This window comes from Macaca thibetana, chromosome 6, assembly GCF_024542745.1.
Source record: "Macaca thibetana thibetana isolate TM-01 chromosome 6, ASM2454274v1, whole genome shotgun sequence".
Classification (NCBI taxonomy): Eukaryota; Metazoa; Chordata; class Mammalia; order Primates; family Cercopithecidae; genus Macaca; species Macaca thibetana.
The window spans coordinates 74,732,510-74,876,688 of record NC_065583.1 but is presented as its reverse complement, the minus strand read 5'-3'; the positions used below and the strand labels follow the sequence as shown (position 1 = coordinate 74,876,688).

The following is a 144,179-nucleotide window of genomic DNA, read 5'->3' as shown; positions in this document are numbered from 1 at the left end:
GGCAGAAAACAGAAGAAAAGGATATAAATTTTAATAACATTCAGAACTTTGGTATGTTCACAAGACATTGTAAAATAAAAAGATAAATGAATTTGGAAAAATATTATAATTTATATGCATTGTGCAAATCACATACCACTTTTATTTTGGCCCTACATTGGTCCTCACCTCACATATTCTGCTTTGTGTCCCCAAAGCTGGGCCCTTTAAAGTACTTTCTCCAGACTTCCTACCTAGCTGGCTTTTCGTAAGCTTTGCCATTGGACGATAGGAAATAGATATTAAAAGGCAGGATGAAGGAAAAAATTATGTTCTGCATCTAGCTCTAAAAAAAGTAGTTGCTGACCTTGGCTCTGGTGACATTGATGGGGAGACAGTCATGATCTTTAGCAGCTGCGGCAGTAGTAGGCCAAACAGAGGCCCATCTTTGGAGATCCAGCCCAGCAGCATCAGTGCTGGTTTGGAGACTGAATCGCTGCAGCAGCATATCCAACAGCACAGCAGCAGGTGTCAGCTTATGGTTCCAACTCAGGGGCATGTGCAGCTTTCTGATCTCAGTGTAAAAATCTATCATCCTTCCTATACTCCTACATCATTCTCCTCTCCTTTTTCTTCCTTCAGAGTTTTCAAAACATTAATGCCCTATCCCATGTACGAAATTCTTTGTTTGAAACAGTCAATATGGTTTCTGTTTTTATGACTGTCTTCTGAATGATACAGAAAGTCAAAGTCTTGATGTCCTTAATAAGCACAAATGAAAATTTTTAGAAAATTAATGTACCAGTAGAAAGTGCGCAACGAAATGAAGACTTTTCTGAAATCAAATAAAAACATTTAATATCAAATAATCAAATACCAATACTCAAAACTGTGAACTTTGTTGAACATTTGGATTCTCTCCTCTCGCCATAGTCAGGGCCGCTGTGGGAAGGGTGGTCCCTCTAGTCTCTTTCTCTGCTCAGAACGTGTCCTTCTGCCTACTGCTTAGTAATCTGGTTTATGATCTCATTAGTTTCAAGCTCAAGGAGACACAGTAGAGAAGGGTACAGTCTTCTACAGCAGTAGGTGTATCTGATTTCTGTCTCTGTCCCTTATGGTACATTCCTAGGCACTTCAGAGGTCCCCTCACCTGCCCACTCCTGCCACACCTCCACCATAGCAGTGATGCAGCTTTTTTCCAAGTAACTGTTCTTCCTGCAGGCCTGATTTTTCCTGCAGTCCATGCCCCTGTAGAACCTTCTAGGTAGTTTTCATGGGTAGTCATTACAGTAGCTCTATGTTCTCCTTCCTGTGGTCCTCAAACACTCTTATGCCTCGGTTAGGAAGGTTTTAGTTCCCAAATATTACTACCCTCTTTCTGCCCAGATACTTTGGGGTAATAGCCATGTCCTTTTGCCTTATTATCCTTCTGGCATGTTCCAAAGAACAGCTCAAAGTGTCCATTTACATAGTATAGGGGATATATCTCAAGCGACCCAATGGGTCTTTTTTGAGCTTCTGTAAATGGACTTGAGAGAAAGCAAATGGGGGGAGGCTGAGAGTCACAGTATAGGAACCGCACTCTCCAAAAACAAAGCAAAGCAAAAGAAAACCCTCTTTACAAACTTGCTTCTTATGCTCTGAACCTATTCCTACCCACTATCTTGGCTAGTAATCCCCATGTGAAAGGCTTTCATGTCATAAAACCATTCTCAAACACTACTTTTCACTTTAGTCTGTCATCTTACTTATATGCAACATATATTGTGTCATAAGTCCCTGATACTATTATCCTGTTGCATAAATATATGTGTGTATAATAGTTAGACTTCTAAATAAGGTTTTTATATAGCACCTATTCTTCTTTATTCCCCTAAATATATATTAGAATTATTTCCTTATAACAATGAGTATTTTGCTTTCATAAAATTTTAATAACCATGGATTAAATGCACCATATTTTATGTAAAATGTCTCCTGCTTTGGACCAACTGCCTAGGATTACTTTCCCCAAATTTCACTATGGTTAACAAAGTACTACTAATATAAACTCTTTGTGGAAACATTCATGTATTTTCTTAGGATAAATTCTTTGAAAGAAATGCTGAGTCAAATGTATATACATGTTAAGAGTTATGGTATATATTGCTAAATTGTTCTCTGGAATGTTTGTCTTTGTAGCAGAATATAAAAGCTCTTGTTTATATTTGTCAATAGTACATATATAGTTGCTTTGGTCTTTCTCAGTTGATGAATTAAAAGAATTTCACTGATATCTGTTTTAATATACCAGAAATAACTGGTTTTATATATTGGATATATCCTGGAGATACATAGCTACACATGTAGATATAGATGTACAGTGTGCTCACTTTGTGATAATTATAAGTTGTGTATTTTCATTATATATTATATATTCCAATAAAATTCTTATTAAAATAGAAATATGTTAACTACCATTTTATCTAATTCAGCTTATTTGAAAATGACGGTTAGTGTAAAGTGGTTTAAAGGTTAAGGTTACAGAGAAAAATGATAATGTTACCATTCAAGTTGAATCCTTAGCTATATACATTCTGATGTATAGCAGTTTCCTGCCACTAAGTCCAATTTGTTCTGAGAGTGAAAATGAAATAAAACATGCTTAGGTTAGATTGCTTTCACAAATATTATAAACAGGCATAACAAGGTCATGACATTTCAAAATCAAGTACACTGGAAGATACTGTCTGTTCACACAGTTCTTTAGGACATTATACAGAAGGTTAACTTGCCTCTAAAATCCCAGTTCCTTAACGGACCACTCCGTGAGAGATGGAAGTGACATCTATTTGCTGGAGTCAAGGCAATTTCTGGTGATACTTTGTGTAGAGTAGGCCTGGGTCGTCCTGTTTTCTTGCAGTAACTAAAGCTGGGTCTTTGGGGCAAAAATTGATTAGAAAAGATGAATTGGTTTAAACAATTGGAGGGGTAAATATGTTACACCTAACTGCCACCCAAATGGCTGAAAACAAAGGCAGCACTCTTTTTGAAGAAATCAATTTTCATTTACTTATTATTTGTTTGTTCCTTTGTTTGAATAACTGATTCATCTTTAGAAACAACTGATTCCCATCATTTGGGTATATTACAATGTGTGTCTAGCTCCAATCCTTTTAAGCCAGATGTCAACCCAGATATCTTATCTCTTTAGATTTTTTGTAAATATAATTGACTGAAAATCTATTCCAGCTGTGGTGGAATCCCTGGATCCAGAAAATCTCTCCAAAACTTCTGGGGAGAGTCAGGAATAGAAGAAGAGTGTAATGAGTGATTTTTCATAATCACTGCTAGTTATATTTCCTTATTTATGGACCATCACACAGTTCTTACATTGCTGATCTAATATTCTACTCTAATATCCCAGGTGTGGAACTCAGCTCCCATCCCCTAAGATTCCCCTCAAACATCACTCACACAAGTGTAGACACATATAACCTGTATTCTGATGTGATAGAGGGGTTTTACGTAGCCATATGGCTCTACTCCTTCCCTACTTCAAACTCCTTTCCTCCCCTTTCAGTTTTTCTTTTTGATTCTCATGCAATTTCTAGACATGTTTTGCCATATTCAAAACTCCTTAATGCCAAAACAAAGGACCAACTACTCAAAAAACCACTATTTAGCACAACAGAACCAACTGTCTTTTTCTTATATCTCACCATCAATTTCCAGGAAGGGACAAAAGTGACATCATTGATTTCCCCTTTGATTTGAATTATGCAACCCTCTTCACAGAGGCTAGTTGGCTACAGTAGTTCTGGGTAAATGAGAAAATATATCTTTCCTTATTTTCACCATTTATCCTATATTTCACTGTCTCTATATCTTTAGCTTAATCTTGCCTGTATTTGGTCTCCCTTGTTAAGTTTCTTCTTCCATTTTTGTTTCCTATTTGTGATTCATGTTCTTGCATCAACCTTCCTTTATTGTTTCTTAATATGCCTTTCTTCTGTACTCCATCTTCATTCCCTTATATGTCAAGGTTAAAAAATTTGATTTGAACCCAAGTCATTCTTACTTCAATGACCATTTTCTCTCTACTTTATCAAGCTGTCTGCATATATGCACTGGGACCAACTACCTTCTTGTAAAAGCAATTTTTGATCATAATTTTAAATGCTTAAAGTTAGCAAATAGAATGAATTATTTTACATGTGATGCTAAACATATTTAATTATAAGACAATATGTCAATATTAAATGTACATTTTGTTTACATTAGCATGCCTATTTTAAATTTTATTTAAATTAAAATGTGTTCTGATGTAGAAAATATTTTGTTTCTAGCTAGATCCCTACAGTCAATGTAAGGTAACATTATGCACTGTTTGATTTATGAATATATTTATGTTATCTCATAGCAAATTATTCATTCATTTAGCAAATATCCCTATGCACTTATTTTGTATTCTGTGTAATTCCAGAGAGGAGAGAAGAGATATAGCAATATGATAAGAATTAAACTGGAACTATGTACAAGGTGCTTTCAAATGGAGGAGGAATAACTAACATATAATGATAATGACATAATGACAATAATTACCATATGGAGGAGTTTCAGCAAAATAGTATCCCATTTGGTCTCTGTTTTACAGATGAGAAAAAAAATGCTTTTGGTAGTTGAAATAATTATAGATTTATATCAGCATTCATATTTTGAATCATTTAAAGGAAAAATTTAAACATTTTCCTGGCTGACTGAAAAGTCCATTTATTGTAGTATATTGCCTTCATGTATAATTTATTCCATTCTATGTGATACATGAATATATATATTCATAATAGCAGGCATAAGTCATTTTAATTCAATCCAAGTAATTCTGAGAAGTTTTCATTGGAGCAACATATTTTCATCCCTTCTGTTTGAAGGAAAAAAAACTCCTGTAGGCTTGGTGTATACAATGCAATATGATCACTAACAACTTCTGCCTATAGTGCTAATTAAGATTTCACCAGATGATTGCCTTTGAAATATGTTCAGTGCATATTTAGATGGTAGAATAAGAAAAAGAGTGGATGCAAATCTGCCTGAGCTGTGCACAACCATGTCATACAGTGGCAGTGATAAACACAAGAATACGATAGTATTTAAAAGTGCCATTGCCCAGAGCAATCTAGGCAAACAATTAGAGACACTCCTCACAGGAGAATTATATGAATTCTTAACTAGGGCAACTCACAATCTTTTATATTCTTTAATTTGAAAATCATTCTGGATACTTTATCTATTCATTGCAGTTTAGCCCATTTTTAGGCTGATGAACCAATGGATTATAGATTTAAAATTTTTTATTTTATATGAATGATACATTATCATAAAATTATTTCACAAGTAAAGTTGATTACTATTAGAGCTGTTCAAGCAGGAGTTTGTTTTTGCTTCTTATGAATTAAACAGTCTCACAAATTTGTGAGCTAAAAATTCACACACCTTTGATAGAAGACAAAACCAAGACTGATTTCTGTCATATAAAAGTAAGCAATACAGTCGTGGAAGAAGCCAACATTGATTACCCAAATCATCAACTACAAGAACAAAGGTTAACAACTAAATGGCAGATCCAACTCAAGTCTATAATATATTCCTTAAATAAAATTATGTTTAAATGATACAACTTTTGGACTGTAACACTATTCTGATTAGTGGGCTCTTTGTCAAAAATTTAAGACATTGCAGATCTCATTATTGTGTGTTGATCTACTATTTCCTGTCATTGAAGAATGAAAAGCAAGGGTTTTTTGAACCATCGTTCATGCTCTTATATTCTTTAACTCCTAGGCAAGAACTTACAAGTCTGCTGAAGAACCAGGTGGAGCTTATTAGCACAGCGTTGTAAATTTTATCTTAAGCCCACCCTCACTATTGGAGAGTCTGTTTTATTCTTCTCCATGCCTCACCTCTTTGCTTACATCTTCCTTAAAGTTCTCTGCTGCCTAAAGACATTCTAGGTGATCTACATTCAGATCTGATTATATTTATAAGTTCTCTTTAACATTTACTTATTCTATAAATCTTATTTAGTAAAATTTTTTCTTATAATCTTTTAGATTTTCCCATGTGCATTTATTTCAAGCAAACATTAAGTGAGAAATTGTGCATTTCTAGTCCTGTACTTTCCAAAGGTATAATTTGAGCATCTAGCTTTAACTGAGTTCATTTAGAATTCCTTGTACAACTTCACTTTCTTTCTACCCCAAAAGATTATCTATCCAATTGGAAGGAAAAAGTATTTTGTCTATTGATTTAAATCCTTTAGAAGGATGCTGAGAAAAATTGGCAATCGATTTGTTCATTGGGCACTAAATAATAACAATAAAGATAATAAAATACTATTTTTAAATTAGATTTTATACTATGTGTCAGAAACAGGTAAGGACTTTATTTCATTCAAAGCAACAATATGTACAGCATGATCTCCATGTTACAGACAAATAAACTAAGGCTTTATTGTTTAAAGTAGTTTGGCCAAGGTCACACAGGTAGTACATGGAATTGTCAAGATTCTAATCAACGTTTGTCTGAATCTAAAGCACTTTCTAACAATTATGTGTGAATAGTTTTCCCTGCCAACGAATAAGTAATCAAAACAGATAGTTCAAGCAAATGTTATCTGTAGTATAAACATGTCTGAGTGCTTTACGCAAACTCTAAGTACTCTGAGCATGTGATCAGACTCATAGCAGATCAAAACATTGTCTCTTGCTGACTGAAGCCTCCTGGATTGTGTCCTTAGTGGATTTTCTCTGATGACAATAATAAATCTAGATACATGTTAATGCAACATACTAGTTTTTACTTAAATTGTTTTTAATATAATTTTATTTCTCATCAATTCTATCTACGTCTTGGGATGAATTTCAAAATTATTTCATCTAATACATGAAGCATAACATTTTTATCCAGCCTTTAAATGTTATGGCAAAAAGAGAACTAGCCTGGAGTCTGCCCTGCTGAATTCTTCTCCTGATTCAGTCACTAGAGAACAATGTGCCCATAAGCAAATTACGGAGGCCTTGTGAATCTAAGGTCTTTCTTATTTGTAGATATAAAAGATTGGAATTTATTGTATTTGTGGTATTATCCAGTTATAGTAGAAGACAAAAAACATACCATTTACTTAGGACACAAAAAATATATTTATTACTTATATAAATAAAATCAGTTAAGGCCTACAAATAACATTAACCAACAAACAAATAACGGTACAATATTATTGTGTAGTCTCTAAATTTATTTTTCTAAACTAGGATAAAAAAGGGAGCTATCTCAGTTTTACCAAACCATACAGATGGAAAAATCAAGTTAAGCATCTGAGAACCTGTATCTTAGAAGACAAGTCTATTTTTCACAAAAGGAAATACTAGGAAAGTTAGTACACTCTGCCAGTTATGGCTGACCACTCAGAAACCCTCAAAGACCAAGCATATTCTCTAAAAAGAAAAAAGGTAGATGGCAGTGACTTTTCTTGGATCATGGTTGATTGTTATCAGAACCCAATTTCAGGTGTTATTTAGTAAGTATATGAGCAAGTAAGCTCTGGCACCAGATTGTCTGGGTCTAAAACTTGGCCACGTACTCACTATATGACCTTTGCTTCTTATCTTTATGCTTCAGTTTCCAATTCTTTGTATACTTTCTGTTTCTAAAATTCTATTAGTAAAACAAATTTCACATTTATAATTTCAGCTTTTATTTTAGATTCAGGGGGTACATGTGCAGGTTTGTTACCTGAGTATATTGCATGATACTGAGATTTGGGGTGTTACTGATTCCATCACTCCAGTATTGAGCCTAATAGTTAGTTTTTTAACCCTTGCCCCCTTTTGTTCCTCCTCCTTCTAATAGTCTACAGTGTCTATTGCCAACATCTTTATGTTTATGAGTAGCCATTGGTTAGCTCCCAATTATAAATGGGAACATGCAGTATTTGGTTTTCTATTCCTGCATCAATCCCTTAGGGTAATGGACTCCAGCTGCATCTGTGTTGCTGCAATGGACATGATTTTATTCTCTTTTAAGGCTGCATAGTATTCCATGGTGTATATATACCCCATTTAAAAAAAAATAGTCCACCATTGATGGGGACCCAGGATGATTCTATGTCTTTGCTATTGCAAATAGTGCTGTGATGTACATACAAGTGTATGTGTCCTTTTGGTAGAACAATTTGTTTTCTTTTCAGTATATACCTAGTAACGGGATTGCTGGGTCAAATGGTAATTCTGTTTTAAGTTCTTTGAGAAATCTCCAAACTGCTTTCCACAATATATAGACTAACTTACACTCCCACCAATTACAACTCCCATACACTTTGTATAAGTGTTCCCCTTTCTCCAAAGCCTTGTCAGCATCTGGTGTTTTTGGACGTTCTAATAATGGCCATTCTAACTGGTGTAACATGGTATCTAATTGTGGTTTTGATCTGCATTTCTCTGATGATTAGTGATTTTGACCATTTTTTTTTTAAATAAAATTCAAAAACTTTATTTTTTTTCTTTTTTTATTTTTATTTTTTATTTTTTTATTAATATTATACTTTAAGTTCTAGGGTACATGTGCATAACGTGCAGGTTTGTTACATATGTATACTTGTGCCATGTTGCTGGGCTGCACCCATCAACTCGACAGCACCCATCAACTCGTCATTTACATCAGGTATAACTCCCAATGCAATCCCTCCCCCCTTCCCCCTCCCCATGATAGGCCCCGGTGTGTGATGTTCCCCTTCCCGAGTCCAAGTGATCTCATTGTTCAGTTCCCACCTATGAGTGAGAACATGCGGTGTTTGGTTTTCTGTTCTTGTGATAGTTTGCTAAGAATGATGGTTTCCAGCTGCATCCATGTCCCTACAAAGGACACAAACTCATCCTTTTTGATGGCTGCATAGTATTCCATGGTGGATATGTGCCACATTTTCTTAATCCAGTCTGTCACTGATGGACATTTGGGTTGATTCCAAGTCTTTGCTATTGTGAATAGTGCCGCAATAAACATACGTGTGCATGTGTCTTTATAGCAGCATGATTTATAATCCTTTGGGTATATCCCCAGTAATGGGATGGCTGGGTCATATGGTACATCTAGTTCTAGATCCTTGAGGAATCGCCATACTGTTTTCCATAATGGTTGAACTAGTTTACAATCCCACCAACAGTGTAAAAGTGTTCCTATTTCTCCACATCCTCTCCAGCACCTGTTGTTTCCTGACTTTTTAATGATCGCCATTCTAACTGGTGTGAGATGGTATCTCATTGTGGTTTTGATTTGCATTTCTCTGATGGCCAGTGGTGATGAGCATTTTTTCATGTGTCTGTTGGCTGTATGAATGTCTTCTTTTGAGAAATGTCTGTTCATATCCTTTGCCCACTTTTTGATGGGGTTGTTTGTTTTTTTCTTGTAAATTTGTTTGAGTTCTTTGTAGGTTCTGGATATTAGCCCTTTGTCAGATGAGTAGATTGCAAAAATTTTCTCCCATTCTGTAGGTTGCCTGTTCACTCTGATGGTAGTTTCTTTTGCTGTGCAGAAGCTCTTTAGTTTAATGAGATCCCATTTGTCAATTTTGGCTTTTGCTGCCATTGCTTTTGGTGTTTTAGACATGAAGTCTTTGCCCATGCCTATGTCCTGAATGGTACTACCTAGGTTTTCCTCTAGGGTTTTTATGGTATTAGGTCTAACATTTAAGTCTCTAATCCATCTTGAATTAATTTTCGTATAAGGAGTAAGGAAATGATCCAGTTTCAGCTTAATACCTCTTCAAGGAGAACTACAAACCACTGCTCAGTGACATAAAAGAGGACACAAACAAATGGAAGAACATACCGTGCTCATGGATAGGAAGAATCAATATAGTGAAAATGGCCATACTGCCCAAGGTAATTTATAGATTCAATGCCATCCCCATCAAGCTACCAATGAGTTTCTTCACAGAATTGGAAAAAACTGCTTTAAAGTTCATATGGAACCAAAAAAGAGCCCGCATCTCCAAGACAATCCTAAGTCAAAAGAACAAAGCTGGAGGCATCACGCTACCTGACTTCAAACTATACTACAAGGCTACAGTAACCAAAACAGCATGGTACTGGTACCAAAACAGAGATATAGACCAATGGAACAGAACAGAGTCCTCAGAAATAATACCACACATCTACAGCCATCTGATCTTTGACAAACCTGAGAGAAACAAGAAATGGGGAAAGGATTCCCTATTTAATAAATGGTGCTGGGAAAATTGGCTAGCCATAAGTAGAAAGCTGACCATTTTTTTTCATATGTTTTTTGGCCACTTGTGTGTCTTCTTTTGAGAAGTGTCCATTCATACCTTTTGCCAATTTTTTAATTGAGTTACATGTTTTTTGCTTGTTGAGTTGTTAAGTTACATTCAGATTCTGGATATTAGACCTTTGCCCGATGCACAGTTTGCAAATATTTTATCCCATTCTATAAAGAGTCTATTTGTTCAGTTGTTATTTTCTTTTGCTGTGAAAAAGCTCTTTAGTTTAATTAGTTACCACCTGTCAAATTTTTGTTTTAGTTGCAAATGCTTTTGAGGAATTAGTCATAAATTATTTCCAAGGCCAATGTCCAGAATGCTTTTACTAGATTTTCTTCTAGAGTTCTTATAGTTTGATGTCTCACATTTAAGTATTTATTCCATTTTGGTTTAATTTTTGTATATGGTAATAAACAGGGGTCCAGTTTCAATCTTCTGCAAACAGTTAGCCAGCTATCTCAGCACCATTTATTGAATAAAGAGTCCTTTCTCCAATGCTTGATAAACATTACATGGCTTATCCTTGTTTCTTTGCTGAAAGACTGTCTTAGAAATATGACCTTGTCAGTTTTCTTGTTACCCAAGATAAATATTCATACTAAAATCCTCTCACCCAAATAAACATGTGTGACCTATTTACATAGATGATGAGGCAATCTGTAATGATTAGGATTATCAAATTTGGATCAGATTACTTCAAAAAGTTTTGATAGAGGAAGTAAACTTTGATATAACAAAGAATAAAGATAAGAGGAAAAGGTATTTCAAAGTTATGGCTTAATAAAATAATTAAGAGTGAATTTATTGAACAATATATGGAACTAGGGTACAAAAGACAGCCTACTAAATGTGAAAACAAAAACATTTTTCTATTCAGTTTGGTTTTTGAAATCCTATTTCCTGACACTACTGAAAGCAAAACTCTAACCTAGACAAATCTCTCAATGATTTCTAGTTTATTACATCTATAAAGTGTACAACATGAATGATAAGCTAGCTGGCAAGGCATAAAAATGGACAAGCAGTTATCTGTTCATATCCTTCAGCTACATTTGATGGAACTGTTTGCTTTTTTTTCCTTGTAAATTTGTTCAAATTCCTTGTAGAATCTAGATATTAGCCCTTTGTCAAATGGATAAGGTACAAAAATGTTCTCCCATTCTGTAGGTTGCCTGTTCACTCTGATGATAGTTTCTTTTGCTGTGCAGAAGCTCTTTAGTTTAATGAGATCCCATTTGTCAATTTTGGCTTTTGTTGCCATTACTTTTGATGTTTTAGTCATGAAGTCTTTGCCCATGCCTATGTCCTGAATGGTATTACCTAGGTTTTCTTCTAGAGTTTTTATGGTTTTAGGTCTTATGTTTAAATCTTTAATCCATCTTGAGTTAATTTTTGTATAAGGTGTAAAGAAGGGGTCCAGTTTCAGTTTTCTGCCTATGGCTATCTGGTTTTCCCAAAACCATTTATTAAACAGGGAATCCTTTCCCCCATTAATTGTTTCTGTCAATTTGTCAAAGATCAGATGGTTGTAGATGTTGGCCTTATTTCTGCGGCCTCTGTTCTGTTCCATTGGTCTATATATCTGTTTTCATACCAGTACCATGCTGTTTTGGTTACTGTAACCTTGTAGTATATTCTGAAGTCAGGTAGCTTGATGCCTCCAGCTTTGTTCTTTTTGCTTAGGATTGTCTTGGCTATATGAGCTCTTTCTTGGTTCCATATTAAATTTAAAGTAGTTTTTTCTAATTCTGTGAAGAAAGTCAATGGTAGATTGGTGGGGATAGCATTGAATCTATAAATTATGTGACCAAAAAAAAAATATGAAAAAAAGCTCATCATCACTGGTCATTAGATAAATGCAAATCAAAACCACAATGAGATTCCATCTCATGCCAGTTAGACTGGCAATCGTTAAAAAGTCAGGAAATAACAGATGCTGGAGAGGACGTGGAGAAATAGGAACACTTTTACACTGTTGGAAGGAGTATAAATTAGTTCAACCATTGTGGAAGACAGAGTGGAACTTCCTCTAGGATCTAGAACCAGAAATACCATTTGAACCTGCAATCCCATTACTGGGTATATATCCAAGGGATTATAAATCATTATACTATGCACATATGTATAATGTGCATAGTATGTGCACATGCACACATATGTTTATTGCAGCACTATTCACAATAGCAAAGACTTGGAACCAACTCAAATGCCCATCAATGATAGACTGGATAAGGAAAATGTGGCACATACCTACCATGTAATACTACGCAGCCATAAAAATGATGAGTTCACGTCCTTTGCAGGGACATGGATGAAGCTGGAAACCATCATTCTCGGCAAACTAACACAGGAACTGAAAACCAAACACTGCATGTTCACACTCATAAGTGGGGGTTGAACAATGAGAACACATAGACACAGGGAGGGTGCTAGGGGAGGGATAACATTAGGAGAAATACCTAACGTAGATGATGGGTTGATGGTTGCAGCAAACCACCATGGCACGTGTAAACCTATTTAACAAACCTGCATGTTCTGCATATGTATCCCAAAACTTAAAGTACAATAATAAAAATAAAAAATAAAAATGAGCAAGCAAAGGTAAGCCAGTAGTCATCTGCTACACAAATGGAACTACAGATATATTTAAGTCTGCCTAACTTGAGACAAATCAAAACCTCTTAGCCACCTGTACTAATTTCAAGGTAATCTGCTACTCAAGAAATGAAACCAACTTGGATTTATCAAAATAAGAAAAAGGCAGTGCAAAAATAGTCCTCTTAGCCAAAGTGAAAATGAAAACTGAGAAATACCATACCAGGAAGCTTTCTCCAACACCCAGTTTCAGAGTCCAGAGAATAGAAATCCTTTTTGGAAAGCTTTTGAGATACAATTACTTAAACTTTGTTTATAGTGGCACAATGAAGTCTTTCTTCTTCTTACCTTGCCAAAAAGTAAACCCCTAATGGATTAGGAACATCAACAACTGAAATATGGAAAACCTTACAGTAGAAGGATGCCAAGAAGTATGAAATGTTTCTGAGTCTATTTCCTCCTTTGTGTTAGCAGCTGAACTCTACATTATTTCTTTCAACTTTGTCTATGTTCCCCCTTCTTAAAGTTCCTTTTGTCCATTGCTTTCAGAATTTCCACTTAGCATTGAATTCATAGTATTATTAAATATGCTGTCAGGATTTCCTTCCATTTGTTTTCACTCCCATCATTTACCTAGTTTTCTAAGTATATGTCATATTTAGTATTTTTACTAAAAATCTTCATAGTCGTGAGCTGTCTCACAAAGGAATTTTCTGCATATTCACTTAAACTAAAAGTAATTAAGTTTCTAATTCTGCTTGCACTGTAAACAATAACTGTTGGATATTTATATGTTTTGAATGGCAAATGCTATGATTTTGAGTTTCCTTATTTTATTTACACATAGGGAAATTCTAAATCGTAACATTTACCATTTTTCTTATAAACAAATTGTTTAAAAATAAAAATATTTTTATTGGTGATGCTTTATATTCTTGTATATGTCCCTACCATTAATAAATAATTACATATTCCAGTTCCTTGCCCACAAGCTGATTTTACACATGGGGAACACTGAATCATCATCCTGGCAGACTCCAGACTTATGAAACCCAGCTGCTTTAATGACCATGAATATGTTGCCAGACTTCTTTGATTTTTTCTCAGAGCCTCTCCTTGTAAATTGAAGCCACTTTTTTTCAGCCCACCTGGTTATCCCAGTTCTACATTAGCCTCATTTCTAACCGATGTACACAAAGCCTCTTTGGTTCTATGAGGACATGCACCCTTACCTGCCCCTGCCCACTTCACTGCCCAGGCTCAGCAGTCTGGCTGCATATGGTTTTCATCTCCAGGTATCATCTTGGCTTCCACTTCACCTCCCTAGCTCTCTTCCCTGGAGGTCAGGCCACCCTGCTTCCCCAGTTATGAAAATTCCAAATGACATCGATGAATCTCATTTTCACTACTATAGATAAATACATATTTTTCCATTGTTGCATTTTATGATTTTACGAAGCACCAGACATAAAACATCCTGTCATAGAAGCATTCCTAACCCACCTTTCTAGAAATTAATTTCAATTATTATGATCTGGCATTAAAAACAAGGGTGACTATCATTTATTGAGATAACACATTATTTCATGATGGTGGTAGATTTAGAAGCAAAGCATTACAGCTAAACAGAAGAAAGCTAATAATGCATAAACACCTGTTTCTCAAACTTTGTGTATCCATAACCCAACTTTTTTGAAAAATAACTTGACAAAAGTGGTGATGCTATTAAGCATAGACACTCCTCATTACCAAATAGAATTTATTACATATTGTAATGCAGTCATCACATATTATTTAAAAAAGAATGGGGCTCTAAGCTAGTCACACACTAATTTTTTAAATGTAAAAACAATCCTGAGTTTAATTGAAAATTACATTAAGGTAAATAGAAAAAAATACAGCTCATCTCCAATACAACTGATATAAAAAGTAAGTTTGATATAGTCATTTCAAATATGTTTAACATATTGTGAACTATATGTTGGCTATCATAAATTTAGAAAATATAAAGAAGTTAAACATGAACACAAATTTTCCATAATGTGCAGCATAGAAAAAATGATGATAATAACTTTATTATACATTTCTAACCATTATATGCACAGGTACAATTATGCACTTAACCACAAAACATAATAAGGGACATATTTCCTGCACAATAAAGACAATCCTATTTTTTAAAAAATAGTTTGTGAATGTCTCTTATGTCATTAAGTGTAACAGACATTAATGGCATAATTTATTTCTGAGGCCTCTGTTCTGTTCCATTGGTCTCCATTGTCTCCATTGGAGACATTAATGTCTCTTATGCCATTAATGTCTCTTAATGGAATAAGAGATATTCAGCATTATTTTGCACTTACTATCTATTTAGATAATTATTTCAAAATGAATTCATAAATTATGTTTTCTGAACATCTGCATATTTGAGTATGTATTTTGTTGATGTGCACATCTACAAAACAAGTCAATTGACATAAAAATATTGACTACTGCTTTTATGTCTCAAAGCTCTTCACTTTAGTCTTAATTTATTATTGCAGAGGAAAAGTCTAGTGCCATACTGGTTACTCTTTTTATACTCAACATGTTTTTACACCTGGATATTTTTAACAGTGTTTGTGTGTGTGTGTGTGTGTGTGTGTGTGTGTGTGTATGATGTTTTAAATCTCCTAAAATGTTGTTGGAAATTTTTAATCTGAGTACATATGCTGAACTCAAAAAATTTATTCTGTTATACCTTGACTGGTTTTTTGAAAACACTTGTTCTAATTTATTTATATCATTAATGTTTCTTTACATCATTTTACATCATTATGAACATAATATTCTCACACGCCCTTCAAAAGCTACTTCTATGATTTATGTTAAAATATGTTCAGAACTTTTAAAAAATTTTTTAACACAAATAAAATAAGGTCCATTCAGATTTAATATTTGCAAATGGGCATATATGTATGTGTGTATAGCAAGATTTCCTTGTAACTCATATTCTAATCCAGTGGTCAGAAAACTTATTCTGCAAGGAATCCAATAGTAAATACTGAGGCTTGGCAGCCCATACAGTCTCAGCCACAACTCCTGCCCAACCCTGTCATTATAGCCAAAATTTCAAATAGCCAAGATTTGAAAAACCCTAAGTGTCTTTCAACAGAAAAACAGATAAAGAAAATGTCATACATATACACAATGGAGTACTACTCAGCCATAAGAAAGAATAACCACTATGGAAAACAGTATAGAATTTCCTTAAAGAACTAAAAGTAGAACTACCATTTGATCCAGCAATCCCACTACTGGATATCTACCCAGAGGAGAAGTAGTCATTATATGAAAAAGATATTTGGATACGCATGTTTATAGCAGCACAATTTGCAATTGCAAAAATCTGAAACCAGCCCAAATGCCCACCAATTAATGAGTGGATAAAGAAACTGTGGTATATGTACACAATGGAATACTATTCAGTCATAAAAAGGAATGAATTAATGACATTCACAGCAACCTGGATAGAATTGGAAACTATTATTCTAAGTGAATTAACTCAGAAATGGAAAATCAAATGTCATATGTTCCCACTCATAAGTGGGAGCTAAACTATGAGGATACAAAGGAATAAGAAGGATACAATGGACTTTGGGGAATTGGGGGGAAAGGGTGGGAAGGCACTGAGGGATAAAAGACTACAAATTGGGTTCAGTGTATACTGCTCGGGTGATGGGTGCACCAAAATCTCACAGATCACTATTAAAGAAATTATGTAACCAAATACCACCTGTTCCCCCAAAACCTATGGAAATAAAAAATAAAAATAAATAAAATGAATAAGGTCCTGTCATTTGTAACAACATGGATGTGACTGGTAGACACTACATTAAGTGAAATAAGCCAAGCACAGCAAGGCAAATTCTTCATGTTTTCACTTATTTGTGGGAGCTAAAAATTAAAACAGTTGAACTCATAAAGATAGAGAATAGAATAGACTGATGGTTACCAAATGATGGGAAGGCTAGTAGTGAAAGGGCTGCGGAGTGGGGATGGTTAATGGGTACGAAATACAGATAGACAAAAGAATAGGTTTTGTATTTGATAACACAACAGGAAGACTACAGTTAGCAGTAATTTAACTGTTCATTTTAAAGTAAATAAAAGTACAATTGGAAAGTTCATAATACAAAGAAATGATAAATGCTTGAAGTGATGAATACCCCATTTACTCTGATGTGATTATTACACATTGTATAGCTGTATCAAAATATCTCATGTACCCCATAAATATATATACCTACTATGTAGCTATAAAAATTAAAAATTTAAAAATTTAAAAATCACTGATCGCTATAAGATATAACAATAAATTTTGAAATTTTGTAATCATTATCAAAATTTGACATAGAGACACAAAGTTAGCACATGCTGTTGGAAAAATTACACCAATGGATTTGCTTGAGGCAAGATAGCATAGACACTTTTTAGCCATGTTACATTTTAAAGTATATATCCATAGTACCGTTCATTCTACATGTAGCATTTCATTTCAAACATCTTGTGAAGAAGCCAGAATTTTCTGAAGTCAGTTTAATAGAGGCAAATTCCTTTTAGACAGCAACTACTTAAGCATGATGGTTTGAATTCAAAGGTATCATCATGATCTTGTAACAGAATCTCATAACAAAATGACCTGTGCTTGGCAAGCTTTGCCAAAGCACACTCATTATGTCTAGAAGTTACCTTGACAAGGCTAGTTCACATATGCTCATATTTCAAGCTATTGTAGCTCTGATACTTATTAAAAAGGCAAAGGACAAGAACATAAGTCAGAACACCTTGGCTAAATTAAGTTCAAGGATAGTTACTTGGCTTACTAAACCTTGAATCAAGTGTCCACTGATTTCATGTTCCTGAATCACCATTACATTATTTAAATTGCCTCACTTGCCATTGTTTAACAAAATAGACATTTTTTGATGAATGTGATTTGCTAAGTTTTTCTCTCTCAGTTTAAAAATATGAGGCAAAAGATGCATGATATTTACAAATTAAGATTCATATGACATTTTGCTCATCCTCTTACCCATTTTTATAGAAGTAGTGTCAACTTACAATTATTAGTCCTAAGCTTTTTCCTAAATACACTTAGCATTCATCATTAAAATACATGTAGATTATCCAGGATTGTTATTTAATGACCTTTTAATTTATGTTATAATTTAATTTTTTTCTAAAACAATGTTTATCTCACACATAATCAACATTTTCTTTTTAAACTGTTATTAAATTGAGTCTTTCATATTTAACTATTAAATATTTATTTTTATTTTGAGTGTTTTTTTAAACAAACTTATAAAATATTAGACATCCTTAAAAACTAAAAAGTATTCTAAGAATCCTAAATATCCTTAATCCAATTTTTACATAATGTTGAAACCACCAATGTTGCCCTCAGAAATCTCATTCCTCTCTTCCTCCCACAATATTAACCATGTTATTTTCTACAAAGCTTGTATATACAAAATTTATATTGTGTTGTTTATGCAAATACTGTCTATAAGATATATCCTCATTTATATAACATTATGGAACTTTTTTTGTTAAATATTACACTTCTGAGATTCACATGTATCACTATGTATAACAATAAATTAGTTTTACTTCTGTATATAAGTCCATTATATGAATAAACACAACTTATGTATTAAATCTTATGCAGATAAAAATTTATGTTTTTCCATTATTTTTTGTTGTGTTTTGTTTTTGCTATTTAAAAACACTGCTGCTAGAAACAGTCCTGTCTATTTATATTTCTTGGTAAAAGTATAAGAAAGATTTTCTGTAGTCTGTAATTTGAGATGGCATTACTGTACCATATGGTGAGTGCATCTTCAAGTTTGCTAAATATTCCTAAATTGCTCTCCAATTCATATCAATTTTATGATTGGAATTAGCAATTTTTAAATGTACTTGATTTTGTATCTTGTTTACAAAATTCCTCTTTTCCAATGCCGTACATTCTTCTATATAATTTTTATAAACTTGTTGAAGTATGTTATTTATCATATGAGGTTAAATTTTATTGTTTTATTATGGATAACTAATTGATACAAAACTGTTTTTGTTAGATTCTTAGTTGCTAGAGATTTATATTACAACTTGATATTTGCTAGGGTGATCATTACTAAATTTTTCCACAGAAATTCCTTGGCTGCTCTTGGTCATTTGCTTTTCCACACGATGGTGAAAATCTACTTGCTACATTAAAAAAGATATTTTTTATTGAGATTGTGAGACATTTATGAATTAATATAAAGACAATTGCCATATTTAGAACACTAAATTTTCCTCTCATGAATATGTTACATATTTCAATGTAACATTCATTTTTAACGTCTTTCAATAAAGTTTTTAATGGTCTCCATAAACATTATTGCACAGCTATTGTTGAAGTTATTCTGAGACACTTTATGATGATTGTTGCTATTACAAATGGCATTTTATATACAAGCATACCTCATTTTATTGCACTTTCCATTATTATACTGCCCAGATATATATGATACATATATAATATATACATATTTTAGAAATTGTATGTTTGTGGCAACCTTGAAACCAATAAGTATTGATAGCACTTTTCCAACATCATGTGTTCACACTATATCTGTGTCACATTTTGATAATTCTCACAGTACTTCAAACTTTATTCTTCTTCTTCTTATTATTATTATATCTGCTTTGAATTCCTGTGACCAGTGATCTTTATTACTATTGTAATTGTTTTGGGTTGCCATGAACCATGCCCATAAAAGAGAGTGAACTTAAATGTTGTGTGTTCTGGCTATTCCACTGATGGGCCACTGCCTCGTATCTTTTCATCTCCTGGAGATTTCCTATTCCTTGAAACACACAATATTGATTTTAAGCCAATTAATAACACTACAATGGCCTCTAAGTGTTCTAGTGACAGAAAGTTGCACATCTCACACTTCACATCAAAAGCTAGAATAATTAAGCTTAGTGAGGAAGGCATGTCAAGAGTTGAAATAGGTCAAAAGCTAGGCCCCTCTTGTGCCAAATAGTTAGCCAAGCTGTAAATGCAAAGATTAAGTTCTTGAAGGGAATTAAAAGTTCTACTCCAGTGAGCACACAAATGATAAAAAAGTAAAACAGATTTATTGCTGATATGAACAAAGTTTGAGTGGCCTGGAGAGATCAAGCCAGCCAAAACATTCCCTTAAGCCAAAGCCTAATCCAGAGCAAGGCTCTAACTCTCTTCAATTCCGTGAAGGATAAGAGAGGTAAGGAAGTTGCAGAAGAAAAGCTGGAAGCTAGCAGAGGCTGGTTCATAGAGTGTAAGGAAAAAAGCTGTCTCCAGAACATAAAAGTGCAAGATGAAACAGCAAGTGTTGATATAGAAACTGCAGCAAGTTATCTAGAAGATCTAGCTAAGATCATTGATGAATGTGGCTACACTAAAAAGCAGATTTTTGATGTAAACAAAACAGCCTTAAATTGGAAGAAGGTGCCATGTAGGACTTTCACAGCTAGAAAGGAAATGTTAATGCTTGCCTTCAAAGTTTCAAAGGAAAAGCTGAGTCTTTTATTAGGGGCTATTGCAGCTGGCAACTTGAAGTTTAAACCACTGGTCACTTACCATTTTGAAAATTCTAAGGCCCTTAAGAATCATACTAAATTTACTCCTTCTGTGCTCTCTAAATAGATCAACAAAGCTTGGATGACCACATATCTGTTTACAGCACGATTTACTGAATAGTTTAAACTCAATGGTGATACCTACTGCTCACAAAAAATTATGTTTAAAATATTACTAGTCATTCACAACGTCCCCAGTAACCTAAGCACTCTGATAATGATGTACAAGAAAAAATAACGTTTTAATACCTGTTAACACAATATTCACTCCTTAGCATATGGATCAAGAAATAATTTTGACTTTCAAGTCTTATTATTTAAGAAATATATTTTGTAAAGCTGTAGCTGCCATAGATAGTAATTTCACTGATGGATATAAACTGAAAGCCTTCTGGAAAGAATTCACCATTCTTTTTTTTTTTTTTTTTTTTTTTTTTTGAGACGGAGTCTCGCTGTGTGGTCCAGGCTGGAGTGCAGTGGCCCGATCTCGGCTCACTGCAAGCTCCACCTCCCGGGTTCACGCCATTCTCCCGCCTCAGCCTCCGAGAAGCTGGGACTACAGGCGCCCGCCACCACGCCCGGCTAGTTTTTTGTATTTTTAGTAGAGACGGGGTTTCACCATGTTAGCCAGGATGGTCTCGATCTCCTGACCTCGTGATCCACCCGCCTCGGCCTCCCAAAGTGCTGGGATTACAGGCTTGAGCCACCGCGCCCGGCCAAGAATTCACCATTCTAAATGTCATTAAAAACATTTTGGTTTATGGGGAGAGGCTAACATATCAAAATTAATAGGGATCTGGAGTATGTACTTCAACCCTCATGGCTGATGTTTAGGGGTTCAAGAATTCAGTGGAGGAAGTAGCTGCAGATGTGATAGAAATAACAAGATAACTAGAATTAGAAGTAGATCCTGAAAATCTGATTAAATTATTGCTATTTCACAGTAAAACTTGAAGAAGTGAAAAGTTCAATCTTATGGATCAGCAAAGGAAGTTGTTTCATGAGATGGAATCTACTCCTGGTGAAGACGGTGAGAACATTGTTGAAATTACAACAAACCGTTTAGAATATTCCATAAACTGAGTTGATAAAGCAGTGGCAAGATATGAAAGCATTGCCTCCGGTTTTGAAAGAAGTTATGTTTTGGGTCAAACATTATCAAACACCATCACATGCTACAGATAAATGGTTTGTGAAAGAACAGTTAATCAGTGTGTTACATTTTATTGTCTTATGTTGCTATAGCCACCTGATATGGTCAGGCTTTGTGTCCCCACCCAAATCTCATCTTGAATTATAATCTGGATAATCCCCTTAATCCCCACCTGGAGAGACCAGGTGGAAGTAACTGGAACATGGGGACAGTTTCCCCTATGCTGTTGCTGTGTTAGTGAGTGATTTCTCACAAGATCTGATGGTTTTATAAGTGTTTGGTAGCTCTTCCTGCTTTCATTCTCTCTCCTGCCGCCTTGTGAAGAAGGTGCCTGCCTCCCTTTTACCTTCTGCCATAATTTTAAGCTTCCTGAGGTCTCCCCACCCATGTGGAACTGTGAGTCAATTAAACCTCTTTCCTGTGTAAAACACACAGTCTCAGGCAGTATTTTTATCAGTGTGAGAATGGACAAATACACCACACCAACCTTTAGAAACCACCACCCTGATTAGTCAGCAGCTATTAGCATTGAAGCAAGAACCTCCACCAGCAAAAACATTCGAACTTTCTGAAGGTTCAGATGATTGTTAGTATTGCATAGCAATAAAGTATTTTTAATTAAGGCATATATATTTTTATACATAATGCTATTGCACACTTACTAGACTACTGTGTAGTGTAAACATAACTTTTATGTGCACTGGGAAACCAAAAAATGTATGTGGCTATCTGGAGTGTGATATTCACTTCATTGCAGTGGCCTAGAACCAAACCCATACCATCTTTGAGGTATGTCTTTAAATGTAACAGTTCTTAATTATGTTTAAAAAATGTGCTAATCAGGCCGGGCGCAGTTGCTCATGCCTGTAATCCCAGCACTTTGGAAAGCCAAGGTGGGCAGATCACGAGGTCAGGAGATTGAGACCATCCTTGCTAACACGGTCTACATCTCTACTAAAAATACAAAAAATTAGCCAGGCATGGAGGCAGGTGCCTGTAGTCCCACCTATTCGTGACGCTGAGGCAGGAGAATGGCATATACCCTGGAGGCGGAGCTTGCAGTGAGCCTAGATTGCACCATTGCCCTCCAGCCTGGGCAACAGAGCGAGACTCTGTCTCAAAAAAAAAAAAAAAAAAAAAAAAAAGTGCTAATCACTCCTATTAATGAGATGAATTTGTCACTATAGTCTTGTGTTTTTTATGAAAACTGTAATATAAATGACAAAGATTTATTTAGGTAATTTAGGTTTTTGAGAATCTTAAACCTTTTATTTATATTTTTCCATCCAATATTATCAAGGCTATTACCTTATTAAATAAGAATTGTAATAATGGCCTATTTTTGGCTCTATTTGCTTGAATACCTTTATCAGATATTTTCAGATTTTCTTATTTTTTTGGTTATTTGTCTTATAAGTGGAACATGGTCAGATTTTATTTTTTATCTAATCATTTCTGTATTTTAATGAGGTATATAGTCCATGTTACATTTATATATTGCATGTCACATTTGTAATACTTTTTATTGTTGATTCAACATCATATATTTTATGATCTATTTACAAAAATACTCTACTTCCAATACCAAGTCTCCTCCTTATTAGGAAGAAGTGGTTACGTTGTAGGAGGAAATAACTATAATTTCTCAGTGGATTAAAACAAATTTTGTTTTGTTTCCTCTTGTTGGCTCAGACAAATCCTGCCAAGTCCAAATACCTCCCCTACATTGCTCCATTCAACAAGTAATACAACAATTCAAATTGTGCCAGTGGTCAGACTCATCATCTCAAAAGAAAGTGTCATTTAAAGTTGTCACAAGTGGGAGAGAGAAACAAATACCCATAGACTTTTCACTGTCTCAGCCTGGAAATAACACAGCAATTTCCTCTCTGATTTTATTGCTAAGAATGAGTCAGATGGTCCTGCTTGCATGAGGCTGTGAAGGCCAGTGTACTGTGGCCCTGAAGTGGGAAATGAAGCAGTTAATGGTGAACACTAGGAAAATTTCAGATAAAATCCTGATGACATTTTTAAGTGTTATTAAGAATTATTATAATCCAGGCACGGTGGCTCACTCCTGTAATCCCAGCACTTTGGGAGGCTGAGGCGGGCGGGTCATCTGAGGTCAGGAGTTTGAGACCAGCCTGGTCAATAAGGGGAAACCCCGTCTCTACTAAAAACACAAGAATTATCCGGGCATGGTGACCTGGGCCTGTAATCCCAGCTCTTTGGGAGGCTGACGCAGGAGAATTGCTTGAACCCAGGAAGTGGAGATTGCAGTAAGCTGAGATCATACCACTGCATTCCAGCCTGGGTGACACAGCAATACTCCATCTCAAAAAAAAAAAAATTTATATCAAAACTCATGTTTAAAAATATGACTATATGAAGGTATTTTACATTTTTAAAATTTGTATTTAAATTCTTATCAATTTTATTTTTGAAGAATTTTATGTTTGAAACTGGGAATGTTTTTATTTTCTAGTTTCTAACTGGCACTTTTTTCGTTACTTATTTTATAATATTCTCTGCGAAACCGTATGAGAGTAAAACATTTTTAGGAAGGAATTGTTATTGCTTTGAAAATGTTTTCTCTCTCTTGGCTAGATGTGGTGGCTCATGACTGTAATCCTAGAACTTTGGGAGGCCAAGGCAAATGGATCACTTGAGGTCAGGTGTTGAAGACCAACCTGGCCTAAATGGTGAAACCTCGTCTCTACTGAAAATATAAAAATGGCAGTGGGTGCCTATAGTCCCAGCTACTCAGGAGACTGAGGTAGGAGAATCACTTGAACCCAGGAGGTAGAGGTTGCAGTAAGCCAAGATTGTGCCACTGCACTCCAGCCTGGGTGACAGAGAAAAATGCCATCTCAAAAAAAAAAAAAAAAAGAAAAAAATATTTTCTATTTCTTCAGTGGAAATTCATCTTCCTCTGTATGTGTGTGTATTGTGGGTATATATAACATAAATACATATAACATTTATAGAATTATAATATAACAATATATGATAAGTATTCAGGAATTAAATTATATTTTCCCAAACATTTTATGTGTGTCAGCCTTGTTTTCAAATTTATTCGCCTACATTTGAACCAAGTAGTTTATAATGATTGCTTTCAGTTTCTCTAATTAATGTCCTCTCATTATTTATTATTTTAAGCATTTGTGAGTTCTCCTTTTTTTTAAAAAAAAGCCAGCTATTGAGTTTGAATTTTTTTATATATTTTTTCGAGTCTGTTGGTATTTTTTATCTTACTTGAGCTCACATCCTGTTTTTTTTTTTGAAGTTCATTGTTTTAACTTTTCTAAGTTATTGAGTTGTATGTGCAATACATTTTTGCTAATTTTCCTATTTATTAAAATGAACACTAGATGCTAGAAATTTTCTCTTGAAAATTTTAATATTAGAAAAGAATAGATTAAAATCATTAGGATGTTTGATGGGGTCAAGAAATAATAATCCTTTTGCCTCCCAAGTTCAACCTATTCAAACCCCTGACAGAAGTACAGGGCAAGTGAGTAATTAAAATGTTAATATCATTATCGATTGAAAGGTAAGGGTTAAATTGCCAAAGACTAATTTCTTATGGGAAAATAAACTAGCCAACTATAAGGACCCAGGGAAATCAGTTTTAACTCTGTCATCCCATGGGTTAACTCTGTCATCCCATGACTTGGACTCCAGAATTTCCTCTCCTCTTCCCCAGCATGCATGTAATTCCCCAGACATGAACATGATGTGGTAAATTCTGCCACCACCTCGCCAAAATCATACAAGAATCCAAAGGCTTGGACTTCAGCTCCTGATCTTGCCAAGGAAGGAGATAAGTGCTCTTTTCCAAACCCAATTACAATCATGGGGTTGGCACAATGGGGATGAAACAATGGTTCTGCCACATCATATTTTCTATTTGTTCGTGGGCCCTGGTTGTAACCAGAAAAGGATGTTTCCATAGCCATGTAGATTAAGGAATCCTTCATCCCAAGGGTCAGGTTCTCCCTCTTGAAATCTGCTATCTAGCCCATCCTTACTGGTGTGAGTTAAGCCATACCAGGCCACTGCACAAGTTTCTAGAAGATTTTCCTAATGAATGCGCATAAAACAAACTTGCAAGTATGGTGCTGGGCTACTAACCGTTGTCTGCATGACACAGAGAAAGCTGAAATTGGAGAGTGCTGACCATAGTTGAATGTCCTAATCATACAGACTTGCCCACCAAGTCACAGGAAACACTGAGGCAAAGACAAAGACCTCTCTTCATGGAGGCACAGAAATGGAACAAAAATAAGAAGAAAGGGAAGAAAGAACAGAAAGGGAAAGAAAGAAAAGAAATGCCCCAGTCATTAAAAGGCAATTTTTTTCCACTACTTTCTTCTTGTTTGGTAGTGAGATATGCCTCTAGTGTAATTTCCCAATAAAGCTTACCTGTTAGTAACATTTAAAATGAGGTAAAGTCACTCACTCTCCTTCGCTATCATCATGAACTGGAACTGTTCACTGAACCTGTGATCTTTTTATTTCCCCTTTGCTCTATGTCCCACATGTTTGAGTTTGCATCTCCCTCAAAAACCCATAACTGAAATGTTTTTTTCCACATTCTCTTTCTTAAATTGAATAAATTCACCCAAGAAATATTCTCTCAAGTCATCTAGTCTTAGACTTATATTAGTACCATCCTAACTAACTCTCCATTAATATGACTTGCCCTTAGCATGATTTCACTTATAGACTAACTTCCATACATTTTTCTGGCACATTCCCTCAGCACATCAAGAATATCTGGATGCCTATTCACAATGATTATGTCACCCTAAATCATACTCAACAATTATTTGAGATTTTTACTATTTAGCCAGTGAACTAACCAAAATAATTCAAGATTATCTAATCCAAAGTTTCCTCCTTGACCCTGAATGCAAAGTCAAATTTGGGGCAGCTTGTCGAGTACTGCCCAGTTAAGCTTGGCAGCAAGGTACATGAAGAGAGTTTATTACTTACAAATAGGAGGCAAGGGACAACAGAAGCCTAGGATGTATCATGAGTCAGTCCCCCAAGGCTCAATAAAGCTGCCTGGGGCAGATGGAATCTTGACTTCAAGTGCCCCCGGCTTGTGCCACAGCTCAGGGACTCTGAAAGGCAGTTTGCTCTGGGTTCTATGTGGGCATGACCCATATAGACCCACTGGGCAAAACTTTGAAGGACATCCTTTTTCCAGGGAGAGAGAAGCAGAGACTAAGCTGTCTTGGACAGTTCCTTTCTAACTCAAGATATTACATTTCCTTGGAAGGACAAGAACAAGGAATTTCCTCCCTATCTGTTTCAGGAATGTCCTCCTTATTTCAGGATATTGCATTCCCAGAATGAGGGTTCAAGACTGGTAGCCCAAAGCTATCCAGGGATCATCTGGCATATGGCCACTGTATATAATTCTCTCCACAATAAATAAATAAATATTATTAGTAAAGTAATGCATGTACCCACTGGGCACAGCGGTGCACATCTTTAGTCCCAGCTACTCAGGAGGCTGAGGTGGGAGGATTGCTTGAACCAGGAGTCTGAGTCAGGCTTAGGCAACGTAGTGAGAACTCATCTCTAAAAAATAAATACATTTTAAAAATCAAATTCACACACCCAAGCCCCAAAAGTATCTTCTCAGCAATGTTCTTTGAAATTCCACTTCATGTCTGATTCCCAAGGTTCCTGGGGAGTCAGATCTTACACTTCCTAAGTTGAATTTTTCCACCAAAAGTGTTTATTCCTAGCCCTTCATTTAGCCAGCCAAGGAAAAATTCTGTCCCTGTAACAGCGACAAGAGAAGCAGAACCAGAATCATGCATGCTACAGGCAGCCAGGAAACCAAGAAAGAAATTGGTTAAAGAAACGGAATAAACCACTACGTGCAGGCTGTTTTTACAAAAATCACCAATCAGATGAAGTCACACTCATTGTCTACTAGGGAGGAGTGAATGAATGGGTGACCAGAGAGACACCTAGATTGTTATGTTATTGAAGCTCTGCCAAGTGAAAGAGGGTTTACCAATGCTTTATTTTAAAAATTTTCAGATATAGAACTTTTTTCTGATTTATTATTAATTTCAAGTTTTACTGCTTGAGTTCCACTGACTTTTAAATCTCTTCCTATTACCATTTCTTCCATGATTTCTTGTATTTCTACTTTCATGGAGATAATTCTTCTTCCTCCTCCTCCTGTTATTATTATTATATTTATTTGTATCAGATAGAAGGATTATACTGGACATACTTTTAAATGATTGCACTTTCTCCTACATAGTGGCAGTATAAATTGGAAGGAGAAATACACTTGAGGACAAAACAGTCTTGTTCTCAGACCTAGGATACAACAGATAAAAGTTTCCTAAGATGAAAGGGATAGGGCAGACTTTTATTCTGGTTTCCTCTTATTAAGGATATGCCTCCACAAGAAGCTTATCTTGAACAGATGGTTCTTAATTACAAATATGCATCTTATTCCGCTGAATTATTTTTACTGCCTTTCCAAACACCAAATAAAATATAACTCTTGTTATTAGTCACATAAATATGTACAAAATGTCACAAGTCACTATTGCTCCAAGCAGTTCGGCACTGTGGTTTTCAGCTCTCTATGAGATTTTAGTTCTTTATTTCCTATTATTTTAAATACACATTTAAAAAGATATTTGATAAAATTTAACTATCATTTCTGTCTATTCTGTAAGAAAGTTTTTCATACTAATGAATATTGCTTGAATTGTATACCCATTTTAAACACATTTATACTTTCCATTTAAACATGGTGAATTTGGAAAATATCCCTAAAATGTGTATCAATACACTTAAAATTATTTCTATTTACATCATTTTTAAATGCTTGTCAGTTCACTGGTAGTTTATTATTTTTCATATTAACATTTTGTTTCTTTAGAGTGGGAATTACTAGGACAAAACCAAAACCTCTTTCACATTAAACATAGTTTCACAAGAAAAGCATCATTATATTCCAAAGCATAAGATTAATTTATGTAGGCTACAGGACTCACCTAAAGTTTTTAAAAAGAGAAATGTCTGGAGCATAAACAAATTTTGGCAGTTAAAAAAGATTTTCCCAAATGATTTAGAATAAAAAATTAAAATTGCAAGTAAATATAATCATACAATAAAAATAGTTAAAATATATATGAAGACTCGTAAGACACAACAAAAATGTAACATAGATGAAAGTTCATAGCAACAAGCCTAAAGAATGATAAAATATGACATAAAATAAAAGTATGTACATAAGAATATTTTTATCACAGTACAATTTAGAAAGAAAAAGATGTTGTAAATTAGTATCTAGTACAAATTAAAAAGTAAAATAAGAAAAATTTCCATTCTTTGAAAATTGCCTTAGAATTCTGCAAAACAGAAAGTTCCCTATCCTGCCTTCATAAGACATTGTATTCATTTTGTCTAATTCTAAATCTAATCCATAAACAGAAACAAAATTGTTTTAATCACAGCAGAACAAAATTAACAAAATGATTTCATGAGTTAACCCCCTTATAAACAGGTGATTGGTCCTTACTATCCAGTAGTTTCTTAGGAAAAAAAAATATTCCTTGAGTTTTTATATATTCAAAACTGCTTGAATATATCCTTTAAACCTGAAAGATGTCTTCACTGGCTGTAGAACATTTAGTTTTTTGGCTCACACTTGCTTTCCCTGAATGTATTACAGGTGCTTCACCTCTGAATCCTGAAGCCACAGCTGATGAGATTTTCTCATTCTGGATGAATCCAGGTAGATTCTCCTGCATAAAACAATGTTAATTTCAATAGAGATATTCAATTCTTTTCTAATCTGGGAAAAAAGTTTCTTGAGTTATAGTTTTAATATTCATCTGTTCCATTGTTTCGTCTTGATTCATGAGGGATTCTAGTTATATGTATTTTGAATCGCCTTTGCATATTATCTATATATTTTTTGTCTTTAATCATCTATGATGCGGCTTGGCTGTGTCCCCACCCAAAATCTCATCTTGAATTTTAATACCTATAATCCCCAACTGTGAGGAGAGAGACCAGGTGGAAGTAATTGAATCATGGGCGCAGTTCCCCCATGCCGTTTTCCTGATAATGAGTGCGTTCTCGGGAGATCTGATAGTTTTCAGAAGGTGCCCCTCCCACTTTGCTCAGCACTCTCCCTCCTGCCACCTTGTGAAGAAAGTGCCTTGCTCCCCCTTTGCCTTTCGCCATGATTGTTCGTTTCTTGAGGCCTCCCCAGCCATGTTGAACTGTGAGTAAATTAAACCTCTTTCCTTTATAAATTACCCAGTCTCAGGTAGTTCTTTATAGTAGTATGAAAATGGACTAATACAACCTTTCTCACTAATTCTGCTGGCTTTCCGTAGTATTTATATTCCTCCTTCCTGTTTCTTAGAATTTAGTCTTCATTTCTAAAATTGATTCTTCTGAAGAAACTTCCCATGTTTTTCTCTTTCTCCTGTACTCTGCCATTGTGTTCTACGCTATCTTAAAATCAAACTATCACCTCCTGTTACCTGACTGTGTCCTTCCTTTGTTCTTGTATTTTTGTTTTGGAATGTTACTTTATAGATACAAATGCCTCACTGATGGTTTATTTTGTTTTTGTTGTTCAACATATACAAGTTGGTGGTACAATCTTAATCTGCTTTATAGCAATGTTTTTCTTATCATTGTCATCATCTGTGCAGAAATTGTGCTATTTTCCACATGTTTTTCTTGTCATATTTTAATGGAAACTTTATTTTGTATTACTCATTTTTCAATGAGATGTGTTTTTCTCTGAACTATTAGCAGATTACTGTGGTAGTATTGACATGGTGATGGGAGGAGAGTTTTCTGCAGATTTCTTGTTTAAGGGTCTCATAGTCTCTGGCTATGGCAATAAACTATAGTAAAACAACCTGTTTTTGTACTGGTAGGCCTCATGGAGCCTACTCTTGTTCGTGATGACCTTTCCCAACAATCCGACGTCTCTCTGATTTCTTCACAGGCTGCCCTGTCTAGGAATGATTGCAATTGTCTTCCTGGGCATTGCGTTCATTTTCAAAGGTATATTGTTATGCCATGACCTATAATTTGTTATCTCTGGTACCTTTTTCTCACTACTAGAGGCCTTTACCATGTCAGTCTTTCTCAGAGTTGCTGCCTCTTCCCAGGGGAAAAGGGGGAGTCTATCTGAGGAAAAATATTTGCTGGAGATTTCTGTGGTCTACTATGACATGGCGCCTCCACACCCTTCCTTCTTCCCCACAGAACCATTGTGACTTGCACAGGCTTTCTAAATGGTTCTTTTGGTCTCATATGCTTTGGGTATCATTCAGTCGTAATTGGACTTCTGGGTTTTCTTTTACTTCTCATCGCACTGGAAATGCAGTCAATAGGTTTTTATTATTTTCTGGTTGCTCTGCATGGGACTTAGCATTTAGAATTTAGCATTTGGAACTGAGCGTTGCCATTTATGTTCCTAACCAGAACCAAAAACCCTGTTTGTATCATCTGAAATGCATTATCTCAATACCAGAAAACTAACAGAATCCAGACAGAAAAAAATAAATAAATAAATAAATAAGGAAATTTGGCTGGGTTTACATAAATGCTATCTTGACTTTGTGGGCACACATGTTGTATATATTAAAAAGTAAGAATATTCATTTCCACTAAAAAGCACTTTTCTCATTTTCCTTAAAACATGAAACCTCATTCATTTTTCACTTTTGATTGTACAAGGAAAAGAAAGGCAACAAAGGGAACATGATGCTATAGGGAAGCTAAGATTCAATGTCAGGGCTAGGGCATCATTGCAAATTGACAAAGATGGTGGCAAGCTAGAAATGTGCACCATTCCTTGGATTGGGTCTAATGTGCCAGCTATACAGATTGTTCAAGAAAACCCAGGAATTTTGGATTTGTATAAAAAATCTTCTGCATTTTAACTGATGGCATATTTTAAACACCATGTTCTAGTCAAATAATGTGTGAACTGTGTCTGAGCAGCAGACTTTCAGCATATGAAGTCTTCCGATACTCTTATACTTCAGTATTACTGTTAGGTTTGACACCATCTTGATTTCTCTGTCTAGAACTGGACACATGAATATCATATTTCACTTTTTGACATTTATTTCTAAAAATCCCACTGGAAAGTATGAACTCAATTTTTATTTTTCTGAAATTAATGGAAATCACACCTACTTTTTTATCAAAAAACTTTCCAATTATTTCTCCTGTAATACTTGTTCATTAAATTACACACACACACACACACACACACACACTCTATTCCATGCTTGTGGTTCGTTTTAGACCTTGATAAATTGAACATCTTTACCTTTTCCTCACAAATAAATTGAATATCTTTACTTGTTCCTCACAAATATTCTGTGTGATGCTCCTTTTACTATATCAACATAAAGGATACATTAATAATTTTACTGGAGAGACAGGGACATCCATTCACAGGGTCATCATGGGCATCTCAAGACTGTATAATGCTCTAGATAATTACAAGAGCAAATGCCCAAAGAAAACATCAGAAAATAGCAAGAGGGATGAATTAAACAGAATCAAATGTGCTCGTTTAAAACCAAGTATTTTTATAACTCATAAGATATATGTGATTAAAATGCATTTAGGCTAAGAAAATGAAATGAAATTAGTCTAATAATTCAAGCAAAAAAATTAAAGTATTGAGTTTTCTTTCATTTTATGTTTTTATTTTGAGAGTTTTTGTTTGTTTGTTTTTTCATTTGGTTTGGCTTGGTTTAGTTTTTGTCCAAATATGGCTTAATAAATTCTCATTATGTAGTACAATGAACGCCAGACTTTTCTACCTTCTACTTCGAAACCTTGAAAATTTGATAAACCGATTAGTAATACTGTCAGTCTTTTCTACTGCAACCATCACTTACTGGCACATAGTAGTTTTTCAACCAGTATTTGTTAAAATAACACATTTATAAACGCATATTATGGTATCAATGTTCATTCATTTATTTCAGCCTCATGGTAGAATCCTCATCAGCCTGGTGAAATTATCCTAATTTTATGAAAAAATGAAAACCTATACTATATTTCTGCATACAGTCTCTCAATTACTGCTTTAATCCACTAAGCCCTCAGATTGCAAAGGCTGGCAGAGTGTGCAACATGCTAAGTTTTAGATTTTGAGAGTCTTACAGTTCAGTCAAATCAGTTCAAAAATTTTTAAATGGCCTATCATACACCTTAAGGGAAATTATACAGCAGATGTGCACCCTTGCTTGAGAAACTTATACTCTTTCAATATATAAGACTAGAGCCTACTTTATATCCATTGGTAAGTAAGGAGATAACTACAGTATATTTATATAATGAAAGACTTTGCAGCATGAAAAAAAGGATAGGTATCTACTGGATCACAGGCTATACATTATCTTTTAAATAACACATGCTAGGTAAAATGTTATATATATATATAAACTTTCTATTTGTTTACAAAATAAAAAATATATGTATTTCACGTACCTACACACTAAAAGTTACTAAGTTTTTTGGTGGTGTTTTTTTTTAGTGTGGGAACTGAAGGACTAGAGGTCCAGAATGAGAAGTTCGTATTATAATGAAGTAGTAGTACTAGGATTCAAAGTAGTACTGGCAACAATACCAACAATGACAACAAGAGCTATGTACCAATAACTTTTATTCATTTTACACAAAATATTTTATTAAATCTACACAAAAATGAACAATAGGCCCTAGCATAATGTCTGTTTTCAAAACAAGAAACTGACTCACAGACGAGTTAATTCTAAGATCATAGAATTAGTTACTCCAGAATTAGCCCAACTTGACTCGAGTCAGTGATTTAAAATATTGCACTATACCGTGTACATGTGTAACATTTTATAATCAAATATTTTAAAATTAAAGTTGAAGATATACACAGTTTGAAGGGCCAAAAAGTTTCATAAAGATTATTATGAAAAACCTTTATTACAAAACCCTGACATTTGTTCCTCCCCAGAGTTACCCACTTTCAATTTTATGCTATTATTTTAGTATTTCTGTTTGTATTTTTATGTGTATCACCAAATCTATGAAAATTATCATTATATCATTACATCCTGAATCTTAAGTTGTAGGCATTATCTATTAACTTCCCACTAAGAAAGACAAGGTTTTAACTCTATTATTCTCTTCCCTTTCCTTCCCTCAACCTCACAGAAACAACTATATTTCACTTCCATCCTAGTAATGCAGTTATAATCAAATCTTAACTTAGAACATTTTACAGTGTTTAAAATGACTATATAAATGTTATTCACTACTGAGCCATGGAACATACTATAATTCTTCTCTTGTCCTAACAACTTATTTTCCTCAGAGTGGATTTTATCTTGTTTCATGTTGCTGTTTGGTTAAATAGTTTCTACTTATAAAACTTCAAATATCCAGCCAAGTGTAAAAATTTACTTGATATACATTGAGGCTTAGCAGGTATACTATCAAATATATTTTATCCAAGAATCTCTATTGGCTGTTCCTCACCTGCTTCAATCTAGAGTACAACAAGTATAGAGTTCTCACTTCATCATAATCCTGGAGATTCTCTTTGCGTCTCTGCCATATTTGATTGCCCTGTTTCCTGGACAATCACACATGTTCCTCTTTTTGTTGTTGTTACATTCCTCAGTTTGGGTGAAGATGTCCAGTAGTCTTTGCTACCTGTCTGAATTTGTCTTTACTCAAGTCTTATCTTTGTATGAGTATTTAACTGAACACAGAATTCTGTATTGGAAATCATTCCTGTTCAGTAATTTGATGGCATTGCTCTTCTGCCTTCAAGCCTCCTAAACTGAAATTGAAAAGGTAAAAACTTTTTATTTTTTTGAGTCTTTGTATAAGACTTTTTTTTCTCTGGGGAAGCGGTAAGATTTTCTTGTTATCTGCATGATTTGAAAATCAGTGATGATATATCATGGCATGCATTTGTTTTCATCCATGGTTCTGGATATTTAGTGAGCCCTTTCAGGAAATTCATGATTTTTCTATTTGGGAAACGTGAATAATAATAATAATATTTATTTATTTTACTTATTTTTGTTTTTGAGATGGAGTCTTGCTCTGTCGCCCAGGCTGGAGTGCAGTGGTGCGATCTCGGCTCACTGCAAGCTCCGGCTCCCAGGTTCATGCCATTATCCTGCCTCAGCCTCCCGAGTAGCTGAGACTACAGGAGTTCACCACCACATCAGGCTAATTTTTTGCATTTTTAGTAAAAACGGGGTTTCACTGTGTTAGCCAGGATGGTCTCGATCACCTGACCTCGTGATCTCCCTGCCTCGGCCTCCCAAGAATAGTATTATTAATTATGTCTTCCACTGCATTTTCTCTGCTGCCTTTTGGGAAAGGAGAGGATTTTCTATTGCTAGGATGTTGGACCTCTAAACTGATAGTTTAATTCTTTTCTTTCTTATGTTTTACCTTGTTTTGTTTTACTCTAGGTTTGGGGAGCAAAAACTTTGTCATCCAAAAGTTCTGTTGAGGTTTTCATTTTGGTTTTTATATTTTTAATTTCTAAAAGAGTTTTTAGTTTTTGACTTGCCCTTATCTAAAAATAGAGCATCGTGGTTTTGTTTACAGATACAATTATTCCTGTGTATCTCTGAGAAAATTAATAATAGCATTACATTTCAGAGCTAGCTAATTTCAATGATATGAGTTCTCCCACCATAGTGAATTTCAAACTACTAACATGTAGTCACAGAATGAGAACTTGGGAGACCATGTCAGAGTTGACTCTTGTCCCAGAGCCGGTAGGCTCCAGTACACCACTGAATGAAAGTTTACTTGATGTTATTTATCAATTTAACTTATTTGGTTCCTGATTCCCTTTGAAATGTGGTGATCCTTGACTATTGTCTCATATTTAAGAGTAGAATGCTATAAAGCCAATTGGAAGCTCTGAGCATGTGGCTTTATCAACAGTAGATTTTGCTATAAAGTATTAATATCTAGTTGGAAATTTCCAATACTGTCTTCAGTATTTTCTCTTAGATTGCTAAGTTTCTTAAAGAAGGATCTTCTGCCTAAGATGAGAATGTATTTCCTTATTTAATTTCCCTGTTTTCCATAGAGTGCCCATTTATCCAGATATACATGACTTCCCTAGGAATGTCTCTCTTGTACCCTCTTCAGAAAGATGTTACCCTCTTCTACCATCTTCAGAAAATAAATTTGATTTTTGTGTCATTCAAAAATCTGCATCTTGAGGACACAATACTATTGGTGGCAATGATGATTAAAGGTCGAGGCTTTTTAAAAGATTGTGTTATTTTAGGTTGGATGTAGTGGCTCACACCTGTAATCCCAGAACTTAGGCAGGCAGATCACTTGAGGTCAGGAGTTGGAGAACAGCCTGGTCAACATGGCAAAACCCTGTCTCTACTAAAAAATACAAAAATTAACCAGGCAAGGTGGCAGGTGCCTGTAATCTCAGCTACTCAGCAGGCAGAGGGAGGAGAATCGCTTGAATCTGGGAGGCGGAGGTTGCTATGAACTGAGATCACACCACTGCACATCAACCTGGGTGACAGAGTGACACTTTGTCTCAAAAATAATAATAAATAAAGATTGTGTTATTTTAATATGAATTATTGTTAATAAGTGAAAGTAAGAAAATAGCAAAAGTAACTATGCTTGTGGGTTTTTTTCCTATCCTGTTACACCCCTGTATTATTGAGACCTTCATCAGAAAAGATTTTATTTCAATATGTATAATAAAGTGAAAGAAAAGAATTGATTAAAGTTTCAGTGCATAGCCACCAACACCCCCCTAATTCAGCCAGAGCACCAAAGGTTCTCATATTAACTATAAACCTCACTTAATCTTCTTGGCTTCTACCGCCAATCAATAAGCATGAAAGCATCTGCATTTCTGCGCAGCGTAGTAGGTTTTCCAGTCGCTGCCATATAAAACTTGCGAAATTCTCAGGCTTCCACTCAATATTTTTGGACTTCAATTTTTCCTTATTCTCATGCAGGTTATATGTCTTCTTCTGCTTAATAATGTAAGACAGGCTTTGGACTGTAGTTGGACAATGACATACTACCCCTCTTTAATCGAGTATTACTCTGATTATATCTACTGTGTTTTTCTGAGTAATTGTGTTACTCTGTTGTTTAATTGGATGTCAAGGATTTCTTGAGAAAACATGAATCTGTAAAATACTTTCCATTTTAATTTTTTGTGTGTCTTGATTTGCTTGGTAACTTCTTTGCATCTCAATCTACTAATCTACTACTATAGAGATACCATTAACGATGCTAAATTAATTAAAATGAAGGGCTGTATTTCTAACAAAACATCTAATAAAACAACTCATATATCTACAAAATGCTTTCAACAACTTTTATCTGATACTACAAACACTTTGGTACAATCAAATTTCTTGTTTTTCACATTAATGAGTGGAGATTACAGAAATTTTTAAACATGAGAAAGAATTGAAATAAGCTATTACTATTTTCAAGCAATGAAGTCAAAATTGAAGTGTATTTCCATATTGGAAAATTTTCGATATCCCAGCAGTATTTATATTCTAAACATACATTTTAATGATTCAGAATATTTTCTCCATTATACTTAAAATAAATGTGTATTTATGTGTATTTTGCAGATGCAAAAGCATCTCTAAATATAAATCCACCCTGAAATCCATTTCTTGTGGAAAATTTAAAGAAAGTTCATCTGAAAAGCAGTTTTATGTAAAAGCTTTCTTATTAAATCATCACTGAATTACAAAAATTTGATGAAAATGTTATTGTAAAAAAAAATTATACTTGTTTCATTCAAAGTTAGTATCTCTATTGGGTAAACATTTATTTTTACCTATGCATGCCATGATCTGAATCAGAAAATACGTGTGTATGTATAGAGCTACCTACTTTATGCTTTAATTTTAATGACAATTTGATACATAAGCTAAGATGTTCTACTGCACAGAAGAATAAGAACTTAAAAAAATTATCTTTTCTCTTTAACTGCAATTAACAAAGCTAAATGTTGTGTTCAGTGATGCTTTATTTCTTTAGAAAAGTTTCCATCAGAAGTGTTGACTCGGCAGAGCTCAGTGGCTCATGCCTGTAATACCAGCACTTTAGTAGGCCGAGGCGGGTGGATCACTTGAGGTCAAGAGTTCAAGACCAGCCTGGCCAACATGGTGAAACCCCATCTCTACTAAAACTACAAAAAGGGCATGGTGGTGGGCGCCTGTAATCCGAGCTACTCGGGAAGCTGAGGTGGGAGAATTGCTTGAACCCGGGAGGCGGAGGTTGCAGTGAGCCCAGATTGGCGCCACTGCACTCCAGCCTGGGTGATAAGAGTGACAGCCTGTCTCAAAAAAAGAAAAAAAAAATGTTAACTCAAGTCATCATTTTAATATGAAATTAAGATTTCTGAAGTACAAGCATAATTTATTTATTTATCAATGATCCCTCAGGACCCATGAGCAAAGTGCAAGCTCTCAGAAAGTGCAACCAAAATAATTAGATGTCATTTTATGTATACATAGAGAACAAACTTGATTTCATAACTGTTGATTTGGTACGTTTGGTCTTTCACCTAACATGAAGAAATTCATTTTAAAATAAGACCTATTTATTCTGCTGTTTTTCCACAATGAAATAATGCATAAGAAAAATATTCACTAAACATACACAATTAAAACAAGAGGATTTTTAAAATTATGAACATGTGATAATATTTCTATGCCACTGACAACTTGACAAAATAATAAAAATAAAATCAAAATGATACTATAATGATATTAGGAACAGTTTATTGTTAATATTATTTTGGAAAATACTATGGCAAAAACCTTCAAACTTCATAGTTTTATATCTTTAAAACTGTAATCTGATTCCAAATAACTCTAAGTAATTCAAGCAAAGATATAAGCTGTAAGATTTTCCTAGAGATCATTATATATAACCATTTTAAAAACAGCCTAAAATTCGTACAGGAATGGCTTGAATACCGGAGAATGGCTTGAGTAAATTATGGCATATCACCAAAATGAAATTTTAAAAGGTGATTTAAATACAAAGATGTATGAAAACATGGATCAATATATAGGAACAAACATTAAGTGAAGAAGTGTAGGTATATACATGTAGGTATATGCCCACAATGCATGTGTACTATTAATGTAACTGCCGAAATATTTCTGGTCATCCATAGTTAAAAGGCAATGCACAGACAGAGACTTACCCTTAAGGTAAGAGACCAGGGATAGCTTTATATGTCTTTTATTTCATAATTAAATATTAAAAATTTTTACTGATTCAAAAGTCTGCATATTAAATGTTTACATATATTTATTGTTTTTGCAGATCTGAAGTTCATGGTAAACTAATGCTATGTTTATAGTACAGATTAATGATGTTAAACATTTAGAATTATTTAATAGGTTAAATATTAAACCTATTAAATACAGTTATGAATTACATAAACCGTGGGTTCCAGTTCTAATATTGCTGAGCAATTGTGAATAAAATATTAATTTCATTGACTCTCAGAGGATCAAATACAGTTTTGGTAATTGAGCTGAGCATTCTAAATGACCCTTCCCATTTTCCAACTCTTGTTGCATTTTCTGAATGAAACATTTTTTCCCTAATATTCGGGTGTTGATAGAGTCATGTTCAGGTGTTCTTGTTTCTACTCTAACTTTAATAGCTATAATAGCAACATTTCTCATTTTTTGATATTTTAAAATAGCTTACTCTTAACCAATGTATAATTCATTTCATTCATTATCAGTACTATTTTATATGATTCAATGACTCTTCTCTGAATTGAAAACCAGGGCACTAGACAAAAGAAGTTATTTTTTCCCTTTGATGTGCAATTTATTATTCATAAATAATTTTTACCGTTGTAAAAATTAAATTATGCTACTTAAGCTTTTAAATAATTGGCTTTGCTAAATATGATTTTATGAATTAAAGCTGTTTCATAAAATTGAAGCCTGTACTTGAGTTACACATATTGCTATTATTACATTTTCACCTTAAAATACATGGCCACATAAATTCATACAAACAGTGATTCACAGTCACAATAATAGTATTTGATAAAACTAGCTAAAAGCCAACATTTATTGAGTATTTACTGTGTGCAAATTAGTTTACATCAATTATTTTAATTATCCCACTCATAATAATATTTATACATTTTTAAAATGAGGAAGTTATGCAAGTGTACATAGCTGGCAAAGGGTAAAACTGGAATTGAATCTTAAATAGAAACACTATAGAACTTGTATGATTCACCACAACCCCGTACGGCTTCCTATAAAATTAAAAAGATATTTGGTTCATCATGAAGGACTTATAATATTTACTAAAAATGAGATTCATATATTTCTGGTTATATGTCTATGTATGTATATATGTATATATACTTTTAAACATGTAGGTATATATGTATATGCATTTATATACATATATACACATTTATACATGTATATATGTATTTATACATTTATACATGTATATATGTATTTATACACTATAGATATCTACATATGTATGTATGTCCTAGACATATCTTTCTACATGCATAATTATATATGTATATTTTCTATGTGCATAGTTATTCATACCTGTATAATTATATAAACATCAAATATATAAACATGTATACACATGGTTTTGAAGCCTACATGTGCACATAAAAGGGGCGTATTTTTAGAAAGTCTCTTATTAAAGGTATAGTTCAAATAGCATGTTTCCAGCTGCTTACCAGGAAGTGCTTCAAGATTTGTAATTCGAACAATGCAAAATGCAGTGTCCTGGACAAAGTGGTGGTAGTGTCATATCGCCCTTTCCAAAAGAAAAAAGAAAAAAAGAAAACATTTAAAGGAAAAAACAAAATGAAAACACATATACTAAATCACAATTGAGCTTAAGTCTACATAAAGCCTTCACTTTGAGAATGCAGATCGATTTTCATTTGCTTAAGTAGGCTCATAGTAATCAGAGAACTAAATGCAAACAGTAGTAAAGTCTGTAGTTGGTTCTGTGATAAATAGGAGAGAAATGGTTTAATAGCAAAAGCCATAATTATCCACAGTTCTCAGTTTACAATTAGTTTTCTTTGACAGTTATAGTCATAAATGCCAGCTTTAATCATGTGTTCAGGTTGAATTAGGCGCTGCCAATGCTGGAAGAGATCTAATCCGCTTTCTTTCCTACTCATAATGAAATAATAATGCAAATTCACTACATTGATGGGACGACCCATGTGAATTTATTATAGGCTTGGAGAAGTCTCTTGAAAGGGATAAATTCTTTCTGGGTACAGACTTGAGGTAATTCAAACCAGACAAGAAAAAAAATGGAGCTGTCATCAGAGGCCAGGATATGGAATGGATTTAATTTGTATGAATAGGCTTTTTAATAAGTATAACAGGGCTAAGCTCTAGCTTTAGTTGGGGAATATTACTGCTGTCAGTTTCCAAATCTGGATGCACTAACTTTATTTGGGAGGATAAAGACCATTTCCAAAACTCATTTCTTATAGCAGCACAGGTCACTGTAGCTAAATGCACACTACACAGTAGCCATGGCAAACAGGGCAAATTGTGGGAGTTAAGTCAATGGGACAAATAATTTTTCCTTAGTTGGCCAGTGTTGAATGCAGTTGACATTTCCAATGGTTGAATGTATATTTTAGGCTACAGGGAACATGTTACTGATATAGAACATATTTAAGTGGCTTTTTTTTTTCTGAGAAAAGTATGCTAATATAATATCATCTAAAGGGTAAACAATCCCTTTTCTCAACCAATAGAAGAAAGCATGAGTAAAGCACAGATTCAAAACAATACTAAAAACATAGCCTTCCATCATATCAACACACAAGGAACCAAAATTTGACTGTTATACATATTTAAGGCTGCTAAACATTCACATTGCTTGCCTTATATGTATTTATTTCCTCCCAAGGCTATATAACAAATTCAACCTATTTTCTCCATTACTTTAAACTGTCTCAGTATCAGTGAAATACAAGTATGGAAAAATTATATTATTTAGATAACACCATTGATTAGTTTGGCAAGAGATTTAATAGATGCATTAAAGAGTGATGAGTAATTAATGCAGCATAGAAAAAAATAGAAATCAAAAGTTAGATATTTCAAATAAAATATAGTCTTTGTCTTAATCCATTGGTTGGATGCATTGAATACATTTTTTTTTGCCTTGCATTACTCCCGAATATAATATATCTTATTAATTTTAAGAGCATAGGTATTATTTTCAAGTAATAATTTTCTTCCTTGTGAAGTATTTTAATTTTTACAAGCACAAGTTTGAAATGAATTGATTCATCTGAAATTTCCACAGCACTGTTATTGATCTTGTTTTATACATATACTGTGGATTATGCAATCTTTATGTAGTGAAAGTATCATTCATTTTTATATCAAGAGAGTCCACAAGTATTTTATGCAACACTAAAAATAAGGTCTCTAAGTAGATAATCAAAGAATAAACAATAGACAAATTCAGAATTTCTTCAGAAACCATTTTGAGAATGACAATTATATCAAAAGAATTCATTTCTATTGCTTTCTAGTTTGCTCTACTCATTAAAAACTTCTTTGTTATGAGTTGGCTTTTAATGTTTTCTCATTCAGCAAACCTAGAAATCATATCTACGTACCTTCCATGCTCAAAGAGCACATTTTACCCAGTGACAGTTGCACTATTCATGTTACAGTTATGACCGTTGCAGTGTAAGTAATTACTTCTTCATAAAACAAAGAATGTACCTCATTACAGGGGCTTTATGAACAATAGCTCACCTTACAAATTACCTAATACAATATGCCATGAGAAATGTGGGAGAAAGCAACAAGTGAATGACAGGGCTTTTGTTCATGCAAAGGCTGTATGATTTTCATTTTTAAAAATATGTGAGTTTGATGAGAGAAACGTTAAATACTACAGGGAGAAGTTTACAGTAAATTGCACTTCTGATGTGTTAAATGCTACCAGATAAAACTCAGTAGCAATGCAGAGGTTAGATAAATTTTTCAAAGAGTAAAAATGCCTCAGATACTGTTTCATAAGTAAACAAATATATTAGCTTAAAAATTAGTACAATGTGTGTATTCCAATGGAATTGTTGAGAATGAAAAGGCTTAATTGTTTAATTCTAATTGTAAAAGCAACAGCAAATGTATTCTAAAAACGCATACCTCAGAAGCAATGTGACAATCATTAATTAATATGCAGATATCACATTATTTTCTATGCTCCATATATGTAGTCAATAGTCACACTAACATCTTCCTATTACACTGAAAAGCAAAGCAGATATTACTAGGTTTCTGTTCTATATTGTTTCAGGAAAAAAAACCCATAAAATAATTAAGATTTTATTCCATGGATGAAATTATCTATACTATAGCTTAATTAATTTGTTTAAAGTAAGCACTTAATAAATATTAACTATTATTTTTTATTTTGGTAAGTTCGGTCACTTACAAAACATCATTAGTGTTTGAAGAGTTGAGATTAGAGAAGATAGTTACTGGAATTTATTAAATTATATACATATGAAATTTATAGGACTAATATAAATCAGATGAATAAAATGTGCATTGTTTCAGGTTACACTTTTAAGACAGGTAATCCAATTATCAATTAAACAAAATGTAATATATTCACCTAAATTTATACTTAAGAAAGTCGAGGCCCTGAAGTGTCAAATGACCTGCTGAAGTTCAAATAGATAGTTGCAATGTTAGAATTGGAACCAAATTTTTAAAACTTCCATTGTACTTTTCATCACTTCAGGCCTTATTTTAATAAGAAATAAAAGACCCAAACCCAGGCCACTGTGCCTGAATCTGAAGAACTTTGAGCTTGCTAGACACTGAGAAAGATTAAGAAAAATTTATATGATCTGTGTAGTGAACAATGGTTTTTCTTTCCAGCAATCATATCCTCATCATTTTCTTTTATTTGGCAACTCTCCTCCCACTCTCATTTCATGCAATGGGAAAAAAATAATCCCTCTTTTCATCACTAGAGATGGCATGAAACCTAGGCTGGACCAACATACTCACAAATCTTGCCCAAAGTGATTGCTTCACAAACAACCTGAATACGAGAACATCCAAATCAATCAGATAAACTTCTGTGAAACTACAGTATGGGGAAAAAATCTCGTTGGGCAAAGATTTCATAGAGTAACCATCTAAAGACCATCTTTCCAAAACACAGAAAGAGCCTTTCTCTATGTGGCCAAAATAAATGGAACAGGCATGAGAAGTAGAGTGACTGATAATGTCATTTGAGTCCTTGGATCCATCCATACCTGATCTACTACAGGAAATCTTAAATGTGTGTGTCAATAAATTCTCTTTTTCAGTGGAGTCAGTTTGAATTTTCTTTTCAGCCACCATCAAGAATTCCATTAAATCCTGTTTTATAACAAATATTGGCATTGATAGCTTCTTACTAATAGAAGATAAACAACAAAACAGTGTGTGCCTTTAAAATCTCAAAGGAAAGAAAATAATGCCATAGAGCTGAGAAGTGCCCATCACTGAAAATGAATCTCTAAATGGAAGAGAACCACTTTTTTCCAGGAAACTACTTATTACCCCCCAAAAGATGTAAGAGGCTATATCCATAGCCATATAGAAAAAACTGAAGATGATAAATCAGAAATTCAATAAAACTAAAAGAAGAAAAAGGCAAGTTGATTTGCAATAAAATATTGGTTAATGCAGGCAATAATGAAAGTGTTTAACAGTGGTAAAGATTTAATCAGGACTGTGGAAAGCACACATTAAAATTCTCTCCAAATGCAGGTGGAAGGTATGGAGAACATGGCACTCATGTAAATAACAGAGCTTGAAGAATGAGCTGTCACTTAAGAATCAAATTCTGAAGAAATAGTTAATATCCATCTTATTTTTCTCTGGTTGAAATTTTGCCACAATACCTTTGCCCTAACTAAATTAAGATTAAATCATATCTTAGGATATAAATTTTTAGAATTTTGACAACTTTTAGAGACCCAGCTCTGCATTTGATATAGTAATTTCAAGTCTTAAAGCTAATAATATATCTCAAATGGTAATATATTCCAAAATTAAAATGTAGGGTTATTTTTAATACATTTTAAATATCCACATCTTTAGAACATCCTTTTTGTTAATTCTCATGATATTATACATGATTATTATATATGATATAATAATGACAGTGTATAAAAACATATTTCATTGTAATTATGTACTATTAAAATAATATAAAATGTATATGACTCTCTAAGAATGAATTCAATTTGAAATTCTCACTTTTTTAAACTTAACTATTATTTAATACTGGCATGGTGCCAGGAAATGTCCCAGAGAACACAGTCATGAATGAGATAAGCCTCAAGTCCCCTACCCTCAAATTGAAGAGAAACCAAAAGTAGAGATTAATAATATAGTCTCAAAAAATTTAGATTTTGTTAAGTACTATAAAGAAAATAAACTAGATCAGAATAACTGAGGTAAGGAGTTCCAAGTGAAAACACTCACAATGATTATTTTTTAAGTTTTCAAAGTATTTATTTTAATGTCTACATTACTTTCAAGGTGTTAGCATGTTTTATGACTTTAGAATAAACAGAGCTTGCTTCATACTCTGCAACACACTTAGTAGGGACATGAACATGCTATTAGAAGTGATAGCTGTGTAAAGATGTTAATGGAAATAAAGTTAACATTTTGTAAAGCAGTAGGAATGGACATAAATTATGTAAAGCTGTAGCACAGCCTAAGTCCTCACAAAATATTGGCTTAAAATGTTCCATTCTTATTGAATTTTTAAAAAAGTGTTCAAATCAAAGCAAATGTCAGTATAATTTTTATAATTGCACTTTAGTAGTGTGATAATTGTTCACCTGGCAGTTGTTAGAATGTAAAATGCAAGGAACTTGGTAAATATCTTCTGTAACCTTTCGTTTCAGTTTTTGTTTTCTGTGAAAGAATTTTCAAGATTCTCAGATAATTACTGGAGGCTAAAATAATAATTAGTACCATTTCTCATTCATAACGAGTATATCAAATGAGAACATTCAAAACATATTGTTTTGTCTGGTACTGGTTAATTCTAATCCAAATGAAGGAGACAAAATTGCAAGATACCACGTGAGCTATTAATCTAGCCATTTTGAAAGGACGTGGGAGCAGTACCTAGCAAAGTAATATTTCTCCTTTGTATGCTAATTTGATTCACACCTGCCTCCACTTAAAAATGGTACTCCTGGAACACTGCGTCCTATACTATGGTGTATTAGCCAACTTCGTACATATTCTCTGTCAATCACAGTGATGGAGGCCATTGGGAGAATGCTGTTGCTTGTGAAAAATTATTTTCAGAGAAAGAGCTATTGAGAAATTGGTCCTATTAAGCCAGAACCATGAAAGTAGCTGGCTCACCTTCCATTTTAGATCCTGGGTCAGGATGACTAATACCTGAAATATTTTAGAAGTGCTGTTCACTAACACATAAGATTTTTTACATTCATTGATAAGAAAAAATACAGTGTTTATATTTGTTGTTAAATATTTGTATATGTGCATAGCAATGTAAATATATATATAACTAAATATACCAAAATATGTTAAAAGTATACTTATATAACCAAAAAGGATTTTTAATATAAAATATCATTAACACATAATATCCAAATTCATATATTTGTTTTCAGAGATTGATAAACTAATCTTTATTATCTCATAAGAGGGTTATGCTTACATTTCTATTGCAACTTATAATTAAACACAGTGTGCTTAGAAAGACAATAAAGAACTGGAGCAATAATCTAGGCACCTCAAGGAAATGAAATGTATTACATAGTTCATGTGCAAGTTCCTCTGACCTATCATGCCCATTCCATTTTGCATTTGCTGCTCTAACTTTTATCTAAGCATAGCCAGCACAATCAATCTAGAAATTTCACTAAGAATACCATGCTCAATTTTCACTACTGATCCTTGTTGTCAATGTTATAGAGAGGGAAGTATGATAATTGTGATCTCACATCCATACCAACCAGTTTTACCATGCTTGAATTCCCTTTTATATTAGGCATAGTCCCACTAACCATAATATTTCAAGTTTTGAAATTTTAGACATATTAATGTATCTGTTAGGTTTTAAGATTTTCAAAAAACATAACACTTACTTGAACATTGTCTAAACATTCTGGAATGATTTCATTTAAAATATGAAAATACTTCATATAATTTTTCTCAATCACTTTTGTCTTATTTTAAAATGGATTCATATTCTAGAACTTTGAATTTTTGTTTTATAAGAAAGGCTATGCATTAAAGATTTTTCTGAGGTGGTTTTATGGCTCACTTTTAAAGTTTTCTTTCCTACACATAAGACATTACAAAATAATTCTAAATGTATGCAATCCTGGGAATAAATTTAACATACTGATATTTTTCTGGGGTTCAGGGGTGGGAGACTTCCTGAATAGAACTGTAGTCCCAATGATTTATTCATTGTATGATCATAGACTTGCTTTAATTGTGGGTTTCTCATCTCATTTACTTTTCATAAAAAGTCTCTGATATAATACCATAAAGTTTTAAGAAAACTGTGTGGTGTATAGTCTGTGTTCATTCTTTACTGTCATTTCATGCTTTTATGTGTGTATACATAAATATGTTCTTATAAAATAGATTTTATTATAAAACTCCTTTGTAAACTGATGTTTAAAAATTTACTAATACATTTTCTCTTCCATGACTCCACAGTACTCTATCAAATTATTCAACCAACTCCAATAAAGGACATACTTTAACTACTCCACTTTATTTCCTTGTATGAGGGTCACCAGTTACTTCCATGTGACTAAATCCAATGGATGTTTTTCAACCAGTATCTTGTTCAAAATGTCTGTATCATTTAACACTACTGATTTAAAAAAAAAAAAACAAAAAACGGCGTTAATCCTTTCTAGGCCATAAAACCCTTTTGTCTTTCTACAACATTGGATATTCTTTCTTTTTCCGATTTTTGGTTTCTTCTATCTTCTTAAATCTCAACAATTCTCAGAATGGTTTTAGCTCTCTGATCTCACTCAGTATTGTTTTCAAAATATTCTCATGCCTTTCTAAATATCAACCATTATCTTCACTCTCATAGCTACTATACATCAAGAGCCAACAAGTCCATGACTGCTATATGCTTACCAAGTTATCACCCAGGCTTCTCTACTAGGACGACTGATCTGCACATCAACCACAATATGGACATGAACAAAGTCTTCATGAACTCATCATTGCTGCCTCACCCTCCAAATCACCACTGCCCCTCTTTTAATGTTCCCTGTTTCATAAATGACACACAATCTGCTCATGTGTTCAGGTCACAAATAAGAAAGTCATCGTTGACTCTACCATCCCCTTCCTTGATGTCACCTCCAGTTACAAACACTTTTGATTTTCCTTAAATGCCTCTTTACCTATTTACATATCTATTGCCATCAACTAGTACAAGCTATCAGTTTTTCCTCTTTCTCTTTACTGAAACCACGTTTTAACTAAACTTCCTGTGTGGATTAGAGAGAACCATATAGAATTACCAACATTCCATAATTTTTAATGGCAATTTTATATGCCTAAACTGTATACTAATTCTCTCATATTTATCTCATGTATTTCTCCTACAGTGTTCTTCCAAAAACACCAAAACATAAGTATTAAACAAACATTTATTTTATAAGTAAATGTGTGAGGCTATATACTTTAATTATTTTAATCCACCACCAGTTTTTGCCATAGTCTATTTCAAATATTTCACTGGGATGAAAAATTATGTGATAAACATTTTGCACACATATCCTTATATACATGTCTAATTACTTTCTCAACAAGTATATTAAAGTAGAACTACTGGATAATTATCTTTTTGTATCACTGTCAGACATGCCAACTTTCATGATGAGAGTGTTTGGTTTGTACACATAACTCTAAACAAAACCAGAACAGGAGAGCACAGTTCAAAACGTCTGGAAATTATTGCTTTACAAAGGATCTGCCAAAAAACAATGTGCACATTCAAATGAAGTTCACTGGAGATTATTTTAACTAAAACACGTCATTCAATGCAAATAAGTTGTAAAGCAGTGACTTGGAAAGTTTCTAAACTTTGGGAATTTCTTTACTTAAATGCAAATTTTGTTTAAGAAAAAAAAATCTTTGTATTTTCTGAAATGTGTGTGTTAGTGTTTCCAGTTTGCCCCACTACTGCAATTTTCTATCATACAATCTTACATCTACTAAACACCTAGCAGAAAATCACAACAAAAATCAGCATTGTGACTTGCTAAACAGGACGTTTAGTCTCGTTTGTATATTACATTCATTTCCCATCTAAAGATACTCTTAAAGGAAATGATTGCTGTAGAAAAACAAAGTTGACGAAATAATAGAAAGCAGATGAAAAAGATTACCTGAGAAAGTAGTGTTAGACGATTTTATGTGTGTGAAAAACTTGAACAGTTATTAACACGTTAAAAACAACATAAAAAACAAAAGTGAGGCAAGATAAATCAGATAACCTATCTGCCAGTTTGGAGTACAGTACTATGTAATCACTTATAGTATTTTAAAGTCTGTGACACTGAGAATATACAAATATCATATTTGCTCTTTCATAGCTTAGTTTTAATCTGTTACTTTCTCTTAAAAGGTAAATGTTAAAAAGAAATAGAATAAAGTCAGGTAGCATGATACCTCCAGCTTTGTTCCTTTTGCTTAGGATTCTCGTGGCAATGCGGGCTCTTTTTTAGTTCCATACGAATTTTAAGGTAGTTTTTTCCACTTCTGTGAAGAAAGTCATTGGTAGCTTGATGGGGATGGCATTGAATCTGTAAATTACCTTGGGCACTATGGCCATTTTCACAATATTGATTCTTCCTATCCATGAGCATGGAATGTCTTCCATTTGTGTCCTCCTTTATTTTGTTGAGCAGTGGTTTGTAGTTCTCCTTGAAGAGGTCCTTCACATCCCTTGTAAGTTGGATTCCTAGGTATTTTATTCTCTTTGTAGCAATTGTCAATGGGAGTTCACTCATGATTTGGCTTTCTGTTTGTCTGTTATTGGTGTATAGGAATGCTTGTGAATTTGCACACTGATTTCTGTATCCTGATAAATCATGCTACTATAAAGATATATGCACATGTATCTTTATTGTGGCACTATTCACAATATCAAAGACTTGGAACGAACCCAAATGTCCATCAATGATAGACTGGATTAAGAAAATGTGGCACATATACACCATGGAATACTATGCAGCCATAGAAAGGATGAGTTCATGTCTTTTGCAGGGACATGGATGAAGCTGGAAACCATCATTCTGACAAACTATCACAAGGACAGAAAACCAAACACCTCATGCTCTCACTCATAGGTGGGAATTGAACAATGAGAACACTTGGACACAGGGCAGGGAACATCACACACCTGTCATAGGTGTGAGGGGCTGGGGGAGATAAAGCATTAGGAGAAATACCTAATGTAAATGGTGAGTTAATAGATGCAGCAAACCACCATGGCATATGTATGTAACAAACCTGCACGTTGTGCACATGTACCCTAGAACTTATAGAGTATTAAAACACACACACACACACACAAATAGAAGATGGCCAACTAGTCACAGCGAGGAGGAACAGCTCCCTCCGAGGGACTGGGACATCAAGAAGACTGACACACTCTTGGCAAATAGTAAAAGGGAAGGCATTGAGAAGGAACAAGGGAAGATATGTGCTGGGGTTAAGGGGGAGGAAAAAGGGAACACTACACGAGGCTACCACACACCAAGGCTTATTCCTGACCCTCAGTGACTCTCTAGGAAGGGGTGAGTTGAACAGGCAAGGAGAAACCTGCTCTTGCCATGGGCCTCTGGAATCCCCATAGGAGGAGACCCCTCAACCACCGTAGACACTTGAGTTGACAGGGAGAGCTGCTAAGAGAAGTGATAGGGGCAGAACTCCAGCTAGTGTGGAGCCCAGAGGGTTTGGTGCAGGAGCATCTTTAGTGGAGGACAGCCAAGGATGTCCATCCCTGTAGGCTCAGGGTGCTCTTGAGGACCTGTAGGAGGATTGTAGGAGACTTTAGCCCGAAGAGACTTTAACCCTAGGATAACTGACAGATTTGAACTCTGCCGGCCATTCTTGCCCATGAGGTGGGGCCAGTCTGACCTGAGCACTCCTCCGTTGGCTGGCCTCTCCCAGAGCCCCAGACTGGCCATGTTTGCTTGCAGTGCAGGCCCCAATACCTCCTGGTGCTGCACATCATAGCTCCTGTGCTAGTAGACCTCATCTGAGCAGCAGAGTGCTCTGGCAGAGCAGCCCCAACTGGACACGCACCAGCCTGCCCACATCCTCCTCCCACTGCAGCCTCCCCATGCTGCTTTGCCAGCACACCCACACCCACACCCACAGCCACCTCCTACATTGCTTTGCTGGTGTGTGTGTACACAGGTGATGTTGCCTTCCCTTCCTTGACAGTGTGCATGTGCACATGTACCCTGCCTAGCCACTGCTGCCAGTGTGAGTGTACCCCACCATTCCCCCCCACAGTACCTCTCCTCCTGTGGGACTGCCATTGTTGTGGGAGCATAGATGGGCATGGAATCCACAGGCCCCACTCCTGTCAGAACCATGTACACGGACATTTCCACCAGCTCAAAACTAGACACAAAGAACAGCTGACCCACCCCTGCCCTGAGCAGCCCCCACTGCCTGTGTGAACATGCACAGAAGATGCACCAGTGCCCTGCTCCCATGCTAACACCACCACCAGCATCAGTGCATGCACACCTGCCAGCAGGGCCTCCTCTCCCCACTGAGCTATGCTGCCACCACACCCTCCTCCCACTGCAGGAGGGAGGAGGACGTTCACAGTTGTGAATGTCTACGCAGTGGCCAGCACCCTGGCACACACTAGCACCCTGCCACAGCCAACAGGCATTCACCTTGCCATGCTGCCGGTGCTGCTGGTGTGTGCAAATGAAAACAGATCCCACTGCCACAGCCCTACAAAGCGTTTTGGCTGGCTCCACCCATCAGAGTGTTATGACCAGCTGTCCAGGAGCACCTTGGCCTTTCCAGTGCAGCAGGTTCCTCAATTCAAGGAGCCAGAGAACAAAGCCAAGGCCTGATACCAGTCCCCAGAGTTAAAGCATGTAGTCCAGGAGTCCTGAGCTGAACCTTGGCTTCCAAAAATCTCTCAGAAACAAAACCAGTTGACTAAACCCACTTTATACCACAATGAAATCTCTAAGATCATCAAATAGGATGAAAGAAAAACAAAACCCATCCAAAGGAGAACAACATCAAAGACTGAAGGACCATCAGCCCACAAAAATGAGAAAGGCCAAGCACAAGAACTCTGACAACTCAAAAAGCCAGAGTGTCTTCTTTCGTTCAAACTACCAGACTAGTTCTCCAGTAAGGGTTCGAAGCTGGGCTGAGATGCCTGAAATGACAGAAATAGAATTCAGAATATGGGTAAGAATGGTCAGTGAAATTCAAGAGAATGTTAAAACCCAATCTAAGAAAGCTAAGAATCCCAATAAAATGATACAAGAGCTGACAGAAAACATAACCCATACAGAAAAAAGGAACAGACCAGACAGAGCTGAAAAACATGCTACAAGAATTTCATGATGCAATCTCAAGTTTAACAGCAAAATATATCAAGCTGGGAGATAATCTCAGAGCTTGAAGACTGGCTTTCTAAAATAAGACAGTCAGACAAGAATAAAGAAAAAATAATGGAAAGAAATGAACGAAACCTCCAAGAAATATGGCATTATGTAGATAACATCTGCAACTCACTGGCATCCCTGAAAGATATGGGGAGAATAAAATCAACTGGGAAAACATATTTCACAGTATCATTCATGCAAATTTCCTCAACCTAGCTAGAGAGGCCAGTATTTAAATTCAGAAAATGCAGAGAACTCCCATGAGATACTTCACAAGAAGATCATCCCCAAGACATGTAATCACCAGATTTTCCAAAGGTTAAAATGCAAGGAAATTTATTAAAGGCAGATAGAAAGGGCAGGTCACCTACAAAGGGAAGCCCATCACACTAAAAGCAGACCTCTGAGTAGAAACCCAACAAATGAGAAGAGATTGAGGGCCTACATTAAACATTCTCAAAGAAAAAGTTCCTACCCAGAATTTCCTGTCAAGCCAAACTAAGCACAAGCAAAGGAAAAGCTAGATTATTTTCAGAAAAGCAATTGCTGAGGGAAATTGTTACCCCTAGTCCTGCCTTACAATAGTTCCTGAAGAAAGCACTAAATATGGAAAAGATAGATCATTACCAGCCACTACAAAAAAAATAAAACAAAACACGTAAGTATACAAACTAGTGACACTATAAAGCAACCACAAGTCTGCATAACTACCTAACAACATGACAACAGATTTAAATCCACACATATCAATACTAACCTTAAATGTAAATGACTAAATGACCAGTTAAAAGACAGAGAGTAGCAAGCTAGAAAAAGAAGTGAGACCCAATGGTATGCTGTCTTTAAGAGATCCAGTGACCCATAGGCTCAAAATAAAGGGATAGAGAAAAATTAACCAAGAAAATGGAAAACTGAATAAAGCAGATGTTGCAATTCTAATTTCAGACAAAATGGTCTTTAAACCAACAAAAGTAAAAAATGATGAAGAAGGTCATTACATAATGGTAAAGGGTTCAATTCAACAAGAAGACCTAAGTATCCTGAATATATATGCCACAAACACAGGAACACCCAGCTTCATAAAGCAAGTTCTTAGAGACATTCAAATAGACTTAAACTCCCAAACAATAATAGTGGGAGAATTCAATATTTCACTGACAGTATTAGACAGATAATTGAGGCAAAATATTAATAAAGATATCCAGGACCTGAACTCAATAGTGAACTAAATGGACATGATAGACATCTACAGAACTCTTCACCCAAAACAACGTATGTACATTCTTGTCATTGCCACATCATACATACTCTAAAATAGAACACACAATCGGACATAAAACAATCCTCAATAAATACAAAGAACCAAATTACACCAACAACTCTCTCAGGTCAAAGTCCAATAAACATGGAAATCAAACTCAGAAAATCACTCAAAACAATACAACTACAAGGAAATAAAACAACCAGTTCCTGAATTAATTTTGGGCAAACAATGAAACTAAAACAGGAATCAGTAAGTTATTTAAAACTAATGAGATCTAAGATACAACAACCAGAATATTGGGGGGCACAGCTAAGGCACCATTAAGAGGGAAATTTATAGCACTAAGTGCCCACATTGAAAAGTAAGAAAGATCTCAAAAGCCCAACATCACAACTGGAAAACCAGGGAATCAAGAGCAAACCAATCCCAAAGTTAGCAAAGGACAAGAAATAACCAAAATCAGAGCTGAACTGAAGAGACTGAAAACTAAAAACCATTCAAAAATCATGAGATCAACAAATACAGGAGATGGAGTTTTTTGAGAAAATTGTTAAGATATATAGACCACTATGTAGACTAATGAAGAAAAGTGAGACTATCCAAATAAATATATGTAGAAATGACAAAGAATATTACCAGTGACCCCAAAGAAACACAAATAACCATCAGAAACTACTATGAACACCTCTATGCAAACTAGAAAATCTAGAAGAAATGTGTAAATTCCTGGACACATATACCCTCCCAAGACTGAGCCAGGAAGAAACTGAATCCCTAAACAGACCAATAATGAGCTCCAATATTGAATAAGTAAAAAATAGCCTACCAACCAAAGGTAAGGACCAGACAGATTCACAGCTGAATTTTACCAAATGTACAAAGAGCGAGTACCATTTCCACTGAAACTATTCCAAAAAATTGAAGGAGAAGGACTCCTCCCGAACTAATTCTATGAGTCCATCATCATCCTGATACCAAAAAGTGGTAGAGATACAATAAGAAAAGAAAACTTCAGGCCAGTATCCCTGATGAACATTGATACAAAAATCCTCAACAAATTACTAGCAAACCAAATTCAACAGCACATCAAAAAAGCGAATCCACCAAGATCAAGTAGACTTTATCTCCTGAGTGCAAGGTTTTTTCAACATGTGCAAATCAATAAACGTAATTCATCACATAAACAGAACTAAAGACCAAAACCACATGATTGTCTCAGTAGATGCAGAAAGACTTTTGCATCCTTTCATGTTAAAAACTTTCAACAAAATAAGTATTGAAGGAACATACCTCAAAATAATAAAAGCCATCTGTTACAGACCTACAGTCAACATCATACTGAATGGTCAGAAGCTGAAAACATTCCCCTTGAAAACCAGCACAAGACAAGGACACCTCTTTCATGCCTCCTATTTAACATAGTATTGGAAGTCCTGGCCAGAGTGATCAGGCAAGATAAAGAAATGAAGGGCATTCAATTAGGAATAGAGGAAGTAAAACTATCTCTGTTCACAGATAATGTAACTTTATATCTAAAAAACCCCATAGTCTTGACCCAAAAGCTCCATAACCTGATAAACAACTTCAACAAAGTTTCAGGATACAAAATCAATGTACAAAAATCACTAGCATTCCTATACACCAACAGCCACGCCAAGAGCAAAATCAGAAATGCAATCTCATTTATGATTGCCAAAAAAGAAAAAAATACCTAGGAATTCAGCTAACCAGAAAGATGAAAGATGACTACAATGAGAATTATTAAACACTGTTCAAAGTAATCAGAGATAACACCAAAAAAAAAAAAAAAAAAAAAAAAGGAAAAACATTCTATACTCACAGATAGGAAGAATCAACATTGGAAAAATGGCCATACTGTTCACAGCAATTTGTAGGTTCAATGCTATCCATATCAAACTACCATTGACATTCTTCACACAACTAGAAAAAAAAAAAAAAAAAAACTATTTTAAAATTCATATGGAACCAAAAAGCCCAAAGAGCCAAGGCAATGCTACGCAATAAGCACAAAGCAGGAGGCATCATGCTACTTGACTTTAAATTATACTACAGAAATATAGTTACCAAAACAGCATGGTAGTGGTAAAAAGAAAAAGTAGACACACAGACAAATGGAACAGAATAGAGAGCCCAGATATAAGGCCACACACCAACAGCCATTCAATCTTCAATAAAGTTGACAAAAGCAATGGGGAAAGGACTCACTATTCAATAAATGGTACTGAGAAAATTGGCTAGCCATATGCAGGAGATTGAAACTGGACCACTTGTTTATGTCATATACAAAAATCAATTCAAGATGGATTAAAGACTTAAATATAATCCCCAAACTATAAAAACCCTGGAAGAATATCTAGGCAATACCATTGTGAGCACAGCAACTGGCAAAAGATTTTCAAATGAAGATACCAAAAGCAATTGCAAAAAAAGCAAAATTTGACACATGGGATCTAATTAAACTGAAGAGCTTCTGCAGAATGAAAGAAACTGTCAACAGAGTAAACAGACAAGATATAGTATGAGAGAAATATTTGCATACTATGCATCTGACAAAGTTCTAATATTCACATCTATAAAAGATTTAAACCAATTTTCAAAAAACCAACCCCACTAAAAAGTGGGCAAAGGACATGAACAGACACTTTTTAAAAGAAGACATACATGTGGCCAAAAATCACACGCAAAAAAAAGCTCAGTAACACTGATCATTAGAAAAATTCATTTCAAAACCACAATGAGATACCATCCCACACCAGTCAGAATGGTTGTTACTAAACAGTCAAAAACAAGATGCTGGCAAGGTTGCAGAGAAAAGAGAACACATATACACTGCTGGTGGGACAGTAAATTAATTCAACCATTGTGGAAAGCAGTGTGCCGATTCCTCAAAGACCTAAAAACAGAACTACCATTTGACCCAACAATCCCATTACTGGTTATATGCCCAAACAAATATAAATCATTCTATCATAAAAACACATGCATGTGTATGTTCATTGCAGCACTATTCCCAATACTAAAGACAAGGAATTAACCTAAATGGTAGACTGGATAGAAACCCATCAATGGTAAACTGGATAGAAAACATGCAATATCTGACATAGCACATTGGATGAGATTGGACACAATAGACATAGAATTAGACCAGAAATAGAAATATTTCACAATAGGACATAGAAGAGAGAATACTAGAAGTAGAATAGGAGCAAACTAGAAGTAGAATATGTGTAATCTGAACACTGAAAAAGGAATGGGAAAAAAATAAATAAAAGAACACGAAATTCAAGAGGATATATGAGACATTATCAAGAGTTCTAACCTACATGAACATGAATCTCAAGTAACGAGGAGAAAGAGAATGAAAGAGAATCAACAAAGAAGTAACAGCAAATAATTATTTAAAACTGCTGAGAAATCCTCAGTGAATCCCATGGAGATGCAAATATTTCATTGAATTATATGCAGGATAAATGTAAATAAAATTATATCCAGTCACATCACAGTGAAATTATTGAAAATGAAAGATGAAGAAAATAACATTGACAATAGCCAGAGAAACAAAACATGTATTACCTTCCAAGGAACAATAAGATTGATGACTTTTCAAAAAAAACAATCAAAGCCAGATGGCAGTTTAATGACATATTTAAGCGCTAGAAAAATTTTCAATACACAATTTTATACTCAGAAGAAATATCCTTAGAAGTGAAATAACAGGTGTCAGACTTATCCTACCACCATAAACAGCTATAATACTGGAAGCACTATATGAAGAAGCTTTTTTCAGACACTGAAAAACATAAAGCACAAGGCTATTATCTATCAGAGAAGGGAAATACATTAGGTGAACATCACATTCTGTAAGAGTTCCACCTGGGGAATCTTTTTGAATGATAATAGAAGGAAGAGGAGCCCCAAAAGACGTAAACAATCACTTGTTGAAGAGGAAACAGTAATTGAAATATGAAACTTCTGAAGCAGCTAACACTTACAAAACAGGATATGAGTCTTGATTCAACAGAAATGATAGAACATTTTCCCTTAGAAACAGGACTAGACTCATGCTAGAGTAAGTGCTACTTCAGAACTTACTAATAAATCCTAAAACCAAGACTAACAGGAGTGGTAAATTAATGGCCTGTAAGATCCAAAACTCATCATCAAAAAAAGTTATCCCACAGAATCCAGACTTTCAACCATATAACATCCACAGGGCCAGCATGCAATCACAAGTACCCACACACAAAAGAAGGAAACGGATCTATAACTAAAAGGAAAAAGAAGTGAAGAGGCATGCAGAGATGTCACTGAAATTAGCACACAAGAAAGTTTAAAGAGCTGTTATATTTAAGTTCAGAGATTTTAAAAGTATAGGCATCATGAAGCAAAAGGTAAAAAATCACAACACAGAAACGAAAATTATAAAAAAGAACTAAGGCCGGGCGCAGTGGTTCAAGCCTGTAATCCCAGCACTTTGGGAGGCCGAGACGGGTGGATCACGAGGTCAGGAGATCGAGACCATCCTGGCTAACATGGTGAAACCCCGTCTCTACTAAAAAAATACAAAAAAACTAGCTGGGCTAGGTGGCGGGCGCCTGTAGTCCCAGCTACCCGGGAGGCTGAGGCAGGAGAATGGCGTGAACCCGGGAGGCGGAGCTTGCAGTGAGCTGAGATCCGGCCACTGCACTCCATCCTGGACGACAGAGCGAGATTCCGTCTCAAAAACAAAACAAAACAAAACAAAAACTAAATTAGTTTGCTTCTAGTTATAATGGAGTAAATGTTACTAGACTAGCCCTCCTGCTATAATCAAACAGAAAATACTTTTAGATTTTGAACAAGAGTCACTACAGTACTGTAATCCTGATAGAAGAGACACCAACAAGCTGAATTTTATAGTTGCCCCAGTTTGCCGAATGTCTGGAGGCACTTTCTGGACTACAGAGAGGAGGAAATCAATTAGAAGAAACATTCTGTCTATGTTAAGGAGATAAAGCTCGGAGTTCATGAATGTAGAGACAGCTGGAATATACAGAGCAAAACATCACATAGAGCGTCATGCAGAGAAAGAGCTTTGGAAACCCAGAATGACTTCCATTTAGTCTTCAGCTAAAGACTAAGATGCAAATGTATAGAATTATATTCCACAAGACAACAATGAAAAACCAGCTTGAATTTGTAAACTAAACAACTATCAAAACTCATACAGAGTAGAAAACATTTGAATTCAGAAAATAAAGCATATAGGTATATTATTGAACCCTTCAGACTTTAAATAGAGACCCAGAAAGGACATACACATATTTTAGTAGTGACAAACCATTACTTAAGTAAAGACTATTTTAGACTTCTTCTAACAGTGCATACTACAAGCGTTCAAAGGATCGAGCTAACCCACAAATAACTTCCTGACGGAAAAAATCTTAACATTTGCAGAGAAAAGCAATAAATTTCAGACCTTCAAAATATAATATTTACAATGCCCAGCATTTAGTCAAAAATATTTGTTAAATGAAGAAGAAAAAATATGATCTGAGAATAATCAGGAGAAATGAATCCATAAATCTGTGTCTGGAATTGACAAATGAAAACTTTATAGCATAGGTTATAAATTATAAATGTTTAATAATTTAAAGGAAGGCATAAAAATAGATGCTATAAGAAAGAAAGGAATTTTTAGTGGCAAATATACAATTCACTGAATAGAAATATCAGTAGATTACATATTGCAGAAGAAAAGATAAGTGAGCTTGAAGATAGGGCCTTCATAATAGATTATATGAATATTATAGATTTTTGCATGATGAAATATCAATGCCAAGAGTTATTTTATTGCTTTTCTTTGTGCTCCAATTCATGGTTCTAAAAAAAATCCCAAAATAATGATTTTGTAATTCACAAATCATGACAGCTGAGTAATAGTGTGCAATGTTAAACAATTCATGTATATATGTATGTCTAAATTAAACGTGATCATAATTATTTACATGTTAAAAACTGTTAAGGTTTCAATTTAAGAGTAGTGATTTATGTGATTAAATTAGAATATTTTATATTTTATGATAACACCTTACATGTATCCCTAATACAAAGTTTGATCTCTAATCCAAAATTCGACTTTATTTTTGAATTTAAGAATTGCTTTAAAATTTTTATTGACAATTTCATTTCAGCTTCCCCAGAAAAGTATTATTTTCCAAATTAATATTGATAGAACATAATCTAAGAAATACAATGACTCAGTGAAAGGTATAACTTGTCACTATTTTCAATTAAAACATAAAATATGAGAAATGTTTACAACATTTTGCTGAAATTAAGACAAATAATGATTTTATGAAATAAACATATTTGTGAATCATGTGTTTATCTTTTATTATCTCAAACACAGCAGGACTCTTGGGAGACATTTCTCCATAGGTATCTTGAATTTTTGCATATCTTGTAAGCAGAGTTACTGACAGTCTTTTGTTCCAGACTATTTTTTAAAGAATGTTTATATAGCATACATACTTGATTGATAGAGCTACTGTGTGCCTCCAGACATAAAGTCAGGATATTGTTATCCAGAATAATAAAGACAATGTCTACCTCGGAGATAAGGTTTAGATAGGTTTGCTTGCAACTCTTTTGAAAGATGGAGTTGTTTTTTTTGTTTTGTTTTGTTTTTGTTTTGTTTTTTTTTTTAAATCGTCCAGGTTCTACCACTTTACTGAAAGATACTATACGCACAAGTATTATACGTCTTTTGTCATGTCAGCCTGTGGGGACTGGGGCTCAATGAGCTTATGTAAGTGGTGATACTTTGGTTACTATATGCTCTAAGAAACAAAGCCCTTGGTCTCTCATCCAGGACTCTCATGTGTCACCTGCAACTCTTCATGAAAGTGTGGCAGACTAACTTGTTAGACAGCAAGTATAGTAAAATCTCCCACTTTTCACAAGAGAAGCTACTCAGAGAACCATCAGACATGAATATAAACGTTTATCATTTTTGAGAGTTTTTATTTAAAACTATATATTTAAACAGATTTTTCTATTTTGTTATTATGAAGGTGTATTTGTCAAACTAGGCCTATAAAATCTATTACAAAATAAAACACATGCCTGTAATCCCAGCTACTTGGCAGGCTAAGGTGGGAAGATTGCTTGAGCACAGAAGTTCAAGACCAGCCTGGGGAACATAATAAGGCTCCCCCATCTCAAAAAAATCTATTATAATACAGATTTCATTTTATTTATAAATGTTAATTTTATTTATAAATTAAATTTTTGTAAGATGGTATGTTGTCTTTTTATTTTTACTCTATTGTCTTAGACTCCACATATGTTAGAGGTGGGCTTCTTCATATATGGTGTTCTCCAACCTATATCCTTAACCTACACATAGAATTACTCCAACCCTGAACACTGATCTTCCAGAGGTTCTGAAATGAACTCCACTTCCTTATGTTTCCATGTGCCTACTGGTAAGCCCACTTTGATAGGCTTAGTAACTTATTTTTTTTTTCATTAAGCAATATTGCTTACTCTCTGCTTCTTATTCTGACCGTTCTGACTTTCCTACTAGATTTTTTTTTTTAATTTATTATTATTATACTTTAAGTTGTAGGGTACATGTGCCTAATGTGCAGGTTTGTTACATATGTATACTTGTGCCATATTGGTGTGCCGCACCCATCAACTCGTCATTTACATCAGGTATAACTCCCAATGCAATCCCTCCCCCCTCCCCCCTCCCCATGATAGGCCCCTGTGTGTGATGTTCCCCTCCCTGAGTCCAAGTGATCTCATTGTTCAGTTCCCACCTATGAGTGAGAACATGCGGTGTTTGGTTTTCTGTTCTTGTGATAGTTTGCTAAGAATGATGGTTTCCAGCTGCATCCATGTCCCTACAAAGGACACAAACTCATCCTTTTTGATGGCTGCATAGTATTCCATGGTGTATATGTGCCACATTTTCTTAATCCAATCTGTCACTGATGGACATTTGGGTTGATTCCCAGTCTTTGCTATTGTGAATAGTGCTGCAATAAACATATGTGTGCATGTGTCTTTATAGCAGCATAATTTATAATCCTTTGGGTATATACCTAGTAATGGGATGGCTGGGTCATATGGTACATCTAGTTCTAGATCCTTGAGGAATCGCCATACTGTTTTCCATAATGGTTGAACTAGTTTACAATCCCACCAACATATATAAACCAAAATCAACTTACCCAAATTCTCTCTGTAAATAAGAACTCAGAACTGCCACCTGTCAATAAGGTAGGTATACAGCCTCCCACTAAATAGTTATCTTTACTCCTTTTAGTGACATCTTTTTTGTCTTTATAAAGAAGATCTGGGAGGTTTCTTCTTTTATATTCTAAAACAAAGTTCATATAGTATACTGGTTGGACTAGATTAGTAACTAGGTTCCTATGCATTCATTATTTCTTTCGTGTACTCATTAGACATTCTTTGAGTGAGTGATTGTTAGTATGGAAGTAAGAGAAAGTCTTTTTCCAAAGTTTACTAGGAAAAAATAATTAATAATAATACAAATACAGTGCTATTTCAATGTATATTACCTAAACAGAAAGAAATGTGTCTCAACAAAGCAATCTTTGGTAGAGGAGACCATTTTTTCCTCTTTTAAAAACAGAACATTAATGTCATTAATGGCAGTATTGAAATAGAGTACCAGATTTCTAATTTGATATGTATACAAATACCTAATGATTTTTCTTAATTAAGAGCTTTGGTGGTTAAGAAACAGTGCAAGTTCTGGGAAGAATGGCAGTATTGAAACATTTTGCAATAATGTAAAATTAAATGGGAAAATAAACAATAGAAAATAAGAGTTATAAAAAACTATTCCTCATGGTACATAAGAAGGTGAATAATATTGAAATAAAACAAACACAAAGTGAAACAAAATAAAGTGAAAGGAAACAAAATAAGTTTAAAAAAACTTTCTGGATCTGAGACAGAATGACCTATCAAAAATAGAAGCATTTCTCACAGACCTTGGTAGTATCTACCTGTTTGAAAAGAGTTCTGGGTGGGCCACAGTAATCTCAGAACCTATTGTACATTTTCTAATAAACAATAGTTGAAGAGCTGAAGGAAAATATATTGGCTACATAGTAGCATAATTTCATTTTTAGTCTCAGTCTGGAATTCTACATGGAGGAGTAAGTATGAAAGCAAGCTTTCTTATGGCTTCAAAAGTAAGGTAAACATCCATAGAAAGTCACAATATAGGCCAGGTGTGGCGGTTCACACCCGTAATCCCAGCACTTTCGGAGGTCAAGGCAGGAGGATCACTTGAGCCCAGGAGTTCAAGACCAACCTAGGCAACACAGTGAGACCCGTCTCTACAAAAAATACAAAAATTACCCAAGTATGGTGGCATGCATCTGTAGTCCCAGCTACTTGGGAGGCTGAGGTGGAAGGATTGCTTGACTTTGAGGCTCCAGTAAACCTGGATTTTGAGGCTCCAGTAAACCTTAATTGCACCACTGAACTCCAGCCTGGATGACAGAGCAAGACCCTGTCTCTAAATAAATAAATCAATAAAAGTAAAATTACAACATAAGCCCAATGAATAGAAGACAGTGTTTTGTTTTTTATGCATACTAATTATTCATTTAATTCATACTGAAAAAATTCTTACCAAAGTGAGAATTTATACCCAAATTCTGGTAAAGCTATTATGCAAACAAATCATTTCAGAGATAACTCCCAATTTTATGGGCATGTGCCAAATGTAGACTTTTCCACAAATTCAGAGAGAAACTACAAAGACAATGTTATAAAACTTTTGAATATTATGAAACTATTGTTTTGAATATTATGAAACTATCTTAGTTAGAAAACTGATTAGAAAAAGTGACAATTCAGGAAAACAAACTAGAATAAGAGCAGGTGAATTAATTTTCTCATTTGACTTGGGAGAACTTAATACTGACTTTTCCACTTCTGTCTTGATTAAATGGGAAATACAGATGTAAGGGAAACAACATTATTTCAAACCGTAAACATAATTACTCATAGAAATTAAGTTTATGTAGCCAAATATGGTAACCACTATTCACATGTGGCTTTTAAATACTTGAAGTATGGAAAAGAAACTATTTTGTCTTCATATTATTCAAGTGTACTTAATTTAAATTTAAATAGTCATCGATGGCTATTAACTATTGTATCAGACATGCATAGACACATAAGAAACCTTCATAGGTTTTGCTTTCTAGTAGTGAAAAAGGAAAACAAGCAAAATATTTGTAAACAATCGAGTAACGTAAAAAGATGACTTCAGATTGTGGTAAGTTCCATGAGTTAAATAAATTGGGTTATGTTTTAGAACGTAGTGTGTGTATGTGTTGACAGGTTCTCTAGATTTGGTAACGGAGAAAAGAGCTGAAATTTATGTTTAAGACTAAAAGATAAATTATGACTAACAGAAACAAGACTTTTCCATTTCTTTTAGCCCCAAGTTAGATTATAATTCATGCTAATATTTATTTGATTCCTCTGACATTGCCCAAGTTTTGCTGATCCTTTTCTGCTTATCCTGTGCTCATTATTTGTAAGTGACATCTGCAATGGAGCAAGTGGTTTTCATGTACTGATGTGCTTCTGATTATACATAATTTCATCATTTTCTTATCAACTGTATTTTTTTCTTAAAGCAGAGTCTTGGATATGGTTTCTAAGAAAGTTTATAATTTCTAGGTTTTCTTATTATCAGCTGGAGTTCTTAACTTTCCCAGATTTGCACATGGCTGGCCCTTTCATTTCTGTTTCCTGTGAAAGTGTTATCTCCTATGATGAGAAGAAAAGGTGGAGAAGGGTGCTTTAATCGTCATACTTAATTCTATAATTGAATTTGGGTGGAAAAGAAATTTTTTCTGCAGGGACTGTGAAAAATCATTGAAACATACCATTTGATTTCAGAAGCAAAGAGGTATTCGTGTGTGATCCTTAGATATTCAAAACCTTTAGACTATTTGATACTAATCATGGAAGTACACCCAAGCAAGCACTGGGTCACGGATAAAAGACAAGCCTCACACAACTTAAACAGATGTAAATAATATTCACAGAGGAAATTGTTAGGTTTAAACTTAAGAGAAATATAATAAGCCGATGGTGTTGTGAGAAAACAAAAGCACAAAAATAAGATAAAAATCAAGAAACTAGATTGATATAACTTGTATATAGATAATAAAATAATGCTATCATTAAAATTATATACTTAATGTGCTCCTTCATAAAACAGGTGTCTGAAGTTAAATATAAATTCTTAACATTCTTAGAGAAGAAAATATTTATAAATTTGTATGAAAAATAACATTAATTTTGTTAAGGGACAAAAATAGAATCTTTTATTCTCTGAATAAATTGTATATGGAATTTAGGAAAACTATGCTATTTTACTATGATAAAATCCATGATATAATAAAGATTTTTATTATTTTACAGTTTATTAATCAACAAAACTAATATTGACAATCTGGTAATTTGAAATTTCTCCCATAAGAGATAGATCTGTAAATATTTTTAAAATATATAAAAATCAGCAATCTTATATCTTAAAGCTAAAATAGAATTTATTGTTTCATACATTGGTAAAATTGTTTAGTCAATAATTCTATTAACTGATTATGTTCTAGTGAAGTAATTATTTTCTTGTGAAAATTGAATTATGGTACAATGTAGATTAGTATCTTTTTAAATATAATCAAATGTATAAACAAGAGTTAAAACAATTGAGTTTTTATCTGTTGAGTAACTTATCTATTGTTTGTTGGATCTGAGATTAACTTTGTAAGTAGTTATTTAATAATGAGTCAACACAGTTGCATTCTTCCACAGTCTATACACAGAGGATATAACAAAGAAAGCATCAGTTCTTCTTATTATTAGATTTATTTGTTTTAGCATTTTATTGAATTTTCAAACAATAATTATATAACAAAGAATCAAACCAAGCAAATCCCATATTGCCATTTAGCTATAATACACACTTAATTACAGTCAGCATTCTATCAAAAAACAGTTATGTTTCATACTTAACAAGTGGCTTTATGACAGTAATAAATAATCCAAGCCCATAGTTATATGGGCTTGGATTATTTATTACTGTCATAAAGCCACTTGTTAAGTATGAAAGGGAGGATTATCAGTCTACTTTAATCTAATGAAGTGAACAGAGAAAAAAATAGCTAAAAGTTTAATTTATAATGACTTTTGTCAATAAAATAATTTAATTTAGTTATTTTAGTTATATATTTAGTTATTTGGATAATGAATTTTGCCTTGACACATAAAACTACCAAATACACAAGAAATATATGAGAAACATTTAACATATCAAATTCTATCTTAAAATATGACATTATTTCAGAGAAATGTCACCTGAGCAAAATGTCATTGGCAAAAAGTTGTTTTACAAAGTGTAAAAAATGTCTGCTGTGAATTTTATTTCTATATCATTTGCCTTTTTTTTGCCTGTTGATTTAAATATGTAAATATCTAAATTTAATAAAATATTCAAGTGTTAACCATTGTTTTTTAAATTATACTTTAAGTCTAGGGTACATGTGCATAATGTGCAGGTAGGTTTATTTCATAGGCATACATGTGCCGTGTTGGTTTGCTGCACCCGTTAACTCGTCATTTATGTTAGGTATTTCTCCTAACATAATCCCTCCCCCAGACCCCCACCCCACAGCAGGCCCCAGTGTGTGATGGTCCCCAACCTGTGTCTATGTGTTCTCATTGTTCAACTCCCACTTATTAGTGAGAACTTGCAGTGTTTGGTTTTGTGTCCTTGAGAATGATGTTTTTCAGCTTCATCCATGTCCCTGCAGGAGACATGAATTCATTGTTTTTTATGGCTGCATAGTATTCCATGTTGTATATGTGCCACATTGTCTTTATCCATTCTATTATTGATGGACATTTGGGTTGGTTCCAAGTCTTTGCTATCGTGAATAGTGCCACAATAAACTTATGTGTGCATCTGTCTTTATAGTAGCATGATTTATAATCCTTTGGGTGTATACCTAGTAATGGGATTGCTGGGTTAAATGGTATTTCTAGTTCTAGATCCTTGAGGAATTGCCACACTGCCTTTCACAATGGTTCAACTAATTTACGCTTCCACCATCAGTGTAAAAGCATTCCTATTTCTCTACATCCTCTCCAGCATCTGCTGTTTCCTGACTCTTTAATGATCGTCATTCTAACTGGCATGAGATGGTATCTCATTGTGGTTTTGATTTGCATTTCTCTAATGACCAGTGATGATGAGCATTTTTTCATGTGTCTGTTGGCTGCATAAATGTCTTATTTTGAGAAGTGTCTGTTCATATCCTTTGCCCAGTTTTTGATGGGGTTGTTTGTTTTTTTCTTGTAAATTTGTTTAAATTCTTTGTAGATTCTTGATATTAGCCCTTTGTCAGATGGATAGACTGCAAAAATGTTCTCCAATTCTGTAGGTTGCCTGTTCACTCTGATGGTAGTTTCTTTTGTTGTGCAGAAGCTCTTTAGTTTAATTAGAACCCAATTGTCAATTTTGGCTTTTGTTGACATTGCTTTTGGTGTTTTAGTCATGAAGTCTTTGCCCATGCCTATGTCCTGAATGGTATTGTCTAGGTTTTCTTCTAGGGTTTTTATGGTCTTTATAGAATTAAAGAAACCCTTAAATTGAATATATTTTTAAAGCCCTAGTACGCATCATTTAGCAATATAATATGCCTTTTTTATTAATAATATGAAGAAAATAGTAGAGTCAATTCAGATGGGAAATTGAGTTCCGTATTGTTCTGTGCATTCCTGATAATATTTGACACCATATTTATCCCTTGAGGGTTGAGGAATAGACTTAATGATTAATCAAAATCTTAAGAGTACTGTAATGTGTGGTTTTTGATTGTTCTAGCATTAGTAATAAAAACAATATTTGTACTGTATTAGCACTTGCTTAATAAAATTGCATACATGTAGAAATTCAGACTGAATAGTCTCTCTATTGTGAAAGACTTAACAAAATTGATTTGTAAATTTGGCACAAATTCTATTAACCATTGCTGAAAATCTGAAAATATTTTTTATCCGTATTCAATGTAGTAAATGGCAGTTTGATGCTTGTTAAAAATTTTATTTACTCAACTAGATATTATGTGAAGTAAACATTTTCTCATCCAAAGCACTCCCAAAATAAGGAAGATGGAAAGCACTTTTACTGGGAGAAAGTTTTTATTTTTATTATCAATGAGTTATTACTAGGAAGATAAAAGAAAAAAATGCTCAATATCACTGATTATTAGAAAAATGCAAATCAAAACCTCAATGAGATACCATCCAACACTGGTCAGAATGGTTATTATTAAAAAGTCAAAAAATAAAAGATTCTGGTGAGGTTATGGAGAAAGGGGAACACTTACACATTGTTGACAGGAGTGTGACTTAGTTCAACCATTGCGGAAAGCAGCATGACAATTCCTCAAAGAGCTAAAAACCATTCAACTGAGCAACCCATTACTGGGTATATACCTAAAGAAATATAAATCGTTCTATCATAAAGACATATACACATGTATGTTCACTGAAGCACTATTCTTAATAACAAAGACATGGAATCAACCTAATGCCCATCAATGCTAGGCTGGAAAAAGAAAATGTGACACATGTACATCATGGAATACTATACAGCCATAAAAAGGAATGAGTTCATGTCTTCTACAGGACATGGATGGACCTGGAGGCCATCATCCTTAGCAAACTAATGCAGGCACAGAAAACCAAATACCACATGTTTTCACTTATAAGTGGGAGCTAAATGATGAAAACACATGCACACAAAGAGGGCAACCACAGACACTGGGGCCTACTTGAGAGTGAGGGGTGGGAAAAAGAAGAGGAGCAGAAAAAATAACTATTGGTTCCAGGATTAATACCTAGGTGGTGAAATAATCTGCACAACACACCCCCACGACATGACTTTACCTACATAACAAACCTGCATATTTACCACGAGCCTATGATAAATGTAAAATATTGTCCTTACTTGATGTATTATATTGTTAAATGCATTTTCTTTTAATGTATTTGATTTAAGCTAATAGAGTTTAAAGTAGGAATGTTTATTGATTTAATTAGGAATAACATGCTATGGGTTAAATTTTAGTTACATTACTTCACTAAACTATGTTTATGGGCTTTCGAGTCCCAATTGTCGTACTGGCACTTCGAAATTGATATGTATGTATATCCCTTTAGGCAGTAAACTTTTTAATGTAATGTTGTGAGATAGTTTTCATGGTGTTTCTACATGTCTTGTGACAATTTTTGTCCCTGACTACCTTCGCTATACAAACATCCTTGGAAGATAGAGCTAGTGTCTTCCTCTTGAGCAAAGACAAATTTGTTTCCATACCAGAACAATAAAGATAATGTTTTCCTCTGGTGCAAATTTGGGCAGGTTTGCTAGTAGATCCCTTATAAGATTTGGAGTTCCCAAAACTTGGTACTCCTCAGCTGTGACATGAAACTACTAGGTACACAGCATTTATCTGGGCCAACTTCAGCATCATCCTCATGGGACTTTGGGAGCAAGGAGGGACAATGCAAGCATAAAGCTTGTGTGATTCTTTCTATGCCATAAGTGATAAAGTATTTTATATCTGACCCAGGAGACTTAAGTCTTCCACCATCATCAAAGAAACTGTGGCAGACTAACTCATTAGCTTGCAGGCGGGATGAAAACCTTGCACTGTGTACAGTTCTTGACAGAAGTGTATTAGTTATCTATTCCTACGTAAAAATTGTTTCTAAAACTTAATGATTTTTTTTTTTTTTGAGTTGGAGTCTTGCTCTGTCGCCCAGGCTGGAGTGCAGTGGCGCAATCTCAGCTCACTGCAAGCTCCGCCTCCCGGGTTCACACCATTCTCCTGCCTCAGCCTCCCAAGTAGCTCGGACCACAGGCACCCACCACCACGCCCGGCTAATTTTTTGTATTTTTAGTAGAGACGGGGTTTCACTGTGTTAGCCAGGATGGTCTCCATCTCCTGACCTCGTGATCCACCCGCCTAGGCCTCCCAAATTGCTGGGATTACAGGCGTGAACCACGAAGCCTTGCCCTCTAAAATCTAATGATTTAAATTATATTAAGCATCTATTATCTCTTATAATTTCTATGATTCAGGAGTTCAGGTGCAGAATAGCTGGGCAGTTCTGGTCCAGGACTTTATATTAAGTTGCAATTGAGCTGTAAAATCAGGTGGCATCACCCGAAGGCTCCATGGTTGATGCAGAAATTGCTTTCATGTTGGCTCAATCATAGGGCTGGCAAGTTGATTTAATCATGGGACTTTAGTGCATCCCCACGTGTGTGTCTCCACAGGGTGCTAAAGGGGCCTCAAGATATAGTCACTGGCTATTCCCAAGAGAAAAGTCTAAGAAATAGAGAGGGCAGCCACACTGGTACAATTTTGGACAGGATTCAGCCTGACACAGTCCAGAGGAAATTATATGAATGTGAATATCAAAAAGTAAGGATTGGGAGAAGGGAGCATTTTGGAGGCTTGCTACCAGGGGCGGTATCACTCGGATTATATGCTATCCTTCCAGTATGCCAATTTATTTTTCTTAATAGTGTTTTCAGTATTTTTTGGATACCGCAGGAATAATGGAGATTTTCAAGATTTGTCCAGATAGCTACAGTTTGTAATGAAAAGCAAGCAGAGATATAAATGTATCTTTATCTTTTTCTTTGTTGCTAGAATATCCTGGAAGTCAATCTCAGGACTATTTTCAAATAAAAATGTAAAAGGAAGATGTCAGAAGTGAAAGTAGTGCAAGACTATTAAGTGAACATAGCAGCTAAACTTAGCAAGGTAAAATGTCATACTCCCAGAATAAACTGATAAGTCAATCATACACATGCAACCAAATTATTGGAAAAAATCAATAAGAGTAGCATCAGACTTCTCAACTGTAACCAAAAACTCTGAGAAATATTATGGAAATATTTGCAAAGTTAAAAGATAAAGGACTGTATACACTGTCAAACAAATAAATACAAGTGAAGGCAAAATTAAAGGCATGTTTAAACATTCACATCAAAAAATATTCCTTCGTACTTCTTTAAAAGCTTCTCTATTTAGTAATCTTCCAGGTAAAAAATAAATAAATTAGAATTAAAAGCTTAAGTTTGGATACCATTCTTGTTCATTTTAAATCAAGAACTGTTAAAAAGACAAATCAGGTAAAAGTTTAGAGGACATGATAAAGTATAAAGAATAACAACAAAAGTAAGATGGCAAGAAAGATACCAACCATATAAATAACCAGAAAAAAAGGCTAATGGAAATCTATCATTAAAGGTTAATTATAGTAGTGAAACGAAAAAGAAAAGATTTTAATTGGATATTTAAAAAATTCTATTGCAATGCAAGTCTAATAATGCAGTGTGTCATAGACTAGTAATTCTCAAGTTTCAACATTTATTAAATTAAGGTTAATCTGGAACAGAACTCTGTGGCACAGTATTATCTGTTGTTTCTTACAAAATGTAAGCAAAAAGAAAATTATCATATATTTTATAAGCTATTTGTTAGACTGAGTAGATCATTTTCACAGAACTACCACATAAAACCTAAGAAGACTGTGGCTAACATTTTCAGTTATTAACCACAAGGTATTTACGGATTCAACTAAAATTTGGGAATCTACCCATTCCTCGTTCTCAGTTGATGTTTATTTGGAAAACTGTGATGTGTGTATCAATTCTCAGGAGCATTCTGTTCCCTGGCCACCATAAGTGTATTGGAAGTTGGCATATGATCCAATGACTATGAGGCCCAGAATTCAATGACTATGAGGCCCAGGAAGTTTACTGGAATAATTAGTAAAAGCTATACCATCTTAGCTGCTGAACATAAACGTATGTGGAATTTAGCCCTTTTAGTTGAAAATCTTTATGCTAGTACAAGTACAAGGGGACCATCTCTTTGGAAATGCAACCAACACAGAAAACATGGAGCAGAAAGTTAGGGACTTAATGTCATCTCTTTACCATATGAATGGCTAGATCTAGTGCCTAAGTGGAATATATCTGTAACTTTTTATTTTATTTTATTTGTTTCACACAGGGTCTTGCTCTGTCACCCATGCTGGAGTGCTTTGGTGCTATCTCAACTCACTACAGTCTCAAGCTCCCAGCTCAAGCAATCCTTGCCCCTCAGCCTCCTGAGTAGCTGGGAATACAGGTATGTGCCATCATGTCTGGCTAATTTTTTTTTAAATTTTTTATAGAGACAAAGTCTCACTATGTGGTCCAGGCTAGTCTTGAACTCCTGGGCTCAAGTGATCCTCCTGCCTCAGCCTCCTAAAGTGTTGGGATAACAGGCATGAGCCACTGTACTTGGCCATTTAACTTTTTAGATATATAATTTAATAAATTTCATCTTTTTATTTTTTAAAGTCTTAGAATTGAGTGTTTTTATATAAATCATAATCAAATGAAACAATTATTATAATGAATAGTAAGAACTGAAGGTAAATTATCCTGGCATCAATTTAAAGATTATATAATAATACTCATCAAATTTGCTGCTTCAAATAGTCATTACAGAACTTCCAGCTTCCACTAGGCGGTGGAAAGAGTCTCAGATAATTCACAAAAGTCATAATTTCTTAACCCATTACAGAATTAAGGTCATAGGACAACCAATCATCCTGAGATCTAAGAAAAGATGGACTTCTCTAAGGAGAAGTTGAGAATGAGCACAAGGTTTCAAGGTGAGAAATAAGCCAGGAAGAATTCAGCTAAAATGCCTAACAACTCACTAAAGGCTAGTATGACAGTATAAAGCCCCTGATAATGCAGATGCAAAAAACCTGCACTCACTTATGGCTCTTTTCTTTAAACACAGGAGAAAGCTGGAAGGCTAAAAAGGGAGCCAGAGAACGCATCCATCATGGCCAAGGCCTGAGAGAGAAAGCATATGGCAGATACTGTGGGAAAGACACGAGGAAACACCTGAATCTTTCTCCCCTATAGAAAGCTATTCTTAAGCTACCAGGCAAAGAGATTGCCCTACTATCCTCAGATAACTGGAGCAGAACCACTGTGGTTATAGGTAGGAGGAAAAAAACAAAATCAACAAACAAAACCCTTTATCTTTGCATCAGGTAGAAAAATGATTCTAGGCCGAGAGAAAGTCTCCTGCTGCTGGAGGAGGAGCAGAAGCTCTGAGAAAGCTCACGTAGGAGAGACGGACCTTTAAGGCTGGCCTAAGACTGTGGTGGAAACTGGGCAAAAGAAAACGCCCACATGTGTCCAGGACCACTAAAAAGGCATTGAATAACAAGTAACAGCTGTCTAAATATGGGGAGAAGGCAAAACCATAGAGAGAAAGCACATCTGAAATGCAGCCTTGCAGGGAAAGCAGAAGCTGAAGGTGAGATAAGAATAGTGAGTCTAAAGAACCTTTCTGCAGTCCACATACCCCACCTTAAGCTATGGTAAAGGTGGAGGATTTGAAGCCAGGAAACCAAACCAATTTTATCTCAACCCTCATCTATTTTGACTCGATACCCTACAACCAGTGGCCTAGCTAACAAGAGTTATGCCTATTTTAAGCTATAAAAATTGTTTCATCAATCTCTACTGTTCTATACTCTATATAGAGCTTTAACCAAAACTCATGAGAAACACACACAAAACAACAACATAACCAGAAGAAATAACAACGCTTTTATTAGAGTGAGACAAAGCAACCAAAAGAATCAGATGTGACATTCCCCACATGTTGCAACCACAAGGCAGGAAATTTTAAATAATAATTAATATATTAAAGACTTAAATGAGTAAGATGGGAAATATGTATGAATAAATGAGGGATGGTATCAAGGAAATAAAAATATAAAGATAATCAATAGAGATGCTAAAATATTTGTGATGAAATTATCACTACTCAACATATCCAAGCAAAGAATTAGTGAACTTAACTATGTCATGAGCAATTATGCAAACTCCTACACAAAGACACAAACTAGTAAAAGAAAAAAGGGAAAGAATCAGAGCATCAGTGAGCCACAATATAATATAAATGCTCCAAAATACATGTTATTAGAATTCCAGAAGAAGAAGTGAGACTGGGGCAGATGAAATATTTGGGGAAAAAAATGGCTGTAAATTTTCCAGGAAGAGCAATAGATACCAAAATACAGATCCAAGAAACTCAGAAAACCATGATTAATCAATGCAAAAAGAAAGATAAAAAGGCAGACAGAGGGAGGGAGGAAGGAAGGAAGGAAGGAAAGAAGGAAGGCAGACACACCCTAGACATATCATATTCAAACTAGTAAAAATCATGAATGAAGACACCATCCTGAAGGCAGCCAGAGAGAAAGGATGCATTGCTTACAGGGGAGCAAAGAATTAAAGAAGAATTTTCAAAAAGTATATAACTTAAAGGACGATAGTGTGATAGATTTAGAGTGTTAGAGAAAGGGTAGAGAAAGGGAAAAAATGTCCACTAAGAATTCTATAACCTGTGAAAATCTTTCAAAACTAAAAAACATATAAAGACCTCTTAATCCCAATAAAATCTCAGCAAATTCATTACCAGCAGACTCACATTTATAATAAATGTTTTAAGCAGAAGGAATATGATACTAAACAAAGTTTAATCCACACAAAGAAACAAAGAGTGCTAAAGGTGAGATAAATAAAGACACAGTAAACCAAATTAGACAAAACAGTTAAACATTTCAACACAACAGAAAGAACAACACTTAAATTTGTATATCATAAAAAAGGTAAGAAATACAACATGAGTCATATCTAATAGGACGTCAGAAATTATCTATCCTATAGTTCCAGGATGACGATGATGATGGTTATGATAATGATGAAGACTGTGATGATAGTTATATGGGGGATAAAACTTCAGGCACTTTACATATCAAATTCTATAATATTCACCACATCTATTAAAGTATGTTATATTATTGTCCCTATTTTACCAGCAAGAGAACTGACCAACAAGATTAAACGACGTGACTAAGTTCACACAACCTATAACAACAGAATCTATATCAATCACAACACAATTAGCTATTTCTGTGGCAATTTTCAATAAAGATATTTCTGAAGAAAATCTGCATGATATTTCTGGGCTTTTGACTGCGAATATGGCAAAGAAATAGTAGCAGAACTGGGAATATTTCTAAGTCATGAAAAAGTGAATTTTCTCTTACATTAATGAGTAAACAGTTATTTTCTAACTGTTTAAATAATTTCAAAACAGTTTTAGAAGTAAAAAAAGGAATTGTAGTCTGTTACAAAAGCAATGTTTGTAACAAAATTTCTATAAACAGAGTGACATATAAGCTGTTCTTTTTACATTACTGTACTGCATTGTATCTAATCACCTTACAAATATTCTCTATAATATTGTTTAATAAAATATATTAGAAGAAAACATGTATTTACAAGCATTCATTATTGTATTGTTACTATTGGTTGTTATATTTATAATACAGCAGTGTTTATGCTGTAAATTACTGAACATTTACAGAAAAATATGTTGAAATGGTACATCATACAATGTAAATTTAGTTACCTTAAAGTATCAATAGCACCACCTTGGGGTGTTCGGGGTGTTCGGTATTTCAGAAATGCTACAATATGTTTCAATATAAATTCTTTTCTGCAAACACAATGTGGCAGAAACATAATTAAATCTAAATATTATGGAGATGGGTGACAAGTACTTAAATTTGTAACATTTGCACAGAAGCATAGTTTATGACAGAAAAAAAGATGAAAGAGGACAATAAAGACAAAGAAACAGAAAAGAAAGAAATATTAATTAGTATGACATTTACAAAATAAATTACAGCATTAGCACAGTTTGTCTATTTCTGGGTCCTCTCTGTCTAGGTACATTGGTAGGATTGAACTTCCCAAGACCCACGATGTTTAGCAAAACCATACATATGAGTGTAACTTACTTGGGTCACTTCTGGACTGAGATCTTAAGCACCAAACGATGTTTTACCATACCATCTCTCACAGTCAGCAAGGCTATAGATGATAGCTGCTTGGTCAGTCTGGATCCAACAGACAGGAAGACAGAGAGCAAAGCCCAAAAGAAACCTGCAATGAACATGCATCACAAGAACTTTTTTAAAAGTTTTTTTTTGTTTTTATGCCAAAGATATTTCAGTGTTATTACCGAATTACTATCTATCTCCACATAAATACTATGATTATTAACTGAAATACAGTATTTCTATGTAAAACTATGGAGTTTGTCTATATAATGACATGGAAAAATCTAGACTGCATTTTGGAGTGAAGAAGCTGGGTACACAACAGTATTACAGATTAGTGTATATAACTGAGACAGTGATGGACAGAATTGTTGTTATTTGGTATGGGGGAAAAATGTTTTCTGAAAAACAATGTGGTAAATCCATAAATCATTTGCCTTGTAGTAACACAGCTTGAATTAGAACAGGTATTTAACAATATTATTTAACCTGTTAAATGTAATTTCAAAATTTCTCATAGACTATCCTGGGAGATTGAATAAATGTCCAACAATATTGCCCTATTAAACAAAGAATGTCACCAAATATACACAGTTACGAAAATGTGGCAAAATATACAGTGAGTATACAGTATTTTTTAGCCTAAATAAGAAAGGATATAAATTATTAATCATGAGCAATATTTCCTTTTTACATGATGTCTAAAACACTGACCTTATAGGTTCAGGCTTTGTTTTGGTATTTTTCTAAATAACAATTTCTCAAGTTTCTATTTTTTAAAATAAGTTCTTGATATCTCCACTGATAGTCTGTAGAGAAAAACTATTAGGTTGAAATAATTGCTATACACTTTAAATGTCTTTTAAATTTTAGAAAAAATCAATTACCAATCTTCAAGTTGGATTACTCGTTAAATATAAATTTCTAAGTATTTCTTTTAGAGACAAAGAATATAAAACAATATTTGATATTTTAACTCAGGAAAAAAACCTATTTTAATCTTACACAAAGGTGCATAAGGCAATGCCACACTAAAAGGAGAACTGAAAGAATGCCTTCAGCTTTGATTATTTTATACAAAACAAATTCATATTTTCAACTGTGTGTTCAAATATTATCTATATATAAAAATATTTCATGAATTCTATAAAAATAAAATTTGTTGCAATATTATGCTATTGAGATTCAATTAAATATTACAATATAAAGCTCATTTGAAAATATTCACGTTTGTTTTGTGTTATCTTGAGCAACTTCCTATAATAGTTTGGTTTATTTTTTTCCCACTGATCAATATAATTAGTTTACTTATTTGAATATTTATCTCAAAGGAGGTATTTTTACACCTAAAAATGGGTAGGCAAAAGAATCATACCCTGTCAAGTATAAAGCTTCCTAGACAAGTAGACCTAATGGGAAAACATTCTCTAACAGAAAGCTGACCAATATCATATTTCTCTATTTAATGTAAAAAGTCAAATTGAAAGGATGGCTTGTCAGCACATGTGTAACTACAATGAAATTCATGCCTACCTCTAGTACTCGAATTAGAAATTCCAACATAATTGAACTAGAAGATATTCTACACTTTAATACTACAGCACCATTTCATTAAAATTCAGTATTCCATATTTTCATTACATGTTCATCATTCTGAGTATAAATTTCTTCAGAATATTCTCTCCTTAAAGTAAAATAGAAAGAAACTTGTATTTCAGAGCAGAAATCTTAGATTAATAAGATAAATAGTGTATTAGATATAGAAAGAAAAAAGTCGAGGGAGGGGCGGAGCAAGATGGCCGAATAGGAGCAGCTCCAGTCTCCAACTCCCAGCGCGAGCGACACAGAAGACCGGTGATTTCTGCATTTTCAACTGAGGTACTGGGTTCATCTCACTGGGGAGTGCCGGACGATCGGTGCTGGTCAGCTGCTGCAGCCCACCAGCGAGAGCTAGAGCAGGGCGAGGCATTGCCTCACCTGGGAAGTGCAAGGGGGAAGGGAGTCCCTTTTCCTAGCCAGGGGAACTGAGACACACAACACCTGGAAAATCGGGTAAATCCCACCCCAATACTGCGCTTTAAGCAAACAGGCACACCAGGAGATCATATCCCACACCTGGCCGGGAGGGTCCCACACCCACGGAGCCTCCCTCATTGCTAGCGCAGCAGTCTGTGATCTACCAGCAAGGCAGCAGCGAGGCTGGGGGAGGGGCGCCCGCCATTGCTGAGGCTTAAGTAGGTAAACAAAGCTGCTGGGAAGCTCGAACTGGGTGGAGCTCACAGCAGCTCAAGGAAACCTGCCTGTCTCTGTAGACTCCACCTCTGGGGACAGGGCACAGTAAACTAAACAAATGCAGCAGACACCTCTGCAGACGCAAACGACTCTGTCTGACAGCTTTGAAGAGAGCAGTGGATCTCCCAACACGGAGGTTGAGATCTGAGAAGGGACAGACTCCCTGCTCAAGTGGGTCCCTGACCCCTGAGTAGCCTAACTGGGAGACATCCCCCACTAGGGGCAGTCTGACACCCCACACCTCACAGGGAGGAGTACACCCCTGAGAGGAAGCTTCCAAAGCAAGAATCAGACAGGTACACTCGCTGTTCAGAAATATTCTATCTTCTGCAGCCTCTGCTGCTGATACCCAGGCAAACAGGGTCTGGAGTGGACCTCAAGCAATCTCCAACAGACCTACAGCTGAGGGTCCTGACTGTTAGAAGGAAAACTATCAAACAGGAAGGACACCTACACCAAAACCCCATCAGTACATCACCATCATCAAAGACCAGAGGCAGATAAAACCACAAAGATGGGGAAAAAGCAGGGCAGAAAAGCTGGAAATTCAAAAAATAAGAGCGCATCTCCCCCGGCAAAGGAGCGCAGCTCATCGCCAGCAACGGAACAAAGCTGGACGGAGAATGACTTTGACGAGATGAGAGAAGAAGGCTTCAGTCCATCAAATTTCTCAGAGCTAAAGGAGGAATTACGTACCCAGCGCAAAGAAACTAAAAATCTTGAAAAAAAAGTGGAAGAATTGATGGCTAGAGTAATTAATGCACAGAAGGTCCTAAACGAAATGAAAGAGATGAAAACCATGACACGAGAAATACGTGACAAATGCACAAGCTTCAGTAACCGACTCGATCAACTGGAAGAAAGAGTATCAGCGATTGAGGATCAAATGAATGAAATGAAGCGAGAAGAGAAACCAAAAGAAAAAAGAAGAAAAAGAAATGAACAAAGCCTGCAAGAAGTATGGGATTATGTAAAAAGACCAAATCTACATCTGATTGGGGTGCCTGAAAGTGAGGGGGAAAATGGAACCAAGTTGGAAAACACTCTTCAGGATATCATCCAGGAGAACTTCCCCAACCTAGTAGGGCAGGCCAACATTCAAATCCAGGAAATACAGAGAACGCCACAAAGATACTCCTCGAGAAGAGCAACTCCAAGACACATAATTGCCAGATTCACCAAAGTTGAAATGAAGGAAAAAATCTTAAGGGCAGCCAGAGAGAAAGGTCGGGTTACCCACAAAGGGAAGCCCATCAGACTAACAGCAGATCTCTCAGCAGAAACTCTACAAGCCAGAAGAGAGTGGGGGCCAATATTCAACATTCTTAAAGAAAAGAATTTTAAACCCAGAATTTCATATCCAGCCAAACTAAGTTTCATAAGTGAAGGAGAAATAAAATCCTTTACAGATAAGCAAATGCTTAGAGATTTTGTCACCACTAGGCCTGCCTTACAAGAGACTCTGAAGGAAGCACTAAACATGGAAAGGAACAACCGGTACCAGCCATTGCAAAAACATGCCAAAATGTAAAGACCATTGAGGCTAGGAAGAAACTGCATCAACTAACGAGCAAAATAACCAGTTAATATCATAATGGCAGGATCAAGTTCACACATAACAATCTTAACCTTAAATGTAAATGGACTAAATGCTCCAATTAAAAGACACAGACTGGCAAACTGGATAAAGAGTCAAGACCCATCACTCTGCTGTATTCAGGAGACCCATCTCACACGCAGAGACATACATAGGCTCAAAATAAAGGGATGGAGGAAGATTTACCAAGCAAATGGAGAACAAAAAAAAGCAGGGGTTGCAATACTAATCTCTGATAAAACAGACTTTAAACCATCAAAGATCAAAAGAGACAAAGAAGGCCATTACATAATGGTAAAGGGATCAATTCAACAGGAAGAGCTAACTATCCTAAATATATATGCACCCAATACAGGACCACCCAGATTCATCAAGCAAGTCCTTAGAGACTTACAAAGAGACTTAGACTCCCATACAATAATAATGGGAGACTTCAACACTCCACTGTCAACATTAGACAGATCAACGAGACAGAAAGTTAACAAGGATATCCAGGAATTGAACTCATCTCTGCAGCAAGCAGACCTAATAGACATCTATAGAACTCTCCACCCCAAATCAACAGAATATACATTCTTCTCAGCACCACATCATACTTACTCCAAAATTGACCATGTAATTGGAAGTAAAGCACTCCTCAGCAAATGTACAAGAACAGAAATTATAACAAACTGTCTCTCAGACCACAGTGCAATCAAACTAGAACTCAGGACTAAGAAACTCAATCAAAACCGCTCAACTACATGGAAACTGAACAACCTGCTCCTGAATGACTACTGGGTACATAACGAAATGAAGGCAGAAATAAAGATGTTCTTTGAAACCAATGAGAACAAAGATACAACATACCAGAATCTCTGGGACACATTTAAAGCAGTGTGTAGAGGGAAATTTATAGCACTAAATGCCCACAAGAGAAAGCAGGAAAGATCTAAAATTGACACTCTAACATCGCAATTAAAATAACTAGAGAAGCAAGAGCAAACACATTCGAAAGCTAGCAGAAGGCAAGAAATAACTAAGATCAGAGCAGAATTGAAGGAAATAGAGACACAAAAAACCCTCCAAAAAATCAATGAATCCAGGAGTTGGTTTTTTGAAAAGATCAACAAAATTGACAGACCACTAGCAAGACTAATAAAGAAGAAAAGAGAGAAGAATCAAATCGACGCAATTAAAAATGATAAAGGGGATATCACCACCGACCCCACAGAAATACAAACTACCATCAGAGAATACTATAAACACCTCTACACAAATAAACTGGAAAATCTAGAAGAAATGGATAATTTCCTGGACACTTACACTCTTCCAAGACTAAACCAGGAAGAAGTTGAATCCCTGAATAGACCAATAGCAGGCTCTGAAATTGAGGCAACAATTAATAGCCTACCAACCAAAAAAAGTCCAGGACAAGATGGATTCACAGCTGAATTCTACCAGAGGTACAAGGAGGAGTTGGTACCATTCCTTCTGAAACTATTCCAATCAATAGAAAAAGAGGGAATCCTCCCTAACTCATTTTATGAGGCCAACATCATCCTGATACCAAAGCCTGGCAGAGACACAACAAAAAAAAGAGAATTTTAGACCAATATCCCTGATGAACATCGATGCAAAAATCCTCAATAAAATACTGGCAAACCGGATTCAGCAGCACATCAAAAAGCTTATCCACCATGATCAAGTGGGCTTCATCCCTGGGATGCAAGGCTGGTTCAACATTCGCAAATCAATAAACATAATCCAGCATATAAACAGAACCAAAGACAAGAACCACATGATTATCTCAATAGATGCAGAAAAGGCTTTTGACAAAATTCAACAGCCCTTCATGCTAAAAACGCTCAATAAATTCGGTATTGATGGAACGTACCTCAAAATAATAAGAGCTATTTATGACAAACCCACAGCCAATATCATACTGAATGGGCAAAAACTGGAAAAATTCCCTTTGAAAACTGGCACAAGACAGGGATGCCCTCTCTCACCACTCCTATTCAACATAGTGTTGGAAGTTCTGGCTAGGGCAATTAGGCAAGAGAAAGAAATCAAGGGTATTCAGTTAGGAAAAGAAGAAGTCAAATTGTCCCTGTTTGCAGATGACATGATTGTATATTTAGAAAACCCCATTGTCTCAGCCCAAAATCTCCTTAAGCTGATAAGCAACTTCAGCAAAGTCTCAGGATACAAAATTAATGTGCAAAAATCACAAGCATTCTTATACACCAGTAACAGACAGAGAGCCAAATCAGGAATGAACTTCCATTCACAATTGCTTCAAAGAGAATCAAATACCTAGGAATCCAACTTACAAGGGATGTAAAGGACCTCTTCAAGGAGAACTACAAACCACTGCTCAGTGAAATAAAAGAGGACACAAACAAATGGAAGAACATACCATGCTCATGGATAGGAAGAATCAATATCGTGAAAATGGCCATACTGCCCAAGGTAATTTATAGATTCAATGCCATCCCCATCAAGCTACCAATGAGTTTCTTCACAGAATTGGAAAAAACTGCTTTAAAGTTCATATGGAACCAAAAAAGAGCCCGCATCTCCAAGACAATCCTAAGTCAAAAGAACAAAGCTGGAGGCATCACGCTACCTGACTTCAAACTATACTACAAGGCTACAGTAACCAAAACAGCATGGTACTGGCACCAAAACAGAGATATAGACCAATGGAACAGAACAGAGTCCTCAGAAATAATACCACACATCTACAGCCATTTGATCTTTGACAAACCTGAGAGAAACAAGAAATGGGGAAAGGATTCCCTATTTAATAAATGGTGCTGGGAAAATTGGCTAGCCATAAGTAAAAAGCTGAAACTGGATCCTTTCCTTACTCCTTATACGAAAATTAATTCAAGATGGATTAGAGACTTAAATGTTAGACCTAATACCATAAAAATCCTAGAGGAAAACCTAGGTAGTACCATTCAGGACATAGGCATGGGCAAAGACTTCATGTCTAAAACACCAAAAGCAACGGCAGCAAAAGCCAAAATTGACAAATGGGATCTCATTAAACTAAAGAGCTTCTGCACAGCAAAAGAAACTACCATCAGAGTGAACAGGCAACCTACAGAATGGGAGAAAATTTTTGCAGACTATCCATCTGGCAAAGGGCTAATATCCAGAACCTACAAAGAACTCAAACAAATTTACAAGAAAAAAACAAACAACCCCATCAAAAAGTGGGCAAAGGATATGAACAGACATTTCTCAAAAGAAGACATTCATACAGCCAACAGACACATGAAAAAATGCTCATCATCACTGGCCATCAGAGAAATGCAAATCAAAACCACAATGAGATACTATCTCACACCAGTTAGAATGGCAATCATTAAAAAGTCAGGAAACAACAGGTGCTGGAGAGGATGTGGAGAAATAGGAACACTTTTACACTGTTGGTGGGATTGTAAACTTGTTCAACCATTATGGAAAACAGTATGGCGATTCCTCAAGGATCTAGAACTAGATGTACCATATGACCCAGCCATCCCATTACTGGGTATATACCCAAAGGATTATAAATCATGCTGCTATAAAGACACATGCACATGTATGTTTATTGCAGCACTATTCACAATAGCAAAGACTTGGAATCAACCCAAATGTCCATCAGTGACAGATTGGATTAAGAAAATGTGGCACATATACACCATGGAATACTATGCAGCCATCAAAAAGGATGAGTTTGAGTCCTTTGTAGGGACATGGATGCAGCTGGAATCCATCATTCTTAGCAAACTATCACAAGAACAGAAAACCAAACACCGCATGTTCTCACTCATAGGTGGGAACTGAACAATGAGATCACTCGGACTCAGGAAGGGGAACATCACACACCGAGGCCTATCATGGGGAGGGGGGAGGGGGGAGGGATTGCATTGGGAGTTATACCTGATGTAAATGACGAGTTGATGGGTGCAGCCCAGCAACATGGCACAAGTATACATATGTAACAAACCTGCACGTTATGCACATGTACCCTACAACTTAAAGTATAATAATAATAAATAAATTAAAAAAAAGTCATTTTACAATCAAATAACAATGTGCCACCATAAAAACCTACAACACATAATAAGAATAATAAAAAGAACTAGTTATGAAGAGAATCTTAGTCAGCATTAGAGTAAATGGCATCTAAGCAAATCTGAGTTTAATATCATAGTCATGGAAAGAAAGAACAAAACAATTACAAACATAACAGTGTTATTATATCGTTGTTGTATTGAAAGAAGCGGCCCCTGCTAGTACTTCTAGAATGTAGAAAGATGAAGGTTCAGGTATTACCTGCTTACCAGCTGGTTAGATGACTATCCAGCTCAGCATCAGGTAGTTAAGTTGTACTAAGGCAAAATGAAAACATGAAAGGATAATGCTAGAGACGCCAGCTGGGCCACAGACAAATTTTTCATTCCTCTGTTCACTCATGCATTCATTGAGCACAAATTTATCATGTATCTAGTATATGCTAAACATTGTCCCAGATACAAAGATGAATAAAACAATGCTTCTCACCCTCAAAGGATTAAATCTAGTAAATGTAGACAAACAAATCAACAAGTTAATGCAAAAGAGTATTGAGGGTGCTCTGATAGAAGGGGGGGACAGTGCTCCTTGAACTTGAATGACTTTTTGAAAAATTCCCTTCCAATTAAGCAAGGTAGTCTTTTCTATATTCCTAGAATCCTTGCTACATATCTAGACAGAATCTGAGGGATGAATACTAATATTTAAATTACCAGAATATACATAATTAAATGACAAATTGTGTGGCACACGCAAAATTTTTCAAGGACATATATAAGAGGAGAGAAATAATGAGAACTGGAGTACTAAGGTATATTATCAAATCAGAGGCAAAACAAAATTTAAAGAGATAGGAAAATCTCTACATAAATACATATTTCAGGTTTATACTGACATACGTATACAAATATATGTAGACAGATGACAAACTTGATAGGAAACAACATTTCATAGCGTATCTGCATTCACACAAAAACTTTCTAATGATCTTTTACCATATCCTGTTTTAAAAGGGTTTTTCTTTAATTTTTTTTTTTTTTTTTTTTTTTTTTTTTTTGAGACGGAGTCTCGCTCTGTCGCCCAGGCTGGAGTGCAGTGGCCGGATCTCAGCTCACTGCAAGCTCCGCCTCCCAGGTTCACACCATTCTCCTGCCTCAGTCTCCCGAGTAGCTGGGACTACAGGCTCCCGCCACCTCGCCCGGCTAGTTTTTTTGGTTTTTTTTTTTTTTTTTTTTTTTTTTTTTTTTGTATTTTTTAGTAGAGACGGGGTTTCACCATGTTAGCCAGGATGGTCTCCATCTCCTGACCTCGTGATCCGCCCGTCTCGGCCTCCCAAAGTGCTGGGATTACAGGCTTGTGCTACTGCACCCGGAAATTTTTTTTTTTAAATCACCACGTGAAGTGTTCATTTTTTATTCATAGTTTTTGTTTGTTTGCTTGCTTTTGACTCAGTACCTTCATATTGACCACCTTTTCCTTTAATCTTTTTACCCACTTATCTTCGTTAAAGTCTCTGCCTGATGGTTTTAATATTTGGGTCTTGGGTTTCTCTAAATCTGATTGTTTTGAATGCTCTATTTCTTCATATTGGGGTGTGTGTGTGTGTCTGTGTGTGTGTGTGTGTGTGTGTCGTAATTTTGGATGGGATACTGGCATTATACACAGAAGAACAGAGAAGACCAGATTCAGTATTATCCATCCCTGGAATCAAGCAGCTTCATCTCCTGTCAGGCCATTATTGCAGTGGGTAGAGTCAAAACAGTGGTTAGAAGTTGAGCTGGATTTCCATTTTGTCATTGCTACCCTTTCCATTAGTGCACTGACAGCTTCAGTTTCTTCAGGGAAGACCTGCTGTTACCTTGTGCTTACAAGGTTGCTTGGGCTTCTGAGTGAATTTTCTCAGTGTCCCTGCTCCAACTTCAGCTTTTAGCAGTCTCTGCACAGCTCTCTCCCCACCGTTGGAACTCTCTCCAGAGCAGTCGTAGACTGCTTTTCTTGTTGTGGGTTGGGGAGAGGGGATGGTAGGGCTTCTGTTCTCCTGGCACAGCTTCAATCTTCTTAAAAGACCTGTTCATCTGAGCATCAGGGGTGGTGCTTTCTCACTCTTGCTCTTCTAATGGCCAGCAATTTCTGCCTTATGTCTGTGGTGGTCTTTTTTTTTTTTTTTTTTTTTTTTGAGACGGAGTCTCACTCTGTCGCCCAAGCTGGAGTGCAGTGGCCGAATCTCAGCTCACTGCAAGCTCCGCCTCCCGGGTTTACGCCATTCACCTGCCTCAGCCTCCCGAGAAGCTGGGACTACAGGCGCCTGCCACCTCGCCCAGCTAATTTTTTGTATTTTTTGGTAGAGACGGGGTTTCACCGTGTTAGCCAGGATGGTCTCGATCTCCTGACCTCGTGATCCGCCCGTCTTGGCCTCCCAAAATGCTGGGATTTCAGGCTTGAGCCACCGCGCCCGGCCTGTGGTGGTCTTGAGTAGCAGTTTCCCGACCTTCTCCCAGAAGGAGCAGGCCTCTGCTTCTCATCCGTAAAAGAAGGGTTTCTTGATACTTTTCAGATGTAGAGGATTTTTGCTTTTCCCCCTGCCCCCAAAGCAATGACTTTAACCTTGATCCTGGAGGTGAGTATTGGCCACCCCTCCCCCAATTACCTTAAACTTTTGCTTCATATTAGAGCAGGTAGAGAAACAGGTGTGACCATAGCATGGTGGCTCATGCTTGTAATTCCAGCACTTGGGGAGGCGGAGGGGGTAGAATCACTTGCGCTCAGGAGTTCAAGACCAGCCTGGCCAACCCTATGTCTACTAAAAATACAAAAATTAGCCAGGCATGGTGGCAGGTGCCTGTAGTTCCAGCTACTCGGGAGGGTAAGGCACAAGAACCTGGGAGGCAGAGGTTGCAGTGAGCAAAAATCACGCCACGGCACTCCAGCCTGGGCGACAGAGTGACTCAGTCTCCAAAAAGAAAAAAGAGAAACAGGTGGTGATCAGTTAGTACGCCCCCTCTTGTGCCAGCTGATCAACTCCTGCCTACCAGCTCCCTAGGGGGACCCTCAGCAGCTTCCTGCCTTGCCACAAATCTTTATTAGTACCTGGTAAAGGGCTGGGAAATACAGTTTGTAAGAAACGCAGAATTTTGTGTTCTCAATTTCAACAGCTTCATGTTAGCCTACACCAGGGCTTTAAGAATTATGAACATTTTAACTGATTTCTTCTTACCTGATTGTATGATGACCACCACTTCCTCCAGTCACCAAAGTAAAATAAATGCTATGTTTCATTGTTCCTTAGACATGCTGTCACTCTTTCTGATTCAATTTGCTTAGTTACCTTACAACTGTAGCTCTCTAACGGTTTCAGAAGAAATAATGATTTTTGCTAATTATCTATGTTTCTTTTCTTACTGTTAGGAGGTGAGTGACATTTTCTTGCTGCTTTTTACATACTAACAGAAAAAGAATTCTAAATTTTTTAAATTATCAATTTAAATTTTCTTGGTGCTTTCCTAATAAGAAAGGAGACCAAAAACAATTTGCCAATTATTTAGTACTTTACGCTTCTTCAAGTCTTGGCCAAAATTTTTGTTCACAATACTACAGGTTTTCTAGAAATGCATACAATAAAATATGCACTAACCTATCATTTAACTACAGCCTTCATTTTTGAGTAAGTATGATCATATTTCAGTCTTCTATGTAGAGATAATCTTATTTTTCTCTTTCTATCATGAAATAATGTAGTAAAATTCAAACATTTTTACTCACGCATCTCTTTCATCAGATGAAACTTTGTGTATTCCTAATACACAAATGATATGAAAGCAGACATGTTCTGTTTCAAGTGCAGGAGGGGAAAGATGAAAGAATGCCCTTCTGTTGTCTGCTCTGCATCTGTCCCTCAAACTCCAAACCGGCCTTTGAGCAGCCTCAGAGGAGTTTTTAGTAACTTGTAAAAAACCCAAACCTTACCCCAGACCTATGTAATCTAAATTTCTAGAAATGAAGTCCACAAATGAATGTATTAACTTACTGTCTAGGTAACTCTGATGTTTGGGCATCTTTAGCACAGCATGAAGAATTTTAATTTTTCTCAATGTAATTTATTAAATTGAAAGTATTGCATGTGTGATAATATAGACAATAATCACATTCAGAAGCAAAAATGTTATTACAGGTTCAAAAAATCTTACAGCAAAGACCTTCTCTGCATTTTGCATTTCCCCTAAGTACTGTGTTTATTTCAGGTATCTTTTTCTTTTTCTTTTTCTTTTTTTTTTTTTTTTTTGAGACAGAGTCTCACTCTTTCGCCCAGGCTGGAGTGCAGTGGTGAGATCTCGGCTCACTGCAATCTGCACCTCCCGGGTTCACGCCATTCTCCTGCCTCAGCCTCCAGAGTAGCTGGGACTACAGGCGCCCTCCACCACGCTGGGCTAATGTTTTTGCATTTTTAGTAGAGACAGAGTTTTACCGTGTTAGCCAGGATAGGATGGTCTCCATCTCCTGATCTCGTGATCCACCCATCTCGGTCTCCCAAAGTGCTGGGATTACAGGCGTGAGCCACCACGCTCGGCCCAGATATCGCTTTCTAAGAGAGGTCTAAAACATAAAAATTACTAAATGGAATGGCATGCAAAACTTAGGGAAGAAAGAGTTGATATTTTGCAATGCTTTTTCATTTACAACACACCAACTCTTTCTAAACTAGAAATGAAAGATAAATAGTTGGCCGGGCGCGGTGGCTCAAGCCTGTAATCCCAGCACTTTGGGAGGCCGAGACGGGTGGATCACGAGGTCAGGAGATCGAGACCATCCTGGCTAACACGGTGAAACCCCGTCTCTACTAAAAAATGCAAAAAACTAGCCGGGCGAGGTGGTGGGCGCCTGTAGTCCCAGCTACTCGGGAGGCCGAGGCCGGAGAATGGCGTGAACCCGGGAGGCGGAGTTTGCAGTGAGCTGAGATTCGGCCACTGCACTCCAGCCTGGGCGACAGAGCGAGACTCCATATCAAAAAAAAAAAAAAAAAAAAAAAAAAGAAAAATAAATAGTTGCTTTAAAATAAGCTAAGCAAATTCGTATCTTAAAAATTATAAATTTATAAAAGATACATGAAAATAATAACCTTTTATAACAAATAAATTGGAACTATAGAAAATTTTACCTGAAAATCTTAAAAATATATTTAAAAGAAAGTTAAGCACAATTTAACATATTACAATCATATGTTCGGTCAATTTATTATTCCTTCACATGTATAATTAATTGTGCATAGATACGATGATTCATAGGAGGTCTAGAAAGTTCAAGCTGATAAATCTCATATATTTAAGCTTTTTAAACTGATTATTTGCGGTATATTTTATAGCAAAGAAACAATATTTTTTTCTGGTTTGCCAGTAATTCTATTGATTTTACAGTCATTATTAAATATACATTGTCAAATGTCTAAATTATAATTGTTAACTGTGAAATATAGGGAAACCATTACCTAGATGAGTGAATATGAAACTATATATACTACTATAGCAAAGCTAAAAGCAGAAAATCTTTCAATGAAAGCAGCTAGCCTAGAAGAAGTGAAACAAAGACCTCTAGGGTGAGAACCCAGTGAAATAAAAACCCTGCAGCAAGGGAGCCTTCAGTTAGTCCTGTCCCTGAACATATAAATTATGTGAAAAAATGTATTTCACTTTGTTGAAACTAAACTGTGTTGCACAGTTGTTACTTGCAGTTGAGAGTCCTGACAACTTGCCCATTTCATCAAATGAGCATAAATAATTTTTATATAATACTCTTCTACTAACATAAAATATTTATCAGGAAAATTATCATAGAAATATGAGATTAGTGTATTCTCACAATCTTAAAAATTTGCATCTTGTTTTAAATTATGCTCATTTCTGTATTTCCATTTTTTTATTTATTGATTTGTCATGGGTTTTCATTTTTTGAATGTTTGAAAGAAAATAGGTTTGTCAGTTATACCCATCTTATATTCTACTATGTCTCATTTTTAAACATTTATAATTTTTAAACTTTTAGTATTTTTTTCTATTTTCTTAGGCATATTTGTAGTTACTTTTCTAACTTTTTTCATGCTTATTTTAAGTTTGTTTTCATAAATAATAAGGTATTCTATATGAAAAAATTAAATATATTTATTTTAATCCAAATATTGTCTTTGTCACATTTCATAAAATTCTAAATTACAACAATTAGGTAAAATTAAATTCTAAATAAGTAATAATATTCTTTTTTATTATTTTCCTTATCCATAGGTAAGATTTTTGAGCTTCAGATGGTTATGGGGTTTACCCCTCATTTCTGCATGCTTATGATAGGAAATGTTCTATAAAACTCCTTATAGCTGAAATTTTTTGAGGTGTTCTTAATGGTCCAGAGTGGCTTTGATATTTCTAAATATCCTTTAATATTTTAAGATGATTTCTTGTCTTTGCTATAGGCTTGTAGATTGTTCTTTTTGTGGATTATTAATAAAGGCCTGCAAAGGCTGGATCCCCCCCTCCGCCCAAAAAAAAGGCCTGCTTACTAAATTAATCTTCTACATCATATGTCTTTTTATATGGTCTATCAACAATTGAAAAACAAAATGTATTCTAAAGTCTGTGGCTGTGAGTGTAGCTTTGAATTTTTTCCTAACATAACTTTTCAGCAGGTACTTCAATGCAGTATTAATCATTGCTGCTTCTAGGATTTCATTTCATGAGACATGGTACCACATAAGAAGGAGAGGCAATATGGAACCACAAATATATATTTACTTTTATAGATGCTATGATCAGTTTATAGCAGATATAAAATATTTATGGATCCTAAGAAAACAAAAGCCGTCACCTTATAATCTCATCCTTTTGTTGTTGTTGTTGTTTAGTGAAAATCTCTCCAAAACACTTCCAGAACCCATACCCAAAATGCCAGACCATAGGCTACTCTAGTTTGATACTTTTCTGTTTATAGAACCATTAGTTTGAAGAAGGATAATATGACTAATCAACCAGGAGAGCTCTTGACCAGTTAAGTTTGTTCCTAGTTTAAAGTTCCTGCTTTGGTGTTTCAGCTGAGATCTTGGCTCATTTTTTTTTGCAGTGCTAGCACTCAGAATTCCTCTCTTTATCTTACTTATTTTTGTACAATACTTTGCTTACTTTGTACAGTTCTCCTGAATTCAATGATTTAACACGCTTTGTTTCCTTGTATGTCAGTTTTCTACTGTTATGTAACAAATTATCACAAACTTAATGATTTTTTTTCCCCAAACCATCCATTTATTAGCTCACAGATTTGTAATGTAGAATTCTAGGCATGATGTGGCTGGGCACTCTACTCAAGGTCTTATAACCCTGAAATCAGGGTGTTAACTGGACTGTGCTTCTTTCTGGAAGCTCTGCAAAAATCCACTTTCACACTCATTTAAGTTGTTGACTGCACTCAGTTTCTTGCAGTTTTAGGACTGAGGTCGCTCGTTCCTTACTGGCTGTCAGCCAGGAGCTGCTAATAACCCTAGTTGCTTCCTACATGCCTTCCCATGTGGTAGGCAATAGAGAATCTCACTGGTGCCAAACTCCTCTGGAGACTTGAATCTGTCTCTCCAGAAGGAGATCAGTTCTTTTAAGGGCCTATCTAATCTGGTCAGAGTCACTCAAAATAATCTCCCTATCTTACAATCAACTGATTCGGGACCATAAGACTGTCTTTACTTTTGTCATATAATCTAGCATAATTATGGGAGTGATACCTCATCATATTCACAGATTCTGGCCACACTCAAGAAGAGATTACACGAGGTTACTGGTAATATCTGGTGGGGGAATGTCTTCTTAGAATTCATCCTTCTACACTATGTAATAAAAAGAATTACCATTTATTTTGATTAATTCTACCCCAAAATAAGTTGCCTCTCTTATCAATATATAATCATGTTTCATTTCCCACTTATGACCGAAAATCTACGTACACTACCCATCCATGTTTTGGTTTTTGTTTACATATACCTGGCACACAATTACTGATTCTATTCTATTTCATCTTTTTTGTCATTTTAAGCTTATTTCTCCTAAATAGCATATATATAGGTTTTGTGTTGACCTGTCTTAATCCCTTCAGGTTACTATTACAAATACTGTAGAATCACTGGCTTATATACAACCAGAAGTTTTTATTTCTTACAGTTCTGGAGGCTGAAAGTCCAAGGTCACTTTGCCAACACAGTCAGGATCTGGTGAGGGTCTTCTTTTGTATTGTAGACTGCCAATTTCTTGTTGTAGAAGTTCTCTTGTGGTGGAGAAAGGAAAAAACTTCTCTCCTGACTTACAAAGACACTTATCTCATTCAAGAATGCTCCTCTTTCATGAGCTCATCTTAGATTCTAATTACATCCCAAAGAACCCAAACCATGAACATATTTATTTTGGGAGAATATAAGCATTCGGTCCATAACATGACTTATCCTAAATCTTTATAATTTATTTGATACTTCCCTGAAGGTTTTCATTTTTAAATTTTATTTGTTTTATTCTCTACTGATTTATATTTTCTTAATATGTTGAGTTACTAATAAATATGATTGAATCTGTATTTCATTTCAACATAAAAGAAACAAAAGTTCTTTAATGATTACTCCTAAAATGTAGGCCAGTTTTATCACACTCCCCACTTACCTTGCTCCCCAACACATACACACCCATGCTCCATAATTCTCTCCCAGTATTTCTGAAATTATTTGAAATTATAGGTCATGGGATTTTTTTTCATTCTTGAGTTCTTTACATTGATTTTTCTTTTAAATTTACTGTAATTTTGAATTTGTGTTACACTTTTTGAGATTTTGTCCATTTGAAACAATCTTGTTATTGCCTTCATCCAGCATATTTTAATTTTTCTATTAAATTTCAGATACACTGAAAATATTTTATCTCTTCCCCTTGCCTTTAGCTTCCTCTTTTACTTCTTTTCTCCTTAGAAGTAAATTATTCTTGTATTTTGTTAAGAATGTATTTTCTTAGATAATAAACTGGACCAGATATAATGAATTTCAAAATTGTGAATTTCCTCTAAATCATCTGTGATGTGTTTTTATAGGCCCTAAATTAGTTTATTTTCCCCATTTTACTCACCCTGTAAGCAGGCAAGATCTCCATACATGCTATAACAGCAGTCCCCCACCTTTTTGACACCAGGGACCACTTTCATGGAAGACAATTTTTCCATGGACCAGAGCTGGGGGATGGTTTTGGAATGATTTAAGCAAATTACATTTACTGAGGACTTTATTTCTATTATTATTATTACACTGTGATATATAATTAATTAATTATACAACTCACCATAATGTAGGATCAATGGGAGCCCCACGCTGGTTATCCTGCAACTAGACAGGATAGGGGTAATGAGAAACAGTGACAGAACAGCAGGCATTAGATTCTCCTAAAGAGTGAGCAATCTAGATCACTTGCACACACAGTTCCCAATTGGGTTTGTGCTGTTATGAAAATCTAATGCCACCGTTGATTTGATAGGAGGTGGAGCTCAGGCAGTAAGGCAAGTGATGGGGAGGCTGTAAATACAGATGAAGCTTTGTTCACTCGCCCACCACTCACCTCCTACTGTGCAGCCCGGTTCCTAAGGGCCATAGACCAGAACCATGGCACAGGAGTTGTGTATCCCTGCTCTATAGGAATACAGGCATTGTGGAAATGCCTTAGTTTTCCTCACTCACCATTCAAGTGAGACCATATTCTCTGCTCAACTTTGAAACTGAAGGGGAGGCTGATTTTCACAGTCCCAGGCATGGTCCCATTCCTAGCATGGATTCAATAGCTGTAGCTCAGCTGTCCTTACAAGATGCTGGTCCTACAACTACCTCCCCAATATAGCATCTCTGACTTGGTAAAGCAGAGCAATAAAGCAAATTTATACTCCCTAGCATACATTGCCACCAAATGCCTCTTCCTTCACCTTTCTATCCCTCTGTTTTCCAGGAGTTCAGACTTCTCAGGAGCTATAGAAAGCCATTGATTGAAAGAGATCAATTTCTCAGTCACTCCAAAAAGCAGCATTTGCAACTAACTTTTTATGGAAAGGAACTAGGTCTTTAAAATAATGGGAAAACACTGGAGCAGGAAATAAAGTAGGAAGGGTGTGCATAGTAAAAGCCTAGGGATCATAAAGGTGAAATCTAGTTTGGGTTTATTTGTTTATTGGTATGTTTGCTTGTTTTATTTGATATAAAATAATGCTATTGATTTAATAATTAGAGCTAACTCCTTATTTAGGAGGAGTTAAATTCTTAGTTCTTAGCCAAATAATTTATGTTCAAATTGTTTGTTTTTATTTCTCTTTCTCTCATGTATGGATTTTATTGATATTTTAAAATAAGGTAAGATTTACTCAGTATTAATTTTAAGCCAGAATAAACTAGATCAGATTTTAAAAATCAAAATGTTTAATTCTATAATGTGATGAGTGTTTTTACAGGACTCTCACAGTGACTCAATGAATGTTCATTGGAAATTGAAAAAGATTTTACCTTTGCATTGAAGAGTGGCCCATTATGCACATTATCATAATAAATCAACATGATATGAAAACATTCTTTCAAGTCAATATATCAATAAATATTGTCTGAGTGTCTACCATGGTAGAAACACTGGGGGCAAAATGCGTATCAGAACTTTAAAGAATTTATGTCTTTGCAAAGACAGAGCTACCATATGCTGGGACATGGACTCTACACAAAAATTACTCACTTGGGCGGGGCAGACCATAAGCACTGAAGAAGCTGAGAAGAGGACAAAATCAATGTGAAGAGCTATTAATGAATTAGGTAACCAGGCAATGAAAAACAAATTCAAGGGTGAGAAGTTTAGCTCCGCCCTAGTCCAGGACTAATCACACACACTCACACACACACACACACACACAATTTACACATTTATTCACCTAAAGAAAGAAACTGAGGCACAAAATATTATTTTAAAGAGTTTACTTGAGCCAAAATGAGGACATCTGCCTGGAAGACTCAGACTTGAGTAACATTGCATTACGAGAAGACTTTTTAAGGCAAAAAAACAAAACAAACAAACAAAAAAGGAGTGGGTTGATAAAAGCTGTTTGTCTAGAATTCTCATTTATTTACAGAAATAACACTGATTAGTAATTGACCATACTTGATATGAGTTATGGTGTCTGGTATGCAGCATTTTTAGGTGAATTTATAGCTACTTGTGGTGGCAAACAGCTTTAAAACATGATTACTTAGGGGGAATGGGACATGACAGCTGTGCCATTTCTATACCTTTCTGAGCCTGATAATTTAGAGGAGGCTCACATTTCTCAGATAAAAGTTTCTTTTCTTTCTCACTTTATAACCCAAAGTGACAAAGTGACATGGAAAATTATCTAATTTTGATAACATAGTACAATGAACATAATTATTAAAGTTTAAATTAGTTTTTGAGTCACAAATTACCTAATTGTTATGAACACATTTGAGAATAGTTATCATAAAAAATTAATTTAACACCCACATTGTTTTGCATCATTTGTTTCTGTTCAAAAGAAATGTCATTGCCTTCAGCCCTTCTCCTCAAATGGCTTGAAGACTATGACATTTCAGCCCAGTTATCATTTAATTTAGGTAGACCTTCTGGTCGATGACTTCCCTAACTGGTTATCATCCTTAAAATAATAATTTTTAAAATATATTTTTCTGATGTCAGAAGTCAATATGTGGAAAATATTAAAAAGCTTTAAAAAATAAAAATTATTTAAAATTCTCACATTTAAAGATAACTATTGTGTTTCATTTTGCATCTTAATCTTGCATTATTGTCTCTTCTGATTTTCCTATGTCACTTAAAATTTAAAGGTTTAGAAAGTAAAATTTTAGTAGGAATTAAATTTCAATTCCTTAATGCATGTTTCTTTCACTGATATTACTTGTCATTTGATGTATCCATCTTGCAAACATACTCATCTTCCTAACAAAATAACTTCAGAAAAAATTATGGAACACACATTTAATAAGCTGACAAAACACTAAAATTACTACAAACACTTTTTCTTAAAATAATTTAGTGCTGAACTAACCACAACGCTATTAGATTATTTCAATGCCTATAAAGAAAAAGAAATTATTATAGCACTTTTATTTATATACGTAAAGCTCATCAAGAATTTTGTTTCTTATTAAATGCTACTACCCCCTCTGACACTCAGAGTTTCATCTCAATATGGCCTCTGAAGACTCTTTAGTTAATGTGTATTTGAAGTATCATTCTACTCGCAATGAACTGTGCTGAAAAGTACCATCAAGCCTTTAGCATTGAAAGAAATCAATCTAGTGATGGTAAATGGTCTGTGGTCTCACAGGGATAGACTCATCTGTTAAAACTTTAAAGCTACACAAATCAAATATCCTTTCCTTTTGCAGAGTGCTTTATGTAGAATTAATGCATTTTAACCCACAAGACACCAGTATTTTCTATTCTTGTAAGATGTACAGTACCCTAGGATTTAAAGTATAATAATAAAAAAGAAAACTCATATCAATAACTGAAAAGTGATCTAATTTGTTTTGTTGTTTTGTTATTGTTGCACACCCACAATTAACTAGATGCATACCAATAATTTTCAGAAATTAATAGTAGATGGACAGACTCCTAAAGACGCATTGGAAGTTGCCTGCAATTATTTCGCGATAGCTGCATCAAGTCTAAAGCTCCTCTATTCTATCTACAATAGCCACACAAATATAAAAATATTATGTGTCTGAAACTGAAAGGATCAAAATAGCTGGATCAAGTTTAAATCTTCCCTATCCCATCAACAGTAAAATAATTGTTTGTTTGAAACTGGAAAGACACAAAAGTGAGTTTTTTTTTTTTTTTTTTTTTTTTTTTTTTTTTCGCTCTGTCGCCCAGGCTGGAGTGCAGTGGCCAGATCTCAGCTCACTGCAAGCTCCGCCTCCCGGGTTCCCGCCATTCTCCTGCCTCAGCCTCCCGAGTAGCTGGGACCACAGGCGCCGCCACCTCGCCCGGCTAGTTTTTTGTGTTTTTAGTAGAGACGGGGTTTCACCGTGTTGCCAGGATGGTCTCGATCTCCTGACCTTGTGATCCGCCCGTCTCGGCCTCCCAAAGTGCTGGGATTACAGGCTTGAGCCACTGCGCCCGGCCGTGATTTTGTTAAAACAACTTTTGCATTCAGAATTGCAGTCACAAGAGCATTATAACTTTCTCAGTTTACAACAGGGTGTAAAATAATGTCTTTTTTTAACCTATTTCTCACAGACAAAAATTATCAATTTTTCATGGAAATTTTAATATAAACTTACCAAAATATATAAATTTAGAAAATGTTCTAGATTGTTTTTAATCTCAACATGGAGAAATAAAAAGTTACAACAATTTTACATTTTCAAAACTATATTAAATCACTAAACTTACAATTGCAATGCAATAATAATAACTTAGGAGCACTATACCATAAAGTCAACAGAAGTCCTGCAACACCGAAAAGCTTCTCCATATGCCCAGAAAACTAGTAAAACCCTAAACAAGTGGTAATAAGCTTAAATTTTACTGAGAATTAAGTTGGCTCAAAGAGAGAATTTTGTACCAAGCTACTAAGAATTATTTTGCTGAGAAGAGTTATATAATCTCTGCCCCTAGATAAAAAAAGATATATTTATTTAGCTTGTTCCATCACACACCACTTTAAAAAAAGAAAGATAAACTAGATTCTTCTGAATCTATAAATTTAAGGCATACATTGATTTTAACAATCCCTGAAAGTTAAGTAAAATTTGGGTTAGCATAGTCGACAAATTTTCTAGGTAGCAATATAGGATTGCAGTTAGTCCAAGAGGAGACCTGGAATTTTTTAGCATTAATAAGCTATTCAGCAAACCAAAGTAATTCAGTAAAACCACTGCAAAAACATGAGAGTCTACACATATTTTCCTTTCTCTTCTAAGCATTTTGATAAGTTTTAAGACAGCTTTCCATGCCTTTCACACACGTGCACACACACACACACCCTTTTGCAATATGTTAGCTATTCTCTTAGGATTTTTTGTTGTTTTGTTTTGCTTTTTAAATGGTGATTGTCTTCTCTTGGGAAACACAAGTGATGAACAACAATGTTGATCTCTAAAGCTCATAAAGGGCTGAAAACCTTAATTCAGACACCATAAATTTTGGAACTATGCTCTTCTCCATACATTTGTTGCTTGAAAGCTATAAATACAAATTTGCAGCACATCCCTAATGGCAGCATTTTTGAATGATCACTCTTACACTTATTTTTATTTTGCCATATTATAATTCAAGGCTGTGTTTATCACTGACAACTAATATTATATGATCCTGGCTAATGTTGATATAAAATGAGTTCCATTTGAATGAACACAGAATAGCTGAATTCCTTGGGTATCTAATCTATGAATTTAAGACAGTCATTCAATTAAAGAATACTTTGGTGATTAAAATATTAGTTACATTATTCTAATGTATGGCTACACCTACTGCTTCCCAATTTTGATAGCAAATGTAGATAGGTAGACAGATACCTGATAGATAGATTAGACAACTGAAGTGAAGAAAAACAGAATAAATTCAACCAGAAGCCAGTAATAAATTATCTGCCCACCAATAATTAGAAAGCATGAGAGTATCCACGTTAAATAATAAATGTTACATATGTATATTACATAAACTATAAAATATTTCAGTGTGAGGGAGTGACTGTCTAGAAACACAATATTATGAAGCTATGATTATTTTATATTAGATTCCTTTTGCATTTTAATATAAATCAAAAACACTTATTGTATAGGCATTTTTTTAAGTTTGAGTAATAAAAGTAGTGATTCAAACATTAAACAGCATTTCTAGCTGTGCCTTGTGGCTCATGCAGAACATGAAATGCCAGCATGCCAACCAATCACAACTCTGAGCAGCTCTGAAGACTGTCTGTAATGAATAACAGATTGTAGCTTGTGGGTTTATGCACGGTCTAGAATCTTTTAGAAACCTTTTTAAAAACATGGAAATTGCCTTTAGAGTCTCCCTGTTTGACAATTACAATCATCTCGACATGGCAATGCCACAGTATCACATAGTATGTGTTTGTCCAGACCAAGACAAGCTGTTCAACAAGATCACAAAGCAATGACAATGGAAGATTTTCTCTTTCCTTTTATTCATTAATCATTAAAGTATCACAATTCAAAAGGAAATATATCTCTCTCCCAGAGTAAGTTGCTTATTTTTCCAATTGTTTTGATTTTAAATTAAAGAACTCTTAATGCCCAGAAGCACAATGACAACAACAACAAAAATTGTTAACAGTCTTCACAGTCTCTCTGTCAATATTATCCTTATTTACATTAAAATAAGTAACAGTAATATTTACTTGGAAATAATAAACGCTTGAGAAAAAATCAAACAAGTGGTTAATTCACTAGGCAAATATTTGTTGAACACCTATTATTACCAAAAATATTGTCGGTGTTGAAAATACAACAATAAACACATCAAAGTCTCTGTTCCATAGTGCAGATAGCTTAGTGCTAGAAATCAAAATAAGCAAGTTAACACAAAACAACTTTTATGATCTGAGATATAGTATACATATAAAGAAAAAGCAAATAGGGAAGATGGGAGAGTGAAGGCTATTTTATTGAGTGCTAATAAAAGGCCCTTCAGAGAGAGAGTTCCCTGAGTACATGTTCCCTGATGAAAGACTGAGATGGCAAGTTTAGCTGTCTTAGTCTGGCCTTCCTGAGAAGTGCAGAGTTCAGCTAAGATCCAAGTGATGTGAAGGAGGCAAACACATTTGGGGGAAGGACATTTGGGGGAAGAACAATACTTCAGAGGGAAATAGTTTAAAGCCTTTGGGACAAGGGACAGCAAGAAAGGCTGAGGTGACTGGTGCACAGTGGATGCTGGAGAGAAGGCTAGAGACAAATTCAAAAAGGTAGACCATGGCCATCTTGTAAGATCACTATAATGATGAAGAATAGAAGCATGCAATTGGAGTGTAAAAATCTGGGGAGGGTTATGATTTGATTTGCTCTGGGAAAAACACTTTGCTGCTATGCTAAGAACGGACTGTAGTGGTCAAGTGTGGAAACAGAAAAAATGGTAGGAGGCTCTTACAGTGATCAAAACAGGTAATTCTGTCTTAGTTTATTGTGCTAGCACTGGAGATGCTATATATCTGGATATGTTTTGGAAGTAGAGCCAACAGCTCTTTTCTGATGGACTGGATGTGGATTCTGAAGTATACAGAAGAATGAAGTCCTGATTCCTAGGATTTATGCTGACCAACTGAGTAAATTGTGAAGATAATAATTTAGGAGGATTAGGAAATGTTGAATCAATATGCTATGTCTTTTAGTTTTAGTTTTTGGTTTTTGTGTTGTGCAACAGCCTATTGTAAGCATTACCTAGTTGGTCATAAATAAGGTAGAATGAAATACATAGGTATATATGTATAGACTATAATATCCTAAAAGTATTAGAGATGTATGTCACATATATACACATATATGTGTATATATGTAACCTTTTGTGTAACAGCATATTTTTATTTCATAAAAAATATTCTGTCATCATTCTGAGGTATTAATTTTATTGTATGTAAAGGTTTTTTTAATTTTCTGTTTGCAATATTAACTCGAATCCCTTTGGTCTTGGTTTTATAATGTGCTATGTTTAGAATTGTTTTAATACAAATGCTTAGTGATTCTTGGTAGTAGGCTCTTCTATGGGATATGAAGATTCTCTAGTGACTTGTCTATGAATTATACCAGCAGTGATTGTGAATGAGGAAGGAATCTGATTGTGGATAAAGTGGACCAATAGCTGGTCTTCTAAAAATTAAGGCTTTTGAAATTTGCAGGCAACCTGGCCACTGCTGTGAATGGCATTAACTGTTGTCCATACTTAACACTTTAGCCTGTGTGCAGTTGTCTCTGCTGCTTAAAACTTGATCTAACCATCTCAGGTTTTATCTTTGTTTTCCAACAATGTTAGTTACTTTCTCTGAGTCTGGCATAACTCACAATGTCAAGTGGAAGCACTGTCTAACTCTCAGTTTCCTGTTTGTGGTAACCTCGGCTCAAACATGGACTTTCAATTGAATTTGTTTGTAAGCATGTTGCTTTTTAGATGCAAAACAAAAATGAAACCCAAAGGTTTAATGCTATGTGATCTCAATCTACCATCTATCCTCCATTTATTCTCTAGACGGACCATGCCCAAAGGTCTTCTCCCTAAATTATAAATTGCAAGTGGAGTGATAACTGAGATACTGAGATTTCTCAATTGACAAAAACCTGTGCTAACATCCTTGTCATCCTTCACTGTAGTCTTATAGTTGAAGTTAAGGAAGTTCAGGGCATATAAGTGTAGACAATCTTGCCTCATCTCCAGGACTCACAGAGATTTTTCCCTATTTGATTATCTGGGGGTTCTGAGAGAAGGAGGGGGAGAGGAAGCAGTAACATTTTGACCCCCTGTATCTATATAGGGAGGGTACCCATAATTTTTAAATCTCATGCTTGCATATGTTTCTCTTTTCACATTTTAAACATAATCTCAATACATTATTTTCTTCTTTCTTGGGATAATTTTTAAATACCTAGTGTTCGTTTCTTGAGAGCTTTGAAATCTCTTTGGAAAACATTCAATCTGAAGTCTCATGACTAAATTATTTCTGTATTATTCACAATTTTTAACATAAACTTTTCATCTTATCAAACTGAATGTATTTATAACTATAAAACATGCTAATTACAAAATGCTTAGAGAATATGTATGTACATATGTGTGTATATACATACATGTATTTTACAATATCAATTCTATAGAAAATCAAAAGCACTGGAACTTCCAATAAACCAGTCACTTTCTTCTTTCCTTCTTTCTTTTTTCCTGCATATTTAATAGAAATGCCAATTTATCTCAAAATTAAGTTAAAATATTAATAAAACAAAATAAACCAAATTTTTCTGGACATTTATATTAATAATTTATTTATGCGTGTTACATTGTCTGTAAGCATATTCAATTCTTACATACTTAAATATGATTACTATTAGAAGTTTATTTTCTACATTTCTGATTGAAATTACACTATGGGTATTTATTGCATTTGTTGTGCTTGTCTTTATCTTTCTATACCCTGCCTCCTTTCTCCTCTTCAAATGAAATCAATATTAATAGTCTGGTACACATTATACCTCTAATTTTTCATATTTTTAAGTAAAGATTATACACACAGAAGCATACATGTAACGCAATTTGCCTTTTTTGTAAAAATATATTACACTGCTCCAACTAGACTGATACATACATCTCTAATATTACTTTTAATACCTCCAGAATATTATAGTCGATATGTATATACCTATGTATTTTATCCTACTTTATTTATGACCAACTAGATAATGCTATAATAAACATCATTGCACAGACATGCTGACACATTCATTCAGATAGAAGTATATATTCCCAGAAGTGAAATGGCTAGATCAAAGTGTAAGTGCATTGAAAACATACTACAAAATACTCCCTGATTATTTTTTCATTCCCTCCAACAATGTATGAGAGGATCCCTCTCTCTACATTCCCACCAGCACTTTTGAATTTTTCACAATGTAGTGAAAAAGGTTATATCACATTTACTCTACTTTCACCCTGAATGTTAAAGGGAGCAGGGTTTTCTTTGTTTAGTTTTCATTTGAAGTTCTATTTTGAAGTTGTTTCTGTATGCCTTTGTTCACTTATTTTATTATGCTGATGGTTTTCTCCAATCTGTAAATCTTGTTTATTTGTTATAAATATTTCATGTATTGTATGTTTTCATTTGGCCAAACTTTTTATTAAAAAGTTGAAATCTTACATTATATATTATTTACAACATGTTTTTGTTACTTAGGATTAGGACTATGGTTAATCAAGGGTAAGTTGAGTGTTGGAATATGCCATATTTAACCACTGCATATAATCACTAACATAGCTTCATCATAATTTACTTACTTATTTGCCCTATATGAGTCATAGAAATTGTTTTTTTTTTTTTTTTTTTTTTTTTTTTTTGAGATGGAGTCTCGCTCTGTCGCCCAGGCTGGAGTGCAGTGGCGTGATCTCGGCTTACTGCAAGCTCCGCCCCCCGGGTTTATGCCATTCTCCTGCCTCAGCCTCCCTAGTAGCTGGGACTACAGGCGCCCACCACCACGCCCGGCTAATTTTGTTTTTGTTTTTTTTGTATTTTTTAGTGGAGACGGGATTTCACAGTGTTAGCCAGGATGGCCTCAATCTCCTGACCTCGTGATCTGCCCGCCTCGACCTCCCAAAGTGCTGGGATTACAGGCGTGAGCCACCGTGCCCGGCCTCATTTTTTCACTATAAAAAATAATGCCTGTCAGAAAGCATTTATTATTTTACTTATTATATTTTTAGTTTGGGATCCTAGAATGAGAATTAGTGGATTCAAACTAATAATATTTAAAACTCCTAATTAACATTTCTGATAAATATAAGTTATTTCTTTGTAGTTTTTCTTTTACTATGTTACCATTGCAAATAATTTAATTGAGAAATTAATAGTTTTACATATTACAGTGCTTTAAAATATGGTTTATTTTACTTAATCTTTGTATAAAATTATTCACTTTCCTTTTGCTTAGTGAATTACTTCCTCTATATTTCTAATAACTTTCATATTGATGCTATTTTTCCCTTCTGAGTGATAACTCCCTACATGATAATTTGTGAAAACGATTCTCTATGTTTAATACTCAGCCCACAAGGGTAAAAATGATTTATGTTCACATGTTAAATATTTAAGAATATACATTAAAGATAATTCTCCAAGTTAGTTCACATCACTATTAGAAATAACCTAATTTAGAGAGTCTATGTTTTTGTTTGGTTCCCTCAGTTTTGAATTATAATTTGAATGGCTGGAAGGCAAGAAATATCTGTTTTTCATGCACTAAATCCCCAGTCTTTAGAATAGAACCTGGTATGAAATTATACAATTTAAAACTTTTTTGATAAATGAAAGAATTGAATGAATTATTGGCAACTATATAGAAACAACAATTTGTTGTTTGAGTATAATTTTACATGAATTAAAAACATGTATTTGATTTATTCAGAAAATGTTCACATTCTTTTCATTTTTCCCTGGGCATTTGTCACTTTCTTATTGATATTCATGAATTATTTAATAAGACTTTAATAGGTTAGTAAAAATATTTTTACTTCCTTATTAAAATTATTTTCATTTGTTGAATAATTTTTGAAGAAAAAACTCAGGATTTGTTGAAAACAAAAATTGCTGAATAAGGCTGAAGCTGGAAAAATTGTAATTCTGACTTTTGAAAAGGAAAAAAAATTTATATTTTGAAAATCAGAGGGTTTCACATCAATCTCAGGCAAGAATTCAAAACTGATAGTTACAATGATGAGTTGCAAGCAACTAGAAAAGAAAGCAGTAATCATTACTATGGGTTGACTATGAATAAGCCTTGTTAGACTAAACTCATTTTCTTTTCTGATATGTTTACTAGACTAGAAAATCAGAAAAATGCGGCAGACATCAAATATCCAGATTTCAATACGATACTTAAAAGTCTCTCATGATATCCTTATGAATGAGGTGAAGAAATATGAATTGAATAATTACACACTTAAATGAATTTATATCTGATTTAAAAAGCTATACTCAAAGGTTTCGAATTAATGGGCCACACCAACCTTGAGGGGTATTATTTTTGTCCTGTGCCTTAAAAAAACATTTTATCCATGATTGAAATGGGGATATTTAATGCATATTGATAACATTTATGAATGATATAAAGCTGGAATAAAAGAGAAAAACAAAACTAGAATCTACAGAAAATTAAGCTACATGCATGTCAAAAAAGTTAACCTGGACTCAGTTGACATGAATAGAAGCATAATATCTAAATGAAATCTGTGATATTTCTGATCTGTTCTCCGGATCTCCTGAAGAACTGTGTTCAGTTCTAGGCAGTAATTAAAAAAAAAAAAAAAAAGAAAAAGAAAAGAAAAACAAATAAATAGAATGAATACCAATAGTGCCAATAATAATAAAGTAAATCAGAAAAGAGGATCATAGGAAATTAAAAATTGTATCATATAATGGCAGGATGAATGAGAAAAGACTTGGGAAAGACAACTTAGTTGTTTCACAGGTTTTCTTATGGATAGAGATAAGAACTCTAAAACTTTAACAAAGGGTAAACCAGAGTGAGTGGGTTTAAATAAGAGACATTTCTGTTGTCTATAAAAACCATTTTAACGTTCATAACTCCATAAAGATGGAAAGAGAACCTCTTGAGAGGAGTTCAAAGCAGAGACTATAGAACCAAGAGAGCAGAAATGGATGATGTGGAGCAAGATGGCAGAACAGAAGGCTCCGCTGATTCTCCCCTCCACAGCAACACCAAATTTAACAACCATCTACACACACAAAAAGCACCTACATAAAAACCATAAATCAGGTGAGCACTCACAATATCCAGTTTTAATTTTATATTGCTGAAAGAGGCACTGAAGAGGGTAGAATAAACAGTTTTAAATTGTGGAAGCCACTCCTCCCCACTACCTCTGCAACAGCCATGTGACACAGGGAAATCTGCGTATTTGGGAAAAGATAGCACAGTGATTGTGAGACTTTGCATTACACTCAGTGCTGCCCTGTCACAACAGAAAGCAATACCCTCTCAATTCAGCTGATGCCCACAGAGAGAGCATTTAAACCACCCTAACCAGAAGGAAATCACACTCCAGTAGACAGAACTTGAATTCCAGCAAGTCTGGTCACTGCAGACTGAATTTCTCTGGGGCTCTGAATGAACTTGAAAGGCAGTGTAGGTCACAAGGACTACAACTCCTAGACAAGCCTTACTGTTGTGCTGGACTGAGAGCCAATGGACTTAGGGGATAAGTGACTCAACCAAAGCAGCTAAGGAGTGTGCTTGCACTACCCATCCCCCAAAAGTAGCACAACTCATGGCTACAAAAGAAACCCCTTCCTTCCACTTGTGGAGAGAAGAGGGAAGAGTAAGAAGGATTTTTTCTTGCGTCTTGGAACCAGCTCAGCCACAGTAGCATAGCCCACTGGTCAGAGTTGTGAGGTCCTTATTTCAGTCCTTACCTTCCAGGTGACATTTCCAGATACATGGTGGGCTGGAAGAGAACCCTCTGTCTTGAAGGGGAAAAAAAACCAGTCCTAGCAAGATCCATTACCAGCTGACTGAAAAGCCTTGTGACCTAAATAACCAGCAGCAATACCCAGGTAGTACATTGTGAGCTTTGGGTGAGACTCCTAGACACACTGGCTTCAGGTGAAACCCCAGCCCATTCCCAGGTATGGTGACTATGGTGAGAAACTCTTTGCTTGAGAAAAGCAAAGGAAAAAGTAAAAAGGATTTTGTCTTGAACCTTAGGTACCAGCTGGACCACAGCGCAGTCAAGTAGCAAGCAGGCTCTTGAGGCCCCCAATTCCAGGCCTTGGCTCTTGGATGGAATTTCTGGAATTTCCCTGGGCCAGGGGGGAGCCCACTGCCCTTAAGGGTGACTCTCAGTATTGGCAGCATTTACCACAGGTGACTGAATAGGCCTTAGGCCTTAAGTGAATATCAGTGGTAGCCTAGCTGTACTCCCCATGGGCCTGTGGTGGTGGTGGTAGCCACAGTTTGAGTCTCTTCTGTCTGTGGTAGAAGAAGAGAAGAATGGGAAGGACTGTGTCTTATGGTTTGAGGGCCAGATCAACCACAGTAAAATAGACCACCAGGTAGACTTATAAAGTTTTTGACTCCAGTTCCTGGCTCCTAGATAGCATCTCTCAAATGGTCTGAAGCCTAGGGAAAATTGCCACCCTGAAGAGAAGGAAACAAGTCTGACTGGCTTCTCCACCTACTCACTGTAGAGCAGGTGGACCTTGAGTAAACATAGGCAGTAGCCAGATAGTTGTTACGGAAGGCCTTGGACAAGATTCAGTGCTGTGCTGGCTTTAGATCTGACCCAGCAGAGTCCCAGTGTTGGTGGCCACAGGGGTGCTGGTGTTACCCCACCCTGAGCCCGAGCAGTTCAGCACAGAGAGAGAGACTCCATCTCTTTGGGAGGAAGTAAGGGCAGAGAACAAGAGTCTCTCCCGGGTAATCCAGATAATTTTTCTAGATCTTACCCAAGACCCTCAAGGTGGTACATCTACAAGTCTGCAAGAACCACTCGGCAGAAACTGGCGAGCGTCATAAAGAACAAGATCATGCAGGAAAACATTATCTCACCAGATGAACTAAATAAGGCACCAGGGTCCAATCCCGGAGAAACAGAGATATATGACCTTTCAGAGAGTAAATTCAAAATAGCTGTTTTGAAGAAACACAAAGTAATTCATAATGCAGAGCAAGAGTTCAGAATTCTATAAGATAAATTTGAAAAGATATTGAAATAATTAAAAAGAATCAAGCAAAATCTTGGAGTTGAAAAATGCAATTGACCTACTGAAGAATATTTCAGAGTCTCTCAATAGCAGAATTGATCAATTAGAAGAATTAGAGAGCTTGAAGACAGACTACCTGACAATACACCATCAGAAGAGACAAAAGAAAAAAAGAACAAAAATGAATGATGCATGCGTACAATATCTAGAAAATAGCCTCAAAATGGCAAATCTAAGAATCATTGGCCTTAAAGAGGAGGTAGAGAGATAGGAGTAGAAAGTATATTCAAAAGGATAATATCAGAGAGCTTCCTAAACCTAGAGAAAGATATTAATATCCAAGTACAAAGAGCTTATAGGATACCAAGCAGATTTAACAATAAGAAGACTACCAGAAGACATTTAATAATCAAACTCCCAAATGTCAAATATAAAAGAAAGGATCCTAAAAGCAGCAAGAGAAAATAAACAAATTGCATTCGATATCTCCAATACGTGTGGCAACAGACTTTTCAGTGGAACTCTTACAGGTTAGGAGAGAGTGGCATGACATATTTAAAGTGCTGAAGGAAAAAATTTTACCTTAGAATAGCATATTGGAAACCACAATGAGATACCATCTCACACCAGTTAGAATGGCGATCATTAAAAAGTCAGGAAACAGGTGGGATTGTAAACTAGTTCAACCATTATGGAAAACAGTATGGCGATTCCTCAAGGATCTAGAACTAGATGTACCATATGACCCAGCCATCCCATTACTCGGTATATACCCAAAGGATTATAAATCATGCTGCTATAAAGACACATGCACACGTATGTTTATTGCAGCACTATTCACAATAGCAAAGACTTGGAATCAACCCAAATGTCCATCAGTGACAGATTGGATTAAGAAAATGTGGCACATATACACCATGGAATACTATGCAGCCATCAAAAAGGATGAGTTTGTGTCCTTTGTAGGGACATGGATGCAGCTGGAAACCATCATTCTGAGCAAACTATCACAAGAACAGAAAACCAAACACCGCATGTTCTCACTCATAGGTGGGAACTGAACAATGAGATCACTTGGACTCAGGAAGGGGAACATCACACACCAGGGCCTATCATGGGGAGGGGGGAGGGGGGAGGGATTGCATTGGGAGTTATACCTGATGTAAATGACGAGTTGATGGGTGCAGCACACCAACATGGCACAAGTATACATATGTAACAAACCTGCACGTTATGCACATGTACCCTACAACTTAAAGTATAATAATAATAAATAAATTTAAAAAAAAAAAAGTCAGGAAACAACAGGTGCTGGAGAGGATGTGGAGAAACAGGAACACTTTTACACTGTTGGTGGGATTGTAAACTAGTTCAACCATTATGGAAAGCAGTATGGCGATTCCTCAAGGATCTAGAACTAGATGTACCATATGACCCAGCCATCCCATTACTGGGTATATACCCAAAGGATTATAAATCATGCTGCTATAAAGACACATGCACACGTATGTTTATTGCAGCACTATTCACAATAGCAAAGACTTGGAATCGACCCAAATGTCCATCAGTGACAGATTGGATTAAGAAAATGTGGCACATATCCACCATGGAATACTATGCAGCCATCAAAAAGGATGAGTTTGTGTCCTTTGTAGGGACATGGATGCAGCTGGAAACCATCATTCTTAGCAAACTATCACAAGAACAGAAAACCAAACACCGCATGTTCTCACTCATAGGTGGGAACTGAACAATGAGATCACTTGGACTCAGGAAGGGGAACATCACACACCAGGGCCTATCATGGGGAGGGGGGAGGGGGGAGGGATTGCACTGGGAGTTATACCTGATGTAAATGACGAGTTGATGGGTGCAGCCCAGCAACATGGCACAAGTATACATATGTAACAAACCTGCACGTTATGCACATGTACCCTACAACTTAAAGTATAATAATAATAAATAAATTAAAAAAAAAAAAGTCAGGAAACAACAGGTGCTGGAGAGGATGTGGAGAAACAGGAACACTTTTACACTGTTGGTGGGATTGTAAACTAGTTCAACCATTATGGAAAGCAGTATGGCAATTCCTCAAGGATCTAGAACTAGATGTACCATATGACCCAGCCATCCCATTACTGGGTATATACCCAAAGGATTATAAATCATGCTGCTATAAAGACACATGCACACGTATGTTTATTGCGGCACTATTCACAATAGCAAAGACTTGGAATCGACCCAAATGTCCATCAGTGACAGATTGGATTAAGAAAATGTGGCACATATCCACCATGGAATACTATGCAGCCATCAAAAAGGATGAGTTTGTGTCCTTTGTAGGGACATGGATGCAGCTGGAAACCATCATTCTTAGCAAACTATCACAAGAACAGAAAACCAAACACCGCATGTTCTCACTCATAGGTGGGAACTGAACAATGAGATCACTTGGACTCGGGAAGGGGAACATCACACACCGGAGCCTATCATGGGGAGGGGGGAGGGGGGAGGGATTGCATTGGGAGTTATACCTGATGTAAATGACGAGTTTATGGGTGCTGACGAGTTGATGGCTGCAGCACACCAACATGGCGCAAGTATACATATGTAACAAACCTGCACATTATGCACATGTACCCTAGAACTCAAAGTATAATAAAAAAAAAAAAAGAATAGCATATTGGGTGAAAATATTCTTGAAACATGAAGAAGACATAAAGACCTTATCAGACAAAAAAAAAAAAAAGAAATCTGAGGGATTTAATCAATACCAGATTTAGCCTACAAAAAATGCTAAAAGGAGTTCTTCAATCAGAAAGAAAAGAGCATTAGTAAGTAATAAGACATCATCTGAAGGTACAAAACTCACTGGCAATAATGAGTACACAGAAAAACACAGAATATCATAACACTGTAACTGTGGTGGATAAACTATATTGTTTTAAGTAGAAAGACTAAAACATGCACCAATAAAAACAATAACTACAAAAACTGTTCAAGACATAGATGGTACAATAAGATGTAAATAGAAACAGCAAAACATTAAAAAGTGGAGGGGTAAAATGTTGAGTTTTTATTAGTTCTCCTTTTGGTTGTTTGTTTATGTAAGCAGTTTTAAGTTGTTATCAGCTTAAAATAATGGCCTATAAGATAGTATTTGCAAGCTTCATGGTAATCTCAAATTTAAAAAAAAAAAAACATACAATGGGTAGACCAAAAATAAAAAGAAACTAAATCATACCGTCAGAAGAATTACCTTCTCCAAAAGGAAAACAGACACGAAGGAAGAGAAGACCACAAAACAACCACACACAAAAATAACAAAATGGTAGGAGTAAGTTCTTACTTCTCAATAATAACATTGAATGGAAATGGACTAGCCTCTCCAATCAAAAGACATAGAGTGGCTGAATGGATTAAAAACACAAGACCCGGCCAGGTGTAATCCCAGCACTTTGGGAGGCCGAGGTGGGTGGATCACAACGTCTAGAGATCAAGACCATCCTGGCCAACATGGTGAAACCCCATCTCTACTAAAAATACAAAAATTAGCTGGGCGTGGTGGTGCATGCCTGTAGTCCAAGCTACTTGGGAGGCTGAGGCAGGAGAATCTCTTGAACCCGGGAGGCGGAGGCTGCGGTGAGCCGAGATCGCGCCACTGCACTCCAGCACTCCAGCCTGGCAACAGAGCGAGACTCCATATCAAAACAAACAAACAAATAAACAAACAAAAAACTCAAGACCCAATAATCTGTTGCCTGCAGAAAATACAATTCACCTGTAAAGACACACATAGACTGAAAATAAAGGAGTGGAAAGAAAGATATTTCATGCCAATTGAAACAAAAAAGAGCAGCAGTAGCTATCCTTACATCAGACAAAATCGATTTCAAGAAAAAAGAAAAACAGTAAAAAGACACAAAAAAGGTCATTATATAATGATAAAGGAGTCAATTCATCAAGAGGATTAACAATTGTAAATATGTAATAACCCAATACTGGAACACCCAGAGATATAAAGAAAATATTATTAGAGCTAATGAAAGAGATAAACCCCAATACAAAAATAGCTGGAGACTTCAGGATCCCACTTTCAGCATTGGGCAGATCTTCTAGACAGAAGTCAGTACACAAAAGTCCCAGAATAGCCAATGCTCTCCTAAGCAAAAAGAGCAAAACTGGAGGAATCATATAACCTGACTTGAAATTACAATACAGAGCTGTAGTAGCAAAAATGGCATGGCACTGGCTTAAACACAGATACATAGACCAGTGGAATAAAATAGAAAATGCGGAAATAAACTTATACATTTACAGTGAACTCGTCTTTTACAAAGGTGCCAAGAACATACCTTGGAGACAGTGTCTTCAATAAATAGTGCTGGTAAAATTTGATATCCATAGGCAGAAGAATGAAGTTTAACCTCTATCTCTTGCCATATACATAAATCAATTAAAAACTGATTAAAGACTTAAATCTAAGACCAGAAACTATGAAACTACTAAAAGAAAACACTGGGGAAACTCTTGAGGATATTGGAATGGGCAAAGATTTCTTGAGTAATACCCTACATGCACAGGCAATCAAAGTGAAAATTGACAAATGGGATCATATCAAGTTAAAAAAAATACAAATAAAAAAAAAAAAACTTCTGCACAACAAAGGAAACAATCAACAAAGTGAAAAGAAAACCCACAGAATGGATTACAATATTTGCAAATTACCGATCTGTCAAGGGATTAATAACCAGAACATATAAAGAGCTCAAACAACTCCATAGAAAAAAAAAATCCAATAATCCAATTTAACAAGGGGCAAAAGATCTGGATAGACATTTCTAAAAAGAAGGCATACAAATGGCAAATAGGTATATGAAAATTTGCTCTACATTATTGATCATCAGAGAAATACAGGTCAAAACTACAATAATTTATTAGATTACCCTAGTTAAAATGGTTCTTATCCAAAAGACAGGCAATAACAGATGCTGGCAAGGATGTGTAGAAAAGAGAACCCTCATACACTGTTGGTGGGAATGTAAATTAGTACAATCACTATAAGGAATAGTTTGGAGGTTGCTCAAAAACTAAAAATAGAGTTGCTATATGATTCAGCAATCCAACTCATAGTTATATACAAAAGAGTATATTCTAATCAGTATTTCAAAGAGATATCCATACTCCCATGTTTATCGTAATATTTTTCTCAACAGCAATGATTTGGAGGGAACTTGTGTCCATCAACAGATAAATGAATAAAGAAAATGTGGCACTTATACACAATGGAGTACTATTCAGCCATAAAAAAGAACGATATCCTGTCATTTGTAACAACATGAATAAAACTGGAGGTCATTATGTTAAAAAGTGAAATAACACAGGTACAGAAAGACAAATTTCACATATTCTCACTTATTTGTGGGAGCTACAAATTAAAACAATTGAATTCATGGCAGTAAAAGGATGCTTACCAGAGGCTAGGAAGGGTAGGTGGTTGGAGGGTGGAAGTGGGGATGGTTAATGGGTACAAAAAAGAGAAAGAATTAATAATGCCTAGTATTTGTTAGCACAACAGGGTGACTATAGTAAAAAATAATTTAATTGTACATTCTAAAATGACTAAAGGATAATTGAGTTGTTTACATAACACAAAGGATAAATGCTTTAGATGATGGGTACCCCATTTTCTCTGATTTGATTATTATGCATTGCATGCCTATTTAAAAATGTAATATGTAACCCATAAATATATATGCCTACTGTGTATCCACAAAAATTAAAAATAAAAAATTAATTCTAAAAAGATAGTAGATACGTTTTGTGGAATATAGGCATTTGTTCGGTTTTGGAATATTGTCGGTGCAAAACTCATTGCTACAATGAATCATACACTGAGTCAATCAAATGTGTTTTATATTATACAATCCACTGATCAAAAGTTAAACATTGTTAGAGAACAACTTTTACAATGAATATAGGGTTATTTTTAGTTGAATTTAAGAAAATTTAAATTTTTGTTTTTAATGTATATACAAAATTGAAATCATTAGGCCTGAGAGTCTACTTTATGAAGAAATTTATGTAAAGTATTCTGTTTTGGCTTAAGCAGTAGGAAGAATATATACATGGTGAAGCCAAAAGGATGAGAAAGACATGACAACGTGTGGCTTTCCCTCAATATCCAATTCAGCTACAGTGGTTATCTGTACTCTACAACAGAGGTAAGTAAAGGTTAAAGGAAACGTCTTTATAAACAATATTTTAATGAGATAATTTACATACAGTTGCATAGATCCCTTATACAGTTCTGTGAGTTTTGACAAATGCGTAAATTGCACAACCACAATAAAATACAGTTCCATAACCTCAAAAACGTCCTTTGTGATCCCTTTTTACATAACTCTTTTCTCACCTCAAGCCGCTGGTCAATATTTATCTATTTTTTGTCCCTATATTTTGCCTTTTCTAGAATGTCATATAATGTGAATTATACAAAACTTAGCCTTTTGAGTCTGTTTTCTTCATGAAGGTCATTTTAATGATAGAAAGAAAAGTAATGCCTTTTACATTCTGGCTTTTTTAGGCTACACTGAGATGCCACAATCATGGCAAATATAGCAGATATGATGAAAGATAAGTTGATGTTATACTCAACAGTGGAGACATGGAGGAAAGCAACAATAGCTAGATGTGTAAAATCAGTACTGAACAAATGTGAAATACCCGCTAAGGAGTCTCAGCAATACCTAGAAAGACTTTCCAGTGGGCTGAAATCCTGAAGTTGTACAGGTGGGAGAAAACAGCTCAGGGAAATTTCCATATTAGCATTAACATGACCTTATCAATTTCTTGGTTGATGAGCCTTGTAATCTTTAGGCAACAAAAGCATATAAAAATTGGTTAAAAAATACATAAACACAAAACTCACAAACTAAATATTTTATCAAGTGAAATGTTGAAAATAATGCCGACAATCTGAGAAAGATATAAATATACTGCATTTGTTCCAAAACTCAAGATGAAGAAGAGTTTAAAGAAAGAAATCAGGAACTATATGTGGCCATGGACCAGATAGAAATAGATTAGTGGAAGGAAGTTGTTAAGTAAATGATTCTATTCTAAGATGTTGGCATCACACTTCTTTTTTAACCATGGTCATTGGTCAAGTTCATTCTAGTGGATTTAAAGACACTAGATAAATTCAAGGATAAGCTGAGATCATATAGTTATTCACAGTGATGTAAATAGAAAAAGTTTACTCAAAGAAAAAAGCTAGTCAAACTTCCAAAATGCTCAACCAGAAAGATGTTTTTTCAAATACACTCATTAGCAATAATTTTTTTTCTTAAAGAGACACCATTCAAAATTGAGGTTTTTCTTTTAAAGACATTATTGACAAAGTTGGTTAATAGCTCAATTTTGTTCAGTCATAAATCTTACTCATAGTAAGTACTCAATACATATTTGTTGGATGAATGATGAAACCAATTATTTTCAGTTTTCTTATGAATAGTCATTAAACCTGGAAATAATTAAAGTTTTCCAACAAAAGCGTGGAATTTATTTTAAAATAGAAATGTCTTAGGCTAGATATTAAGATAATTTACCCAAAAGTAAGTGCCAATCTAATCTGAAGCACAATGTCTTTTGCTTAGTAAAGCACTATGATTCCATACATCCCTTTTGAGAGCAAGAGTGGAGGAGGTAGACTAGAAGGAGAAGGACGAGAACATGACTGTGCGTTAGGAAATGTGCATCATTCTGTCACTCAACATGTGTGTCCCCCATACTCCTTCCTCTCAGTCTTTACTGTGACTACATATAGATTCACTTGCTGCAGATCGCATTTAGACACAAAGTTATCCAGCACGCAAGGCATTTTCAGTGCTGCTTCAACCCTCTTACCAGGCCTCTAGGGGAATTGCAAACGAGCTTCCCTATTGTGGCAAACAACCTTCCTTCTTTTCAAATTTTATTGCCAGTTTACTCATAGATAGATGTTGCTCAGGGGTTGGTTCTTAGTTGCTTCTGTGTTTGGATGTGACCCCTTTCTCTGGCTTTTCATAAGAATTGAAATCAGTGGCGCATCATAAGCCAAGTAATTCACAGATCCAGTTCTGCAAAATCATATGTTAACTGACCTAAGCTATGTCACTCTTCAGCCAAAGCTCTTTTCGACAAATTTGGGAAGCCTTAGTGGGTAGAAATAGGGGAGGATTTTATTTCCTATTCAAAAATGAAGAGGCGTACCGCAATGAAAATAAATATTTGACAAGTTCCTGGTAAATAGTATTTTTTTCCAAAAGGTGCATAAAAACAGTCCCAAAACCTCTCACTATTTTCGAATCTTCCTTCTCATTGCTAGGCACTTTCACATGAACCTTAAGTGAAAAAATCAGTGAAACTAACATACCCAGAGCCTCGTAGTCAGGAGAGAAAGAAAGGTGCTCCACTCACCACCAGCAGGACTGAGATCTCAGGAGCTAAAATCAGATAATTGAATACTTATGAAAGGGTAGAGAATATTGTACAATATTCTCAACCAATCTAACACTCATTCATGATAAATCCTCAACCTGACAAAAACATTAAAAACCTACCACAAAAACATACTTAATAGTGAAAGTGGAGGCCGGGCGCGGTGTCTCACGCCTGTTATCCCAGCACTTTGGGAGGCCGAGGGGGTTGGATCACAAGGTCAGCAGATTGAGACCATCCTGGCTAACACGGTGAAACCCCGTCTCTAATAAAAATACAAAAAATTAGCCGGGCGAGGTGGCGGGCGCCTGTAGACCCAGCTACTCGGGAGGCTGAGGCAGGAGAATGGCGTGAACCTGGGAGGCGGAGCTTGCAGTGAGCCGAGATGGCTCCACTGCACTCCAGCCTGGGCAACAGAGTGAGACTCTGTCTCAAAAACTAAAAATAAAAAATAAAATAAAAATAAAATCGGGAACAAGGCAAAGATGTCAACTCTCAACACTCTTTTTTAATGTAATACTCAATTAGTAGTCACTGCAATAGGGCCAAAAAAGAAATAAAAGGTATAACAATTCAAAAGAATTGAATAAAACTATATAGTTACAGATGCCATGATTGTTATGGAGAAAACCACAAGGAACCTACAAAAATACTCCTAGAACAAGATCACAGAATATAAAATAATAATAATAATTATTATTATTATTATTATTAACTTGAGACAGAGTTTCACTCTTGTCCCGCAGGCTAGAATGCAACGGCGTGATCTCGGCTCACAGAAACTTCTGCCTCCAAGGTTCATGCGATTCTCCTGCCTCAGCCTCCTGAGTAGCTGGGATACAGGCACGTGCCACCACGACCAGCTAATTTTTGTGTTTTTAGTAGAGACGGTGTTTCACCATGTTAGCCAGGCTTATCTCAAACTCCTGACTTCAAGTGATCTGCTCACCTCAGTCTCCCAAAGTGCTGGGATTACAGGCCTGAGCTACCATGCCTGGCCTTCGGAATATAAAATTAATGTGCAAAATTCAACTGCATTTCTATATGCTTACAATGGGCATGGGGGAAAAAAAGCAACTTAAAACACAATACCGTTTACAGTTACTCCAAACACAATAAAAAACATAGGTATACGTTTTATGAATTATGTACAGGCTATGCATAAAAAATTAGAAAATGCTAATGAATGGCATCAAATAAAACATAAATAAGAGATTTTAAAAAGCTGTTATATAGCCAACCCGTTATCTCTCCATTTAAATTTCTTTGATTCATGTTTTCTAACATTCATAATATCTAAAATTCATGAATTGGGAGACTCAGTAAGAAAGATTCTCCTCAAATGAATTTATTGATTTAATTAAAACTTACAAAACTCCCTACAAAAGTTCTTGTAGACAGAAAAATATAAAATTTATATGGAAAATTAAAGATATTAGAATAACTCTAATATTCTTGAAATAAGAATAAAATATGCAATTACTTTACTTAATAATTAAGGCCTCCTTTGTAGCTATAATAATAAAGACATGTGCTTCTGGAAGAAGAATAAACATAAATTTGTGTAACAGAATTAAAAACCCAGAAATATATTCTCAACTGATATTTTTACAAAGGTAAACATCATTTCAATGAAGAAAAAATTGTCTTTTCAATAATGGTGCTGAAACACCCCTGTGTTAGTAGTCTATGCAGGGAAGAAAAAAAAAAAAAAGGACTTTGACCTTTGACTTAAACCTCAATTTTTACGAAAACTCAAAATGGATCATGATCTGAAGTGTAGAAATTACAACCATAAAACTTCTAGAAAAAAAGAAAATCTTCAGGATTTCTCAACAACATTTTTAAAGAGAACACAAAAAGAAAAGGCTTGATTCATAAAATAAAAACTTAACAAATTGGATCTGATCAAAATTATTTTGTTGTGTAAAAGACTATTATAGCATGAAAACACAAACTACAAATTGGAAAGTAAATTTCAGTCATATAGCTGACAAGTGACTAGTATCTAGATTATATAAAGAACTCTCAAGATTCAACAGTTAAAAAAATAATCCATAGGAAAACAGACAATAGACATGAATATATATTTTACTGAAGGGAATATATAGATGGGAAATAAGCATATGAAAATATGTTATTATTATAGTTAGCCATCAGATAAATGCAAATTATAATCACAATGAGCAATTATTAATAGTACAAACTAATCAGAATGAAGCAAGTAAAAAATAGTGACAACACCAAATTTTATTGAAGATGCAGAGAAACTGAGTCACTCCTACATTGTTGTTGGTAATGCAAATGGTATAACCATTCTAAAAAATAATATGGTAGTTTCTTAATTAAATATGTGATTACCACATGACCTAAATATTACAGTCACTTATCACTGAGAAATAGAAATTTATGTGTACACAAAAACCTGTAAATGAATATATATAGCAGCTTTATTTGTAACAGCACAAAACTGTAAACAACCAAAAATTTCTTCAACAGACAAACAAACTAAAAGCTCTTGTACATTCATACCACGGAATACTGCACAGCAATAAAAAAGAGCAAACTATTCATACATGTAGCATGCAGAGACTTCAATGAATCTCCAGGGATTGAGTGAAAAAAAAAGCGAATCTGTAAAGATTATATTATATAATCCCATTTATATACCATATTGAAACGGCAAAGTATTAGAAATGGAGAACATAGTAGTAGTTATCAATGTTTAGTCAGTGATGGGGTAGGATGGAGGGAGGTGGATGTGGTTGTTAAGAGGGCAGCAGGAAGGATCCTGGTGGTGCCAAAACTGTTTAGTTTCTTGACCGTGGCAGTGGATGCACAAACCTAGACATAAGATACATTTGTGTAGAATTAATACACACGCACAAATACAAGGAATGCTGAGGAAATGTGAATTGCATGGGTGGATGTGTTAATGTTAATTTCCTCGTTTTGATATTGCACTACAATTTTACAAAATGACAACATTGTGGGTAGGTGTGGTGGCTCACACCCATAATCCCAGCACTTTGGGAGACTGAGGCAGGTGGATCACTTAGGGCAGGAGTTGGAGAAAAACTTAGCCAATGTGGTGAAACCCCATCTCCACTAAAAATACAAAAATTATCCAGGTGTAGTGGCACATGCTTGTAATCCCAGCTACTTGGGAAGCTTAGGTTGGAGGATCACTTGAACCCAGGAGGCAGTGGTTGCAGTGTCCAGATTGCACTGCTGCACTCCAGCCTGGGTGACAGAGCAAGACTCCATCAAAAATAAATAAATAAATAAATAAATAAATAAATAAATAAATAAATAAATAACACTGGGGTAAACCAAGTGCAGAGTTCTACATTATTCTTTACAGTTAATTTAATATACAATTATAACAGTAAAAATGCCAATTAAACATAAAATAAACTGCAACAGAGAAAAACAAAGCAACCCCACACAAAAATGCTGAAAATTAGGAAGACATTCCCTTGTCTTCCACGGATCAAACCACTATTATGGACTTAAGGATGCTGTGAATTTCAAAAGAACACATCATAAAAGGTCGGAACAATAGAGTTTTGTAACATTATTGCAAACAAATATTTGTTTATATTTTGCAAAGGAGACTTAGAAAGTAAGATGTAGTATTTACAAATGTTGTCTTTCTTATTTAAGTGTCCTATTTTTTATTTAAACATTTTGCTTTATATCTGCCAGCCCAGTGTCCCTACAAAAAAGAGTTCCTTCCCATCCAGTCCTTGTTCTATTTCCTGTGTATGCTTTGTACATCTGAGTGCCTCTGATTTCTACGAAAGAGGGAAGAGAGGCTTTTCAAATTCCAGTACAAGAAAAACTGGCTAATTTTTCAATAAGTTACTTAAGAAAAAAGTAAATGGAAAAGGAGAGAATTAACGTTTCTCAGAAACAAGCAGTATATTTTTATAAGAAGATATGACTTATCACATGTAAGCACTGCTCTGACTTTGTCCTTTCAATATAGAAACCCTAAATATTAGTTTACTCCTTTCTGAGAGCCTCTATAATAGTTGATGGCTCACTATGTCTTCCAGGACAAAATGTGATTAGATTAAATTAGATCCTGTAATCTTCGCCCCAACAATAAATCAAGCCACCATATAAATACACAGAATTCCCACATCCCTCATTTCCTCCCCATTTTCTCACATTTCACTTCCATTTTTCTCCCTCAAGCCTCATGAATCCAGTTCTCAACAAAATACAGTCTCTATTCTCCCCAGTAGTAACACATCCCCATAGTTAAGCTTTCTTTTCTACTTCAACATACTGAAATCTTTATCCATTAGGGATAGTTTCTGTTAGGGGATATATCGCTTCTTCAAATGTAAATAGTTAATAGGCCTTAGCTTGACTATATCCCCAAAGGAGGGCTTATTAACAACAACAGCATCAAAAAAATAAAAATAAAAATTCAAGGGAGAAAAGCTTGGAGTCTGGAGCCTCATAATGTTTCAAACAGGAACACTAGGCAAAGCAAAGCAAATAGAATACTTGAAGTCAGTAAGTAGTGTTTTAGTCCAATGTTTTTCCTGATCATTGTTAGAATTATGTGTGAACCTTGAGAGGCAGCCAAATAACAGAATTTTCAGTTTCAGAGAATGAATAAATTGGTACCTTACAATTATTTGAGACATAAAGGATAAACCTACAAAACTAGGCATTTTCTATGTAAATGCAGTCCTTTTCAACTTCTTTTCCAAAATAAAGGCATGCTTTTTAAAAATATAATTGTCATGCACGGCTATCAAATTTTCACATTAATATCCACATAATAATATGTTAATTTAATATGACACAGTACCTTTCAAGTGTTTTTGAAAGTTTGATAGGAACTTTTAATATTTCAACATCAGATGGCCAATTTGAATACTTCACAAAATCAGTATTTAAAATTTGATTTGCAAAACATTTTTGTCTTAGACAATTACTATATCAGTTCCATCATCAGAATTAATAAATATTGGTTCCAACTAATTTAAAAAATTGGTTCCAACTAATTTAAAAAAGTAAAACAAAAAATGCCTTTAGGTATTTTCATTTCAGGTGAGACAAATTCAACATACTAGGAATTATCCCTACTTTTCTTATTTGGAGGCAAAATATTATTTTACACAATTAACTTAAAATGTGGCTTACTTTAGATTAGTTTGTTATTTTGGGGGTGGGGAGAAACAAACATTTGATCAAACAAATATTTGTAGCAAAGCATAATACATACTACCTGAAGAAATTTTACTGCTGGTTCTACTTTTTAAAGCAATAAAAAGGTAATTTAGAATGATTATCTAGAATTTGTCGAGATAACTAACTTCCAAAATGCTCCTAAATATTTATCCTCATAGTCGACTGTAAGCATTCTAGATATCAAAACAGAGTTATCAAACAACTTTAGAATTATCTGCACCTTCAAATTGGGAGGGTCACTCAACTGACATTAAAATTTTCCATAATATCCCTACCAAGCAGTCCTCTATGCTGGGCTTGAATAGCATGAATAAAAGTAAAGAATTCTGTGTCCCAGGACACAGGTTACATTTAGACCAGGCCTGACATTAACAATTCAGATATATAAAAAGTAAAAGTCTGTGTGCCTCTGACTTCTACTCATCAGATAATATTTTTGTCCCTTGAGGATCATTTCCAAAAAGCTTAATCTTTCTTAGGCAGGACACAATGTACTTGAAAAGCTATTACCTCTCAACCGACTCTTGTAGTCATTAGATTAAACATCAATTTCTCCTAAAAGTGTGCGTCATATGATATGATATGATTCCAATGCCTTTCACTATTATGAAGACACTCCTCTGAGCAATTAGTCTACCATCTTTTAAAATTATGATATTCAAAAATAAATGCAATATTACAGATGTTTTTGCCTTCACACTGAAGAAGGTCTTAAAATGCAATCTAAGAGTGGTCACCTTTTATTTTCATATATCAGACTCTCAAGTTTATATGAACCTCTTCAGTAAATGTGTTGACATCCATATCCACCTAATCAATAAATGTTACTAGTTTTTCCTTTAGATAATTCTAGAATCCACAGCAATTTGTCTTTATTCTTTAATGGTGAGGCATTGAAGCTCTCATCTTAGTTCAAGTCACAATCATCTGTCACATAGACCATTACAACCAGCTCCTAACTGGTCTCTTTGTTTCCGATTTTGCCTATCACAATCTATTCGCTATATGGTGATAAAGTGTCAAAGTGGACTTTCAAAAAACAGAGGCAGATCACATCCCTCATCTGCTCAGTGACTTTTTTCCCCGATGAGTATGGAATTAGATTATCTACTGTCACTAAAGTATAAGCTCCACGAGGATATAAATTTTTTGTCTGTTTATTCACTGCTGTATCTCCAGTCCTTAGAATGGTGCCAGCCACTTAATAATACTCATAAATGAAATTAATATTACTCAATAATTAATACTAATACTCAACAAACTATAGTTACTAAGGCAATAAAATCTTTTTCATAATTGCTGTAATACATAATCTATAGCTCTTTCAACTGCTATATTAGATTTTATTGTAGAACATTGTTAAATTTCATCTTAACATAGAATTATGCCATTAAAAACTCTAAGACAATCAACTTACAGTGTATTTGTACTAATTAGATAATAAGCTAATTAGATAGTATCCAAAGCCCAATATATTCACATAGATTATAATAAAAATAAATTGTGAAATATAATGGAAGAACACCTGTTCATAATACTAATGGAAAATATAATTAACCTAACAATATCTTGTAAAATATGGATACCAATATCAAGAGAACTAAAAAAATTTATTTATGCACAAAACAACTTCTGTCAATGAAAAAACATAACACGCTCTGGGCAAAATATTATATGGTGTCAATTTCTACACAATTAATTTATAAATTAAATGAATCTGAAACCATTATACCAAGAAGATGCTCAAGGTAATGCGGAGAAGTTGATGACTTTTATTTTGGGAGATTATCTTCCAGAGGATTAGTTTAAGGTAGGTTTTTGGAAAGAAAAATTAGTTTAATGAATTAAGTCAAGTAAACCAGTCTAGGCCTACTATATAGCAATGAACATTTATTACATAACCAATGGAAATAAATCTTAAAAATAATCATTTTAGGATTAATCATCTCTTTATTGTATCATTATCTTCTAGTTCATAATTTTTCAGCCAATATATGAATATTATTTTCATTTGGACATAATCAGCATATTTTGTGACCATAATGTCAATTACTTTTCCTTTAATCAGTTAATATTTATTATCTGCATAATAAGTTGTAGTCTACATCATTGAAAAAATGTTAATATTTATGATCATCTAAGACTCATTATAAATTTTCCTTTAAATTAACACTTATTTAGCTTATTTTTGAATATTTCTGAGGGCAAAATTTAAAACATGGTTTTCCCTCTAGATATTCCTAACACATTTCTGATACTGCTTTAAAATATCCTCTGTGTTGTGAGCATGCACATACACAGTGATCTAATTGTTATGTCATCTATTTGCTATTTATCCATATTGTCCATAAACATTTTATAAAAAGTAGTCACAAATCCCTGACTAGCATTGAGACATTGTTTTCTTACCATTTTCTAATCTAATAATATATAAATTGAATAAGTAATAATTGTATAACTTATTGAGGCAGTTAGTCTAAAATGTCTTGTTCTTTGCTAATTCACATGGGATACTAGTTATCACTGACCCATTTTCCATGTTATCCCAAGCATCCTTTGAATGATGTCTTCTAAACTCTTCTCATATATTGACTTCAAGCTCAATAGCCTGTGATTTTCAGTAGTGAAATTCGTTTTCTGGTATTCAGTTTGGTTTATTGCTCATCTTCTGGAACTTCTCCCAGTCCCCATATCCCTCTGAAGCCATAGACAGTGCTTCACTAATCTTATTTAAATGTATTCACAGGGCTCTGAGATATAACTGCAAACTTTATTTGATTAAGCTTTGTTTTAATTATTTCATCTCCGCTTTTATATTCTTCTTTCATGACTTTCTGAATTTATACTTTAAGTTTATGTTATGGTTATACCACTTTACAGATGCCATCAAACTTAGCATTTCTTTAGGAGTCCATCTACAGTTTCACAGTAAATTTTTATAACAATAATTCTATTTAAAAATATTTTCAGAGTAATTAATCAGTTTACCAGAAAAAGTACTACTTAGGCATCTGGGAGCTCCAAATTAATGGAATCTATCTCATTAAGGAATTTTGCTATGCCTTTATATTTGCCCCAAATGAGACTCTTGTGTGACTTGTGTAATGACCATAAGAATGAAATATAAAATATGGTTTTGTCTCTTATTCATTTCTATCACAGTTCTTCTAGAGCTTTATGATATCCTCTGTGTAGTGAGCATGTATGTACTATACAACATGGTAAGGGTATAAATTGCAAATTTGATTTTTCAATATTAGAACCCAGCCCAAAATTTAATTATGGCATTGCAGCTTCTAATAACAAAAGAGAGAAGTAAATTTAGCTGAAAGGAAGATTAGTAAAAGTTTAACAAATAAACTAGCATATGTGTAATAAAATCTGATATTGTGCCTTATCAAATTAGCAAAAGTATTTTTTCTTATTCTTTTCTGTTCTAACTTTAATGAGAATTTTAAATGCAAGCATATGCATCATATAATGTACATTGCTTATAGGAGAGTTAATGGTGTATTTGTGTATGTGTGTAAAAGATGTAATCAGAAATATATATTTATGTATGATTACCATTCTTTTTTAATAGCTAAAATTGGGATTAACTGAATGCTTAAGGATGTTGAATTTTGTAATATAATTTTTGTTTTCTAAATTGTGTTTTATGAGTTTTTAGTCATGGTAAAAATATATTGTGATATCCAATGAAAATCAAAGATAAGAAAATGCTAAATCATACACACACACACACACACACACACATATATATAGAGAGAGAGAGAATAACTGAGATACAGAAGGAGGAAAAATCAAAACTATAACAATGGCTATTTCTATATTATCAAATGATGAGGAATTTTTATTCTTCAATACTTTCTGAATTTTCTAAATTTCTAGTTTGTTCTTTTTCAAAAGTTATGTGTGTCTTTTAGTATTTAAATACATTAGGAAAAGAACACAACTTTGGAAAAGGAAGAACAGAATGACAATAATAATTCCATGTCCAGAGTTTTTATAACTAATAAAATTTTTTTATATTATATTTAGAGGCACAATAATTTTTGCCTTTTAATAAAATCTCTAGCTCTATATATCTCTACATATTCACCAGAAATAGTTTCAGGAAGAAAACATCATTCACCAAGATTTTAGATCTCATTTGAATCCTAACCCCACAAAGCAGCTGTGATTTCACTCCATCACTCCAATAATGAACTGAGAACGTGAAAACACAAGATTGATGTGTTTGTTTAAAGAGAGCTAATATGTCATGCTTGGCTAATGCTGCTCAACTTCATCAATGATAAAGAGAAGAGAATGCTAGTAATGAAGCATCTACTGCACATACTTCAGTGATCGAAAGTGACATGAGAAGCACAGCATTTGCTACTCTCTTCAGATTCAATCTTCTGAACCATGTTGCTCTGGACAAGTCATCTTTTAATCATTTATACAACAACCGAGCAACTTGATGCTTCAATAGTAGAACCCAGCTCAAAATTTAATTAAGGCATTCCAAGTTCAAATAACTGAATGAAGATGTAGACTTAATCAAAAAGAAGGAAGGAAGAGAGGGAGGGTCAAAAGAATGAGGGGACAAAGGGATAGAGGAAGGAAATGGGAATGAGCCTAAGAATATATTGGGTGATAGCTAACAAAACTAGAATATCCAGGCAACAATATTTATTTTCAGATCTGATCCTTCCACCTGTATTACTTGTCCTTTATAAATTCCCCAAACCTGGCCGGGCGCGGTGGCTCATGCCTGTAATCCCAGCACTTTGGGAGGCCGAGGCGGGTGGATCACAAGATGAGGAGATCGAGACCATCCTAGCTAACACGGTGAAACCCCGTCTCTACTAAAAAAGCAAAAAACTAGCAGGGCGAAGTGGCGGGCGCCTGTAGTCCCAGCTACTCCGGAGGCTGAGGCAGGAGAATGGCTAAACCCGGGAGGCGGAGCTTGCAGTGAGCTGAGATCCGGCCACTGCACTCCAGCCTGGGCGACAGAGCGAGACTCCGTCTCAAAAAAAAAAACAAAAACAAAAACAAAAAAACTAGCCGGGCGTGCTGGCGGGCGCCTGTAGTCCCAGCTTCTCGGGAGGCTGAGGCAGGAGAACGATGTGAACCTGGGGGGCGGAGCTTGCAGTGAGCCGAGATAGCGCCACCGCACTCCAGCCTGGGCGTCAGAGCGAGACTCCGACTCAAAAAAATAAAATAAATAAAATAAAAAATAAATTCCCCAAACCATAGCCACAATAAGAAAAGTATAATTTTTTCAAATAGATGTGTTTTACCTGCATGCAATATGTATGTTTGGTAGCAACATACATTTTGTAGGAACCCAGTTATTTCCTCTCTGATGTCAAATTCAAACCATTAGGCATCAATTTTCAAAGTATTTCTAATTCTCCCTAAAAAACTGGCTTTTCCAAACTGCAGTGAATGTGAAATTCTACCCGTAGACTATAACATGGAAGATCGGCTGGGTGCTCACGCCTGTAATCCCAGCACTTTGGGAGGCCAGAGCAGGCGGATCACCTAAGGTCAGGAGTTCAAGACCAGCCTGGTCAACATGGTGAAACCCCGTCTCTACTAAAAATACAAAAATTAGCCAGGTATGGTGACAGGTGCCCGTAATTCCAGCTACTTGGGAGACTGAAGCTTGAGAATCGCTTGAACCCAGGAGACGGAGGTTGCAGTGAGCCGAGATTGTGCCACTGCACACCAGCCAGGGTGACAAGAGTGAAACTCTGTCTCCAAAAGAAAAAAAAAAAGAGAGAGAGAGAGAGTTTTAAAAAGCACGGAAGAATGGAAGATAGTATTTATTCTTATTTTTGCTTTAATGCTACAGGACTTTTCCTTGTTACAGAGAGTGCTGAAAATATGCCATCCTTACCAATACTCAATTATCGAGCCATTAGTTCATGTGTGCTAGTTTTTAGCCTGTTAATGAGAGGTCAGTGGCATATCTAATACATGTGATATATTAGTGCTGGAGTGGGCTTTCTTTCCTGAGATGCCCTTGCTTGCCTCAATATCTTTCTTAGCTCTTTCTACGTTGATAAATTTGGATGAACAGCTGAGAAACAAATCCAAAACACCCTGAATGTTCCATGATCAAAGGGAAGTTGGACCATACTGAGGAGTCCCAGGATTAGGTATTTGTTTGGCATTAATGTATTAAATATCCATTAAACAAACTGTGAGCTAGTCTTTCCAATTTCCTTTCTAAAGAACAAAATTTAGGCATAGATGTTCACCTGGCACCACGGGTCATATTCCCCTACATGGCGTGGGTGGCTGTTAGCTTTGTTCACTGGTTCCTCATCATACTCTATTTTGCTTTTACTAATTCCCAAGCTGTTTAGTTATTTCTTACTGTTGTCATTGCACCTTGCTCACCATCCCAAATGATTTACTTTTATTCTTATCTATAAATGCCTTCATTATTTGCAGAAATGTTCAAATGATTCATACAAGCTAAGTCACATCAGAGCTCTGTCTTCCTCCTAGCTTCAGGAATGCATTTGACTAAAATTGAAATAGGAGAGTGATAGGTTTCAAATGAGTCATTTTTGTGGGCTTTGTCACTTGTTTTTAAGCAGAGTGGGAAAAAAAGCCTTACCTAAATTTTCTGAGTCATGAACCCATCTTTTCTTCCCTTAATCCCTCAACACAGTGGGATTAGTGTACATCTGAAAGGACTATGAGCAGAGCTGATATCTCAGCACGTTTCCACTGGCACCTCCCTGCAGGTATCCAATGCTTGTTGCAAACTAAGAAAAACTCGAGATTAGCCACTGGCAAACCATTATGAACAACTGCATATTCTCCTGTTGCAGCCATAAAGAACTAAGGCATTAATTTATTGAGAGAAAACTATAAACCTTCCAGAAGAATAAAATTGGAGAACACAATAAAAACATAATGAAAAGAAAACAAGATTAACTATGACTTGAGACTGGATACTGAGAATACTTCTGAAAAAAATTCTTTATACAATTACAGTAAGTTGACATATAGTATACTCTCCATTGTTAACCTTCATAATGGAAAGTATACAATAATCCTTCTTTTCAGACCTCTTTCATTTGGAATTCAAGATACTTTCAAGATAGGCTTTTAATGTTGAAAAAAGACTTAAAACCCAAAATTAATTGTCCAGAAAAAAATAAAAGATAAATTTGAGTTTCTTACTTACGAATCAAGACATTGAAGAACTTAGAAATACATACATTTAGTCACAGTCTTATACATTATTCTACATTTATAATATTCTATTGCATCTCACTTAATTTATTCAAAGATACTTTCCCTTTTATGACTATAATATTGGTTTATTGAACTGTTATAGGTGATATTATCCTTAGTACCCAATGTTCTTTATTTTATGTAATCTTCACACCAAACCTATGCAGTAAATGTCACCTTTTTGTAGATGACTGATAGAAGTTAAGCAATGTTTTCATGGCCACACTGTTAGTAAATAGTCTAACTGGAATTTAAACCCATCTAGCCTACCTGCAGACCACCACCATTTTATATGACTTCCCCATTATCTTACAATCATAAAATATACTATGTATTTTCACTATTTTACTTAAAAATAGAAAAAAAAAATCTGTTTGAAACGTTACTGTGTTAGTAATCACAATGATCTTGTTCCACAGGGCTCTTGTAACAAATGAATCACAACTTCTTGATCTTGTTCCAGGCAGGGATAGACACCTATAAAGAAGGCACTGTTGAAGTCTGTTTTATGTATGCTTCAAGAATTACAAGATATCAAACTCTTTCTCAAAGAAATGGTTTGTGAATTAGACACTATGCAAAACCAAGCTTAGGGAGGAAGTAAACAGGACGGGTATTTTGTAATCGTGTGACGATGAGTACATAACTGAGGTGGCAAAATGTTATTGGTGCTTTTTTCATCCTCTAGGTTGATAATGTAGCCTTATGTATATAATTTGCATTTGTTGACATGAAATTCTAATAGAAATCTAGCAGTCCTTACTATTATTTGCCTCTGAATTGGATCAAAAGATTGTGCAAATTTGTGGATGAGTACATCAAAATGACTTCATCCTCTAGGTTACTGAGGAAATTGTTTAGATAATAGCCATTTCAAAAGATTGTGCAAATTTGGATGTGGAGGAAATTGTTTGATAATAGCCATTCCCATAAATAATCTCAAAGCCAAATATGTGTCTTATTGCATGCCATATTTGCTTCTCTTCCTCGTCTCATTCAGGAAGATAATATTTAATTGTTTTTAAATAAGACAGAGATCACTTTAAAAATCATATAATGTTTTCAGGAACATGAAATACATGATTTTAAAATGATTGAGTTACTAAAATTAGGAAGCTCTGTTGGAGCTAATTCATTAGATCTGAGAAGAAACATCAGTATTGTAATCGCAGCATTTATTAACCCCTTGTCCATTTTATTTGAAAGGGAAAACATTGGTGCAAATAGTTTGTCTGCAATACTTACTGATTGTACTAGCTTCCTAGGGCTGCCTTAACAAATCACCACAAACTAAGTAGCTTAAAGCAACAAAAAATGTATTTTTTCAGAGTTCTGGAGGCCCGAAGTCTGAAATCTGAAGACTCTAGGGTAGAGTCTCTCCTTGCCTCCTCCAGAGTCTGGTAGCCATTGTCTTTCCTTGGCTTCCTTGACTGTGGCCACATTCTTCTAATCTTTTCTCTGTCTTCATATCACTTACTCTGCTTCTGCCTCACAAATCCCTCCCACTTATCTCTTTCAAGGACACTTGCCATTGGATTTGGGGCCTACTCAAAAAATCCGGGATGATATCTTCACTTCAAGACCCTTAATTTAATTCCACTTATTATGATTATTTATCCAAACAAGGCAACATTTACAGATTCCAGAGATATGATCTGGGGCATATGGTTTTGGAGGCCGCTATTCAACTCACTACACTGATACAGAATACATGAGCAAGGGCCGTGATAATACATGGCCCATGTGGGTTGGGTAGGCCCTGAGGAAGAAGACTTCACATGCTCCATGGCAATAATTTTAAAAGATTTAAAGGTCTGCTTCTCTCTGATTTTTTGGGGTACCCTGTCCACAAAAACATTACATAGGTGAGAGCTACCATATTTTTCTTATTGAAACAGGTTCAAAGCCCTTTAAAGAACCAGTCTCCCCTTTCCATTAAAAATAAAACCAGCAGATAATATAATAAAGTTTATAGGGAATAGGAAAGGAATAATTTAGCTCCTCTTTTTCCCTGCTCACCTCTAAGACTACATTACTCTCAGTTTGATTAAACTTACTCTTTTCATAATGCTCTCATCTCCTCAGTTCATGAAGGTTCTTGAATTACTCCGATTTTGTTAGTGGCAACACTATAATTGCTAATATGATGCATCTCCTTAATAAACATGGAACCATATTCAGTCACAAAAGGTTTTGAAAATACAGCTTACTCCATATTTTGATGGATTTGTCACAATAGCCATGACTCTTGAGAGGGTGTTAAAATGTTTTGCAACTTAACATGTGCAGTTAAATTATTTAAAATATCCCATTCTCATAGTTAAAACTTGAGGAGTTCTCATAGTCAAAACTTGAGGAGTTTTGTGGCAAACAGTTGTCTTTAGATATAAGAAGAATTGCCTACAATATGTTACAGTTTAATCTGTGTCAGATTTTTACTGAGGAGGAAATTTGTATAAAGTCTTTCAAACAAGCTAATGAATCTATATATTGGAAGGAGTGAGGAGCAGACATATTTATTGTGAAATAAACCAGACTTTCAACATCATACTAGTGGGATTAATTAGTATAATTATTTTAAGGAGAATCAGAACCTACCAGTTATCAGACTGCTCCAATAAAAAAAAAAACTCTAACATTTGCATTTTAATATTTAAACAATAAAATGTGAATCAAGAGATACAAACTTCAACGTCTCTCTTCCAAATTTAGATTCTTGGGAAGTATGTGCAGTCTGAAAACCACATTGTTCACCATTTCCTGTTCAATTTACATTCAACCTCATATATTTCCTGAGAACCAGAAGAAGAGCAGAAATCTATCCTGGTGTAGTTTATCATTTCGAAGGAGATCTTTCAAATGTAAAGAAAAAAAGCACAAGACATTATGCTGGCATCGTGTATTCATTCCCATGAAGTCAGAAAATTTGAAATCTAGTACATTATAAACAATAAATATATGCTTCACTAAGTGAAATGGCCACTTTAAAAAGCAATGAACTTGCTCTCTTATATTAAAGCATTTAGAAATGCAGTTTAATTTTCAGTCTGAACTAGGTTCTTTTATTCTCATTTACTGTTTGCCAAAATGCCTCTCAATACTATAATAATCTTCAATGGTGTCTGAAATGATGAATTAAGAACTGTGGTATGATGATTACAAATGCACATATCCAACTCTTTGCATGAGGTCAATTGATATACTTTTCACATACATATGAAATTATAATTTTCTATAAATAATGGTAGGCACATTAAATAAAGGACAGAGTGCTTACTTAGTAGACATTAGAACAAATTAGCATGCCAAAATCAACAATAATAAAGTATATCATAAGAAACTAAAGCCAATGAACATATTTCTAAACTATTCCCTAAATTGAGTCAATGGAGGCTTCACACAATGAGGTTCTGTATTAGTCAGGGTTCTCTAGACGGACAGAACAATGGAATGTGTGTGTGTGTGTGTGTGTGTGTGTATGGGTGTTTATAAAGTATTAACTCACACGATCACAAGGTCCCACAATAGGCCATCTGCAGTCTGAGAAGCAAAGAGAGCCAGTCCAAGTTCCAAAACTGAAGAATTTGGAGTCCAATGTTCGATGGCAGAAAGCATCCAGCACTGGGGAAATACGTAAGCCGGGAGGCTAGGCCAGTCTGTCTTTTCACATTTTTCTACCTGCTTATATTCTAACTGTACAGGCAGCTGATTTTATTGTGCCCACCCAGATAAAGTGCAGCTCTGCCTTTCCCAGCCCACTGACACAAATGTTAATTCCCTTTGGCAACACCCTCACAGACACACCCAGGATCAATACTTTGTATCCTTCAATCCAATCAAATTGACATTCAGTATCATCACAGATTCTAAATGGCATATAATAACACTATGTCACTTACTGTTGTACTTTCTTCCACTCAGTCAAAAGATTAGATGCTAACCAAAATATTTTCTTTGAAGAATAATTTAAAAAATCATTAAGTATCTATGAGCTTTGATATCTATTTTATAGATATTGTTACCTAGGATATTTTTCTATTTCTCTGTGTGTGTGTGTGTGTGTGTGTGTGTTTAGGTTTGTTCAAAGTAATTGTAGTTTTTGCCAATTATAATATATAAAATATATATTTTAATACAGAATTTTTAAAAAATTAGAAGTTATAGACCAAGATATTTTTTAAAATTTGGAAGTTATAGACCTAGTTATTATCACCTGAAATATGTATAACCTTTACTCATTGACAAACTTTCATTGCATTTCTTGTGGTGAGTAGATAAGTGAATTCAGAGAAGAGACTTAGGATTTAATCCCTGTTAGGCCACTAACTATACATGTGACATTGAGTGGGTCTTATTTCAAGCATCATCTATAAAATGAGTATATTGCTATGCAATCTGGTATCCCTTCTAGATATGGAGAACTGTGTCAAAATATTTACCAAATATACCCATTTCAATCCCTGAGAGTGCTGTCTTGTTTCGCTGCAGGAACTGAACAACTCCAAGCAAATCCTAATATGCTTAATTGTATATAAAACATGGTCAAAATTGATTAATTTAAAGTGGTTATGCAAAAATAAGCTAATGATAAATTTTACTTAATCACAGAACTGTACATTTTATTGCTACATTTGGAATGGGAGATCAATCTCGGGATATTTTTATTTTACTGGCAAATGTGTTGAAATGTTAAACTCTCATAGAACATTGCTTGTCTTTTAAAGAAAATCCTAAGAATTTGGATCTTACCTAGATAGAGATGTCTATCTTGATCCACATGTTGACATGGGTCATTTGTTTTTACTATGTAGGAATTTGAATTTTAGATCCTTATAGTACATATAAAGAATAGTTATCAACACTCATCATGAATTAATGAATTTTCTGAAGGTGAAAAATCACATGAAAGCTATGGATAATCAGTGCAATTATATTGCAAGAAGCTGCATTTTTTCAATATTTTATTGTAAACATTTTTACTGCATACAGTCAACAGTTTGAACTGTCAAAGTGGCTAGAGTTTGAGAGGAAAGCATGGCTTAAAGACTTAGCATTTTAACTTTAGCACTAAATTGTGAGAGTAAGCAGAGTCTCATTTATCTTATGCTTGATGTTACACTCACTGTCTACACTTTCCAGATTGGAAAATTAATGAATAAAAATACATCTTCTGGATTCATTGACACCTACTATGTTCAAGCAATGTGAAGACATTCTTCTATTGATATAAAGATGTAAAAAAGCAAAAAAAAGAAGCACTGAAGAAAGAAGCAGTGTCTCCATCCTGATTTCGATGCCTGGAGATATTTGTCACCAGTTTTGCATGTAAAGGCCGTAAAATTAGCTGTAGACTGTTCCTGTACATATGTTTAATGTGTATAACTGGGATCTGTATGCCTTTTAGCCACTTGGGGTGGTTGCTTTCTTTCATGAAAGAGAAAGATGAACAAGAAGATAGATATTGCTATAGGTCCTGAATACAACAAAGAATGTGTTATTTGTCCAGGCAGCCGTTATATGGTGAACATGCAAATATACCCCAAAAAGCCTGCACTTCAGGTCTAATTTTCTTTCAAAATGAAGAATGAGAATTACATTTCTATTCCATTAAACATAGTTTTCAGGAAATCTAGAGTGAAAGAGTAATTTCACCAGGATTCAGACTTGTAATTTGAGGTTAATAATGAAATATTTGATAGATTTTTATGTCTTCAATTCTACATACAGCTCTCATAGAGATCAAAAGATCCCATCCACTTAAGAGAGATATACCCTCTAATAAATGTGTCAATTGTTTCATGTTAGAATTAATTTCTGGCCCTTGTAGATTCTTCAGGGATTCTTCAGAAATAAACTGAAGGTCGAATATAAATTATTTCATTCAAATTTCTATTTCTTTCCATATGGAAATTACAATATTATTAGAGTGCCCATGAGTAAAATAAAGCATATATCTCAAGAAATTTGCCTTTTCAAGGGGGATTTCTCTCATAAAATAGAACTAAACTCACCGTATAAGAAAACAAATATTTATCAAATGCTTCCTATATGTCAGTATAGACCACCATACTATACATGTATTACCAGATTTAACTCTTGCACATAAAACCAAGAAGGTAGGATCTATGTTTATTCCCATTTGGTAACTGAAGAAACAGGCATCGATCATCTAGTAACTGGTTCAAGTCCTCTCAAATTTTAAGTGGTGGAGCAAGGCTTAGAACCCCAGCATTCTGGCGACAGAGACTGGAACGTTAATCATGATGTCATCTTCTTGATACAAAAAAATAATATTTCACATCGGAACCTTTCAACACATTTAAACATTATTTGAGCAATAGCTTCATAGATTGTTGTTTTCATTTTTGTTGTCCCCCATAAACATGTAAATACAAAGAATCCAAGAATTTTAAATCAAGATGTTGGAGACTGCAGGTAATATAAGATAAATAAATAAGGAAATGAATCAAATAATATTTGAACTGTTTTTGTTTAGTCTTTCCAGTTAACAAAAACAGTGGATTCTTTCTTATCTGCCTCAACAAAACTGTGCATTATAAATCTCAACATATTAAAAAAAAAATTTTTAAGCCAAAAAAAAAAGCAATGGCATGAGCTTTGTCTTGATTCTATAAACGTTTTGCAATTTTCACATTGCAATAAATAAACATTTAAAATTGTATAAGTAGTTTATTGTCAAATAACACATATAAAAATCTGAAATTTCCTTTATAAAGTTAATACATGAATTGAAAGAAACATTTTTGTAATGCAGGATTGTATCACTTGTTTTGGTACTTTGGCTTTCTACTAACTCAAAAATAACTGTCAGGTTTTAATACATGTCAATTATGAGCTAAATTAGATTAATCATTATATTTTTCCAAATAGCAATCTGCCTTCATTGCAATTTGTTTTCTCCTGTTTTCTTTTTTCTCTTCAATTGTAGCTGTGACTCAGATGAAGCATTAGCTCTTTCAGAATCTGTACTTATACCAATGGACTGGTATTTTAAAAAATAAATGACTTTTTAAACATTTTTTTCCATTTTTAATTTAAAAATACAGTCATTTTAATTTTTAAGAAATATCAGCTATTAAAATTAAATCAGTGTGATGAATACTTTTTAATCATTTTATAGTCCTATCCGGACTTATTAAGTCTGTAAAAGTCACTAGCTATGAAAAGCAAATTGCTTTAACAACCATGTCAGGAACATATTTATTTGAACAAGTGTGTATTTAAGACTTTAAATAGTTAATAGTAAATAATTCTATAGCAATTTCAGAAACACTGTTATGCGATTAACTATTAAAGGAGACCTGAAAATAAACAAGAGGGCAGTAAGATATTTAGCAATTTAGTTATGTGGTAAAAGGACACCTAGAAAACCTCTGTTATCAGTCTTTGTAGAGTCAAATTTCCAAATCTCAGTAGGGAACCTCTCTAGAGAGAATGCATTGGCTAGCTAAAGCTATGGCTAAAGAATTTCATACCTGCAGAGACTGATACTTCTTGGTTTGAATAGAAGACATATTAGTAAGTGTCTCCAATAGAAGACACTTACTAATTGAAGTGAACTCAGGCAAGGAAAGAAAATAAAAACAAATTGAAATTTTTAATATATTTATTTAATAAAGGTCTAGAACAACAGAAGTTTGCATCCAATATCCATGTGTATGAAGACTCTGTAATATAACTGGGCTAATATAGATTACCATCATGGTCTCTACTAATTAAAGAACTCCAAAATTAAAAGTCACAAAAGATTTCTTAGTGCACTAAAGCTGGTTTTCCTTCTCTTCTTGAGAGATAAAAATCGGAAGTTTTAATTGATATAGCGGGAAGCAGATTGAACTATGAACTAGGAAATCAGTTTGAGACCCTTCTGATCAAACTGATCCTAGTGGACAAATCTTTTCATTTCTTTTGAATTTTCATCTGTAAAAAGTCAGGTTTGAGGATTTTATTATATAATTCTTATTATCCCTTTTGGTTCTAAAATCCAATGACCCAATGCACTGATTGATATTTTTCTTTTAAGAAAGTGCATTACCAAAATGTACTCTAATTACAACAACAACAACAAAAAGACATTATTTGAACTGGACTAAATATAAACATGAGGAGAGTGTAACATTATGTGAATATGCATATATGGATAATAGAGATGCTATGTGCACATATATATGTTTAATCCATTGTATTATTGGATTAAACATATATATGTGTAATGTATTGTGTAATACAATAATATTATTGTATTATTGTAAAACAATTTAACTTACTTATTCAAAGTTCATTGTCAATTCTTCATTAACAAATAAATTAACATTACATTAAAAATTCTAATTTTTTATCAACTAATAGGTTCTGAATCATGCTAAACAAAACTGGCAAGTATTCATACTACATGTTCTAAAATATTATCCTTATTAATTATACATCTAACTAAATTTTAAGTGAATTTCAAGTAACAATAAATAATTATCTTTATCTGTCTGAAAGAAATACAATATATGAATTGCATAATTTGCATTATTAATTCAATCTCTTTGGCTCTAAAGATGAATCAAGCTAAAGATGTAGAATTATACAAATATCCATCAAATGGCCATCTCATCTTTTTTGTGAACATACTGTGACATTTAGTTTTCGTTTCTCTATATCATCTACCAATTCTAATCCCCGCAGAAGGGAGAAAATAATGTTTAGGGGCTAGCTTTTCAACATATTCTAATAGTAACAGAAGGAATAGGACATCAGTCTTGGATAATGAGTTTGGGGGATTGATAGCTCATAAAAGCTTATGAATTTATCTTGAGAAGTAGTTTGAGAGGTCAGCTTGTCTCTTTCAACTTATAATGAGACTGGCAACTAAACTATCCAAATTGATGGTATCTTATCCTATTGCTAATGACCTTGGGACAAGATAATTCCATTTCTTTTCTTGATAACCCAATATAATAAAAATCTAGTCATGGTGGCTGGAGCTACGTAAATTTACCCTCCTTCAGCAATGACAGAGGTTATTGCTACATGGAAGAAAAAATGAAGCAAATTTTCAATAGTACTTAATTTACTATTAGAAAATAACTTTGAAACTCTTCAAAGGTGCAAAATAAATACCACTTTACTAAAACTCAGGGCTGAATACAATAAAGACTAGATGTGATCAAAGTCTTCAGCATTCTCTACATGCTTTTTCTGTTATTCTCTTCAGTCTAAGAGCACATCGTCACATCCTTCCAAAGTCAGCTCTGTAAGATGTTCTATCCAAAAGCTATAATGAAAGTCCTGCCCAAAATTCTGCATCCTCCAACTACTCAGCACACAAATATGAAAAACATGATACTTAGCCTTTTTCAATAGCCTGGTTTTGATTTCAATTTAAAGGGAAGTGTCAATATTTATCCACACCATAAAGACCTCTTCATCACTTTCTTGTTTACTGTCATCATTCAGGTTTGAAACATTTGAGGATTTAGTGACTTTTCCTGTGTTTTTCTTTTTTTTTTTTAATTTTAAATTGTATTGTTTATTGAATAAGTTACATAGCCAAGGATTCAAAATATAAGAGGTACAAAAGGGCATGCATTGAAAAATCTCTGTGATATTTTAAATTTTGTATGTGTGATGACGATATTGTAGTTCTGCAGGAAAATGTTCTTACTTTTTAGGGATGGGTACTGAAGTATTCAAAGATGGTATGCCATGATGTCTATAATTTAATTTAAAATACTTCAGCAGAGAGAAAGAAAGGTGGGGAGTTAAATATGACAAAATATGAACAATTATAAAATCTAAATGATAAGTATATAGATGTTCATTACACATTATATAACGTAAACTAGAAATAAAATCCAATCCCCACCCCAACCCTGGCCAACTAAACAGACCCCTTGTGGCAAAAGTGATACCAGAAAAAACTTAAAAACTGAATTCCCAGCCCTGACAGAGTGATAGGTCAGACACGACGACTCATTATACCCTCCTCCCTTTTGTGGTTTAGACACACTGACCAGCATTAAAGTTAAAATAGAGATCATTAGACTGATAGAATAGATTCTTTGTGGCAATAAGATACCAAATTATAAGCAGGACCTAAGTCCATGCCAGGGAAGGGTTAAGTCACGCATCCTTTCACTTAAAGAAGAAACTATATTCTAACTGACACAGGTTTTCCTTTTTCTCTGGCAGCTAAACAAGCACTGGCCCTGAGATAAGCAATATTCAAACAATTTGCAGCTACACTAGATGCTGACTAACTGTACCTTCTTCCATCAACTGTAACTATAGCTTTGATTGGACATGAGACTGATTTCAGTAGCTTTCTCCTGATAAGACCAATCATGGACTGATTCTAGCCCTTTTACAGAGATTGCGCACTTCTGTGCTCTCCTGTCCTAAAGTGACCATTTGACATATAGAGCCTAGTTGTAATACATGCAAATGTTAAGTCTCCACTTCAAAGTGAACATGTAACATGCATGTTTGTTCAATGTGCATGTGTCATGGCCGAAGGAGCTATGAATATTCCTGTGTTTTTCAATATCCACATCTAATTATTTGACAAATTTAAGTTTTTCTGATCCAGGCTTATTTTTCTATCAAGCTTTGCATAATTTCATAAGTATGTACATACTCTGGCATCAATGACCAAGCATTCCACAAATTCTCACAAGAGTTCTGAACAAACTACCTACCTAAATAAACAAATTATGGAACATTGCATACATTCTCACTACTAGTTATCTAATTCTGTTCTTCAGCCATCAGTCTTATTTCTCCGATTGGTAATATACCCTACTGACACAGAAGCTCGTTGTCATCACTCACTTGCCTATTGAAACAAAACCGAGATAAAACCATAACATCAATATCATCATAAGCCACAGTCCAGCATGGCAACAAATGGGGCACCAGATAAATACCAATATATTTTCCTGGTTAAAAATACATGTGATTATCATTTATGTAGCTGATGGTATACACATATCATTGTGTAGGAGATTTGTGTTTTTCTTTTTGAGTGATCAGGGTATAAACACCTTTTCACCTAGAAACGAAACACGTGAGAGTGTCACTTTCCTGAGCTTTCTTGCATTTGGGACAAAATAAGTCATAGCCTCAACCAACCAGAGTTCTTGAAGGCTCAATTCTCCAGAAGCTCAAATGAAAACTAGTGATGAAAAGATGAAGCAGAAGCTGAGCAACATCAATTCTGTCAAGAACGGTATAAGTGACAATAATTATGGCTCATTCAATTTTCAGAGGCATCAGTTGTTGTGATTCAAAAGGAGGCACTGCGTGCCCAAAGTTGGTGAGGTTGGAAATACAAGCTGCAGTGTCTGTGACCAGAGGCAGTTGCCATGGTGTTTTCACAGGATCAGGTCCACAGAGAGATATGAAGCCCTGCTTCTGACTGAGTAGCTTCCTTGTCCCATTTTCTTGAAATCTCAAAAATTCTGTGAGCTTTGTAATATCCTTTTAAGAAATTCATTTACTACTTACACTACCGAAAGCTGGTTTCTGTTGCTTGCAGAGTACCCTGAATGATGTAGTGGCTGTTTAAGAGTACATGTAAATAAAGAAGTCTGCCTTATATCTTGTAAAAAGTAAAGAAAGAATTTAAAACACCCTGACTTAACCCTCCACAATACAACAACAAAATGAAATACTTACCAAAGACACTTTCTTTGCCAACTGGAACTTAAAGTTTTAGCTACCAGAAAAAGTAAAAATTAGTGAGTGGACATCAATGATGTTCAAATTTATTTTTGTCACTTAAAAATTTGATTTTTAAATTAATATACTTTATGTTTAGAGAAGATTTAGGTTCACAGAAAAATTGAGCAAAAAGTACAGAGTTTTATATGGCCCCTGTCCCACACATGCACAGGCTTCCCCACTATCCACATCTCACACCACAGCAGTACCTTTGTTAAAATCTGGGAACCTATATCAACATGACATTATCACCCAAAGTTCATAGATTACAATAGAGTACCCTCTTGGTGTTGTATATTCCATGGTTTTGACAAATGTTAAATAATACGTATTCATTGTTATAATATCATAGTTTCACTGACCTAAAATTCCTCTGTGCTGTGCTTATTCAACCCTCCCTCCCCATCACCCCTGGCAATTAATGATCTTAATATTTTATCCATAGCTTTGCCTATTCCAGAATGTCATATAGTTGGAATCATACAGTATTCACCTTTTCAGATACTCTTCATTCACATAGTAATATGCATATACATTTTCTCTATGTCTTTTCATGGTTTGAAAGCTCCTTTCCTTTTAGCACTTAATAATACTCCATTGGATGTACCATAATTTATTGTTCCATTCACCAACTTAAGGATATCTTGGTGGCCTCTGAGTTTGGGCAATTATGAATAAAGCTATTATAAACATTCATTTATAGTTTGTGTAGAAATAAGTATTCAAGTCATTTGGACAAATATCAAGGAAGGCAATTGCTGGATTGTATAGTAAGTTCATTTTGTTAAAAATTTGCTGGACTGTCTACTAAAGTGGCTGTAGCATTTGCATTTTAATCAGTAATGAATGAGAGTCCCTGTTTTTCCATAGCTAAGAAAGCATTTGCTGGTGTTAGCAGTTTGGATTTGGGCTATTTAGATAGGTGTATAGTTGTATCTCCTTGTTGTTTAAACAGAATTTGTAATTCCCTAGTGACATATGACGTAGAACATATTGTCATATGTTGACCTGTCATCTGTATATCTTCTTTGGGAGGTATCTGTTCAGGTCTCTTGCCCATTTTTTAATCTGGCTGTTCATTTTTTTATTGTTGACTTTTAAGATATCTTTATATTTTTTTGATTCTAGTTCTTTACTATATATGTCTTTTGCAAATATTTTACCCATCTGTGGTTTCTCTTCTCATCCTCGTGAATTTGTCTTTCACATAGCAGAAGGTTTTATTTTTAATAAAATCCAGTTTATCAATTTTTTTTATGATCATGTGGAATTGGATCTAAAAACTCATTATCATATCCAAAGTTACCTGGATTTTCTCAGAGATTACTATTGAGAGTTTTATAGTTTTGCATTTTACATTTGAGTCTATAATCTATTTTGAGTTAAATTTTGTGAAAGCTGGAAGGTCTGTACCTAGATTTATGTGTGTGTGTGTGTGTGTGTGTGTGTGTGTGTACAAATGTTCATTTATTCCAGCACCCATTGCTAGATAAAACTATTTTTGCTTTATTGTATTGCCTTTGCTTTATGTCAAAGATTAGTTTACTGTATTTATATGGGTCTAATTCTGGGTTTCCATATTCTGTTCCACTGATCTATTTGTCTGTTTTTTTGCCAATACCACACTATTATTTTTGCTGTAGCTTTATAATAAATCTTTTAGTCAGGTAGTGTCAGTTCTCCCACTTCATTCTTCTCCGTCAACAATGAGTTGGCTCTTCCAGATCTTTTGACAGAATCAGTTTGTCAATATCTATGAAATAACATGACGAGATTTTGACTAGACTGACTTGGTTCTATAGATCAAGTTGGGAAGAATTGACATCTTGACAAAATTGGGTCTTCCTATCTATGAACATGAACTATCTCTCAATTTATTTATTTGATATCTTTTATTAGAGTTTTATAGTTTTCCTTATATAGACCTTATACATATTTTGTTAGATTTATACCTAAGTATTTTACTTTGGGAGATGCTAATGTGAATTGCAATGTGTTTTTAATTTCAAATTCCACTTTTCAGTGCTGGAATGTTGGGCAATTAGTTTTTTGGATAGCTAAAATATTCTGTTGGTGTGGCATATGTTTTTAGAATCATAACTTTTGTAATAGATTTTGTATCCTGATCTTAATTTTTAATTCTTGCCAATTCAAATATCTAATTATTTATAACCTCAGGCAAAGAACATAGAGTTTTAATCTACTCATGAAGAAAAAGAAAATACATAACATGTTGCCTGTGCATCCATCATCATGAATGACAAATAAAGCATGGTCCTTTCCCTCAAGAAAGCTTTCTGCCTAGTTAAGACTATAGAAATAAAAAGAGTCAACATGAAGCAGCAAAGTGGTAAACATTGTCTAAAGAAAGATAGTGAAAAATGCATGTATTGGTAATGAAAATGTTCCATTGGATTTTTATAACCTCTTATTGAAGTCAAAACCAAAACTTACTATCATTCCCTACATTTTAGAAACTTACAAAGTTTATATTAATGAATAGTAAAAAGAATTTCAAATGTAATATTCAAACTTCTGTAAAGGCATTTTCTTGAATGGAACAAGGGATATACCACTATTAGTTGTATTTATTTTTCAATCACGATCTCAAATCATGCCTGTGACATATTGTGATATATAGATCCTGCTGGTAAAAAGTTAGCATTCTTCTTTATGATTTTTTAACCAAATAGCTTTGAGAGAAATTTATCTTCACTTCTCAGTTAAGGGAAGGAATTTTTAAATAATGTTAACAGCTCAAATAATTGGTAAAGGTACCTTTTATCTGAAGGTCCAAGCTGAATACAATGCCTTGAAAAAAAAAAAGAAAATAGAACAAAGAAACAAACTGTTTTAACAGTGAGCCTTTTTCTTCATTATGGGATCTCATACTTCTGGTAGTTCTGCCACTTTCATTCATTTAGCAGTTTTCACCATCTCCAACTGATTGCCAGATGCCTATGACAATATTTCTGTGTGTACACATTAAGCAAGATTGTTGTTGTTATGCTTTATTCTTTATTTATGTTAATGAGGCAGAATCTATATAGTAGAGAGAAGGAAATTTTCCATCCTGATGGATAAATAACATCTGTGGAAATTTTAAACATTCAAAATGTGTCTGTCTTGAGCAGCATGAGCCACCAAATTTTAATGACAGACATACAAACACATTCATCCAGAACTACCTGACTGGATTAAAAATTCCTATCCTATTAAAATAATATGTGATGCTCTCTGTGCAGGCGTAATTGGTATTGATGTGGGAGATGAAGTATCAGTGTAATATTCCACGATTAGTTGTGCAGATCTGTTCAGTCCCCCTTACAAGCTCAGAGCTATGAATAGATTCAGTGAGTTAAATCTCAAAAGCCATTCAGATGGGATTCAGGCGTTATTCTTTAATCATTATTAAAACTGAAGTCTATAGTGGGAGGGGGAAGTAGAGAATGAAAGCAAGGCTGAACTAATCATACTCTTATTCAATCTCTCAGGGAGTCTTAATTTAAGCATTTTTTTTCTCCTGAGGTGACTCTGTCCCTCTACTCCATTTTCCCTGAAAGGACAGAGCTATCCCATGTCTATGGTCCTCACAATGAAGTTCTTTTTCTCTTTATTTATTTGCTATAATTTTAAATTATTATGGCTGTGTTATATCTTCATTTCAGTCTAGTACTGTGGTGCAAGTTGTAACATTTCTGTTTTCATTTCAGAAAGCTTCTGTTATTTCTACCTGGGGACAAGGTATAGGAGAGGAGGGGAAATAAAGTGAAAGGGTTGTTAGCTTTTCAATGCAGTCATTACTTGAAGTTAAAATATGCATACGCCTGTCTGCCCCAATCCAGAATAACAACACTAGATTTCCTATGTTAAAAGATACAATAAAAAGTAATATTTTTAAAAATAAGAAGTTTTATTAATACCAGTAAAAAAAGTTTTAAACAAGAATTGCCCAGTTAGAAATAATTTCAATTATCTCATGGAATTCAAAAAACTTTATTTAGTAAACTAAACAAAATTTATCCATTGTATAGAACATAAAAGTGGTGTCTAAACTATCTTTATGCACCTGGCTAGATGGGAAAATGCTCTTTCACTCAATAGTGAAGTTATCTCTTGTAAAATCAAACAGATTTAACCACCTCTAACTGCTGATGCGAATAGTTTGGGCCAAAGAGCAGACTTGCGGATTCAATTGTCATTTTTGGC

The 144,179-nt window shown here is 34.8% G+C and overlaps 1 long non-coding RNA gene across 1 annotated transcript; it reads right to left on the bottom strand.

The window, feature by feature from the left end:
- Positions 1-40,475: 40,475 nt before the first annotated feature.
- On the bottom strand, positions 40,476-77,483 carry LOC126956294 (uncharacterized). Its single transcript, XR_007726286.1, has 3 exons — positions 77,396-77,483; positions 75,821-75,965; positions 40,476-40,583 (listed from the first exon to the last, which is right to left on the bottom strand). It is a non-coding gene; the product is annotated as an uncharacterized LOC126956294 (long non-coding RNA).
- Between the last annotated feature and the right edge of the window lie 66,696 nt (positions 77,484-144,179).